General features: G+C 39.4%; 1 protein-coding gene across 5 annotated transcripts; it reads right to left on the reverse strand.

Annotated features, from left to right (window-relative positions):
- Positions 1-10,191: 10,191 nt before the first annotated feature.
- Positions 10,192-84,517, reverse strand: HAO1 (hydroxyacid oxidase 1). Of its 5 annotated transcripts, none has more exons than XM_068986910.1 (9): positions 84,357-84,517; positions 77,330-77,481; positions 53,732-53,987; positions 44,337-44,512; positions 34,519-34,610; positions 26,388-26,546; positions 26,206-26,275; positions 24,241-24,275; positions 10,192-11,868 (listed from the first exon to the last, which is right to left on the reverse strand). In XM_068986910.1, exons 1-9 carry the CDS (start codon positions 84,491-84,493, stop codon positions 11,827-11,829), a joined length of 1,119 nt encoding a protein of 372 aa, XP_068843011.1. In that variant the 5' UTR covers positions 84,494-84,517; the 3' UTR covers positions 10,192-11,826. The 5 variants fall into 5 exon arrangements, with proteins under 5 accessions (XP_068843011.1, XP_068843010.1, XP_068843009.1 ...); XM_068986909.1 differs by lacking the exon at positions 10,192-11,868 and adding an exon at positions 19,435-19,542; XM_068986908.1 differs by lacking the exon at positions 10,192-11,868 and adding an exon at positions 20,032-20,327.
- Between the last annotated feature and the right edge of the window lie 59,662 nt (positions 84,518-144,179).

Consider the following 144,179-nt stretch of genomic DNA (forward strand, 5'->3'; position numbering starts at 1 on the left):
AAGCAAAGCTAGTAGGGGTGATGGAGTTCCAGCTGAGCTATTTAAAATCTTAAAAGATCATGCCATTAAAGTGCTGCACTCATTATGCCAGCAAAGTTGGAAAACTCAGTAGTGGCCACAAGAATGGAAAAGGTCAGTTTTTAATTCTAATCCCAAAGAAAAGCAATGTCAAGAATGTTCAAATTACCACACAATTACATTCATTTCACAAGATTATGCTCAAAATCCCTCATGCTAGGCTTCAACAGTATGTGAACTGAGAAATTCCAGATGTATAATCTGGATTTACAAAAGGCAGAGGAACCAGCTGGATCATGTGAAAAGCAAGAGAATTCCAAAATAAATCCACTTCATTGACTGTGCTAAGGCCTTTTACTATGTGGATCACAACAAACTGTGGAATATTCTTAAAGAGATGGGAATACCAGACCACCTTACCTGCCTCCTGAGAAACCTATATGCATGTCAAGAAGCAACACTTAGAACCATACATGGAACTACAGACTGGTTCGAAATTTGGAAAGAAGTACTTCAAGGCTGTATATTGTACCCTGCTTATTTAACTTTTATGCAGATCACATCATGTAAAATGTCAGACTCGATGAATCACAAGCTGGAATCAAGATTGCAGGGAGAAATAGCAACAAACTCAGATATGCAGATGACACCACTTTAATGGCAGAAAATGAACAGGAACTAAAGAGCCTCTTGATGAAGGTGGAAGAGTAGACTGAAAAGCTGGCCTACAACTCAACATTCAAAAAACTAAGATCATGGCTTTGGGTCCTATCACTTCATGGCAAATGGATGGGGGAAATGTGGAAACAGTGTCAGATTTCATTTTCTTGGGCTCCAAAATCATTGCAGACAGTGACTGCAGCCACAAAATTAAAAGACACTTGCTCCTTGGAAGAATAGCTATGTCAAACCTAGACAGTGCTTTAAGAAGGGAAGACATCACTTTGCCTACAAAGATTCATATAATCAAAGCTATGGTTTTCCCAGTAGTTATATATGGATGTGAGAGTTGGACCATAAGGAAGGCTGGGCACTGAAGAACTGACACTTTCAAACTGTGGGGCTGGAGAAGACACCTGAGAGTCCCTTGGACAGCAAGGAGATCAAACCAGTCCTTCCTAAAAGAAATCAACCTTGAATATCCATTGGTAGGATTGATGCTGAAGCTGAAGCTGCAATCCTTTGGCCACCTGATGTATAGAGCCAAGTCACTGGAAAAGATCCTGATGCTGTGGAAAATCGAGGGCAAGGGGAGAAGGGGGCGACAGAGGATGAGATGGTTGAATGGCATCACTGTCTCAATGGACATGAGCTTGAGCAAACTCTGGGAGATAGTGAAGGACAGAGATGCCTGGTGTGCTGCAGTTCATGGGATCACAAAGAGTTGGACATGATTTAGTGACTGAACAATAGCAACAACAATGGAAGTAACCCAGTTAATGCTAAGTGGAAACAGAACAAAACTAATCTAGAGAAGATGCTATCCCCAAATACTATTATTAATTTGCCTTTATTTGGGGAAAACATTTTGTCATTAAGATGGTTTTTCAGTCACTCAGTCGTGTCCAGTTCTTTGTGACCACCTGGACAACAGCACATCAGGCTTCCTTATCCTTCACCATCTCCTGGAGCTTGCTCAAACTTATGATTTAGTGATGCCATCCAACCAATCTTGTCCTGTGTCATCCCTCTCTCCTCCCACCTTCAATCTTTCCCAGCATCAGGGTATTTTCTGATGAGTTGGCTCTTTAGGGTCATTAAGGGTAGCTTATCCAAATTTTCACAGACTATTGTCAAATTGTGTAAAAAAGCAAAATGCATTAGTCAGCCTTACCTCTTCTAGTTTTGAAACTCTGTGCACTTGGAGTTAGAGTCTGACTAGACTGATTTCTAATAGATTTAATTTTAGAAATAGTAATCTCTTAATTTTTATGCATTTCCTTCAACATAAATGTCTTGCATGTTTAATCTTGGTATTTCTTTGTATAGACGCTTATCATTCGTAGAAAAAAAAATCCACTCATCCAACAAATCTTTATCTAGGCTCCACTATATGTCATGTCCAAGAATCTTCGTTTGTGTTATGCACTTGAGTAATTGGTTACATCAGTAGTATAAAAGTCTGCAGGTACACATAAAATTACTTAACCAATAGCTTAAATGCTTAGGTAAGCTCTCCCCCAAACCTCAAAACCAATAGAAAAATGAGGGTTAACATGTCACAAACTTAGCCATATTTTTGATCTGTACTATTTTTTTGGTATAGAGTTTCAATAAATATTATTCTTTTAGCAATGCCATAAATTCACTTCTCTATAGCTTCAAAAGCTTGATCATAGTTTTATGGTTCTTAATTTTAGTGAATTTGTCCATACTCAATCATCAGTCTTTGCCCTTCCAAAATATTCATAATAAATAATTCACAAGGAATATGCCCTTAGTTTTTGCCTGGATAACATTTTTTTTTATTCTTTATCTCCTTTTTATTTTAGGTCTCATTCTGTGTCCATTCTGATGTTTAATTGTGTTGGTAATTTAGCAAAGGTAATGATTTTGAAAGGTCTGTGATCACTGAAATTTAAGCCCAAATAGCAACCTGACTGACATTTTTTAAATTTTATATTGGAGCACACTTGATTAACAATGTTGTGTTTGTTTCCAGTATATAACAAAGTGATTCAGTTTTACATATATATATATGTAAAACTTTACCTTTAGGCAGTTACTATTACATATATATATATGTAGGGCTTCCCTGGTGGCTCAGAGGTTAAAGTGTCTGCCTGCAATGCAGGAGACCCGGGTTCGATCCCTGGGTCGGGAAGACCCCCTGGAGAAGTAAATGGCAACCCACTCCAGTACTCTTGCCTGGAGAATCCCATGGAGGGAGGAGCCTGGTAGGCTACAGTCCATGGGGTCGCAAAGAGTCAGACACAACTGAGCGACTGAGCAACAATATACATATATATATATTCTTTTTCAAATTATTTTCCATTTAGGTTACTACAGAATACTGAGCAGAGTTCCCTGTGCTATACAGTAGGTCCTTGTTGGTTATTTATTTTCAATATGGTAGTGTGTACATATCAATTTAGGAAGTGTTAATAATTACCAAGAAGCCAGCACCTTGATGATTTTCTCAATGAACTAAGCAATGGTAGAAAGATTTCTCTTCTTCACATATTTTTATAATATTCTGCCTTATACTTTCCAGCTATTTCTCTGGAAACTATTTGAATCCATGTTTCTCCTAAGCAGTGACACAAGGTGGGCTGGCTAAGACATGCTTTCATGTGGATATGGTATTGCTGCAGGCAAAAGGAAGCACTCCTATAATAAATCCTCTGGGTGGGCTTGCTTTATAAGGGTCTTGAAAAGCTGAGAAAGACAAGCAAAGAACCAAGTGTGAAACTTGAGGCCCTTGTCACCAACACACTGAATTAAAAAGCACACACCATTTACCAAGCATACCTGCCCAAGCTAGTAAATTGACCAATTTCTCACCCACCATTTTTGTTTTTATAAACCAAGGGAGGAGCACAAGAAAAAAGTCTCACTTTTTTTTTAACTCAAGAAAGGGGGAAAAGGTAAATTTTGCATATTATTCACCATTACCTTTAGGCAGTTACTATTAACTCTTAGAGATTAAATCAAAAGAAATACAAGATTCCATCAGTCTTGGGCAGTGTTGGAGAATATGCACTCTGTCTTCACCTTGTACATACAACGTACTTTCAGAATTAGATGTCACATCATGAGAAACAGCATGTTGAAAGAGTCAACCTGACGGAGTATACTAGTATCTATAGAGATTTTGTTCAAATTCTCTCTGTTAATGTCTAGCTCGTGGGCTGGCACCTGATTTCATTCAAGTGTTAGTACTTTCTTAATAAAATCTGCTTGTAACTCTTGACTAATGCTGAATCTACATGCCACAGCCTGGAATTCTGACTGCAACTAAGAGCTATATGTGGAGGGATGAAATAAATATCTTACTCCAGGCCTCAATCTCACATCTAAAATTATCTCTGCCAATACCAAGTTGTCCCTTGGAGAGCTGATGGTAGGAACTGATTACTGTGAGGGTGTGTATCTGAGCTCCACCCAGAGGACTTTGGGTCCCCTACACTGTGTCTCTGTGTTCATCCACAAGCTGGGTGTGGTCTGAGCCCGTGATTTCCTTTAGGAGGCTGACCCTGGACTATGGGAACCACCTGTGCTGCCCAGATAGCCAGAAGTACCTGGGAATTTGCATCTTCCAAGGATGACCAACCAGCCCAGTTTGTTGAAGACTGAATGGTGTCCCCAAATGTGCTGAGAAAGTTGCTTACCCAAAGTACCCTCATCACCACAAGTGGGCGGTCCTTAGTCATACCTGATTAGTGCAGTAATATGCAAGCCCCAAAATATGATGCTGAAGCTGAAACTCCAATACTTTGGCCACCTGATGTGAAGAACTGACTCCTTGGAAAAACCCTGATGCTGGGAAAGATTGAAGGCAGGAGGAGAAGGGGCAACAGGGGATGAGATTGTTGGATGCCATCACCAACTCAATGGACATGACTTGGAGCAAACTCCGGGAGATGATGAAGGACAGGGAAGCCTGGCATGCTGCAGTCCATGAGGTTGCAGAGAGTCAGACATGACTGAGCGACTGAACTGATGAAAGCCCAATTCCCTTGTCTTAGGTTGGGACAAATATTCAGGTACAATTGTGTTCCAGAGCACCTTGAAGGAACCGACTGAGGCTGGAGTTTCCCGTACCTCGCATCTTCCCTTCTGTATCTGGTCTCTCTTCTCACTTTCCCATGTCTCCTGGAAGAACTTCCTTAGTAAGTCATTTGCACCCCATTCTCATCTCAGTGAAATATTGTGAACCCCTGCCCCTTTCCAGGAGTGTGAGAAAATCACAGGATGTGTCTGCCATTGAATTCATGTGGCAGTCACAAATTTCATTTTAGCCAAATGTTTAAGCTTATCCCGAACTAAAATTGATAACAGAGTTATGGTAGTGGTGGTTTAGTCACTAAGTCATATCTGACTCTTGTGACCCCACAGACGATAGCCCACCAGGCTCCACTTTCCATGGGATTCTCCAGGCAAAAATACTGGAGTGGGTTGCCATTTCCTTCTCCAGGGGATCTTCCCAACCCAGGAATTGAACCCAGGTCTCCTGCATTGCAGACAGATTCTTTACCAACTGAGCTATAAGGGAAGCCCAGTTATAGGCAGGTGGGAAAATTCTCTCATCTTGGTGAATTTCCTTTTCTTGTTTCCATAACTTTGGTCAACTTGGAGATGGTAAAGATGGCAGAAATAGCAGCAGAGTATAAATGTGGCTCTTGGGGTGGGGAGGTATGTGGCAAACAAACAGTTAAAAGAGATAGAATTTAAATAATCAACCCAAGTGATTAAGATTTGATTAGCTATTATTTAGTGCATCCCAAGGGGCATTTTTTTCTGAAATAAAACTAAAATCTTTAGTGCATTTTAAGAAAATAATTTTCTCTGCTAGGATATGTAATTCTATCATTTATATATACCTACAGATAATTTTCTGAAACCATAACTGAATAAAATATTAATTTGGCCTGGACTGTACTTTTTTGTGTCTCGAAACTCTACTTCTCTGACCTGCTCTTTGAACCATTGAAGTTACTATACAATGAGGAGCAATTTGCAATAATTTACCAAAAAAAAAAAAAACACACACACAATAATAAAGTAGCTCTATAACAGGTTTGATTTCAGGAAAAGTGTTTCCCTTTCAGGACCCCATGAATGTACAAGGTTCAAACAAAGTGCGAGGCGCTAATGAACAGCCTCTGTTTTCCTGTGCCGGGCCCTGAACAGAATGACTTCATTCAGGGCTACTGTTCGTGCATGGAAAGTGCTGGTAAAAAATCCCACAGAGTTCAGACGACCTTTTCCTAACTTTCTTTTTTTTCCCCTATTTGTCTTTCGGGTCTAAGCCAGGGATAACATAAATATTCATCAGCTGATATTTGCAGTAGCTGTGAAGTTATGAATGAGGCCATGCGGCTTGACTCTTGTCCCATCTACAGAACGGCAGCTTCTCCACTCAGCTTCCAGCCAAAGGACACTTTCCAAAATCCCCTAAGTGTACTAGCAGGCTTTTCAAATTCAGACTTTTCTTTTCTTTAATGCTCAGAGCATAAATGCTGTCTGCTTAATGTTTACCCTGGGATTACAGAAGAAGAAAAACATTACTTTGCCAAGTTTTAAACTTTCAGATGCCTTGACATAACAGGCAAATGTGTTAGTAGCTCACAACATTGGTGGCATATATCATTGGTTATGATGTTTGCAGTTTTTCTTTTTATATTAAATACCAGACAGATACCTGAGGCATGTATTGTGTGAAGGACAGGGAAAAGAATCACAGCTTTGATCTGTTTTTATTGCCTTATTAGTCACCTGGGCAGGTGTTGGACAGAGATGCTGGAAAACACTTTTGAATAAGAGAGCTTCAAATAAGTCCTCGATGTTGAGACATAAAAACATAAAAATTGTGCCTGTCATACAGCCCAGAATGGGCTGGTATCCTTGTAATCCAGATTTTCCACAAATCAGAACTTTAGAATCTGTATTTTTAAAAAATTTTCCAGAGTCTCTTACTCAAAAAAAAAAAAAAAGGTAGAAAGAATGTCGTAAATGGAAATAAAAGATTATGTGGTAGCAAAAAGTCAAGTGATGAATCAATTCCCAGTAGCTAATAAACATAAATAGAACACATTTTTAATAGATACAGTATAAATTATGTCAGTGTACAATACTGTCTTTTTAACTTTGCTTATCAGTGTGTTTTATTCAAAACCCAACATGTGGTCTTTGTTTCTGAGAAGTGTTCCCTATGTATATGAGTTATCTGGATAATCCTAGGACATGAGGATAATTTTTAAGAAGTATTACTCCAAGAGCCATACTTGGAAGAATCTATTTGGAAACATACTGTATTTCTGAATTTTATATAATAATTGCACATTAAAATCTCCTGTGATCACTGTTCTGTAGGTTTTCAGGTCCAGCTATCTTGGATAAAATGACATACCTACCAGTGGAAATAACTGTCTAAACCACCAAACCATAGAGATGAAAGATAGAAGAGCAGGAACTCAGGTGTTCCAATAAGGACCAAATCCCAGCCTGGCAAGAAATCTGACTGGAACAGATATTCATGGCTGGATTCCCATCTCCTTCATCCTGGAGTCTAGCCTTCCCAGGGCTAGAATGGGAGCCAGAGGCAAGTGCTCAACTGTATTCTCTCTGGCTCCAGCTCTCACCAGAATAAGATCTGATGAAGAACTGTTGGAGAGAGTTACAGGCAATGACCTTCTGCAGGAAAAACTAGTCAGTAGACAGGAATGATGGATTGTTATACATGCACAGAGACACTGGGGAGGCCAGATGAGTTAGAGCATGTAGGAAAGATTTCTTCTCCCTCTGATCCTTCCCCAGTACTGTAAATTCTGATCTGGAAGTAGCGGAGGGAAGAATTAGATGTTGATGTCCTCTCTGTGAAACTCTTTTTCAAAGCACATTGCAATGTGAGAAATAATTTCAATTAGAAACTTTTTACTCTTATTCAACAATAGCCTATAAAATTTCATGTACAAGTGACTCTATATTTTGATCTTGGGCACAAGCAACCTAAGATATTTGCTTCCTTGATTAGTTTTCTTTGTTTTTAAAGGACTATTTACATATTAAAGACCACTTTCTGAGTTCTAGCCTTTCTTTCTTTCTTTCTTTCTTTCATCTTTCTATCCTCTCCAGGAACACTGCATTTTCCCAAACAATACCTCATCTGTTTAAGTACACAGAATTTTGAACAGTACAAGACAATTTGATCTGTCAAGGCAGACCACAAGTATAAGTTATACTGTTTCATCAAAGTGGTCCATGTAATTTATAATCCAAATTGGGAGAGTTTGGGAGGAACCAGCGCATGAACACTGGAAGAATGAGTATTATGCTGGGAGAATGAATATAAAACTGGGACTGTTGTGGACAAATAGGAGCATATAATCACCTTACACATGAAGTCCTCTGGTTGATTCTCTACTTTTATCTTCAGTTTCCACTTTTGTTCTCTGGATAATAATTTGCTTTCCCATTAGGTTATTTAATGTTATTTAATGCCACTTTATTTGGCTGTTATACCAAATTATCATCAATGCACATTACTCAAGCTATATCCTCATAAAGTTGCTTTGGGTGATGTCATCTCCCTTCTGTCTTTCCATTGAGGATTTTAAACTTTTCTAAAGCATATCCCATAAACTGTGCACTCTGCCTATATACAGGGCCAGTGCTATCTCAAGAAAAGTAAGATTAGATTGCTTATTTCCCTTGCTTCTGAGAGATTACTTGGTGGATACCAGATAACCAGCTGTTGTTTCTCTCTATATACTGAAGTACACTCAGCTCCCTAATCACAGAATAGAGATGATTCATGCACAAAGGGGAATCGGACTACTTCCATGGGTTCAGTGTCCACAGAGGTTAAACAGCGCCTTGGAGGAACAGCAGCTTCAACACATTGGTTTTGGCCTAATGACTTTGCCATACCTGCTGATTCCCTGCTCCTCTATGTGAATTCTTCTTACTTTTGGGTGATCATTTTTTAAAAAATATTTATTTCTTTCTTTGGCTATGTTGGCCCAGAGGTTAAAGCATCTGCCTGCAATGTGGGAGACCTGGGTTTGATCCCTGGATTGGGAAGATCCCCTGGAGAAGGAAATGGCAACCCACTCCAGTATTCTTGCCTGGAGAATCCCATGGACAGAGGAGCCTGATGGGCTACAGCCCATGGGGTCGCAAAGAGTCGGACACAACTGAGCAACTTCACTTTCACTTTCACTTGGCTATGTTGGTCTTATTTGCAGCACATGGGATCTTTCATTGCAGAGCATGGACTTTTCTCTAGTTGTGGCACATGGGCTCAAGAGCACTGGCCTGGTAGCTATGGCACGTGGGATCTGGAGCCCTGGCTCAGTAGTTGTGGTACGTGGACTCTCTACTTTTGGGTGGTCTTGATGAGCCACCTTAGCTCTTTTGCTTTGCAATGGTATGGCGAGGGAGGAGGGAGGGGTGTTCAGGATGGGGAACACATGTATACCTCTGGTGGATTCATGTTGATATATGGCAAAACAATACAATATTGTAAAGTAATTAACCTTCAATTAAAATAAATAAATTTATATTTTTAAAAATAAATAAAAGGATTGTAAAAGTAAAAAAAAAAAACTGCAATGTGAAAAATTGCACCACTTCAACATTCATAATTTTTTGACATAATAAATACTTGAAGTCTATGGATGCTGTTTAAACTGATGAGGAGTATTCTGAGAAAAATTTTCACTAAAAATTTTTTTTTTAATTTCTTGCCATTAAAATTTGATCTATTTTGTTATTCAAACCTTGTCAATTATCTCCATCTCTGCCACTAATAGTTATAATCCTCTGGTCAGTTTCCTAAACTAGAGATCAAAGGGTTGAATTTTCAGTATTTCTCACATTGCAGTCCATAGAATTTTATATCCATATTATATTAATCATTTTAATTATAATTCATTTTATATTAATTAGGCTTTCCTGGTGGCTCAGACAGTAAGAATCCACTTTGCAATGCAAGAGACCCAGGTTTGATTCCTTGGTCAGAAAGATCCCCTGGAGAAGGGAATGGTTACCCACTCCAGTATTCTTGCCTGGAGAATTCCACAGACAGAGGAGCCTGGTCAGCTACAATCCATGGGGTCACAAAGAGTTGGACACGACTGAGCAACTAACACTATATTAATTGCGTACATACATGAAGCATTTATGGAAAATACCTGATTAACAAAGGTAAATAGATTTCTTTAATATAAGACTTGAGATATGTCTAATCAAGCCACAAGATAATTTTAAATTACCATGATTAATTTATGCACTTCAAAAATAAAGCAATCAAGAAGTTAAATTTGCAAGAATGAACACACTAGCCTTGGAATAACATGTTAAACTTCCATCAAACATTCTGTGGTCTGAAACTGACAGGATGTTTCTGGATTACTGGTGCATGGTCAAGCAAAGAAAGACTACTCACAGTGGGATTAAAGGCATTTATTTCCCTAACGAGTTTCAAATTTTCCAGTTGCCAAGTGATGCCATACCCTTTAGGTGTTACAGGATTAAGGTCAAAGAACTCATATCATTCCTAAGTCTTTTTTTTAGTGAAAATATCACCAGAAAAAATTTAGTTAATTTGTAAGAAGACTGACAAAGTTAGCAGACATCCAAATACACCCAAAAACATAGAGTACCAAATGAAAGTTGAATATCAGCTAAACAACAAAATTGTTTGAGCATAAGTATATCTCAAATGTTGTATGGGATATACTTATACTAAAAAAATTTTTTGTTGTTGTTTCTACAGAGGACACCTCATGTTTGATAAACAACCAAATTTCCTTACTCTGGAAATAGCAGTGCCTTTCCTGGCCCTTAGGATTCACAGTAGTCCCATATTCATATTATACCTTTTCTCCCTTACCACGTTTAATGGATCAAGGGGTTTATAAGTTAGCATTCTAGTCTCTAGTAATCTCAGACTGAAGCTGGAATATAATTCTTGGTGGCAGAACCAGGTGATGGGAATCCAGGGAGGCTTGTAGCCAAGTGACCTACCGAGTTGAAGTTGCCCATCTGCAGTGAGAAAGCAATAAAGCCAACATTCTAGGAGAACCAAAGGGGGGAAAAAAGCAAAACACATCCTTGGTACTTTTAAATCCCTGGCGCCAAGTTTCATAAGCCCCAACTGCATTTATGTTCTTCCTGAGGTTTGGCAGTTCAACACTTCCTATGATTTAATGAGACACTAAAAACCTCTCCAACTGCTTGAGCTAATTCAACTTGTGTTTGTTCTTTCCAATAAAACATCATGAGTTATAAAATTTCAATGAAGCATTGTTTAGGGTGCTTAAGCAAAAATTAATTATCTCAGAAAGACTAAAGAAATATTAATTGCTCACCATTTTTAGGGACAAACTTGCATAATGGAGATGTGCCATACACACATTACCCAACTGTGTCACCAAGACCCATTACGCAGGGAGTAGACCGTAGGGCTTACCCATAGAATATATGTGAGCAGCATTTGGCCACATGATCCGACATATTCCAAGCAACTCTAAAATTCTATGACTTTGTAACATTTCAACAATTTCTCAGTCTCACTTGGTGGTTATATTTGCTACAAAAATATAATCAAAGAAACAATGCTGTATACAATAGCCAAGACATGGGAGCAACCTAAATGTCCATCATCAGATGAATGGATAAAGAAGATGTGATACATAACACCAAGGAATATTACTCAGCCATTCAGTTCAGGTCAGTTCAGTTCAGTCACTCAGTCGTATCCGACTCTTTGCGACCCCATGAATTGCAGCACACCAGGCCTCCCTGTCCATCACCAACTCCCAGAGTTCACCCAAACTCATGTCCTTCAAGTCAGTGATGCCATCCAGCCGTCTTATCCTCTGTCATCCCCTTCTCCTCCTGTCGCCAATCCCTCCTATCATCAGAGTCTTTTCCAATGAGTCAACTCTTTGCATGAGGTGGCCAAAGTATTGGAGTTTCAGCTTTAGCATCAGTTCTTCCAAAGAACACCCAGGACTGATCTCCTTTAGGATGGACTGGTTGGATCTCCTTGCAGTCCAAGGGACTCTCAAGAGTCTTCTCCAACACCATGGTTCGAAAGCATCAATTCTTCGGTGCTCAGCTTTCTTCACAGTCCAACTTTCACATCCATACATGACCACTGGAAAAACCATAGCTACTCAGCTGTTAAAAAGAATGAAATAACACCATTTCCAGCAATATGGAGGGACCTGGAGATTATCATACTAACCAAAGTAAGTGAGATGAAGACAAATGTCATATAATATCAAAATATGCAGAACTATAAAAAATGATACAAAATAACTTATTTACAAAACAGAAATACATTCGCAGACTTAAAGAAAAACTTACTGTAACAAGGGGAAAGGGTGGAAGCAAAGGATGGACTGGGAGTTTGGGACTGACATGTAAACGCTGCTATATTTAAAATAGATAACCAATAAAGACCTACTGTAAAGCATAGAGAACTCTGCTCAATATTCTATAATAACCTAAATGGGGAAAGAATTTAAAAACAAGATACATGTTTATGTATAACTGAATGACTTTGCTGTACGCCTGAAACTAGCACAACATTGGTAAGCCACTATCATGCATGCACGCAGGTATGCTCAGTAACGTCCAACTCTTTGTGACCTCATGGACTGCAGCTTGCCAGTTTCCCTTGTCCGTGAAATTTTCCAGGCAAGAATACTGGAGTGGGTTTTCATTTCCTGCTCCCGAGGATCTTCCCAACCCAAGGATGGAAATTGCATCTCTTGCATCTCCTGTGTTGGCAGGCAGATTCTTTACCACTGAGCCACCAGGAAGCACCTAATCAACTATACTCCAGTATAAAATAAAAATTTTTAAATGCCTATAATCAAGGCCTAATTTATAGTTTCTTTAATTGATTATATTAAAATAAACTTACTTCCCTGGTGGCTTAGACAGTTAAGCGTCTGTCTACAATGCAGGAGACCTGGGTTCGATCCCTGGGTCGGGAAGATCCCCTGGAGAAGGAAATGGCAATCCACTCCAGGACTATTGCCTGGAAAATCCCATGGACAGAGGAGCCTGGTAGGCTACAGTCCATGGGGTCACAGAGTCGGACACGACTGAGCAACTTCACTTCACTTAATTGATTATATTAAAATAAACTTTGTAACTCACAAAAAATAAACTTTTAAATGACAAAACCCACCCTCAAGAAAATTATACTTCTTAATATTTTAATAATACCCCCCTTTTCATTTCTGTTCTGCAAATCAAACAGTTTCAAAACAACAATTTTTGATCATAAAATGCTCATGTTCTTAGAATTTTATATCAAATACTGTGATTTTAAATTTTCTTAATGGAATGCTTTAAGTATTCACTGTATTTTGATGCCATACATAGAATGTTAGGGTTGATTCTTTAAAGTTTTCTATAATATCCCTTACAAATTGTTGTTGATTAATTTAACAAATATTTATTGAACCACTACAATTTTTCATGGAAGGTTCTAGTAATATAGCAACAAGCGAGACAAATTCTCTGCCTTCATGGATATGACAATCCAGCTTCTAGCTCTCATAATTTTTCCTTAGTGATATTTGTTTCACTCTTAGGACAACACAGCGTAAATTTATCCATATGTTTACTTAACAGCAAAAGTATGAAAGCAAAAATCATTATATGTCAACTTTAAGATGGTGGTACATTCTAGAAGCATGACTGGATTTCTAGGCATCTTCCCCGCTGGCTTAGAGGATAAAGTGTCTGCCTGCAATGTGGGAGACCTGGGTTCAGTCCCTGAGTGGGGAAGATCCCCTGGAGAAGGAAATGGCAACCCACTCCAGTATTCCTGCCTGGAAAATCCCATGGAAGAAGGAGCCTGGGAGGCTGCAGTCGGTGAGGTCGCGAAGAGTTGGACACGACTGAGTGACTTCACTTCACTTCACCATGTTGTGCACTCTCCTGTGAATATACTCAGTCTGGCCAGGGCTGGAAGCAATGCTCCATGAGTAGACAGAACACTGTCAAGGATGACTTTCTGTTGTTCTTGACACTACGTGTCTGTTAACATACTAAAGGACTAGTAGCTATTACAGTGATAGATAGATAGGTGATAATAGAACTCTGCACTTTCTGAGATATTCAAAGTACCAAAAAGCAGTGCAGGAAGCAGTGTGCCATAACAGAAAGATGTCTCAGTCCAGAGCCTGAAGATCTGGACGGCAGATTGTATTCTAATATTCATCTTGGCATGACCTCTATACACAGAGAAATATCTAATGGCCTTGAGGCATTCTTTGTGAAATTAGAAGCTATCTCCACAAAAATTCCACTCCCTTACTCCTTCACACTCTCCAGTGAAATGGGTAAAAAAAATTTAAGGACAAGTATAATGGTTTAACTGATATGTTATTAAATGACAGCTGGTGACAAACACAATTATTCATTACTGAGCTGGTTCAATAAGGTAGATATTATCATCTGATTATGAGCATTTTCCAAGAATTCTTGGATATTTCCAACAATGCTCTAACAAGGTATGATATTTTTCAGTTTCATTCTTATCCCTTAGTTTGATGGAAGCAAAACTATAAATGAATCTAGACTAGGAAATCATCTTGGCTCTTAACTGAACTGGAATATTTAAAGAGTACATCATGAGAAATGCTGGGCTGGAAGAAGCACAAGCTGGAATCAAGACTGCCAGGAGAAATATCAATAACCTCAGATATCCAGATGACATCACCCTTATGGTAGAAAGTGAAGAGGAACTAAAAAGCCTCTTAATGAAAGTAAAAGAGGAGAGTGAAAATGTTGGCTTAAAGCTCAACATTCAGAAAACGAAGATCATGGCATCTGGTCCCATCACTACATGGGAAATAGATGGGGAAAGAGTGGAAACAGTGTCAGACTTTATTTTTTGGGGCTCCAAAATCACTGCAGATGGTGACTGCAGCCATGAAATTAAAAGACGCTTACTCCTTGGAAGAAAAGTTATGACCAACTTAGATAGCATATTGAAAAGCAGAGACATTACTTTGCCAACAAATGTCTATCTAGTTAACGCTATGGTTTTTCCAGTGGTCATATATGGATGTGAAAGTTGGACTGTGAAGAAAGCTGAGCGCCGAAGAATTGATGCTTTTGAACTGTGATGTTGAAGACTCTTGAGAGCCCCTTGGACTGCAAGGAAGTCCAACCAGTCCATTCTAAAGGAGATCGGCCCTGGATGTTCTTTGGAAGGAATGATGCTAAAGCTGAAACTCCAGTACTTTGGCCACCTCATGCAAAGAGTTAACTCACTGGAAAAGACTCTGATGCTGGGAGGGATTGGGGGCAGGAGGAAAAGGGGACAACAGAGGATGAGATGGCTGGATAGCATTACAGACTCGATGGACGTGAGTTTGAGTGAACTCCAGGAGATAGTGATGGACAGGGAGGCCTGGCGTGCTGTGATTCATGGGGTCGCAAAGAGTCGGACTCGACTGAGTGACTGAACTGAACTGAACTGTACTGAATTTATGTTTTATTTCTGAATGAGTATCAAAAACTCCAAAAGATCAGCAGACCCTGAAATAAACTGAAATGAATACTAAAAGATAGATCCTTGCACAATGTGTTTTTGTTATTCTAGTGCTATCATCCTTATTTCCTGCTATTTAGCACAGTTAAAAAAAAATAGAGGAGCATGTGAACCTTCATCATTAGGAAGTTTAGGATAAGCAACAAAAATGGAAATTTTGCTAAATAGTATTAGAGTGAAAAATTTTAATTCATGTATGTTTTCAAATTAACTTTTAAAAAATATATGTTGCTACTTTTTACTTTCCTGAAGCCTTTGAAGAACTTTGGAAGTACAAGTATTAACAGATGATATTAAGTAGCAGGAGAAGTTCTCATTCTTGAACTCCTGGAAGGAGGCATCTCAGATGCAGAGGCAGTTTGGATATTAACTTCCCATGCCCTCTTAAGTACTCCTTTCCTAAGAAAGGGCCAACAACTGTGGGGAATGTCTTGCTTTCCAAAGACCTTTCTTTCTATATTTATTTGCTTGCCTTTGCATCATTTTCTCCATCATTTACCTGCCCAATAAAGGATGGACAAGAAATGGCAAAACAGTTGAAAGCCAATCCAATCATTCTGGAAAAATTGTTAACAGACCTGGAATAAGATTAGCCAAGAAACATTTGGCTAAAATAAGGTTTGGGGGGAAATCTGTAGATCTCATTTAGATTGTGTTTATGTGACAACAAAGCATCTAGTCAATTTAGTAGAAAGTGGGAAAATTGTTTATGCAGTTGTGTTGACAAAACCACCAGTCAGTCCAATGACTGCATTTTCAAATTTATGGATTCTAGCTTTTGTACATACTGTCCGACCCATGATTGTGAATATTTAATAGTTTCATAAATTAATTTTTGGTAGATTAACAGTTTATGTCTGAATCTTCAGGTATTTTTGTTGGTTTGTTGCATTGTTGTATCTTTTTTGGAGCTATATGATTGGTAGTACTGGAAACAGTGAATTTTAACTTTATTTAGTTAGGTTTATTGAAGAATTGTTTAAAAGAGTTTCTTCCTAACTACTTTTTTAGTGCACTTTTTAAAAGCACTACTTAAGATGAAATGTTCATGTCACAGTACAAATTTTATTAAATTACTGTTATTCATAAGTTCTCCCCCAAAGTTGCAGTGGTATTGCTCATTCATATTTCAACTTGATAGGATGGTTATAACAACTAAAATAGTCAAACCAAAAGTATATTCTTGACTAAGGCAAAACTATTGTCTTCTATTATTTAGAAACTTTAAAAATCCGAGACATTTGTTCATTAATATTAAAACCAGATAACATGGTATCAACAATAAAGGAAAATCTGAGCCAAAAGTGTGTGCTTAACTTGGGCAATGCTCCATGTTATATGGTAAAGAAATCTGCTCCTGGATCAAAGAGATACCAAAGTTCCTTAGAGAAAGTTTTTTGTTGGTGCCAGTTGGTGGTTGAGAATACAGGATTTTGTCTACTCAGAAGGACATATTTCACTCTAACATACTTTGCTCACTCTTCTCAGAGTTCCAGGATGCCAGCCATTACTCTACATCCAGTACATGCCTTATATTTTTATTATAATTGTTTACATAATAGCTTACACATATCACTTCCTAGTTTAAAAGGGGGTCACTATTCTTTAGTACATAGTATTGATAAGTAATATGACTATTCCATCTAAAGACTGAAAATTAATATTCAAGATTATTTTCTCAAGATGATGTGTTTATTCCGTGGCTAGTCTGAGTCACAAAATCAAGACTTTAGATAAAATTTCTGGAATCTTCCTAGTAAACCATAAATAAAAGATTAACAAGAATAATAAACAAAAACAATACTGTTTTAGACCAATATAGCATTTTTCTTCTAAATAATTGTAAACATTATTATATTTATTGTAAGAGCTGCTATAACATATAATTTTTTATATTAGAAAGCTATGTTGAAAAGACCTTAAGTTATTTGCCCAGGGTAACCATGTAGCAAAGCTTGTCTTGAGTCTATTAAATGAAGTTTCTTCTCTGCCTAAGATTGTTTTGCATATCTACATCTGGACTACCCAGGATTATACCAACTGGCCACATGTTACTACTTAAATTTAGAATAATTAGAATTAAAGTGAAGCATTCAATGCTAGGCACATTTCAAGTACCCAATAGCCATATGTAGATAACGGCTACTATATCAGACAGCACATATATACAATGCTTCCATCATCACAAAACATTTATGGGGCAATACTAGTCCAGATAATAAGAATCTTTCTTTTCTTTCTTTTTTTTTTTTTTTATGGCCACACTACACAGTGTGTGGGATCTTAGTTCCCTGACCAGAGATAGAACTCTTGCTCCCCAAAGTAGAAGGCTTGAGTCTTAACCACTGGACTGCCAGGGATATCCATGGATAATAAGAATCTTAAAGTGTTTGTTTTAACAAAATAAATGTCCCCAAATTTATAATAACCAATGATTTTACTATTGCTATAACATTGTTAGTAAGGCTAATGTAGAAAAATAGAGGGCAATATTAATAATATATTAATTCATTTGAGACATATGCTAGTTATGTTGGGCTTTTTTCATATTTAAACTAAAATTAAAATAATGTACTAAGCATAGTTCCATTTTTAAGCTGTGTCATGTGATATTTAGCATTGCCTCAGCTGAAGATATTGAAATTCAAAGATAAAGATATGATTTTTCAGGCATCAGGTTTTTGGTTTGGTTTTTTGGTGGGTGGTGCTAAGTTAACAGCAAAGCGAGGAAAGCAGACCAGTCTGGATTTCATCAGATGCCAGAGGGCAATGCAAAAAGTCCACCAGAGGCAAGTGTGACTCCAAAATATTATAACCATCTCAGCTACTGTTCAAATATAAAAGCATCAGGCCAATTGTTAAACATGCACAAACTCAAAGAATACTCTTTTTTTTTTTTTTACTTTACAATATTGTATTGGTTTTGCCACACATCAACATGAATCCGCCATGGGTGTACACATGTTCCCAATCCCAAACCCTGCTCCCACCTCCCCCCCAACACCATCCCTCCGGGTCATCCCAGTGCACCAGCCCCAAGCATCCTGCACCCTGCATCAAACCTAGACTGGCGATTTGATTCTTAAAATATGAGTTACCAATGAAATCCAGGGAATGAAGACGAGGTAAATCAAAATGAAGAACCAGGGAACAGAGAAGCTATGAAGATTATATAAGTACTAAACCCTTTTCAATGAAAACTAATATTAAACAATTTTGGAAGAGGTATAATTAAACAATTCAGAAGAGGTATAGTAGAAAAAAATTATAATACATTAATAATATTTAGAGAGAAGGGGAGAAAAATAGAAAAGAGAGTAGATGTAAGAGGCTAATTTCTTCATTTTTTATACTGATTAGTTAACTGATATCATATAAAATGTATATGCCAGAAATAACAATTCACTCAAGCTTCTTAAGTTTTAAATAATTTTCAAAATGTCATAAGCAGGTACTTACACGCTATATTTCTTTTTGGAAGAACTATTTACCTTAATTTTAAGAATTCCTGCAATTTCACTTTCCCTCCCACTAAATTCAAGTAAAACTAAATTGAATATTTTACTTAAATGTAACATTTACTGTGTAGTTCTATTCTAGCAAAGCCATTTTTATCTATGTATCCAGATGCTATTTATTATATGTATATAGCAGTGTCTGAAAGAGTATTCACCTAATATAAATAACAATTATATTTATGTGATAAAATATGTGGTTTTTATTTTACTTTGTTGAATTGCTTGAAATCCTTAACGATTTTTCACAAAAAGTCAAATTTTAAAGTAAGTAATATAAAAAAGAATTATTACAAATAAGACTTTGATGTTCAACTTATAATTCACAATACATTCTCACATATATCACCATGCTGTGCCTTCATTTCACAGCTGAGATTCTGAGCGTCCTAATGTTAAATAAAACTTTGGGGTGGGTTGGTTTTGACTTTCAACTAGTGAGGTTAGTAACAAAACTCTAATACATAATGTGAAGCATATTACTATAAACTACTCCATCAATAAGAAGATCCCCACATTGTTAGACTTAGGATTTTTACTATAATAAAAAATGAATCAACTTGAAAGGTAGATGATCTAACCAGAGAACACAAGTAGGAAACTGAGCCAGGATCTTTTTCCCAATGAGGCTGAACAAATGAACAAATAAATATAGTGCACACTTGAATTTTACCCATTGTATTGGCATCATTCAGGGTAACACAGTTCTTGGTTTTCAGAAGATCCTGGAAAATTTTCAGTTGAACCTATGGGCATTATCTGAAATGATATTCAGAAAAATAGCAATAGAAATAGAAACAAATAACTGGCTAAAAATAAACTCCCCCAAAAAATTCTTAGGGAAGAAACAAGATACTGAGTACTCAAGTAAGCATTGGATAAGCACAGGAAATTGCATCTTTTTAAATAGATAAGATTTCCCATCACATAAACATAAAATAATACCCTGTATCATTTGTGTTAACATTTGTATCACCTAAAATAAACTCTCATCCTGATGTTCTTCTATAATTGGCATGTGACAAAGCACACATTGAAGCAAATAAGAGTTCAGAAAGCATTCTTTATCTTTATGTTATAAGACGCCTTCAGATTTTCCTAAACAGACAAACTTTATTTTGTTGCTATGCAACAGATGTGCAATACAGTCCTTCGGACAATAAATAAATTATGAATTTTACAATGAAAGGTCTTTTCTCCCTGTTTGAGAACAAGCCACCACTTCCTTTCATGCTATACTAATCCACCGCAGCTCTCTAAAGCTGTTTCACAAATGCTAATGTTTTGGCAAGATAAACAAATGAATGAATAGCAAAGCAATGACACAGATGCAGCTTGCAGACAGCACGCTAAGAAGCATTAATACTACTTGATTCATTCTTACAGGTCTGGGATCCTGGACTCCCCAAGCGTGGTAGAGAGAAGGAAGTTTATTTCACACCCACGTTCTTCCAAATAGCAGAATATAAGCGACTTTGATGAAAAAAGATTCTGATGACTTCTGTTAGCAGGCACCCATCACTGCTACATGTATCAAGCCTGTTCTGTGTGAGGACATGAGAGTGATTTTAGCCGTGAGGGGAACATCTGTGAGGCCAAGATGTCACAGGTGTTGAGAACCCATGACTCATGCACCAGACTGGCCACACCATGTTTAACATGACCTGCTCCATGTTTAAACTGTTAAATATTTGCCAACTCTTAAAAATCTTCACATAATAATGTGGATGTCTAGCTTTCCTTGAAAAATAAGAAAATAACACTGAACTTGCATTTTCATTTAAACTGGTGGGAATCAGCTTCCAGCAGAAAAAAAAAAAACAAAAAAAAGAAAAAACAGTGAATCAATAATCTGGTACATTCATGCATTGGGTTACTATAGAGCAATAAACAGAAAGGATTACTGATATACACAACAACATGAATGGAATTCATTTACAAAACCAAAAACAGTAGTACATATTATTTGATCCCAGTTATATGAAGTTCAAGAACAGCTAGAACTAACCAAAGGTGATGGAAGTAGTGTAAGTTTACTTCTGGTAGACGGAGTGGTTTGGGGACAATGGAAAACTTCCAAATCTTGATCTGGGTGGTGGTAGTCACATGGGTATGTGCGTAACATGTATCCACCTATGACAAACTTGGACACTTAACACACATCACTACAAGTACTTTGTGTCTCCATATGAAATAAATTTTAACAAGAAGAATCAATTGGCTGAATAAAAGGTGGCATTTTCAGATGGGTTGTCATCCACCCATACCCAACAGTTGGGTCATTACATGATCTGCTTGGCAAATTGGACTTGATGCTTCTTGCTCTAGGCAACACCAGTGATGCCTTGAAGAGCAGTATCTGCCTCACCTAGGAGCGTGTTAGAAATACAGAACCTACCCCAGACCTCCTGAATCAGAATCTATAGACATGATCCCAGCAATCTGTTTTAACAAGCCCATCTGGCATGCTACAGTTCATGGGGTCACAAAGAATCAGACATGACTGAGTGACTAACACACACACACACACACACACACACACACACGCACGCACCAGGTGATTATAATACACTCTCCAGCTTGAGAAGCACTTCTCTAGGGTACCATATACATTAAACACACAAGAAAAGCAGATTGGCCTATATTAAATTATTCATTCCCTATTATCCCTTCTCTCAACATATTTTAAGAAATTCAGGAACAGAAAGATCAATTGTCTTCCTTAAAGAACTTCGTTCAAGCTCAAGTGAGAAAATCCCCAGAAGTGGATATGCAACAAACACCCCCTCTTCCTGTGTCAGACATCACACACCTTTGGTTTTAGCACTGTTAAAACAGGATTGGAGACACTCAAGACAATGTAAAAACAACTTTGTATCTTTCTGATTATGGAAACAACACCTATCATAAAACATTCAGTCCTATCACAACTCTGAAGAAAATAATGGGGATCTATGTTCAAGGAGGTAGCGTGGCTCTAGGGGTCATAAAGTATCTAGAAATTCACAAATTAAGACCATTCATCCCCATTCTTATAAGACTTACTTAAAGCACCATGTATGGATCTTCATTTGCTGAGATAGTTATCAAGTTTTTAGCAACCTGCTGTATCAAGCCTACTATGATGTAGGTTTCCCAGGTGGGTCAATAGCAAAGAGTCCACCTGCAATGCAGGAGATGCAAGTTCAATCCCTGGGTCAGGAAGATGGCAACCCACTCCAGTATTCTTGTCTGGAAATCCCAGGGACAGAGGAATTTTGTGGGCTACAGCCCGCATGGTCGCAAAGAGTCAGACACGACTTGGCAACTAAATAACAACAACAACAAACCATGATGAAGCCAAAGTGGACATTCTTTGCCAACAGCAAAGACACTTTCAAATCAGTTGGTGGGATCAAAGAGGTACTTATTATAGATCTATCAGTTTATCAACACTAACTGGAAACACAAAACAATTATGTGATGTGACAGTCAAAATTTTTATTGGTATCTGGAGAATAACTTAAGGCATAATTTTCATCACATTAAATGTCTCTTTTTTTACCTCCTATTACTTATTTATTTGGCTGTATCATGTGGCATGAGGGAATGTTAGTTCCCTGACTGGAGTTTAACCTGGGCCTCCTGCAGTGGAAGCACAGAGTTGTAACCACTGGGCAACCAAGCAAGTCCCAAATGATTCTTTTTTATCAGACTCAGATATAATTTCAAAAAGAAAGATCTATGTTTGTGTCCCTCAGAGTATTTATGAACACTCTAGCACTTAAAGGGAAAGAGAGGAGGAAGGAAGAAGAGAGAAAGACAGAATGACGGAGAGAGAGGGAGAAAGAAAGGGACAAAGAGAGATCTGAGAATAATAAAACATTATAATAAAACAACAAAATATAGCATCACCATCATATATTAAGGTAGTGATTCTCTCTCAATTGTTCCATTCAATACTTTACAGTAAATGAATAACCAGGGAGATGGTGAAAAGAAATTTCAGACTCTCTTTGGTTATCAACTTTACCTACAATCGTCAAAAATCTGGCTAGGGAATAAATGTGAAGCTCATATGACCAGGGCTTCATGGACAGGCAACCAGTGCAGTCACACAGGACTCCAGGCTCCAAAGGGGGGCCTCATGTTTGAGTTTAATGTTCTTACTGACTTAAAATTCTTAATAATCTTATCTTTGAGTTTGTGTAAAGGATCAGGGGATCATGGAACACGTGCTGCAGCCTGGGAGCCTAGAATGATACACTGTCCCTCCTCCAACCCATCCACCCACTGCTACCTCCCCAAGTCCCTTGAGTGAGTCCTTGGCTGCCGGCTCATCCAGCCCCAATGACAGCATCACCGTCAGCCCCCTTCACAGCCCTGGGCACAGAGGAGTCAGGATAGATCACAGGGCAGTGTTCAGGCACCCATGAGGATTCCCCTGCCCAAGGAAACATGGCATTAAATAGAAAGAAAAGATTTCACGACAGATTCGGAGAAAAATCTTGGAAGGAAGCCTTTTTCCTGCTTTTCTGAACAGGGGGCCCACATCTTCACTTGGCATGGCCTTCATAAATCATGAAGCTGGCCTTACATGTGACTGTGAGTGGGGAAGAAGCAAACTAATGAAGGAGAATGAGGTGTAAAAGAATGAACGAGTATGCACAGGAGGAACAGAGAGGTATCTGGGTTCTGAGATTAAAACAGTTGAATTCCATACTGTTACATATGGGCCAGATAGCTACTTTTCAGAAAATGCTTTATTTCTCTCTGATTAAGAAGTAGACTGAAAAAAAAAAAAGAAGCAGTCTATATCATAAAATACTCAGATATATTCAGATACTGAAGATGTAAATGGAAATCTACATTCAAAGAAGTCACATAGCCCAGAGTGTTAAAAAGTATCTAGAAAACCACTTTTATCCCAATTCTATCAAGTGCTATCTCCTTAGTGTTGTGAATCCAAACATCCTGTTTCTCCAGGCACATCCAGCCTTCTAAAGTTGCCCTTAGACTTTAAGAACACAGTTTTAGGGATATCCAAATATAGTGAAGGTTTATAAACAGGGAAATCATTATCTTTCGACCTCGGCACTAGCTACCCCCAATTTTACCCAGGAATATCTTTTGTTTGTAGCACGTGAGGCTGCCAGGGTATGACGTTGTCTAAAACCATTTTCAATGTTTTCTTTTTAACAGTTAATATATTTCCAGGATGCAAGTCCTTTTCTTTCTAAAAGGTTCCTAGGACACTCATTGAAAAGTCAAAAGCAATGAACTTAAAATAGCAAGGGATTGCTATTTTGCTGGAGAAGAATGACACCCTTTGTATCGAAGTGGGGAATTACAGGCTGTGGTCACTCTCTGCACAGTGTCTCTTTGTCAAGTAACACATGCCAAAAAAAAAAAAAAATACAGATGGGAAAATATTGTGCACTGTCAGATCTTGGAAACAGCCAAAGGATTTTTCCTCACCAATGTCTTGTCGATGACTTTCACATTCTGGCACCCTGAAAAAATAATGCATACATTTAATATGAAATGAATGCAATAATAATCAGGCAGGTAATCGTTTTCCCAAGGAATGTAAAACTTGACAAATGTAAGGTTTATGATTCAAGGTAAGCTTGCCAAATCTTATGTGGCATGAGACCATTTTTATTACCTAAACAGTCCTTAACACAAAATGACTGGCACATATTTTTATTAACACAAAGAGTATATTCTTTTCTGCCACATTTAATACAGAGTCAGTGGCTAAAAGTTCTCTTTTAGGATGTCTGTAGCAAATTAAAAGGCAGAGTGAGGATTCAAAGAATGGCATTCTTCTCACGGATGCTGTGTCTACCCAGCCTCAGCTCAGAAGTGCATAGACCACTGAGCTCTGGAATCTCTCTGTGGGGATGGTCTGGGTGACACAGATCACAGAAAAGGAAGCCCTTGCTACCTTCAAAAGTAGGGGAGGGGATGATTGACTCAAGATTATTCGTTGCATCTAGAGGTCCATTCTGAGTCAAATTCAAAACAGTCACTAAGAATAATGATTATTTATTTGTTCATTCATTCAGCAAATATTTATTCTTTACATGCTATGTTCTAATCCAGACCCTAGAGATACTGCAGTGAAGACAACAAAGATCCCTGCCTCGTGGTTCTTAACATTCCAGAGGAGAAACAGACAATGCACAATGTGTGTCATTTAAGAAAAATAATGTGAAAGATAATCTACAGAAGGTGTTAGGTGCCAAGGAAAATAATGAAATTAGAAGATGTTAGCTGCTATGGAAAAAAATGAAACAGTAACAGAGAAAAAAACTAGAAGTTGGGTGAACGGAAGACAAATTGTTATTTTAAATATGGTGATCAACATGGGATCCTATGAGACAGTAAGATGTAACAGTGTGACTTGAAGGACATGGGGGAGTTTGTCACATAGATTTTTGGGGAAAGAGCATCCAGCCAGCAGGAAGAGCAAGGCTAAAGCGTTTAGGCTGAAACATGTCTGTTGTCATCAGGGATCAGCAAGAAGGCAAATAAGGCCTGGGTGGACATACTTGTCACTCAAATATGGCCTGAGTAACAGTGGGAGGAGCTGAAGTCAGAGAGGTGACAGAGGTCAAACCACATAGAACCTCATAGACCATCATGAGGACTTTGGTATTTATTCTGAATAAATTGGGAGCAATTGAAATGTGCTGATAGAAGAGTGAAATGATCTAAGTTAATGTCTAAAAGGATAGTTCTGATGCTGTGATCAGAATAGACTGGAACAGAGAAGGAAGACAGGATAGACAGGCTGCCTCAAAATACCCAAGGAAAGAGACAACGACAGGAAGGATACACCAGGAAACCATTACAATATCCAAGAAGGGAGATGATGCAAGTTCTAATCAGGCTTTTTTTACAGGAAGCACCTCTGTGGGTGGATGTGAGGCTATGAGAGAGAAAAGGAGTCAAGAGTGACTTAAGACTTAAGATCTGAGCAAGTGAGGCAAAGGTATTAACATGAACTGAGACTGAAAAATCTGCAGGTAGAGCAGAGTTAATGTAGAAATTGAGCAGATTAGTTTTGGACAGGTAGATTTTGAGATGCCACATAGACATCTAGGTGGAGCTGGTGGCTAGCCCATTAGATTTATTGTTCATGTGTTAAGAGAGGAGAAAGAATATGATATAGCATCACCCTTAAGGTACTAATAAGACTTGTCAAAGCATCGTTGAAAAAACTGTCCAAGCAAAGGCTAAGTGACTGCTACAGGCAGACATGCTGTGGAGTTCCTCCCTTCGAGAGCTCTCTGCACACTATAACCAACTTTAAATTTAATTACACTCCAAATGGTTCCATCCTCTTCCCCCTCACATTCACTTATTTCCACCAAGGAGCCTGGCCTAAAGACACCCAGAAGAAATGAAATGGTAAATGATAACACCAAGTCTTACCACTCAGAGCCATGGCCAACCAGAATTCCTCCTTCAGTATCTCAAGAACATCCTGAACACCTTTCTCTCCCTAAGCAAGAAGACACAGATCTTTTGAATAAGTCCATATGACTGGATTCATGAATTTATTTCACAGTTGAGTCACTCTGTTTTATATATTTATTGCTTTGTTCTCCAGTTACCTGGGAAGCCAAGCCCCAAATGATCGGTCTCCCCACAAACACAGCCTTGGCTCCCAGGGCCAGAGCTTTCAAAACATCAGTCCCCTTCCGCACACCGCCATCCAGGAAGACCTCCACCTTCCCTTCCACAGCCTCCACTATTTCTGGCAGAGCATCAATCTGTGGAGAGAAGAGGTCAGTGAAGTGATACTGTGCATGTTGAATTGTCCCCCAAGTCAACTTACACAGGCCACCAACCATCCAATTAGCACTGAGAGTAGGAAAGGCTAGGCTTAGAATCAACAGTAAAATCAGTCTCTCCTAAAATAAAAGAAGTGCAAATGCTAGCAACCAAAGACCAGCTAAATTTGGAACTGAGCGGCTTATTTTTCTGTTGAAGTCCAAGATTATTTTTTTATTCCTGATGTGTGTACATGCATGCTAAGTTGTTTCAGTCCTGTCCAACTCTGCAATCCTATGGACTGTAGCCTGCCAGCCTCCTCTGTCCCTAGGATTCTCCAGGCAAGAATATGGGAGTGGGTTGCCATGCCCTTCTCCTGGGTATCTTCCCAACTCAGGAATCAAACCCTTTTCTCTTAAGTCTCCTGCAATGGTAGAAAGGAGATGTAATGGTAGGTAGGTGGCACTAATACCACCTGGGAAGCCCTTATTCCTGATATTCGGATTCAAATATCATGATCCAAATATATATCTATATATACACACACACAATTAAAAATACATAATCAGCTTAAAAGACACAGACCTACTCTATATTAAATGCATAAATATAAATGAAGTATCTTCCTCATATAAATTATTCTGAACATTAATTTACTCATTGAAAGTCAGTTGTTAAAATTCATACTCAGATTATGGTAGAAGCAATGGTATATAAAAATGCAAACACTATCAGTCACAAAAAAACTTAGTTTCTGATTTTCCCACCCAAAATATGAGAATATATATAATATACAATTATATATAACAATATAGCAAACATCCAGTTATACATTAGAGAATTCTCACAGAAAATATTTTTTCTTGCTTTTAAGGAAAATGACCACATGTACTTTGAAGATCCTCATCTTGATTAGCAGTTGATGATGGGCTTAGTGTATCAGCTCTAGAGAATACAAGCGCTTCATTGGGGTCTATCTGCTAGACTGTATTATTGTTTGTAATTCTTCACACCACTCTGAACCCACTCTTTTTCCAAGGTCACTTGGCAGTGTTTCCTAGTTTAAAAGGAAAAAAAAAAAAAAAACAGCACAGTGCACCTATCACTCCTTGACAGTGGCCTTGGCCTTGCAACCTACTTTGTCCAATGGCATGTGAACAGAGGTGGAAGAGTGCCATTTCTGGGCAGGGACCTTGAAAGACCTCATACATTTCAACTGTCTCTTGCAGCTGTGCCATTTGCCATGAGAGGAAACTCCCCCTCCCCCCAGCAGAGCTGAGACCCCCCGGAGAAGCAGGAGAGTTGTCCCATCCAAGCACAGCTGGACCTGAAACTTGGAGAACAGCCACCCAGCCAGTACCAAATCTAGGTCAGCAGACCTCCAGTTGACAAAAAGTTTCATGGGAATAATGATTTAAATCACTGAGTTTGGAATCTTTTGTTGTTTAGCATCATGTGGTAATAGCTCATAAAGTTGGTTAATAGCCAATATAGTTAGTTATAGATAGTAACTGACACAGTTGGCTACTTTGGTATAAATCTTTGCATCTGAGGGTGGTAACAATTCTCATAGTGACCTACTATAGTGACCATAGTAGGTCAAAATCTTTAGAAATTATCCACACTTATCCCCAAGTACTTAAATATAAAATGAAATCCATACATTCAAGTGCAGTTTTTCTAGAAATAATTGTGCTGAAATCACTCAAAAACTTTCCTGCTTCTCCCCCAAAATTTGAGAGGCTCAATGTAAAAAGAGTTTTATGTAAAAGACTGAAGACCAAACCCAACTACAGATTTGGAGGAAGTGAAGGTAACAGTTGGAGCACAGCCCCCTAAATGTTTGGCAAGTAATGTGATTTTCCTCTTTTCCTCTCAGCTTTTCTGCCTGGCCAAACATGCTTTGGATCCATTTACATATGTCCCTTTAACTATACATAGTCCTCCTTTTAGAGTCAGGCAAGTTACATCAACATATAAATGCTACAATTTCCAAGTGATGATGCAAGCTATAATTAAGTATATTTCCCCATTTGAAACCAAAACCAAAGAAAAATATTAGTTAGTTTCAGTTCAATACACGTTTCCAAAGTCACGCAAATCAAGTCTTTTAGGATATTTCCAATGCCCAATCTGGCCTAAAAAATAAACTAATAAGGATACTTAAAGTGTGAATCCTGGGTTGTAAAATAAAGCCTAGATTGGTGTTTTCCTGTCCGTGGACAAGGAATTTCTATCCATCACAGAACATTTCTATCCTCCCTTTCTTCTTCCTGGAGCTGCAGTTTTACTGGGTATATATTATGCAGAATAATTCTGACAAGAGCAGATAAAATAAGTAAATATAGTGAACAAGTCCACTATTTTATGACTTTTCTGTTTCTTTTCAGCTTGCTACACATCTAAAAGACCATTCATTTCAGCTTTTCTTTTCTTAGTGGTTCCTTAGACAACTAATTGCAGGCTTAGCTCCAGAGTTAATCTACAGGAAAACATGGTAAGATTCCAATGTACTACTGTTCACTCATCCATCCATTCACTGATTTATCAAATATTTTATTGATGACTTGGCAGATTCCAGGCATCATGCCAGGCAGTTTATGGAATTCAAAAAGAATCCCACAGGGACCTGATTCTGGAAGAGCCCTCCTCTTTCCTGTTCCTGCTCAAGGTCCTCCCTGTCCACAAAACTTCCACTCACAAGGTGCTTCCATCTTTCTACCTTCTTAAAGCATCCCGTCCTACACTCATGATTTCTGACATTTTAGGCATAAAACACTTTAAAGGTTCCAAACCAGAGTAGTTGAGCACAAACAAACAGATAAAGCCAGAGTTGCTTTAGTTAATAATGAAGAAGACAGATTCCAGGCCACTGCCCACAAGTCCTCCTCCGACTCTCTACCCACCATGCTTCAGGCAGCCCTGGCTGGAGGTGGTGCTATGAGTTCTAATAAGTAATGTGAGTTCTACTAAGCCCATCTAGAAAACCCCTGATCCATATAGGTCTTGCTGATGGTTTGCGATTGCAGAAATGGCTGCAGCCATCTGCCACCTTATCTTCATTTCCTTGCAGTGTAACATTTCTTCTCCTCCCATCATGAGGAAGAAATGAAGTCAGAAAAGTCTATTTCCTCACCCCTTGAATCTGAAGTGGCCGTGTGACTAGCTTCCACCAACAGAAAAAGAAATAAGTGACAATATGCCTGTTCTAAGCATAGAGCTCAAGAGGCTTAGATATTTCCACTTGCTCCCTGGAATACCCAGTGCCTTGTGAGACCCAGCCCACCTAACGTTCTAGATATGAGAGACAATGCAGAGCCATCCCTGCTGAGGTCATCCTACACCAGCCTGCCCTAGTAGACCCAGCAGCTGACCACAGACATGTATGAGTGAGCACAGCCCGGAACACAAAACTTCTCTGTGGATCTCAGGTCAAATGGACAATTCACAAAGTTATGACATGAATCAATGGCTATTGAATTTTAGCCAGTAGATTTCAGAATGGCTTGTTACACAGCGAAAGCTAACTGATAGATCAAATGGTCCTCAAATGAAGATATAATGAATCCTTTTCAGAAGGAAAAATGAAATTTCTGATGTCATAGAATATACCCAAGGACTCAATTTTAGAAACACTGATTTAACAACCCAAAGTTTATTTTATGAAAATGTTTTACAGTTGAAAATTTTCACTAGAAAAGAATGTCATATTTTTAAGTTTAAGGGCTTCCCTGGTGGCTCAGTTGGTAAAGAATCCACCTGCATGTGGGAGTCTTGGGTTCAATCCCTGGGTTGGGAAGATCCCCTGGAGGATGGCATGGCAACCCACTCCAGTATTCTTGCCTGGAGAATCCCATGGACGGAGGAGCTTTGTGGGCTACAGTCCATGGGGTCACAAAGAGTCAGACATGACTGACCAAGCACTAGTTTGGATCCAGTTAGCATAAAAAAATTTTTTTTCATAAAAATCAAAAAAAAAAAGTTCTTAGGGTTCAAAAACTCCACATACTCTGTCTTTAGACCCCAGTTTGAGATGATCTAGTATTGTGGATTGTGGAAATATACTGATTCTGCCATATCATTCCCTGATTACCTCAGGACTAGTCTTTGCCACATTATTACCTTCAGAGTAAGGATCTTAATGTGAACTTATTTTTTTAAAGCAGATGTTAAATTATTTATAAAAGCATACACTACTGAATTATTAAAATTCTTAGAAGGAAATATGTTATTCTTTTCTTTTATTGGAGTATAGTTGTTTTACAATGTTGCATTCGTTCCTGCTATACAGCAAAGTGAATCAGCTATGTGTTTACATAAACCCCCTCTTTTTTGGATTTCCTTCCCATTTAGGTGACCACAGAGCATTGAGTAGAGTTCCCTGTGCTATACAGTCAGTTCTAATTAGTTATCTACTTTATATATAGTAGTGTATATATGTGGAGAAGGCAATGGCACCCCACTCCAGTACTCTTGCCTGGAAAATCCCATGGATGGAGGAGCCTGGTAGGCTGCGGTTCATGGGGTCGCTAAGAATCAGATACAACTGAGCAACTTCACTTTCACTTTTCACTTTCATGCATTGGAGAAGGAAATGGCAGCCCATTCCAGTATTCCTGCCTGGAGAATCCCAGGGGCGGGGGAGGCTGGCAGGCTGACTATGGGGTCGCACAGAGTCAGACACGACTGAAGTGACAGCAGCAGCAGCAACAGCAGTGTATATGTGTCAATCCCAAACGCCCAGTATATCCCAACCTCCCTCCCACCTTGGTATCAATATGTTTGTTCTCTATGTCTGTGTCTCTACTTCTGCTTCACAAATAATGTGAACTTATTTTTAAACTCTTTGCTGGAACAGGCCATCAATAGCACTGTATTACTATGGACTGTAGTCAAACTCCTGATCTGGGACTCTTAATGATAAGTATTTCTCCATACAAGAAAACTCTGTGATTTATAGAAATGCAGAAATCATACAATCCAGACATTTAATTTTTGCAACCAATACAACATTATGCAGAGACTCAGGCTGAAAAGTCTGAGCAACTTGCTCACCCAGCTCTCACCCCTCTAGAGGCAAGAAAGGGCTTGAACCCAAGACTCTGGGTACATTTCAGTGCTCTTGCAGTAAAATCACACTGCCTCTTTGGCTCTGAGTTATGATGTCACAGAATGTGCAGGAGAGTAAGTCCTTCTGTGTATCTACTGAGAAGCATATCACAGCCTCCTCCAAGTCTTTTGCCAAATGCCTGAAAACCAACACATTGAGAGAAAAACAACTTCACTATAAACTTAATCCTGCTTCACATTTCTCTCATCATCGTGCACCTTAAATTTGCCCTAAAGTAGGAGGCAAATTCAAGCAAGTATCTCCTCTCAGGCACACATCATGCAAAGGGGAGGGTCATTGTTTATCTTAAAACAGTCTCTGAGACCACAACTCAAAAAGCCCTTTTAGATAAGTTTCCATATCCCCTCAGCCAGAAGGAAAGAAACCACACCATTCAGATATTTTTTTCCCTTAAAAATCTAGTTAGATTTGATTTCAGTAGATTTAGATTTTATTTTTAGAAAACAAACTTAATTTGGCCTACCCACTAAGTCCACGTCTTCATACACAAGAGAGGCATAAATCTGCGGAAAAGCCTTGAACTGAGACCAACTTCTCCTGCCTGCCCAGAGGAGCTCTTCACTCTCCACTACAGGCAATGTTTACCATCACCTAAAAAGATGGGTCTTTATAAGTAATGCTGAATTGGAAAGAGCTGACAACTTCCAGTTTTATGATTTTAATTACTGATTCTGTGCAAAGACTTGATTTGTTCCTACCATTAGCCCATTAGTGCTTCAAGAAAAACTCTTGAGTGCAAATACATGTGTCCAGGAGCCCCCAGCCTCATTCAATCTGCCCTAAGACCTGCACAACATCCATGGATGTATCTAAATCAACCTGCTATCTTAATGAAACAGTAATCCACTACTTGACTAAATTATTTTAATAATTCAAATGCTTGCCCCAACTAAAACCGTCCCATAATAACTATGACTAAATGGTTCTGACAAAAGGGGGAAATGGATATGATGATCCAGCTCAGAAATGATGAACTAAAGCGTCTATCCACATTATTTCATAGATACATATTTAGTTAAGTTTTGTTACATGATGTTAGCTTACTTTGCTTATGATAAATGAGGTTATGGAATACTAAAGCTTAAAGGCACCAAAGAAACAATCTAATTAATTTTTTTAACTTTAAAAGATGAAAAAGCTGAGATTGGGAGGGGTTATCCCTCTGCCCCATAGCAGGTCAGACCCTTCTCTCTTTCCTTGGCTCTCATAATTATCCAGGCCACCTCATTGGTCTTCCTGTTCCCTGTTATGCCACAGTCCAATTTGTGGTACTTGTTGCTGCTAAACCAAGGCTTTTCTATTGCATATCTAATGACTCATAATATTTAATATTCAAAGACCCCCTCCCTAACCTGTCCAAGCAGGCATATTTCTCAGACTCCCAACACCCACCAGATACTGCAAATAAAATGGATCCCTTGGTATTCCCCAAGAATATCTCAGTCTTTCCCATTCCACTTTTACACTCACACTAGTGAAAGCAGGGGTCTATATGGGAACAAAGCAGAGGTGAAAGGCAGCTGCAATCCCATTGCCTCATCTAAAGAAATCCTGGACACATTCTCACAGTGGACAGCATATAAGGGACCCTCACGCCACCCTACCTACAGCTTCTGGCTTTCGTTCTAGATCAGGGATCCATGAAGTACACCCCTGGATATATGTCTGTCTCCATGACTTTTGATCCATTTCTGGGCTCCCCAATCCTTTATCTTAAATAAATCCTTTATCTTCGCTCCTGGCCTTGGGAGCCAATTGCTCACTTTAACCATTTTAACTCTATCCCACACCATTCCAGCCAGTTAGTTTACTTTTATATCTGGATTCTGACTCTGATTTGTCTGGCACAGGGTATATAGTACATACAAATTCACATTGGATCTCCTCAGTAGCTGTCAAAAATACTAGGGCTTCAGTTTTCCTGGTCGCACAAGATTCTGATAGATGGATTCAGGGTGCAGACTGGGAATTAGGATTCTTCAAAGTTCCCAAGAGATTCCAGTGTGCAGCCAAGGTAGTTCAAGCTCCAATAGAGAGGCCTGTTTGCAGGAAATCTCTCCCAGGTCACAGGATTTCTGCCTCCTTTCCTCACCTGCCCTCACTCTGAGCTCTTCAACCCCCACTTCCAAGAAACTCAGGGCATAATCTTTTCTTTCCTACTCCAATTTACAATATTCCTCTCAGTATATCTATAAATATAGGACTAATCCCTGCCTACAAATGGCTACTTACTTAACACAGACAACTCTTATAATTTTACAAATGAATAGAATAATAATCTAATTTAGGTAGATGCCCATGTGCTTGTGCACATGCAGAGTCACTAAGTCATGTTCGACTCTTTGCGATCCCATGGACTGAAGCCCATCAGCCTCCTCTGTCCATGGGATTTTCCAGCAAGAATACTGGAGTGGGTTGTCATTTCCTTCTCCAGGAGATCTTCCCAACCCAAGGATTGAACCCACATCTCCTGCATTGGCAGACAGATCCTTTACCGCTGAGCCACCAGGGAAGCCCAATTTAGGTAGTTGTGTGTGTTTGTGTGTGCTGAGTTGTGTCTGACTTTTTGCAACCCCATGGACTTTAGCCTGCCAGGCTTTTCTGTCCACAGGATTTTCCAGGCAAGAATACTGGAGTGGGTTGCTATTTCCTAGTTCAGGGGATCTTCCAGACTCAGGGATCGAACCACTAAACTTAAAATCTGAGATCTTACATATATTCCTACATATTCTATCTTGAGTATTCATACAAAAATATATATACAAAGAGGGGTAGTCACAGAGATGGTCAAAACTGAGATAGAAATGGGAATTCCAATGGAGGCATTTGCCAAAACTCACAGTGGCTGGCACCCCGTCAAGCTGTCGAGCCCCATGATTTGACACCAAGATCCCATCCAAACCGTGTTTAACTGCCGTCTTGGCATCGTCACCTAGAAAGAGTAATACAACCACGGTATGGAAAAGGCAACTGAATAAAAGGCTTGAATTTTGAGGCCAAAGCATCCCCATCAAAGGGGGCCTGGCCTGATACATATGTATCTTGCTCAGAAACTTTAGCACAGACATACACCCAAGGGTTAAATCTAGAATTATACTGATGATTTCTTTGGCCAAAAAAGGTTAACATTTGAAACAGCTTAATGATGAAATAAAACTGTCAATAGATGGTAAATTAACATGCAGTTAAAATGTATTTATCCTCATAAGGAAATACCCTTGCTCAGTTTATTTTTATTATTAACAAGATTAAATTATTTAGCATTCAACATAATTACTCCCTCAAAATTTGGATACTATAAAAGAACATATAAGTAGCAAACAGTTTATGTGTAATGGATGATGAACAAGTCTATTTCAAAAATATTCTTTAATACAAAGCTTTAACTTCAGTAATTATTTTAAGTAATAGTGTTTTATAATTAAATGTATTTTGTCCATTGAAGCATATAAAAATATAATATTTAAATGATATGCTACATCTTTAACCATTCTTCAATATATACTGACTTTTGAAAATGTGGTTTTAAATCTGACTAACATAATCTGAAATCAATTTCAAATATTTTAAAAATATTTTACATCATTAAACTATTATTTTCAGCATTCTCCCAATAAAAACTATTTGCTAACAGAATCATGAAAAGAATGCTGCTTCTCAAGTTTAACATTCAAAAATAGCCTAAGGTTTTAGTGAAATCAGATTGTAGAAACTTAAGCAGATAGATACAGAACATTGTATATATTTATAAATTCAGTGATGGAGATCAAGTGCCGACCTGACTAATGATAATAAAAAAAAGATTCATAGGAGAATTTGTAATTTGAATTATTTGAAAATTTTATCCTTTAAACCACCATTTTCCAAACTGTGTTTCATGGAATTCTTAAATATTTCCACTTTTCAAAATAAAGCTAGAAATGTTTTTCTTCTAAAATTATAAGCATATGAAAATGATAAACCCATGTGGAATAGACGTTTATATCCTTAAAAATTCACAGGTTGAAGTTTCAACCCTCAATGTGATCGAATTTCCAGATGAATACTTTGAGAAGTAATAAGGGTTAGATGAGGTCCCAGGTAGTGCTAGTGATAAAGGTCATGAGGGTAAGGCCCTCATCATGGTATTAGTGGCCTTACCAGATTACACCAGAGAGCTTGTTCCTCTCCCTCTCCACGCACACAAGGGAGAGGTCATGTGGGAACGCAGCATCAAGGTGACCTCTGCAACTCAGGGAAGAGCCTTCACAAAAACCAACCATGCTGGCAACCTTATCTCAGACTTCCAGCTTCCAGAAGAATGAGAAAATAAATTTCTGGTTTAATGATATGGGGAGGGAGGGGGAAGGGGAGTTCAGGATTGGGAACTCATGTACACCTGTGGTGGATTCATGTCAATGTATGGCAAAACCAATACAGTATTGTAAAGTAAAAAAATAAAATAAATCAATCAATAAACACTCCCTTTCTCAGGCTATTACATTTTGTTATGGCAACTTGAGCTAAGACATTGTGTCATCATGATATTATTATTACTAGCAAAGAATAGTATATATAAGGAATATATACTATATAGTGTGCTAGCTAAGTTGCTTCAGTTGTGTCTGACTCTTTGCGACCTTATGAACTGTGGCCTGTCAAGTTCCTCTGTCCATTGGATTCTCCAGGCAAGATACTGGAGTGGGTTGCCACGCCCTTCTTCAGGGGATGGTTCTGGCCCAGGGATGGAACCCACATCTATTTCATCTAACATGCATTGGCAAGCTGGTTATTTACCACTAGCACCACATGAGAAGTCCGTATACTATGTATACTATATTATATATATGTTAGGCTTCACAGATGATGCTAGTGATAAAGAACCCTCCCACCAATGCTGGAGACATAAAGAGACGCAGGTGCTATATAAGAAATATATAGTGTGTGTGTGTGCAATGCCCTTCAGTTCAGTTCTGTTGAGTTGTTCAGTTGTGTCCAATTCTTTGTGACCCCATGGACTGCAGCATGCCAGGCCTCCCTGTTCATCACCAACTCCCAGAGCTTTCTCAAACTCATGTCCATCAAGTAGGTGATGCCATCCAGCCATCTCATCCACTGTTACCCCTTTCTCTTCCTGCCTTTGTCTTTTCCAGTATCAGGGTCTTTTCCAATGAGTCAGTTCTTCACATCAGGTGGCCAAAGTATTAGAGCTTCAGCTTCAGCATCCGTTCCTCCAATGAATATTTAGGATTGATTTCCTTTAGGATTGACTGGTTTGATCTCCTTGCTGTCCAAAGGTCTCTCAAGAGTCTTCTCGAACACCACAGAGCTAAAGCATCAATTCTTTGGTGCTCAGCTTTCTTTATAGTCCGACTCTCACCTCCATATGTGACTACTGGAAAAACCATAGCTTTGATTAGATGGACTTTGTCGGCAAAGTAATGTCTCTGCCTATTAAGTAATGTCTCTGGTTTTTTAATACACTGTCTAGGTTGGTCATAGCTTTTCTTCCAAGGAGGAAATGTCTTAATTTCATAGCCACAGTCACCATCTGCAGTGATTTTGGAGTCCAAGAAAATAAAGTCTCTCACTGTTTCCATTGTTTCCCCATCTATTTGTTATAAAGTGATGGGACTGGAAGCCATGGTCTTAGTTTTTTGAATGTTGAGTTTTAAGCCCACTTCTTCACTTTCCTCTTTCATTTCATCAAAAGGCTCTTCAGTTCCTCTTCAGTTTCTGTGATAAGGGTGGTGTCATCTGCATATCTGAGGTTATTGATATTTCTCCCAGCTTGTGCTTCATCCATCCTGGCATTTTGCATGATGTACTGTGCATAGAACGGGGAGGGAGAGGGAGGTGGGTTCAGGATGGGGAACACGTGTATACCTGTGACAGATTCATGTTGATGTATGGCAGAACCAATATAGTATTGTGAAGTAATTTTTTGAAAATTAAAAATAAATAAATAAAAAGCAGAGACATTACTTTGTCAACAGAAAAAAAAAGAAGTTAAATAAGCAGGGTGACAATATACAACCTTGATGTACTCTTTTCCCAATTTGGAACCAGTCCGTTGTTCCAAGTCTGATTCTAACTGTTGCTTCTTGACCTGCATACAGATTTCTCAGGAGGCAGGTAAGGTGGTCTGGTATTCCCATCTCTTTAAGAATTTTCCAGTTTGTTGTGATCTACATAGTCAAAGGCTTTGACGTAGTCAATAAGGCAGAAATATATGTTTTTCTAGAACTCTCTTGCTTTTTCCATGATCCAATGGATGTTGGCAATTTGATCTCTGATCCATCTGTCTTTTCTAAATCCAGCTTAAACATCTGGAAGTTCTCAATTCAAATACTGTTGAAGACTGGCTTGGAGAATTTTGAGCATCACTTTGCTAGCGTGTGAGATGAGTGCAATTGTGCAGTAGTTTGGGCATTCTTTGGCATTGCCTTTCTTTGGGACTGGAATGAAAACTGACCTTTTCCAGTCCTGTGGCCACTGCTGAGTTTTCCAAATTTGTTGGCGTATTGAGTTCAGCACTTTCACAGCATCATCTTCCAGGATTTGAAATAACTCAATTGGAATTTCATCACCTCCACTAACTTTGTTTGTAGTGATTCTTCCTAAGGCCCACTTGACTTCAGACTCCAGGATGTCTGGCTCTAGGTAAATGATCATACCATCATGGTTATCTGGGTCATGGAGATCTTTTTTTGTATAGTTCTTCTGTGTATTCTTGCCACCCCTTCTTAATATTTTCTGCTTCTCTTAGGTCCATACCATTTCTGTCATTTATTGCCCCCATCTTCACATGAAATGTTCCCTTGGTATCTCTAATTTTCCTGAAGCCCTTATCATTTGGATATTGGACATTTTAAACAGTCTTCAAGCCTCTCCTTCATTTAATCATTTTAATGATTAAAATCATTTAATTATTTCTATTTGTCACTTTGTTTTATATTTTGGGAAATATCCTTGACCCTCTTCTTCAGTTAACCAGTAATTTTATTTTTAATTCCAAAAATCATGTTTTTAATATTTGGAAACTCTTTTTAATGTTCCAATTTTCTTTTCACAGCAGACTCTTCTTATTTAGACATATTTTCAATCCCTCTGAATCTATCCTTTGGAATCTTTAAAGTTATTTTCTTACTTTATCTCTTTCCTCTGCCATCAGCTTTTCTGTAGATGTACCATGGTCTTTTATGTTTTGGAATTTCTGAAATGCCTTGTGATGCTAAAGGCGGAGTCTCCCCTGGGCTAGAGCACAGACCCTTGGGAGACCCTCTGGCTACCAGCTCCTCACCACCCTGCACCCCTCTAAGGCACCAGCAAGAGGCAGAGACGAGGCCCCTGGACACCCCAGGACCCCAGCAAACCTTACCCATCTTCAGCAGAGTCTCCCCTGGGCTAGTGGGTGAGTGTCACAAACAGAACTCCAGTGATTCCTCTGGTTTTCAGCTTCCACTTTTCATCCTTTCTCTCTGTCACACTTGCACTCTAGACCCTAGAACCCCTCAGGCACCCTTGATATGACTTGCTCCTGTCTTCAGTGTTCTCACAAAGACTCTCTACAAGAGCAGTTTTCTTTTCATTTTCCTGCTGTCAATATACTCCCTTTACCTTTTGTTTCTTTCATAAATGTCTTGAAGTTTCTCTGCTGTTTGTGCCTTCCTTTCCTTTGCTGTCATAAGTGTTATGCATTCTTGGATTTCTGTATTTTAATTTCAGTAAGGTCTTAAATTTGATAAAAGGGTATGTATGTGCTCAATCTATCATTTTGAACTAGAAACCCAATATGCTCTCACACTATCATTTAAAAACATGTTTAGGAAATGGTTCTCTAAAGACACAGACTTGTATGCTATTCAGGAGAACTTTCTATGATGATGGAAATGTTCTACATCTGTGTGGTTCCATACAGTAACACAAATAGCCATAGAGTAATAGAAGTGTGGCAATGTAAGTGAGAAACTGAATTTTACTTTTGTTTAATTTTAATTTACTTGAATAGCTACACTTGGCTAGTGACTGCCATATTGGCTAACTCAGTTTTAATGTTTGCATGGGTTTACCCACTCTAATAAAGAGAGGTACCATGGTATTTTTTTATGTCTATATATATATATCTATAAGTAACCTTAACAAACAATGTAAAATGTAATTGGAATTGCTCTGGTTATCTAATTGTATGTGTGATACCAAACATAAAAATCAAAAGTTAAAAAATTAAAATATTTGAAATATTTTTTATGAACCTCGTGATTGAAGATATATGAAATCCTTTGATTTATAATGCAAATATTTGCCACCAGGTAGCTATAACCTGTGTTTTAAGATATTGAATACTGTCAATAAACTGATCCTACACAGTATGAAAAAGAGATTAACCCCTTAGTCTTGGTAGTAAGGACACCTAGATTTGAATCCCATATCTGCTACATGCTTCCCATGTAACTGGCAAATTACTTAACTTGTTTGGTGCATCAGTGTACTAAACCACAAAATGGGGATAAAGATTCAAACATGATTGGTTTGTGGATTAAACGAGTTGAATGAGCTCTTAGAAAGTACCTGACACATGTTGAGCACTCAGATAAATATGATTATTATTATTTTCAGCTGATGGTGCAGGGAATATTAACTAAGAATATGAGTAGGTAGAGGAAGATTTATTTGCTGGATACTTTTGGCAAGTCTATTTAAGTTTTGTTTATAACAACAAATTTTCATCATAGTGAGGATTATGATTATTATGAGCTTTTCATTTTGAAGGAAGTGCTATTCAAGTCTTAGTTTGTTTTCCTCTATCATCTCAAATTCCCAGCACTGCCTGTGTTCTACCAGGCAGTGCTGGGAATGTAGGGAGAAATCACTGAAGGTTTTCTCAGAAGACGGGATCATGAGTATGTAGAGAAAAAATTAAAGTAATCATTTATGGCCATTTACGTATCCCTTTCCTTAGTTGTTTATGTAATCTTGTTCACATTTTATTTTAACCCAGAGAGAAAAGCAATGTTTTCTTAACGAGAGTCAAAGTGATCATAGCAAATGTTCATGAATCTTGGATATTTTCATTAACCTTTAGAGTTTACTGGTATGACATTCCAAATTTGTTGATTTGCCAGTTAATACACTAACTGATTCACAAACACAACAGTCAATAGTGAATAGCACTCTTTGCTATCATATTAATACATTATTTGCATACTTAATCTTAAATACCAAAGTAAGTACTCAAGATTTAGAGTAGTATTATCTTCTATCTATTGTCAAGGCCTTGAACAATAGACATATAGCAGACTCTATGCTATTTCAGCAGGAGCTTAGTAACTAAATCCTAGCTTCATGGCAGAAGTTTTGAACACAATTCAGGAACACTGAGTGAATATTCTTTGAGAATGTCGTTAAAAATTATAGATAGGATAATAATGAGTTAAAGAAGTTTCTGAGAAGGCAAAAACCACTAGAGAAGTGAGATAGCCTAGCTTTAAATTTTTTAATTAGAAAAAAAATGTAAAAAGCACAAGCCTTTGTTTATAATGCCATTTCTTAGCGTGAGTTCTGAGGAAAATCTAACCCTGTCTTGAGTACATATTTGGAGTTTGTGTTGAGATTTCCAAAGACAGAGTTTAACCACAGCAAGAGATTGCATCTTGCTGTTTTACTTGCATTCATTAGAATCCAATCCTTAAAACGGCAGTAAGAGGGGATGTTTCATTGAGATCTTCTCAGTTGCTGTGATTTCTTATTCCTACAAACATAATCTGTACCTTTCTGGTAAAAGGAAAATGAAAAAAGATAGATGACTCTTAGTCAATCCATGTAACTTCTGGATGAAGATCTGTGAAATAATGAGACCTGGAATTCCCAGAATTGGCCTCACCACTCCCGCCTCCCCTCCACCAGACTGAACCTATGCACCACTTAATGTAGTTGTTGTCATAGTGATGATTCTTGTTTGTTAAATAGATGAAGTAAATAGTTACAGAGAAGCTAGACAATGTAAACTGCACATGTACAAATACGTTATTTCCTTTCAAATGCCAAATGCCCAGTCTTCCCTTCTCTTGCTTTTGAGCTCTCTCTAGTTATAGATATTCATGCAGTTTTCCCTAAGTATTTTACTCAATGAACATTCAGGCTGTCTACTGAGTGAAAAACTCATAACACATGGATAAGAAAGAAAAAAGAGTGGTCCTTGGTATAATGACCACAGAATGATGTTCTTGAAGTCAAAGCATTTTTCAACATAACATGTAATAGTAAAGTCTCATTCAATAGATTCACACCATATCCTAGAGGACAAAGTTGTAGAAAATTGAGTATATTGGGAATCCAAAATTGAAAAGTTGGTTAAAAATTAAATTGGTGATTTTACCCCAACTGCTGTGAGCCTTCTGTGATGAGAGTGATTAAATACTTGAAACAGCATTTTTTGAATAATTTTTAATTATTTTTAAATATTTTAAATAATTTTTTAGTAATTTTTTAAATGGATTACACCCTTTCAGTTTTCTTACTGACACTACTGTGAAGTGAAAGTGAAAGTAGCTCAACCATGTCCAATTCTTTGCGTCCCCATGGACAATACAGCCCATGGAATTCTCCAGGCCAGAATACTGGAGTAGTAAGCTGTTCCCTTCTCCAGGGGATCTTTCCAACCCAGGGGTCAAACAGAGGTCTCCCACATTGCAGGTGGATTCTTTACCAGCTAAGCCACAAGGGAAGTCCAAAAATACTTTGAAGTGGGTAGCCTATCCCTTTTCCAGTGGATCTTCCCAACCGAGGAATCAAACTGGGGTCTCCTGCATTGCAGGTGGATTCTTTACCAGCTGAGCTACCAGGGATTAGCCACAATTCTTGCCCAGATTACAGCAGTTTCCTAAATTGCTTCCCTGACCACAGTTAGGCCACCTCCATTGAGTCGGCCCATTATACAAAGCTTGCTTTTTCTACATTGCTAATCTGATGAGGTTGTTTCCCTCATGAAGGTTCTTAGTGGTTCTCAAACACCTTAAAGTCTACATATGGCTTATATGGTTTAACACTCTTACTTGTGACTGCTGTATTTCGACATGACCGAAGTCTGAAAGAGTCTTTTGACCTGATGTCATGACAAAAGTCAAGGATCATCTTCCATCCTGGAATGAAACCTTCCCTAAATCACTTTTATAACTGTCCAAACACTATTTAATCTATAGTGCATAGATTTCAATTGCAGTACCTACAACATCTTATCTCACCCAAATTCTTGTTTTTATGTTTGTCCTCTCCAAGAATGAGATGTCCTTTGGCCAAGGATCTCAATTTATTGTCTTTTATTTTAGCACACAGTAAATATAATAAATGTTTATAAAATGAGTGATTGAATAAGTGAATGAATGAGCGAATAAATGGGACAGATCCTTTAGGTTAATATTTCAGTACCTACAGTGGAATATAGCTACAGGAAGTAGCACTAACAATCACGGACTACAGCATGAATGAAAGCAAGGTCAGCAAAACTGTTGTTTAAAGCTGTCTATAATATCAGTATATACTCAAAAAAGTATAATCCACAGAAATTTTGAACTGACAGTAGTCTATAGAAAAGAATATAACAATGTCTTTTAAAAGCACAGATTAAGACAGATCAGGATTTAAACATAGCTCCACTACTTAAAAGCTTCATTGTGAAAAGTGAAAGTTGCTCAATCATATCCGACTCTTCATGACCCCATGGACTATACAGTCCATGGAATTCTCCAGGACAGAATACTGGAGTGGGTAGCCATTCCCTTCTGCAGAGGATCATCTCAACCCAGGAATCGAACCTAGGACTCCCACATTGCAGGTGGATTTTCACCATGTGAGCTACCAGGAAAGCCCAAGAATACTGGAGTGGGTAGCCAAGCTTCATTAGGCCCATTCTTTTACTCACATTAGCTTATTTTTGTATCCATACTATTAAATAAAGTCGGGGGCATTCCCAGAGCTTTATAAATAAGGGCCATGAAATAATATGTTTGGGGCAGTTATCTACATAACAGTATTAAATGTTTTCAAAGGCAAGAAAATATTTTTGTGGGTGAACACATTTACATTCCAAATTATTGTATTCACTGTTACCTCCCTGTGGGATTTGCATACATGTGGATACTGGGGAATTTGTCAAGTTTCTTAACAACCACAGCTTGATATTTGAAGATTTTAACATTCTAGTCCACCATTCTCTAAAGAGAGGTGATATGGGATTCCACACTCAAAAAATCAGTTCTAGTCATTGGTACTGGGAGGGAACAGGAGAAAAATACAAAGGGCTCTTAAACATATCTGGCTGTCATAATAGCTTCCTTGGGAGTTCTTATTGATCTGAGAGCAGTTGTTGGCAGCTTTCAGCCAAAGCAACAAACTCAAGACCTTCTACCTAGGTTTTGCCAAGCTCTGTGATTCAATGGCATCCAAAATAAGGCAATCCCACTACTTTAGAAAAAGTAACTTTTTACTTCATAAGAGCCTTCTTCTCCTTCAGAAGGAAGAAACATTTAGTCATTAATGTCAAATGGGAGAACTGAGAGATGGATATATATTTCCATATTAATTATTTGGAAATAATTGATTATTTTCCCTTAAAATATCATGGTCATACCCATAAAGAATCATAAAATCAGAATGAACTCAGGTAGAGAAATAAACAAACCTCTCAAAATGCCTTTTGCAACAATGGGCAGAGATGTCAGTCTTCTCAGCCATTTAATATCCTCCCAGCTGATGGATGGGTCTATTGCTTTAGCCACATATGCAGCAAGTCCACTTTTGTCTCCAAAATTTTCCTTAGGAGAAAATGCTAAATCACTGGTTTCAAAATTTTTCATTCTGAAATAAAGAGATACATAAAATGAGAAACTTCCCAAATTAGAAGTATCTTTACAATGACTCATTCAAAGAAAAAAAAGAAGGGTACACTTTTCAAATCGATTGACTGTTCACTCTCCAGGTTGATCACATTTATGTTCTTGCGTTTTGATGAAGGAGTCCAGGCTAAATGTGACAACTTAGTAGACTTAATTGGTCACTTAAAGTTTATTTTGCATCTTATAATGTAAGATTTTTATATAAATTTATATCTTTTTATATAAATAAGTCAGATTAAAGGATAAAACTTTGGCCAAGTTCAAATATCTCTACTTTTTTAAGCCAGTCTGTGAATATAAACAATCAATTTGATGCTATTTTCAAATGCAATGCATACTAAATCATAAGATGAACATTTGCATGGTGCATCACAATTTACAATGGGCATTCATATACCCACAATATTTAAAAAACTTTTGGAAAATAAAATTCACACTCTATGATTCCTATTTTATACAGAAAATAAAACCAGAATTGTAGAACAAGAGGCCCCCATGTAGTAACTAAGGCAGCATTTGGGTTTCAAACTGGTCTTGACCCTTTCTTTTTTTTTAAGAATTTTTTTTCTGTGTGGATCATTTTAAAGTCTTTCTATTTCATGCTTTGGTTTCTTGGCTGTGAGGCATGTGGGATCTTAGCTCCCCAACTAAGGATCGAACCTGTATGCCCTGCATTAGAAGTGAGGTCTTAACCACTGGACCACCAGGAAAGTCTCAGTGTCTCTGACTCTTAATTACATTCTCTTCACTCAGATCTCAACTGCACTCTTCAGTTACATTAGACTTCAGAAATCTTTCAAAATCCTTGTGGAAAATTCTAGAGAAGATTGGAAATGCAGTATTAACACCTTCTGTCTGTGGTCACTGTAAACTCTTTTCCTTGTCTTTTTCTTTCTTCTTTCAGCTCTTTTCCTGCTACCATATGGATGGTGGTGGTGCTGGTGCTTGGTCATAGGGAGAAGTGGAAAGTGGTTCCCAGCAGATGAGCTGTCAGCTCTTGCTTTTTTCCTCCTCTGTTTACTTGCTTTTTCTGTCTTGTGACTCAGAACCCCCAATCTTCTAGACATTCCTAACCAGGATATGAGTTTTCCAGTTATCAAGAACTTCCTTACTTTGCCTGAGGTGTGATGGTTAGTTTTGTCAGCTTGACTGGGCTAAGGGATGCTTAGGCAACTGGTAAAAGATTACTTCTGGATATGTCCATAAGGATGTTTCTAAGTGAGATTAGCATTTATATCAGTAGATTAAGAAGAAATTGGGCAGGCATCTTCTAATCTGTGGAGGTCCCAAATAGGACAAAAAGGTGGAAGATGAATAAGTTCATTGTCTGTGTTTGAGTAGGGACATCCATTGTCTCCTACCCTTCACATTGGAGCTACTGGTTGTCAAACCTTCAGGCTTTGACCAGACTTACACTATGGGCTCCCAGTTTGGAGACCCTTCAGACACAGACTGGGACTTATACTATTAGCTCCCCCCATTCTTAGGCCTCAGGTTTAGGTTGAAACTACTCTGGCTTTCCTGGACCTACTCTTACAACCTGGGCCTCCAGCTTGTAGATAATAGATTGTGGGATTTCTCAGACTCCTTAATTGTATGAGCAAATCCCTTATAGTAAATATCTCTATAGATACAGATACAGATATTTAGATATGGACATCCTATTTCTTCTGTTTCTCTGGAGAACCTGACTAATACATACGACTTTTTCTTACTCCTGGGGCCTGAGTCACCCTCAACACAGCAGACTCAACTTGTCAAGGATGTTGGTGTACACATATCCCAGCTTCTTCACCCCTGGGCAGATTAACTCTGAGATAGATTCTATAAGATCTCCCAGAGTTTCCCAGCAAGATTAAGCTTCAGTTGCCCATAGCTGTGACTGTCTTTGTAACATGCCAATTGTTGGACCACCTCCCCTCCCTGATACCTCTTCCCCACTCCCCTACCAATATTCCTACCATCTTCTAAAGGTACTACTTTTACTTAAATCAGTGGCTCACATTCTTCTCCTAAAGAAACACAAACTGAGACACAACCCCACTGAGTTGCTCCCTTCTCCTATGTCTAATTTTGTTAACTCATCTTAGAACAGTATTTCTCTAACTAATCTAGAAGACACTGCAGCTGGCTTACTCTACCTGAAGTCTTTTCTCTTAGTCTAATATCCCAATATCTTGACTAGATTTTGGAAGTTCTCCAAGCTAGGGACAAAGTCTTTTCTGCCTACACCTCTGACCACTGATTGGATGGATGGCCTTCTGAATACACACTGGCACCACCCATGTGACTTAGCTGTCTGAAATCAGCTTAGCAGATCCAAATCCAACTGCCAACTTCATTTCTCTAAAAGGCTGACTTTGAATGATGACAGTGACCTAGACTCACCTTGCTCTTCTGCACATTATGAATTACTCTGCTAGCCAGTCTCTTCTTTGTGTTAAAGTGAAAGCTATATATGGATCTCTGGCTTAGTCATCAGTCTTTATTCCTTTCCACTGGCTCTGACATTGAACATAGAAAGTATCTTGGAGCTAAGGCTATAACAATTTTTATATGAACTTAGAAGTACAGAGGTACACAATTTTTACAAAACTAGGGCTTCCCTGGTAGCTCAGTGGTAAAGAATCTTCCTGCCAGTGTAGGAAACACAGGAGACTTGGGTTCAATCCCTGAGTCAAGAAGATCCCCTGGAGGAGGAAATGGCAACCTGGAAAATTCCATAGACAGAGGAGCCTGGTGGGCTATAGTCCATGGGGTCGCAAAGAGTCAGACATGACTGAGCAACTGAGTGCTGAGGTTTAATGCCTTTAACGTGCTTATAAATAGCTGGTTATGTAGCTTAGGCAGCATCTATTATCATAAGGCCATGGACATTCACATCCCATGTAACTGTCTTCAACCACTGGCTAAGTTTTCTCGGTAAGGATTGACTGTGACTCAGGTGGCCACTAAAGGTCACAGAAAATCACAAATCCATGAAAGCCATATTTCTATCCATTATTTGTTGAGGTTTGGTTTAGATTATAGCTGAAATACTCTGAGCTTCTTTTTTTAATCAAATCGCTTAAGGCTGTACATTTTATCACAGATTTTGGCCTTCTGTGGTCATCCTAATTTGAATTAAGCTAACCTAGTAAAGAAACATACCCTTATTATTGGAGGCCTATTCCATTACTTAGAAATGATACTAAGTGATATTAAATTTCAAACCTTTAAATAATATTGTTAATAAGAAAAAGGTCCTGTCTGTCCATGCCATAGCAAAACCAGAGGGGAAAAAAGAATAATATCTGTACGAGTATATTCTCTGCATAGCACCCCACCCCCATCCCAAACAAGCTACAGTGTTTCAGCAGGGGTGGGGTGAAAGGGTGAAAGGGATAGGAAAAAACAGAAACATGGATAAAATTATATAAATAACTGTTGTTATTCTTGGATGGCTAAATGCAGATCAACACTTGAATGAATGTTGCCTTACAGAAATTTCAGGGTACAATGAAGCCTTGTTGTTACTCTTAAACGTTGTTCAAAGCCAGAAGCCAAGAAAAAGTTTTCAGATATCTTGACAGAGACCCACGATGGAGTGTTTTAACCATGGCTCCAAAGGAAACCTCCATGAATGCTATTTTTATTAGAATTATGACATATACACAAAAAACACTTAACACAGCTTCTGATAACCAAAGTATTTCATTTCATACGGAAGGAAAAGGGCAACATCAAAATAATAACAAGATTACTTGGGACTTAATTCTCTGAATCCCAATCTGTTTAATGACCCACAGGCAAGGGATTTCTTTTTTGTAAAGGATTCATTGTGCCTTGAAAGGCTCCTAAATATACTTTTTAATCTAATATAAAAATGATTTTACTTTTTAGTAAGTTAGCATCATAAAAATGTAACAACTACTAAGGAAAGTTAGCGTTATTAAATAACCAATAGTAATGTCAGTAATGATGGCTATTATTGAGATATCATATGACATGAAAGAATAATGTCGTATGTCTCCACTGTGGGAAACACACTGCAAAATAACAACCAGTAGGACACATAATCGGAGAAGGCAATGGCACCCCACTCCAATACTCTTGCTTGGAAAAGCCCTAGGACGGAAGAGCCTGGTGGGCTGCAGTCCATGGGGTCGCTAACAGTCAGACACAACTAAGCAACTTCACTATCACTTTTCACTTTCATGCACTGGAGAGGGAAATGGCAACCCACTCCAGTGTTCTTGCCTGGAGAATCCCAAGGACAGGGGAACCTGGTGGGCTGCCGTCCATGGGGTCGCACAGAGTCAGACACTACTGAAGCGACTTAGCAGCAGCAGCAGCAGCAGAACACACAATATCAGTATAACATGAGAGACATTCAAAATACGTAATAGATATTTGTACATGGAACAGCAACCTTTAATACTGTGATTGGGAAAACATTGCTATTTATTGCACAGCCCTGCTAACTTTTTCTTCCATGTGGCTGGGTATTTGGAAGAAAGGTTCAGGGCAAGGATTTTCAGTATGAGCTCAAACCCTTATTCAAATTCTTATTAGTATTGTTTTATTGGGTAAATCTGTTATGATCTAGTACATTTTTATTCAACATTACTTACTGAGCACCTACTATGTGCCAGTGTTTTAGTAAAACGATCAAAAATACTGGCTACCTAGGTTGACATTCTAGCTAAGGGAGTCAGAAAATAAACAAGAAACATAATCAACAGGTAATTTATGGAGCCTGTTAGAACATATGTACTATACAAAATAAAGAAAAAGAAGAGCAGAATAAGAGGGATGTGAGCTGGTAGAGGCTTTACCTGAAAGTTTAAATATGATCATTGGATGCGGCCCCAATGAGAAGCTATCCTGTAGAGGAAATTGGCAGAGCTGTGTCATTTTATCTGTTTCCTGTTGCTGCTATAACAAGCACAACCCTAGAGGCTTCCAGTTCAGTTCAGTCGCTCAGTCGTGTCCGACTCTTTGCGACCCCATGAATTGCAGCACGCCAGGCCTCCCTGTCCATCACCAACTCCCAGAGTTTACCCAAACTCATGTCCATCGAGTCAGTGATGCCATCCAGCCACTTCATCCTCTGTCGTCCCCTTCTCCTCCTGCCCCCAATCCCTCCCAGCATCAGGGTCTTTTCCAGTGAGTCAACTCTTCACATGAGGTGGCCACAATATTGGAGTTTCAGCTTCAGCATCAGTCCTTCCAATGAACACCCAGGACTGATCTCCTTTAGGATGGACTGGTTGGATCTCCTTGCAGTCCAAGGGACTCTCAAAAGTCTTCTCCAACACTACAGTTCAAAAGCATCAATTCTTCAGTGTTCAGCTTTCTTCACAGTCCAACTCTCAAAGTGACACAAATTTATTATAGTCTAGAGGTCAGAAATTCAAACTGTCTCATTGGACTAAACTCAAGGGGTCAATAGGGCCATTTCCCTTCCAGAGGCTATAGGGGAGAATCTCTTTCCTTGACTTTTCCAGCTTCTAGAGACCATCTATATTTCCCTGTTTCCAGATGCTATCACTCCAACTTCTGCTTCTCTCATCGCATCTCTTTCTCTGACTGTCCTGCATGCCTCTTATAAGGAGCCTTTTCATTACATTAAGCCTCCTGTGATAATCCAGGATAATCATCTCATCTCAAGGTCCTTAACTTAATCACACCTGCCAAGTTCATTTTGCCATGTAAAAAGTAACATATTCACAGGTTCCAAGGTTCAGAACATAGGCATCTTTGGAAGGTTATTATCCTGCTTAATATTACGTGACTTAACATTGTAACTGTTTTCCTAACCAAATAATTTAGAGGCTATCTGCCATGTACAAAGTCCTCCTTCACAAATCGTTTCCTCTACTCTAGACCCCCAACCCAAGATGCCCACACTTATTTGTATCTCTATTCTGTTCTCTACCGTTCATCTTTATTTTGGTTTCCCAATATAAAGACAAGTAGCTTCATCCCTGATGTCAAAATGTAAAGGAAGTGAAGTTAGTTTGCATTGATTTGGGGAAAGAATGTTACAGGCAGAGAGAAGAGTCAGTTCTGAGGCTCTAAGGCGCAGGTGTGGCTGGCTCCCTGAAAAAACAGGAGGAAGCAGGAGATTCTGGGAAGAATGAATGAAGATGAGAATGCTGGCAATGAGATCAGAGAAGGGGGTGCCTCAACCGCCACTTTTACCTCCAGAAACTTGGGAAGACAGCGCGGTCTCATCTCTTTTGTGTGCTGTTCTCTGGCTGTTGTGGTGAATACTTTATTTCCGGGCCTAAGGAAGCACGTCCCAGACAAATCATCAAAAGGGTAGGTGTCATGATTTACCTTGACCTTAGTCAATGATTGGAAATTTCTTTTAACTGCCTTAGTGCTGTCCCAAAGAGCCAAATGTTAACCCGAGGTAAACAAGCCACCCGCATGTGGTGTGGAGATGGACTCGGGTCCCTGACTCAGGGCCTCAGGAGCCAATCTGGTGAACTCGCTTCAATCCTCGCCTCTTCCGGAAGCGGATGCGAATTCGCCTTACTCCCCCTCAGTCTCGGGGACCTCTCCGCTGCTCATCATGCTCACATCCGTGTGTTTTGCATATGGACCAGGCAGAGATTACCAAACTCCTGAACTCTGGCTGGTCCCAGAAGCCAAAAGTCAGGACCCGCCCCCTTCTCTCCAGGCAGAGGAAGCCACGAGGGCTGGAAGGAGCCGCTGCTTTACAGACTCATTCTCCTCTGGATTTCCTGCCTCTCTCGCCTGCCAAACCTCATTCTGAACAGCCCGGCTTCACCTTCTATGAGTCAGGTCAATTGCGGAAAGAAACCTGATTTCATATCAGGCTGTAACAGATGAGCTTTTGGGCAGCACGTGCCCTCCAGCGGAAGCCAGGGCCTCCCGTCGTGGGCTCTGCCTTCACTGCTGCATGTGGGCCCCAGGGCGCTGCACGCCACCACCCCCTCCCCCGAAGCCCACAGGGACAAACAGCGTCAGTGTGCGCTCTGACGGCCAGGGCACCGGCAAAGGGTGTTTCCTGTGTTCCCCATAGCCTAGATGTGTGGCTCATTATTTGATCATCTTCAGAAGGAAGATGTGACAAGCTGGAGAGCCGTGGCCACTCCACTGCACATTGACAGCTGAAAAGGGCCTTTGTCTCCTGGTCCCTCACGTCATCTGGGCAGGAGCCCGGGAGGAAAGAGGAGGGGGAAAGAACAGCAGCCTTCCCGCTCCTGGCTGAGTGGCCCTGGCAACCAAGGAGTAAGAGATATGGGCCAGAATTAACACGGGTGTCATCCCCCATCTAAGTAGATACCACGTGAAACCTGTTTTGTTATCCAGAGCCAGAAACTGCTTCCTAAACTTAAGGAACAAACCCACTATATTATTTATTGTTGTTGTCGCTAGCAGTAGAAGTAGTAGTAGAACGGAAGAGGGAAAAGAAATAGCAAATTCCTATTCAAATGGTCAAAGGGAAACAACGAGGAACATTTCCTGTCAGAAGCTTAAATACTGGGAAACAACATTTTAGAAAGTCTAAAAACTAAGGTAATCAAAAGAGAGAAATAATGTGAATTCATATCAAGAATTAATATAGATTAGTAAGATTTCATATTTAGGACATTTGAAACCATCTACTTTCTGATGAATTTGGCAAGAAGTAGAAATATGTCAAGGATTTTTGTTTTTGTTCTCTTAGAAAGACAGGGTATTTGGGTAACTCCATATCTGGGATGTGTGGAGCAGGGTGATTGATGGCTGTCAGGGGAACACTTCCTCATTCTGCCATTGGGCCATTGAGGATATTATATACAGAAATAAATCCTAAACCTACCTGGAATTATCACAGAGATAACATCACACAGCTCATTTATATATGGTTTAACAGCAAGATTTTATGCACAGTAGCTTATGCTTAAATAGGTATACACACAGAAGAGCTATATGACAGACAAGACTATGAACTTACATGATGGTTGGAAGACATTCCATTCTCTAATATACTTGCAATCCTGGCTCTCAACAGTCTTCTTGTCCTTATGTGGAATGCTGATTTGATTTTGAATCTTTTAGATTTTGGATCTTTTAGAAGGATTAACTTTACATGTAGACAGAGTAAGCAATAGTCCAGTGAAATGAGGTCTAGGATTCCAAAGAAGTCATCCCTCATTTCTTGTACTCTGGTGGACGATTTGAAATCCCATCATCAAAATGTCCTCCATTAAAACTAAGATTTTGGTTCTGGTCAAAATAGTTTTAGCCCTAAAGTCTATCAGCCAAACAATGGTATGAAAAACATAAGGGCAGATTTTGATAGGAACCAAGGGAAAGTAAAAACAAAGGGGAGGAGAGATTTGTAGCTCTGTCTTTTTCAGTAAACTCCACTGAGTTTCTAGTTTTGACTCAACATGATTCTAATCTTTTACAGGAAAAAGGACTATAATTCCTTGTTGATGGATCAGCTGAATGGCCTGATAAAACCATCACAGTTCAGTCTTAGATTCCTAGATATGTACATTGTTTTCGCTGAGATGAATGAGTAAGTGAATGGATGAAAGAATGAATGAACCAATAAATAAACTAGTGAATCCTGAACCATGGGTGAACCACAACAAAAGAGATATGTTACTGAAAGAAGGAAGAGATGAGGCAGCAAATATGTGACTTCTTTTGTCTCCATTCTTTTAGCTTTCTTCAATCTTCCCTGCCAGAGTTGTTCCAAATACACTTAAAAATAAAATTAAAAGGGTGCTTTTTTATTTCAACAGACAAAGAAATACAGTATTAGGATCACAATAGCAAGCTGTTACTTAAGCTAAATTAAGTATCTTCTATCTATATGGCAATTCATCCTACTCAAAGCCCTTAATACACTCTGAGACATAGATTTTTTTACTTTGACAAGTATATGGCAAATCCTGTCTCTGTTGTTATAGCTCAAGTATGCGACACTCACGTAAGGTGTGTGATTTCTGAGGACTATATGGATATTTGACAATGACACATCTCTAGAACCCAGACCTTATCATTCCTAGACACGATCTCATACAGCCATACTTTGGGACCAACACTTTATGAAGATCTAATTCCCTAGAGCACCCAAGTGGAAACTGGAGAAAGTCTTTGGAACTGGATCAAGACATGAGCAAACAGAAATAGAGAATAAGGGGCCCAGTGATCAAAGACCCACGGTTACCTGAGTTGGGGTGGCATCTTGAACCTGTTACGCACATCATCAAAGCGGTTGCCCAGGTAAGGTGTGTCTACCGTCACAAATATGGCCTTGTAGCCCATTCGCTCAGCCCTCTGCACAAGCTGCTTGGTGACCTCACGGTCCTTGTAAATGTACAGCTGCAGCCAGCGAATCGCCTCGGGACCAGCTTCTGCCACTTCTTCAATTGAGGAGGTGGCCCAGGAACTCAGCATCATGCCAGTCCCCAGTGACCTGCAGGCTGAGGAAGGAAAGAGAAGATCAAGACCAGTTTGGCATTTTCCCTACTCCAGTCTTCAAGTTGTGGTTCATGGGATAAAGACAGCTACAATGGCAATTCAGAAATAAAAAGTTGCATCTTTAAAAAGTTAGAAACATGCTTTCCTTTCCACACTCTGAACAGATATTAAGACAAAATTGACCCAAATGGCCAAAGATGTGCTATATATAAGGATGAAAAAATTAGAAGCAACTTGAATCTCCAACCTTAAGGAAATAGATAAATGATAGTTCATAAATAAAATGAAATATACACACCCATGAAAAGTAATTTTTGTAATAGTTAATTTTATGTGTCAGCTTGGCTAGGCAATGGTTCCCAGATATTTGCTCAAATGTGTCCAGATGTTGCTGTGAAGATTTTTTTTGTTAAGAGATTAGCATTTAAATCAGTAGACTTTACATAAAGCAGATTACTCTCCATAATGTGAATGGGCCTCATCCATTCAGTTGAAGGCCTTGAGAAAAAGACTGACCTTTCTGGAGAAAGAGGGAATTCTGTCAGCAGATTGCCTTTACATTCAAATACCAACTCAGCTTTTCTGGGGTCTCCAGTGTGCCAGCTCTAGATTTTGGACTTAGCAATTTATGCATTTGTATGAGCCGATTCCTGAATCTCTCTCTCTCCATTTCTCTATTTCTCTATTTCTCCCTTGTCTCTCTCTCACAGTCCCTCTCTTGCTCCTACTTCCTTCCCTTTAAGTTACAAGGAATGACATTTGCAGACTCAGAAAGTTTATCAAGGTATATTAAGAAAGCAGAGAATTCCCTGGTGGTTCAGGACTCTACCCTCTCACTGCAGAAGCCTGATTTCAGTTCCTGATCAGGGACCTAAGTTCCATGCAGCAGGACCCCCCACCCTCCTCTTCCCCACCCAAAAAAAAATAGAAGAAGAAAGAAAAAAGTCTCCAAAATAACATGTATACCATGATTTGTACGAATGTGATTACTAGTGTATGAACCTAAACAAACTAATTATTAATGATAGGTGAGGGTGGGAGAGTTTATTTTCTCTTCCTTTAAAACTTTTTAAATTTTATCTTTTAAAATCTGTTAAAAACACATTTGCCATTTACACTGTCATTTAAAATTTTATACAATTATATGTTAGACACCTCAAACAGACATCAGTCACTTCCCAATCTTTTAAACTAGATATCAAATAATACCCTGACCAGTAACACTAAAGAAGCTGAAGTTGAACAGTTCTATGAAGAACTACAAGACCTTTTAGAATTAACACCCAAAAAAGATGTCCTTTTCATTACAGGGGACTGGAATGCAAAAGTAGGAAGTCAAGAAACACCTAGACTAACAGGCAAATTTGACCTTGGAGTACAGAATAAAGCAGGGCAAAGGCTAATAGAGTTCTGCCAAGAGAACACACTGATCATAGCAAACACCCTTTTCCAACAACACAAGAGAAGACTCTACACATGGACATCACCAGATGGTCAACACTGAAATCAGATTGATTAAATTCTTTGCAGCCAAAAATGGAGAAGCTCTATACAGTCAGCAAAAATAAGACTGGGAGCTGACTGTGGCTCAGATCATGAGCTCCTTATTGCCAAATTCAGACTGAAATTGAAGAAAGTGGAGAAAACCACTAGACCATTCAGGTATGACCTAACTCAAACCCCTTATGATTATACAGTGGAAGTGAGAAATAGATTTAAGGGTCTAGATCTGATAGACAGAGTGCCTGATGAACTATGGACGGAGGTTCCTGTCTCCATTGTACAAGAGACAGAAATCAAGACCATCCCCATGGAAAAGAAATGCAAAAAAGCAAAATGGCTGTCTGGGGAGGCCTTACAAATAGCTGTAAAAGGCGATTTTACAGAAGAGAAGCAAAAAGCAAAGGAGAAGAGGAAAGATATACCCATTTGAATGCAGAGTTCCAAAGAATAGCAAGGAGAGATAAGAAAGCCTTCTTCAGCAATCAATGCAAAGAAATAGAGGAAAAGAACAGAATGGGAAAGACTAGAGATCTCTTCAGGAAAATTAGAGATACAAAGGGAACATTTCATGCAAAGATGGGCTCAATAAAGGACAGAAATGGTATGGACCTAACAGAAGCAGAAGATATTAAGAAGCAGTGCCAAGAATACACAGAAGAACTGTACAAAAAAGAGTTTCAGGACCCAGGTAATCATGATGGTGTGATCACTCACCTAGAGCCAGACATCCTGGAATGTGAAGTCAAATGGGCCTTAGAAAGCATCACTACAAACAAAGCTAGTGGAGGTGATGGAATTCCAGTTGAGCTATTTCAAATCCTGAAAGATGATGCTGTGAAAGTGCTGCACTCAATATGCCAGCAAATTTGGAAAACTCAGCAGTGGCCACAGGACTGGAAAATGTCAGTTTTCATTCCAACCCTAAAGAAAGGCAATGCCAAAGAATGCTCAAACTACTACACAATTGCACTCATCTTACACACTAGTAAAGTAATGCTCAAAATTCTCCAAGCCAGGCTTCAGCAATACATGAACCGTGAACTTCCAGATGTTCAAGCTGGTTTTAGAAAAGGCAGAGGAGCCAGAGATCAAATTGCCAATATCCGCTGGATCATGGGAAAAGGAAAAGAGTTCCAGAAAAACATCTATTTCTGCTTTATTGACTATGCCAAAGCCTTTGACTGTGTGGATCACAATAAACTGTGGAAAATTCTGAGAGAGATGGGAATACCAGACCATCTGACCTGCCTCTTGAGAAACCTATGTGCAGGTCAGGAAGCAACAGTTAGAACTGGACATGGAACAACAGACTGGTTCCGAATAGGAAAAAGAGTACGTCATGGCTGTATACTGTCACCCTGCTTATTTAACTTATATGCAGAGTACATCATGAGAAACGTTGAGCTGCAAGAAGCACAAGCAGGAATTAAGATTGCTGGGAGAAATATCAATAACCTCAGATATGCAGATGACACCACCCTTATGGCAGGAAGTGAATAGGACTAAAAAGCCTCCTGATGAAAGTGAAAGAGGAGAGTGAAAAATTTGCTTTAAACCTCAACATTCAGAAAATGAAGATCATGGATCTGGTCCCATCACTTCATGGGAAGTAGATGGGGAAACAGTGGAAACAGTGTCAGAGTTTATTTTGGAGGGCTCCAAACTCACTGCAGACGGTGATTGCAACCATGAAATTAAAAGACGCTTACTCCTTGGAAGGAAAGTTATGACCAACCTAGATAGCATATTCAAAAGCAGAGACATTACTTTGCCAACAAAGGTCCGTCTAGTCAAGGCTATGGTTTTTCCAGTGGTCATGTATAGATGTGAGAGTTGGACTGTGAAGAAAGCTGAGCACCAAAGAATTGATGCTTTTGAACTGTGGTGTTGGAGAAGACTCTTGAGAGTCCCTTGTACTGCAAGGAGATCCAACCAGTCCATCCTAAAGGAGATCCGTCCTGGGTGTTCTTTGGAAGGACTGATGTTGAAACTGAAACTCCAGTACTTTGACCACCTCATGCGAAGAGTTGACTCATTGGAAAAGACTTTGATGCTGGGAGAGATTGGGGGCAGGAGGAGAAGCAGACAACAGAGGATGAGATGGCTGAATGGCATCACTGACTCAATGGACATGAGTTTGAGTAAATGGACTGGGATGGACTGGGATGCCTGGCGTGCTGTGGTTCATGGGGTCGCAAAGAGTCTGACATGACTGAGCGACTGGACTGAATGAACTGAACTGAACCTATTGTCTTAGAGAACTTGAAAGAACATGAGTGACAGGCTTTTTTCCAAAAACAGGTACAAATTGGGGTCAGCTTTAGTGGAGGACAAACTGATGCAATGTCTGTATGCCAAATGCCAAGAGATACATAATAAATTTATAAAATGGACTACTTGACCCTGGTTCATTTGACTTACCTTCGAGCTGCCATCCATCAAATATGAGTGAAAGTCATCCAAGTGACACAGGGAGATAAGAATCAAGTGATACCCTGTTTACAAAGCTTCTCTGAGAGGTTAAAATGCCTCATGCTTCTCAAACTTTAGCAGGCAGATAAATTCCCTGGAGTGTTTGTGAAAACACAAATTGTGAAAAACACTCCAGAGTTTCTGATTCAGTCGGGCAGAGACGGAGCCCAAGAACTTGCCTTTCTAACCAGCTCCCAGGTGGTGACAATGCTGCCAGTCCCTAGACCACTTTTTGACATTTAAACAGCATCATCATGTAAGCTGGAAGGGTGCATCTTTACTCTCAGACTAAGATGATATTTGAAATAGTTAGCAACCAGTAGAACGAAGATTGTGACCAATTACAAGAGATGCACATGCAGTAAATGGCAGGCATTAACCACTGGTTTGCAAATTTCCATGCCGTCCCAAGTATATAGAAAACCTGTTCACTTGGTTGTCATGGCCCTAAGGATTGGGGGAGTACATTTGTTCATACTGGTAACAAGGGAGTCTTCTGGGCATCTGGGAATTCTAGAAAAATCATCGCCTTGGGGGAGTGAGACATCCTGGGTTCTCTGTGTGACCTTAGCTAGGCCACATCCTCTTTACAAGGTAACCTAGTAGTAAAGCAGATTTTGTTTTTGATGATTGTTACTTTTCCAGTGCCTTCAAAGATGCTTTGATCCCTGTTCTTCAGGGCACAGGTCAGATAAAGAAGACTTAAACTGAAGGTTATATTATCTATGGATAATTAATCTGTTTCCTCCAAGTGTTCCTTTGAGAATTTCTCTCTTAAGGACTCATAATTAGAAAAATATTGTCCAACAAACCACATTTTAAGTAAGCAATTATAAGTAATGATATGTATAAATATCTTATTTTCATTAAGAGTTGTAAATATGGAAAATAGATCCAGGTCATCCACTATTGTTTGGAACAAACACCAGAAGAGAACGATTGCTCGGGTAAGAATCCCCTAACCATCAATTTCCCATAAAGAAATATGTTCTGAAGAGGATGTGGCCTAAGTAAGGTCACACAAAGAACACAGCATGTCTGACCACTCCCCCAAGGCAATGATTTTTCTAGAATTCCCAGATGCCCAGAAGACTCCCTTGTTATCAGTATGAACAAATGTACTCCCCCAATCCTTAGGGCCACGACAACCAAGTGAACAGGTTTTCTATATACTTGGGAAGGTTTGGAAATTTGGAAACCAGTGGTTAATGTCTGCCATTTACTGCATGTGCACCTCTCGTAACTGGTCACAATCTTCGTTCTACTGGTTGCTAACTATTTCAAATATCACCTTAGTCTGAGAGTAAAGATGCACCCTTCCAGCTTACATTGTTCTGAGGGGAACAAAAAGTACAAGGTTTTTAATTTTATAAGTGACTGAACATAGATTTTGTTGAAAAATTCTAATTTAAGTTATCCTAGTCTAGTGCCAAGAATTCAAAATTTTTTGAAGTCCATTTTCCCTCCCTATTTATTTTCCACAATGAAACTCTCACCTGCTCTCACAAGGAGCAAGTGTCAAATTTCATTTTACACAGGACAGGGGTCAGCTTTCATGGGCTCCCATTCCTAACATGTACTGCAGAATGAAGACTCCAAAGCATATTGCCTTTTCCCAATTCCTGGCAAAATGGTGATGTTACTAAAAGGCAAGACCTGTCTCTTGCCCATGAGAAGGTCCCCTGCATTGATCCTAGTCTGAACATCTTGGCTTTCATGACAGTAAACATGTCCTAGAGAAAGCATACCCAGGAAACTACAACATTAAGTAAACATTGATCCCATATGACTCTATTTCCTATTTCCACCCACTCTTGTTTTATCATCCCTGAGATAGATCTTCAAGGATAGACATATAAACTCTTAATGTTCTAGGTATATTCAAACTTTGTTTATATTTGATATATCTTTCTCTTCTTTATTTAGAGGAAAGAGTTGTCAAGTCACTGCTATTAAAAAATACATACCCCCCACCCCCAACACACATGTTACTAAAGAGACACTAGTAAGGTTTTAAACATTGAAACATCCAAGATAAAACCCTATAAATGACCTAAGTAATAATGTCAATCTCTCCTATCTCTCAAGCAGTGGTAAAGAGTCCGCCTGCCAATGCAGGAGATGCAAGTGATGTGGGTTTGATCCCTGGCTCAGGAAGATCCCCTAGAGTAGGAAATGGCAACCCATTTCAGTATTCTTGCCTGGAAGATTCCATGGATAGAGGAGTCTGGCAGGCTACAGTCGAAGATGTCTCAAAGATTCAGAAACGAATGAGCGACTGAGGGCACACACACACACACAAGAGTCAGAGGTCTGGGCTGCACTCTCAGACTTGCCATCTATGAGGCACATTTCAATTGTAAAGATATTTCAACCACAGCTGCTGCCCCACCCACTTCATCACATCATAGTATTGCCAGATGGTCCATTGAGATGATATTTATGAATGTTTTCTGGTAAACTCTAAAGCTAAGCAATTGTAAAGGGTTAAGTGAGAGAATGCTTAACATTATTTGGGAGAAGAAGTTCTAGATAGATGATATGGGGAGGGAGGTGGGAGGGGGTTTCATGTTTGGGAACACATGTAAGAATTAAAGATTTTAAAATTAAAAAAATAAAAATAAAAAAATAAAAAAATAAATTAAAAAAAATAAAATAAAATATAAATAAATAAATAAATAAATTTTTAGAATTTTGTCAAGCACCTGGAGTTCTCATTATTTATAATCCTCTCAACATATAGCTTTCCTCTGCAATGTTTTGGTTTTTTTTTAATTTTTAAATTTTGTTTTTTGGCAGCACCTTCCAGCATGTAAGATCTTAGTTCCCCACAAGGGATCAAACCAGTGCCTTCTACACTGGGAGTGCAAAGGCTTAGCCACTGGACCACCAGAGAAGGCCCTCTGTACAAGGGTACTGATGCTCAAGACATTCATTCTTCCTTACAAATATAGTGTCAGATTCTCACTTCCTGAAGCAAGAGAGCACTTATGGAAGAGAGGAACCTTCTCCAGGCCAAGAAACTCCAGACTATGGCTGATAAAGGAATATCAAAGGAGGAAATTCCTACATTCCCAGGGTATGATCTTTTTGTAAAGTCAGTGGCAAGACAAAAGCAAATACTCTAGGAGTTACAACAAAAATATGCCATTGTCCACTCCCCATGGTTGTCCTTCATCTGTCTACAGATTTCCATGAAAAGAACTGTGGAGAAGATATTAGTGGTTATAGCATTCACTAAGCCCAGCCATCAAGCAGTAATTTCTGAAAGCAAAGGTTTCAGATTTTCCCTACACTCTTTAGTTTCTCTCCTCTTTTACAACTGTAAGCATGATAATATGGAAATCATGAGATCAATACTATCAGCTCTAACCCCTCCCCTAACATCAAAGTGGGCTATGGGCTAGTGGAAAATGTTGGTGCATTGTGTTTAACAAAAATTATCCTTAGATCTATCCAAATAGTTCTTTATTAGACTTAAATCATATGCCCTAGGGTGGGGAAATGCTACATGGGTTACAATAATCTGGCATAAGACCAAGTTAATTCTGCCTCCCCAAATTCAATATAATTAACTCAGTGTCCTACATTATGAAATCTGTAAACTACTGAGGTTTATATCAGTTCATATTATATATGAATGTAGCCACCTCTGGGGTTGAAACAAAGGCTAAACCCAATGTTCAGTGATTTGGCTGGGCTGCTGCTGCTGCTAAGTCACTTCAGTCATGTCTGACTCTGTGTGACCCCATAGACGGCAGCCCACCAGGCTCCCCAGTCCCTGGTATTCTCCAGGCAAGAACACTGGAGTGGGTTGCCATTTCCTTCTCCAATGCATGAAAGTGAAAAGGGAAAGTGAAGTCGCTCAGTCGTGTCCGACCCTCAGCAACCCCATGGACTGCAGCCTTCCAGGCTCCTCCATCCATGGGATTTTCCAGGCAGGAGTACTGGCCCTCCGTTGGCTGGGCTAGAACAGGTAAATAGCTTTGCAAAACAGCATAAGTTGGCAAAATCCTCCCTATGGCTGAAATGCAATTGTATTTCTAGGTTTGGCCAGGGTTTCACTTTACATCAAGCCTTAAAGAAAACATTTATTTCTAATCCAAGTAATCTGAATGTGGAGGCAAGCAGATAGGAGGGCTATTGTGACCTTAAATCTCAGGAGATGCTAAATCTGCCTGTTTCAGTTCTTTAAATAAAGACTACTTTGTACACATCTCCCATGCATCTAGACTCTGCTTCTCAGTTCCTGTTCATTGCAGGCAATCATCACGGAATCAGAGGCTCTCAGAAGGTCTTGGAGGGCCTTCAGATGGAAACAATATTTGAGCTACACCCAACACTACTTCATCTTTGGGGATTTAAGCTATGCCTTTGGCTGGAAACCACCAAGAACTTTCATTCCAGTCTCTGTCCAGTGCTTCTCAAGCTTCAACATACACAAGAATTACATGTGGATGTTGATAAAATTCACATTTTGACCCAAGTGGTCTGAGATATGGCCTAAGATACTGTGTTTCCAACAAGCTTCCTAGTAATACTGACATTTGTTTTGTGGACTATACTTTAAGAATAATGAAATGGATATCTTGTTTCACTAGGACTCATGCAAGTTAATTGGATATATCTAATGGCCTGAATACAGATAGGACCTTATAGGAAACAAGAGGGAGAAACTGACCAGGAGTTGCAGGGCGGGTAGGGGCTGGCTTGTGTCTTGTCAATTGCCAGCCATGTCCTGCTGAATGTGTTTTTCTTCTCCATTGTTATTCCTCTGCAGAGGGACACAGGTAACTTTGCAACATTTTCTTATTAATTCATCTCTTAGTAAGATTTAAAGTCAGGGAACTAAAGTGCACTACAGCAACAGCCCCTTGGGCTTCCCTGGTGGCTCAGTGGTAAAGAATCTACCTGCCAATCCAGGAGACATGGGTTCGATCCCTGGGTCAGGAAGATCCCCTGGAAGAAGAAATGGCAGCTTGCTCCTGTATTCTTGCCTGAGAAATCCCATGGACAGAGGAGCCTGGCAGACTACAGACCATGGGGTCACAAAAAAGTTGGACATGCATTATCAGATGTATTTTATAGCCTTGCTTATCCAGAATTTGCTAGCTTCCTAGATTTCAGATTCAAAGAAAAACCAAGCAACAAAATAAAATTAAAGTGATAGAAGATGAGGAGGAAGAGAGATTTCTCAAAGATAATAAGGCAAAATTTACCAATTATAAAATAGTTCTCAATGTTTAATGTCAGGGCAAACAATTGTTCAGTCACTAAGTTTTGTCCAACTCTGAGAGCCCATGGACTGCAGCACAGTAAACTTCCCTGTCCTTCACGATCTCCAGAGTTTGCTCAAACTCATATCCACTGAGTTGGTGAATTACACATATAGATAAGATGCCAAATCATCAAATGAAACTAAAGTTTATCATTCTAAGCTTGACAAGGAAGAGATTTATAATACATTTGAGAATGATGTTTATTCACTACCACAAAAACAGCAATGTAAACTATTAGTTATCAATGGGAATTGATGTCTGTTATTTGGGAAATTAACTCATGTGGAATAAACCAGAGCAGAACAATTAAGCAATGTGCTACTTTGGGTACAAATTATTTCTTTGAAAATAACTCTCCTTTATGGGAAAAGTGAGTTAAGCTTCCAAAATTATATGTTTAAGGAAAAGGGGTAATATTATGAAAGGGCAAAAAGGGGCTTTTTTAGGTGCATTTGATTAAAACGCTTCTGCAAAACTTAGTCACCAAAACAGCTGTGCTGAAAATTTCGTTGAGAAAACCCATTTTGTCCTCTGCACAGGAAGTCATTATGCAATGGGGAAAATATGCAATGATCATGTACCAAGCAGTTGTGTGGTTCTAAACTCAGGGTCTGACACACTGAAGTGTTTGCATAAACATTCACCATACTAGCCATTGAGGGGGTCAGAGTTTGTTTGCCTAGGAAGCTATTATTACACAGATTTGTTAAAGACACAATTAAAATTATTGTCTCAACATTGAAAGCTATCATTTAGATTATTCAGAAAAAGAATGTTCTAAAGTCAGTTATCTAAGGGAAGAAAAAAACTTCTACTATAATTATGCATGAAATACTTCAGTTCAGTTCAGTTCAGTTCAGTCGCTCAGTCGTGTCTGACTCTTTGCGACCCCATGAATCGCAGCATGCCAGGCCTCCCAGTCCATCACCAACTCCTGGAGTTCACTCAGACTCACGTCCATCGAGTCAGTGATGCCATCCAGCCATGTCATCCTCTGTCATCCCCTTCTCCTCCTGCCCCCGATCCCTCCCAGCATCAGAAACTTTTCCAATGAGTCAAGTCTTCACATGAGGTGGCCAAAGTACTGGAGTTTCAGCTTTAGCATCATTCCTTCCAAAGAAATCCCAGGGCTGATCTCCTTCAGAATGGACTGGTTGGATCTCCTTGCAGTCCAAGGGACTCTCAAGAGTCTTCTCCAACACCACAGTTCCAAAGCATCAATTCTTCTGCGCTCAGCCTTCTTCACAGTCCAACTCTCACATCCATACATGACCACTGGGAAAACCATAGCCTTAACTAGACGGACCTTAGTCGGCAAAGTAATGTCTGCTTTTGAATATGCTATCTAGGTTGGTCATAACTTTTCTTCCAAGGAGTAAGCGTCTTTTAATTTCATGGCTGCAATCACCATCTGCAGCGATTTTGGAGCCCCCCAAAATAAAGTCTGACACTGTTTCCACTGTTTCCCCATCTATTTGCCATGAAGTGATGGGACCGGATGCCATGATCTTCGTTTTCTGAATGTTGAGCTTTAAGCCAACTTTTTCCCTCTCCACTTTCACTTTCATCAAGAGGCCTTTTTAGAAGTGGTCAAAAATATTCATTTACAATTTAGAAAATTTAACCAATTTAAAGCCTGCCCCAAAGGGCCAAGAAGCCAGTGTTTTCATGAAATTCCATGGTCTGATTTTGAAATAATATAACACTGAGTGGTTGTAATGTCACTATACACCAAGAACTCTTTTTCATTGTGTGGAAATATTTTCGAAACAATTCTTCCTAATGACATCTTAGCCCACCCTTCTTTGTTCCTACTTTATCTCTGGGGCAGCACTCTGCAATAGACAAGAACATTAGCTTTACTGTAATGATTCCCAGGTTATAGTTCTTTCATTTTTATTGAGTCTCCAGGCCTTGTCATAGCTGGCAGCTGGCATGAAGACCACACAACAGTGAGATGCCTTTTAATGATGTTTTCAAGGAGTATCAGATTTACACATGGTGACTTCAATCAACCTCCCTCAATTTGACATCCTGAATGTTGGAATCTATAGGTGAGCCTTTGACTTCTTGCTGTCACACTTTGATATCTTCGAGAGCACTAATAGTTTGAAAAGAAGCAATCTCATGCTCTCAAGAAAGCTGCTCAATTCTGGTGCAAAATACTAAAAATTATTTCATTTGATGTTAGTCTTTAAGACAGCTGAAGTCTAATATTTTAACAGCTGTTTTAGATGAATAATATTTCTCTTGCTGCAAAGTAATTTCAACACTGAACCTATCACTTTTTTAATAATTTTATATATGAATTATATATTTATATATGTGCAGATATATAAGATGCCCATAATCATTATTATATATGGATATAAAGCTTCCCAGGTGACGCTAGTGGTAAAGAACCCACATGCCAATGCAGGAGACTATAAGAGACATGAGACACATGTTCGATCTCTGAGTTGGGATGATCCCCTGGAGTAGGAAATGGCACCCCACTCCGGTATCTTTGCCTGGAGAATCCCATGGACAAAAGAGACTAGCAGGCTACAGCCCATGAGGTCGTGCAGAATCAGACATGACAGAAATGAGTTAGCAATACAATATGCATATGTGTATGTATAGGCAATGTGTATGAGTGTATGTACAGAAAGAGCACGTTTACTGACTTTTGATCATTTTAAATAATCAGAATATCCAAAATATACAGTAGTCATTAAATAGGTTGAAAATAAGGGCAAGAAAAGTTATGAATTGATGTTTTATACTACAGCAATGCAAAGAGGTATTCCCTTCCAAATTTTTTTAATATAAATTTATTTATTTTAATTGGAAGTTAATTACTTTACAATATTGTATTGGTTTTGTCATATATCACCATGAATCTGCCACAGGTATACACGTGTTCCCCGTCCTGAACCCCCCTCCCTCCTCCCTCCCCGTACCATCCCTCTGGGTCACCTCAGTGCACCATCCCCAAGCATCCAGTATCATGCATCGAACCTGGACTGGTGATTCATTTCATATATGATATTATACATGTTTTGGAAGTTTTGGCCATAGCAATCAGAGCAGAAAAAGAAAAGGAATCCAAATTGGAAAAGAAGAAGTAAAACTCTTAGTGTTTGCAGATGACATGATCCTCTACATAGAAAACCCTAAAGACTCCACCAGAAAATTACTAGAGTTAATCAATGAATATAGCAAAGTTTCAGGATATAAAATCAACACACAGAAATCCCTTGCATTCCTATACACTAATAATGAGAAAATAGAAGGAGAAATTAAGGGAAAAATTCCATTCACCATTGCAACAAAAAGAATAAAACACTTAGGAATATATCTACCTAAAGAAACTAAAGACCTATATATAGAAAACTATAAAACACTGGTGAAAGAAATCAAAGAGGACACTACTAGATGGAGAAATATACCGTGTTCATGGATCAGAAGAATCAATATAGTGAAAATGCATATACTACCCAAAGCAATCTATAGATTCAATGCAATCCCTATCAAGCTGCCAATGGTATTTTTCACAGAGCTAGAACAAATAATTTCACAATTTGAATGGAAATACAAAAAACATCGAATAGCCAAAGCAATCTTGAGAAAGAAGAATGGAACTGGAGGAATCAACCTGCCTGACTTCAGACTCTACTACAAAGCCACAGTCATCAAGACAGTATTGGTATTGGCACAAAGACAGAAATATAGATCAATGGAACAAAATAGAAAACCCAGAGATAAATCCCTTCCAAATTTTTAACTGATGTAATTTGGACAAAGTTTTAATGAACTATCTGTTCTCCGTTATTCCTCCTTACTTTTGTTTCTTCTCAGTAAAAGTGGATACAATAATGGCTGAAGACAAATCAATGGGTCAGACTCTAGAGTGAAACAGATCTAGGTTCAATCCCCATCTTAATCACTGGCCAATACTGGTCAAGGGTGTCCTTCACTCTGTCAAAAGAGGAGAATGATAAATGATAATGATCGCACAGGTCTATTGTGAGGATTAATGATAGGGATGTGAAGTTCAAGCACCTGGTATATAAAAGGTACTCACTTCAGAAATAGTGAAAGTTTCATTTAAAGTAAATCTGGTGCTTTTCCTGGATTTAGTTAAAATTAAAACTTATGGTGATATTTTCCTCATATATACTTGGTCACCTAGTACAACACATAAATATATAAATCAATAAAGCTTTCAAAAATACATCATTTGGGCCTGGAGCAAAGGAAATGACAATTTTTCTTGCTGAATGGTCTTTCACTCAGTGTTAAGGTTGATCACTTAATCTCAGAAAATCCAGAAAATTCAACAGCTAAATCTCTCACCTACACCCTAATTCAGCTCTTTGGGGCCTTTGTGCCACTCTGCAATCTGTTCCACCTGCACCTTAATAGGTGGTCAAGTCACAACTGAGTCCCAAAACTTCACTTTGGAATGTTCTGCCCTTTTAGGCTCAAAAAGAAAGTGTTTAGATTTAATGGTTTTATGGCCCATCAAATCCTGTGTGGTAGCCTCTAATTGCATCCAGGGGTAAGAATTTCTTTTTTAAATCTTTTTTTTTTTTTTTCCTGACAGTTTAATAAGAATTTACTAATATGCTGAGGATTCCTGGAACGCATTAGGTAGGTTTTAATTTTTCTCTATTTGAGGTCCCAGCACTCCCTCATGTGGTATTTGTTCACATAGCAAGTCAGATGCAAAAGCATAAGTAAATATTTAATCTCTTTTTTTCCTTTCATTATTATTTCCCATGATTAAACAGAGCAAAAGAGCTAATGTACCTCCATGGGAAATGAAATAAAATTTTACTGCATCCACTGTGCATAAAACCAGAGAGATTTTCACAGTGCTATAGTAAACATTTTATTAATTGGTTCTCTGAGAAATCAGATATACTCTACTTATTCTGCAAGATGGAAATTTAACCTAATGAGACCACTTTCTTTATGTGTTACTAGCATTTGTATTTATTATTTCTATTTGTTTCAATATAATAATATTTTGGAGAAATGATTTTGTATTCATCCCTGAGGTTTATATGAAGAATAAAACTTAAAAATTAAAACCCAGTCTAATAGAGTTTCAAACAGATATGTCATTATAAGTAGGGGCATTTATATGACTACTTAAATATTATTGCTTGCTTAGTTGTTCAGTCTGACATGAACTGAAAAGTTCATGTCTGACTTTTTGCAACCCTTTGGGCTGTAGGCCATCAGGCTTTTTCAGGCAAGAATACTGGAATGGATTGCTATTTCCTCCTCCAGGGGATCTTCTCCACCCAGGGATCAAACTCGCATCTCCTGTTTCTCCTGCTTTGCAGGCAGATTCTTTACCCACAGAGACACTGGGGAAGCTCTTAAATGTTATAATAATTATCAATTATTAAAATGTTGACATCCATTGAAATAACCTCTTATTCATAACACTGTGCATGGCAAACTGTTTTCCACTGAATGTTTTCTGGTTACTCCTTCCATCTTGCATGTGTGCGTGCTAAGTCACTTCAGTCATGTCTGACTCTGCAACCTTATGGACTGTAACCAGCCAGGGACTATAGCCTGCCAGGCTCCTCTGTCCATGGGATTCTCTAGGCAAGAATACTGGAGCCCTCCTCCAGGGGATCTTCCCAACCCAGGGATCGACCCCTTGTCTCTTATGTCTCCTGCCTTGGCAGGCTGGTTCTTTACCACTAGCACCACCTGGGAAGCCCCCCTTCCATCTTAAAAGAATTTTAATTTTTGTTTGTTTAAAGTTTAAGCACCTGAATTTTGCACAAGTTTCCTATTTCCTAATAAGTTTCATATCCTGTGGTTTATTCCATACTCTCAAAACTAAAGGGATAACACTATAAAAACATAGAACATTTGCAGTTAATATTCCAAGACTATATAACATACAGCTTGCTGTAGGGGTCTTGCTGCAATTAGACTGATATGACATTTGGTAATATCAGTAACTGGCCAGAGTATTATAGACAACATTGTGTATTGTGGTTAATAATCTTGAATCAGGCATTTAATCTCTCCAAGCCTCAGTTTCCACATCCACAGGAGTTGGATAAAGTGCTTTGGGCTCACACATTTTAAGACAGCACTAGGGGATAGATGGTTAAAAATTCAAATTGCCTGGCACATACTAATTGCTAAATAAATGTTGGCTATCATAATTTTCCACAAGACTTTGAAGTATCACTTTTTAAATTTATATGTTTTTTTTTAATTTTTATTTTTTTAATTAAATTTTAAAATCTTTAATTCTTACATGTGTTCCCAAACATGAAACCCCCTCCCACCTCCCTCCCCATAACATCTCTGTGGGTGATCCCCATGCACCAGCCCCAAGCATGCTGTATCCTGCGTCAGACATAGACTGGCGATTCAATTCTTACATGATAGTATACATGATAGAATGCCATTCTCCCAAATCATCCCGCCCTCTCCCTCTCTCTCTGAGTCCAAAAGTCCGTTATACACAGCTGTGTCTTTTTTCCTGTCTTGCATACAGGGTCGTCATTGCCATCTTTCTAAATTCCATATATATGTGTTAGTATACTGTATTGGTGTTTTTCTTTCTGGCTTACTTCACTCTGTATAATCAGCTCCAGTTTCATCCATCTCATCAGAACTGATTCAAATGAATTCTTTTTAACGGCTGAGTAATACTCCATTGTGTACATGTACCAAAGCTTTCTTATCCATTCATCTGCTGATGGACATCTAGGTTGTTTCCATGTCCTGGCTATTATAAACAGTGCTGCGATGAACATTGGGGTACATGTGTCTCTTTCAATTCTGGTTTCCTCGGTGTGTATACCCAGGGATTGCTGGGTCATAAGGTAGTACCTATTTGTTTTCAGCAAGATCCAGAGATAAATACTTATCTGATCAGTCTCCTTCAAACCAAGAAGGCAGCTTTAAGAAATAAAAATCCAGTGTAGGCAGATACTCACTCCACAGTCTCTATCCTCTAGAGCTGGCATAGAGCTGGGAGGCGGTTTCAGAAATGTAAGGAAGGGCAGGTCTCTACTTTGGTCTCTCTTTTTGTATTTGATGACATTTTTTAAAATGGAACAAAATAATTTATTTATATTCTGAAAAAATTGTAAAGACCATTGGGAGTTTTCTACTTTTGAATACTTTTTCTTTGTTTCTGTCTTAGCAACAGAACCCTTTCTTTGAAGGGCTACTCTTTTGAATCCCAATAAGTAACAAAAGTAGCTGTGTGCTCAGTGACACACTTAACTTCCCTGAGATATTTGGAAACAACTCCAGCTCCTTGGGACACCTGAAATAAACCACTGCTCTTGCATAAGCAGCTCACTTTATCAGTGCAGAAGCGTAATCACAGAGAGTGAAAATGACCCGCCTCAAGGAGCGAAACTAGTTAGTGGTGAATTTCTACATAAATCAGATGCCCCAGCCTGGCAGCCCAGGGGACAGTTGTAGCCCACAAAAGTATTTACTTTGGCCCACACATTGTTGCCCCAAACAGTGTTTTAAAGAATTTTGATTTATTTGCCAACATTTAAAAACCAGGAGATTGCACATAAAAATCAAGGTTTCTGGCTTCTCCTTAAAAAAATTTTTTTGAAGATTTGGCAAACCCACATTCTCATTCCCATAGTGCATCAGTTAGCTGGAGGCAAGATGGGGCTACCCTCCTTCCATGGAATATGCAGTCTAGGCATGGTACCCTCTCTACCACTGAGCTTGCATTGTTGTTTTCTCAACTTCATCTCTCCTTGCACATTTACATTACCAACCTGGCCTAAAAGCCATTTTTTGAGGATTAAGCAAAGTAAAAAGAGCATTCTTTACTTCCACTAAGATATAAATGAAGTGTACTTTTCTGATGTGTGGAATGTATGGAAGAGAAATATTTTAGGGACTTGGAATCTCAGGGGCAAATAAAAGTTGAGCCCCACTTCAGGAAGCTTTTCCCAACATTTATCTCATGTGATTCTCACAAGAACATCTAGAGGTAAGATCTCTTATTTAAGTAGGGTTGCCAGCTATAGCAAATAAACATAGGATACCCTGTTACAAATGAATTTTTATCTGAAATGCAACTGCAACTAGCTCTCTGTATTTTATTTGGCAACCCTCTGCTCATTGCCATTTTGGAAAGAAAGAAAGTGTAGCTCCATTGGTCACTCTACAATAACAGAGTCATGTAAAAACAAAGAGCTCTGTTTTGGGCTTAGTTGGTACTGGGGACATGTCCCACAGTGGTAAGGAGAAAGACCAAAGGACCCCTGAAGCAGGGCTCCATGAAGAAGTCTGCAGCATAGTGAGACCCTGGCACCATGACAACTTTCAGAACTTTCTAGCTGCTCATTCTAATTATTCAGGCCAGACCATTCCCTGGGGATTTGAATATCCTTCACTTACTCTTACTGACCAAGCTAGGGGGAGTCCTTTCTTCAGAAAGGGCTGCTAACTAGCACCTATTCTCCAAGTGTTGTTAGTCGCTCAGTTGTGCCCGACTCTTTGCGACCCCATGGACAGCATGCAGCCCACCAAGCTCCTCTGTCCATGAGATTTTCCAGGCAAGGATACTGGAGTGAGTTGCCATTTCCTTCTCCACCTATTCTCCAAACTTGGCTTCAATTTCTCCTGCTAGCTAGGGACCAAGACCCTGGAAACAAGAAAGCTACATTAAGGGCCAGATAATTAGGAGAGTGAGAAAAAAAGTCCTTCACAACAACATCCATAGATTTCATAATCTCCCCAAAGATCAAGCTAGCTTGAGAGTATTTCCATATTTGGAAACAATAGAGTAAATCAAATATTAGCTGCATAATTCCATATTGATTTTCTCAGTTTTGAGAGAAAGAAACAATCTCTACCAAATACAAGCATCCCTCCACTTTTAAAATGCCTGTGGTTGTATCAATATTCAGTTAGCCACTGTCTTGGTTTGCATTCTTCCAGAAGCTGACAATGAGACAGTACTATGAGCCTGAGACTTTTATTTGGAAATGATCACAAGCTGAGCTGAAGGAACGGGAAAGTGAAAGAGGAAAGGTGTGTGATATTGGGCAGGTGACTTCTGAAGGCAACTGGGGCCCAGTCTTACTGGGGAAACCCTGGGTTGTAGGATGAGAAAATGCTTCGGTGACCCTGATCAAAGAGAGCTAGAGTATTTTTCCACCAGCCTGAAGCATGCCCTTCCATTCACCAACTTCCAAACACCACCCGCATCAGCTCTTGTTGCCAGAGAAAATATTAGGCAAAAAGTTGCATATTCTGATAGAAATGGGAAGTAACAAAGGAATATATGATGGGCATCAATAGCATCTGTTCCAGACACACATTCTTTCCTTCTGAATAATCTATCCATTCCACAACCAACACGTACAAACCAAGGAGCCCTTTTTGTTAAGAGCTGATCACCACCAGTTTGGAGGATTAATAGCCATATTACATAGACCATCAATCCATAGACAGTGATAGGAACATAGAAGAAAACCTTAAGAATGTTGAAATCCTTGAGGGATGATTCTACTACAAATATGGAATACAAACTGTCGTGTCGGTAGCCTGACAAGAACCTGTTCAGGATCTTAGCTTCTTGAAGCCAGTGTGTATACCCTTTCATTGCGAATTCCTCTGTGTTCTCAGTGTCACTACATCATTTGCTCTGCCTGTTCCGCCTTATCCTAATGTCTATCAAGTGTTTCACTCTCCTGCATTCTCCTGGGGTAGGCACAGGCTGCTCTGCCTGCACCTTAAATGGCATATTAATTCCCTTTTACCTTTAGGGCTTCCCTGGTGGCTCAGCTGGTAAAGAACCCACCTGCAATGTAGGGGACCTGGGTTTCAATCCATGGATTCAGAAAATGCCCTGGAGAAGGGAACAGCTACCCACTCCAGTATTCTAGTCTGGAGAACTCCATGGACTATATAGTCTATGGGGTCACAAAGAACTGGACACGATTGGGCGACTTTCACTTTCAGGGAATTGTGATTTACAGATAAATGGGCTTCCTCTCATAACACTTATGGGATTTTCTGGAAATTAAAAGCAACACAAAGTGGCTAACAGCCCAAACTGTGGAGCCAGACTTCCTAGGTCTGAATCCTATCTGTATCATTTATAAATTCACACAATTTTGTGACCCTCACCATCTGCTGTGTGCTTCAGTTTCTCATGAATAAATTGGGCCTAATAATAGTACCTCCCTCTTTGGGCTGTTTGGAGGATGTGATGTTTTAATACTTGTAATGTGTTTAGAAAAGTGCCAGGAGCATGGTATTAAGTGCTTGATAAATAAATCTAAAGGGGTAAGACTCCGATAGGCCTTCAATAATGCCTCAGAGTTAGTGCTGGCAGAAAACAGTGTTAGATAAAACAGTCATACCTAGGCTGTCAAAGTAGTTTCTAAGTAAGCTTTCTTCTCATTTTTCTTCCCACCTTACTCCCAGTAAAAAGGAGTAGTGACCTTGGAATCATCAGAAGTGAGTTGGAGAATAAGTCATATTAATCACTAACTATGAAAACTTGCTCTGTATGGAGCCAACTCTTCACCTATCCAGGACAGTGACACCTGTCAAATAGCAGATATAGTGACTTATGTAAAAATAATTTGCAGCTTCAGGGTGTTTTATCAATTCAGTAAGCTTTACTTATTACCTTCTTCACTTCCTTCCATTCTCATCCATTCTCTCCATGATTCCTTCTCCAGTTTTCTCTATTTTAAATTTAGCTTTTATTGCACTTTTCTAATTCAAAGAAAATTCTATACATGTAGACCAAAAATAAGAAGGTTATAGAGTCACATCTGATAACTATAGTCAGAATATTCATAACCCACAAATAAAATTTTGTAAAATGTGGTCTACATTCTTGGTCCTCAAAAATAAATATATTCTAGGACCTTAATATTGTTTATACCTGCTTTTTAAAAATTCTTATATTGTAACATATTTCTATGCCAGTCAACTCTTCCTTTCATATAATTTTTAATGTTTACCCCATTTTTTATGCATCCTATTTTTTTTGAAACCAATCTCTAATTCTGGGACATTTGAGTTATTTTCCTAACTTTTTTCTTATTAAAAATAACAGAAATGGGACTTCCTTTGTGGTCCAGTGGCCAAGATTCCACACTTCCAATGCAGGGGGCCTGGTTTTCATCCTTGGTAAGGGAATTAGACCCCACATTGAAATTTCATTGCAAATCTGCATTGCATCAAAAGATCCCTCATGCCTTAACTAAAACCTGACACTGCCAAATAGGCAAATACTTAAAAAATAATAATAACAGGCATAAAAATTCCTGAAAAAATGTCATTCCTCAAATCATAATTATTTCCTTGGAATTCCTAGAGGAAATTTATAGCACCACATGGAATTGGTATTTTTAAAGCTTTGATAAACAGTGCCAAACTATTTTCTAGAAAGATTATTCCACTTTATACTCCTCCTAAGTTCAGTTCAGTCACTCAGTCGTGTCTGACTCTTTGCAACTCCATGATCGCAGCATGCCAGGCATCCTTGTCCATCACCAACTCCCGGAGTTTACTCAAACTCATGTCCATCGAGTCGGTGATGCCATTCAACCATCTCATTCTCTGTCTTCCCCTTCTCCTCCTGCCCCAAATCCCTCCCAGCATCAGAGCCTTTTCCAACGAGTCAACTCTTAGCATGAGGTGGCCAAAGTATTGGAGTTTCAGCTTCAGCATCAGTCCTTCCAGTGAACACCCAGGACTGATCTCCTTTAGGATGGACTGGTTGGATCTCCTTGCAGTCCAAGGGACTCTCAAGAGTCTTCTCCAACACCACCGTTCAAAAGCATCAATTCTTCAGTGCTCAGCTTTCTTCACAGTCCAACTCTCACATCCATACATGACCACTGGAAAAACCATAGCCTTGACTAGACGGGCCTTTGTCGACAAAGTAATGTCTCTGCTCTTTAATATACTGTCTAGGTTGGTCATAACTTTCCTTCCAAGGAGTAAGCATCTTTTAATTTCATGGCTGCAGTCACCATCTGCAGTGATTTTGGAGCCCAAAAAAATAAAGTCTGACCCTGTTTCCACTGTTTCCCCATCTATTTCCCATGAAGTGATGGGACCAGATGCCATGATCTTCATTTTCTGAATGTTGAGCTTTAAGCCAACTTTTTCACTCTCCACTTTCACTTTCGTCAAGAGGTTTTTTAGTTCCTCCTTATTTTCTGCCATAAGGGTGGTGTTATCTGCATATCTGAGGTTATTGATATTTCTCCCAGCAATCTTGATTCCAGCTTGTGCTTCTTCCAGCCCAGCGTTTCTCATGATGTACTCTGCATATAAGTTAAATAAGCAGGGTGACAATATACAGCCTTGACGTACTGCTTTTCCTATTTGGAACCAGTCTGTTGTTCCATGTCCAGTTCTAACTGTTGTGTCCTGACCTGCATATAGGTTTCTCTTAAAAATGCACAGTTTCAACATGCATATAACCTCATGCCACTGTCTAATCTTAAAAGAATATGATATTCAGAAAACAAAATATTATAATTTATATTTATTTGATAATTATGGATATGATAAAAAATTTTATATATTTAATATGTTTATTGGCCATTTTTATGTCTCCATTTGTGAATGTCCTATTTTAATTTTTTCATTTACATCTTTTCCTCCATTTGGGCATTATATGTTATTTTATTATTCAAACATAAGCTCTTCACATAGGAAGGACATTAACCTTTTGCAGTCTCATATTTTTTCATTCATTTTGGTTAACCATTTGTTTTCATCTTTTATAGAAATTTGAGAGTGTGGAAATTTCCATTTTTGTGTGTATGTTGACTTGTTTGCTTTTGTTTTACTGTTTGTGATCTATAACATGTTTGAGAAGTTCTCTCTTATCCAAATTTTAAGTAGACCAATACCATTTCTCCTTTTTTTCCCTTCTCTCTCTCCATATTTCAAGATTACTGTAGACAAATGGTTGGGGCTCCAAGGGTCACTTGTCTCTGTAGTCCCAAAATTAAAGACCTAAATCTTTCCAGCACAATATCACTGTGTCAGGCTGATATTCAAAGCAGTAGGTTGTGGAAGACATTTCAAGGAGGAAAGTGAATTCACAAGCTCCTTAATTCTTAGAATTAAAATGCTTTTAAAAGAGTATTTAGTTTCTGCTCTTTGGTCCTGAATTTCCTGCCTTCCTTGGTTTAGTCACTAAGTCGTGTCCGACCCTTGCGACCCCATGGACTGTAGCCTGCCAGGCTCCTCTGCCCATGGGATTCTCCAGGCAAGAATATTGGAGTGGGTTGCCATTTCCTTCTCCTACGTGCCTTCCTTAGCTTAAAAAAAATCAGATAAAATTTGTTACCAACTTTCATACATGCTCTGAAGCAGAATGTGGGGAGATTTATCACTGCACATACCTTTTCAAATATCCATAGTTGCTAGCAGACTGGGAAGTTGACAAATTACCCATAATTAGGAATTTCTGCTTTCATATTTGAATTTCTCATTATTCCCTCCCAAAGCAGTTGAAAACACTCTATTTTGGGGAATATAACCCATCCATAAACAAACTATGGCAGAAAACACAACCAACCAAGTCACAGTATTTGCTGTTTTACAGTGAGAATCATGTGGGTTTAGGGGAAGCAAAAAGAGCTTTGAAAATCAGGTAGATGTGAAGTTGAGTCCATCTCTGTACTGCCTATGTGTCACCATGGGTGAGTCCCTTTCTCAGAGCTCGATTTTTTGAGATGTTGATATTAATACTCATAATATGAATAAAAGTCAGTGAGCCACTATTCCATGCCAGGTACTGGTACTTTGTATGTGAAAACTCAGTTAATCCTTACAGTAATCCAGGGAGGTAGGTGTTATTTTTATCCCCATTTTAAAGCTATTGAAACTGAAGCACAAAGAGTATCTTGCTAAAGTAATACATCTAGAAGGTAGAAGAGAAGGACATGTAAGAACAAGCATTTATATGTCAGTCAATCAGCTTAACTATTGTGAGTATAAAAACATCCAGGGAAGTGTTTGCTTGATGCACACAGAGAAGACAGTTACTAAATGTTAGTTTGTTTCTGTCCTTTAAGTGAGAACCTTCTTCCTACCTCGCACCGTTGCAAGCTCCCCATCCACGTGAGCCATGCACTGCATGGCAGTGGCCCCAACGCAGATAGGCATACTGACTTTTTGCCCTAAAACAGAAGTCGACAGGTCTATTTCAGCAACGTTCCGGAGCATCCTTGGATATAGCTTCCACCTAGAATTTGGGGGAGGGTGGGAAAAAGGTTTTAGAATTTCAAGTGTTTGAGTCAGAAAAAGAAGATATTCTTGTATTTTTCCCAGCAAGCAAATTACTTCACAAAGGTCAAGGAAATTAGGAAATTTTAATGCTTGTTAAGATGGAAAGTTATCAATAAGATTAATAATAAACTTCTCAAGTTATTGTTCTTAGTCAAGAACAATTAACAAACCGTAGACGTCATCCATTTAAGTCTACAGCTTTTTGGTCTTTGAGAAACGCATTTGGATATCCAGACAATCAAGATCTAGAAGAGTTCCACCATCCTGAAGAATTGCCCCATTTCCTTTGGCAGTGAAACTCTCCCTCAACAAATTCCCTAACATCCTCTGATCATTTTGTTGTTGTTGTTCCCATAGTTTTACTTTGCAAGAATATCATAAAAGTGGAATCATATATAGTCAGTCCTGAAACTATATATAACTGATCCTTGAACAAGGCAGGGGTAGTGGGGTGGGTCAGTCCTTTGCTCAGTGGAAAATCTGTGTATAACTTTACAGTTGGATCCTCCAGATCTCTGGTTTCACATCCATAGATTCAAGCAACTGTAGATCATGTACTACATTTTCAGTGTTAAAAAAAAAAAAATCCATGTATATGTGCACCTGCTAAGTTCAAATCCACATTCAAAAGTCAACTCTAGTATATGGCATTTTGAGTCAGGCTTGGGATGTGGCTCAGCTGGGAGACCTGGGTTCAGTTCCTAGGTTGGGAAGATCCCCTGGAGAAGGGAATGGCTACCCATTCCAGTATTCTGGCCTGGAGAAGTCCATGGACTATACAGTCCATGGGGTGGCAAAGAGTCAGACAAGACAGTGACTTTCACTTTCATTTTTCTTTAACTTAGCCTAATACTTTTGAGATTCATCCATATTGCTGCAAGCATCAATAATTGTCCTTTTCAGTTGATGGTGAGTATTCCATTGTAAAAATGTAGCACAGTTTATCCATTCTAAAGATAAGAATATTTGGAATCTTCCAACTTGGAATGATAATAAATAATGCCACCATAAGCACTCCAGTACTCTTGCCTGGAAAATCCCATGGACAGAGGAGCCTGGTAGGCTGCAGTCCTTGGGGTCACTGAGAGTTGGACATGACTCAGCGACTTCACTTTCCCTTTTCACTTTCATGCATTGGAGAAGGAAATGGCAACCCACTCCAGTGTTCTTGCCTGGAGAATCCCAGGGACAGGGGAACCTGGTGGGCTGCCGTCTATGGGGTTGCACAGAGTCGGACACAACTGAAGCGACTTAGCAGCAGCAGCAGCAAGCATTCACTGAAAGGTTTCTGTGTGAACATAGCTTTCATTTCACTTCTTCCGAGCCATTTTGAAGACAGTATAGAATGGATGGGGATTAGATTAGAATTTAAGAAGATATCTTTTGTCTACGTCAACTGTTCTTTTTTCTTACAGACAGTAGCTTCAGGCAATAACTTTTTAAATTATGATGTGGTTTCTTCAAAATCCTTGATCTGAATTCTGTATCCATTGAAGTATGATGATAAGGGAAGGTGGGCTTTTTTTTAGTTTAATTGAGCATTTTCCCCAAAAATTGTATTTGGCAGAGACTGGAATTTTTGACTTAAAGAATTTTTGACCCCTGACCATTATCTTAAATTATTTTTTTCTGCAGTTCTTTTGTGTAGCAATACAAGTTACTAACAAACCAAGAAACAAACTAGTAAAATTTACAGGAAAACTAGTTCTCTTTTCTTTCTGCAAAATTTATACCTCCTATTTGTTCAGGATTGTTTTCTCCTCATTAGTAATTGATTAAAACTAAAGAAAATATAGCCCCAGTTTCTCATGAGCACTTAGGCAATAAACCTGTGAGTACACATGCATATATACCTAACTAGCACTCACCTTTCAGGACTTAGATTTAATTCTGCTTCCAGATAGATCAAGATTTTTCATTAATACAGTGAAGTGTGATTTAGTAACAGAGTCACCAAAATAAATGGAACCTCCCAAGACTTAATTGAAGCCTACTTCCTCCAGCGGAAGAAGAAATTCTGCCTTAATGTTGCTTTGAGGAATAGCTAAGGGTCTGTAATATAATCCTTCCTCACATAATAAAGTAAAAACATCCAACCCCTGCAAAACATAACAAAGAAGTTTAACGGTGATTTCTCTGCAATTCCTTTGAACAACATAATTGTCTTGATTTTCTGTCACACCACATGCTCTGCTGCTGGAAGTCTTTTCTTCCCAACTGACCCTCACAGCATGATTCTTTGATCTCCATTCAGAATGGGGAGATGCAGAAACCTTGAAGAGAATTTTTACTACCAGTCATCTCTAAGTGTATTATTAGAATGAGAGAAAAAGATTTAATAGCAGCCGTTGGCATGCTGGCCTTGGAAGGCATTAATATTTACTTAGAGCTGAGAAAACAATGGAAGCTTTTATGAAGAGCGCACACAGAGCTGCAGGGCATTAGCCGTGTGTGTGTTTGTGTGTCAGAAGGAACATTTTCAGATATCCCGTTCCCCTTGAATCAGGCAAGGCTCAACCCTTTCCTCTACAGGCAGCAATTTCATGCTTGTCCACAAGGTGGCGAAGTCACTTTAATAACTGTGTTCTTGCTTCCCACACATATAATTTCCTGCCCTGAGGATGACAATACAGAGGCATCAACCAACAGCACAAAATGCAATTCCTAGACCAAATTAGATAAGATCAATGGCGTGGAAAATGTATGCTTTCTAAAAAGTCCTTCACATTTTGAAATGTTCCAAAGAGCGATTACAACTTAACCTTGTCAGGTAATTCCAATAGTTCTGCAAGCCCCACCCAATCTCATCCCCAGTTTAAGTTATTTTTTCACAGTCTTACATAAAACTAGCTTACTACAACCTTAGACTCTGCTTTTATGGGACTTCCACTTTGGAAAAAAATATGAAGATTGACAAAACAATTGAATCAGCTGAATAATAAGCATTTTTCAAAGGTTTCTTAAATGAAGCGGTGCAAAAGTGGAAATCATTTTAACATCCAACAAGGGCCTCAATTTTATGTTATCATAAATCGGGTCCCCAAGAGGAAGTACATTGATGAAGGAAGAAACCCACTCAACACCCAGCTTTGAAGTTCTGTGCTGTTATTGAATCCCACCAACTCAACACAGTGAATTAATGATTTACAAGTATTGTAAGATGATCATGTCTTCCCAAATGGTTCAGTGGAAAAGAATTTGCCTGCCAGTGCAGGAGACTCGGATTCAATCCTTGGGTCAGAAGGATCCCCTGGAGGAGGAAATGGCAACCCACTCCAATATTCTTCCTTGGAAAATTCCATGGACAGAGGCGTCTAGTGGGCTAAAGTCCATGGAGTCACAAAAGAGTGCAACACAACTTAGCAACTAAGCAATAAAAATGAGTTTCATATTGCATCTTACTTTCTCCACATGAATTACTTATTCTAAGCATTAAAAATGCATAACATATATATACATACATAAATTGTGTATATGTATACATAAAATATACTACACGTTTTAAAATCTTATTTGTTACCATTTATTTCTCAATATTGAGAGATCTTTAAAACATTTAACTGGAATATTGATACTTCTGAGACACTTGGTAAAGGAAGAACGAATTTAAGTCGGAAGAAAACACAGCCGGGTAAATACTATATTCAAACATTCAAGCCATTTTCAGAGTGCCTCCATGTGTAGATAAGTTTCAGAAGGCCTGTGAATCTCCTGAAATATGTGTGTGTGTGTGTGTGTGTGTGTGCTTGTGTGTGTAGTTTGTCACACATGTCTGGATAAAAAACCACAGCTTTGAGGTCCAAAGTGGGGTGAGTGAGAGATTTCCAGGGGAGAGGGAGGGAGATGAAGAGAAGAGGAGGGAGAAGAAATGATGAAGAGGGAGAAGGATGCGAAGGTGATGGAGCTGATATGAGATCTCTTGCCATGTGACTTTTCAAAAAATGAGACAATTAACTGCTTTTTATAATGCAAGAGAAAAATCAGCTTGCTTACCTGTGGTGCCAAGTAGCTGAATGATTCTGTGACATTTACACCTATGAGAACACTAACAATGCCCCTGGTGAATGTATATTGCTTTTCAAATACTTAAGAGAGGGAATGATGTCACTTTTGCCACCTCTTATTTGAGAAAATCCATGCAATTTTCAGTGTCACTAGTGCATTAGGGACGATGAGCTTCCTTTACTAATATCACATGACTTATAAACACCCAAATCGGATAATCGTATTCCACCAGATAATTTCACAAGAAGCCACAAAATGTGTGCAGACCATGGTTGAGAAAGATGATGTGTTTCTCACATTATAACCCTGGTTAATGTGTAAGAGAATCTAAGAACTATTCTTTTGAAAATTAACTCCAAACTTTCAGGCCACATGAAATCTAACAAGCTGACATTTTTCATTGTTCCTGTCATAATTGCAATAGGAAGCTCTGTTCTTTGGGTAGGTCTATTTGACTTTATTTGTCTTTTGGGGAGTGGGGGGAGTGGAGAAGCAGACACAATGTTATTACAGCCTCAGGTCTTACCCAAAAATATCTCCAAGCAACTGCTTTGTCACCTAACTGGTCTGTGTCCCCAGAACCTCAAAAGGTGGTTTTCAGAGCTGGGTGCAGAGATAAAAGGTGTCATTGTGCATTCACACCTTTTGCTATACCCCTGGGATAGGGAGGTTATAAATTTCACAACTGTCTTTAAAATACTCTATCGTGTGTCACAGCGGGTTATCTGAGGTTTGCTTGGTTTGTCATCTTCATTTGGATTAGAATGAGAGCTTTCAGATTGATTGCCTTCATCCCATCAAGCCAAAGCCACCACCTGGCAGAACATCTCTTTTACCTCCACGTGATCAGCTTTATGATACAGGGTAAGAACTGAAAGTTCATCCAGCAAGTTACACAACGAAAAAGGATTGGAGATGCTAGACAGGCAATGTGTGTTGTAATAAAAACTCCTCAGGTGGTTGATAATAATCCCCTATCCTCCAGAAGATAAAAAAAAAGAGTCTATTAGTATATTTTCCCCTCCTTTAAAGCTGAACAAAAGAGAATGATCAAGGTTCATAGAAAAGGTGGCATTTAAAACTCCTTCTCATTGTCTGTGTCCTGTCCCTAAGTTACTCACTCAAAACTTAGGCTGAGTAGGCTGGGAATACCCACTGCTGGGGATACCTGTGTAATTCACAGAAGTTGTGAGGTGCTTTTCCAGGCCACACAGAAGTCACCACAGTCTTCTGTGTCTCACAAGTTTTCTAGAATTTCAAGGGTTGAAGAGGTGTCTGGTTTGCTACAGCCCTTTGCTCCATCTTGAAAATGTCCATTGGGCCAATTGTTTTGGGTCCATTTTTCACCAGTTCAACCACCAGCATTATGGAGGCCAAAGGTCAATGTGCATCCCTTGAAATGTAAGCTCCACTGGACAAGAACTTTCTTCACCTGGCTCACTCTATCCTCAATATGTATCGAATCGAACCCACTGAGATACTTAATGTGTGAGGTAATTAACCAACCAGCACTCCTTAAAGGGTGAGGAAGGCTGTGCAAAAATGGACTAGGTGGTCCCTTGAGCATTGTGCCTTGAGGAATGCTGATGGACACCAACTCCATTATCCTCCCAAGGCCCTGAGATTTCCTTGGTTAAAATTACCTATTTGGGTTTAAGTGTTGCTTTCAGGAAACTACTAAAAGGCAAACCACATCACTTGTGAACAGAGTTGAGATGAGCCCAAGTAGGGGCAACTTCTGAGAGCAGAAAACATTGAAGGACCTGAAATACCCCATAGCAGTTGGATAAAATCATCAGAAGTTTAAGCAGCTCCACTCTTTGCCAACTTTTCCCTTGCCATGGCTCCCTAGCATTTATTAAATCTCATTTGTGTCCCAGGAAAGATCTGAGACCAAGTCAAGGCTTGAAGGAGTTTGGGGAAGCCTCCCCTGCCTTTCACCCCACTCTCAGGCTCCTACACTGATTTGTCGGTGATTTGGTGCTGTTTGCTGGGAACCACTGTGGTTAGAATGATTTCATTTCTCCTAACAAACACATAGAAAAATGAGCTTGAGTGATTTTGCTCTAGGCTAAAGCAGAAATCAGAAATAAAGGCAGATTCTTTCACCTGGATACTTTTTGCCTTTTTTGTTTATCACCATCCATGAGTGCCCACATTTACTGGCTTCACTAAAGGTGCATAAGCCTCATAGACTGTAGTGTACTGAGGACTCCCCTCCCCTGCTCCAGCAAATAAACTATTTCCTAACTGCATAAGCTGTGACATCCACCATCTTGGGCTTTGAAATATGAAAGTCAGTGGAAAACTAATTTGGGACGAGAGATGAAGCCCTTTGGAGGAGAAAAGAAACCACAAAGTGAAAGATTAATGCCATATAGACAAACTTGAATCTAAAGTAAAAATTCAGAAAACAGTAATCAAAATGAATGATAATGGAAAACCAGCATGATGGGAACATTTGAGGCAACCATCTGATCTGGTTTGTCCAGATAAGACAGTTGTCTCCTGTTTAATACTAACAGTTTCCTACACCATATATTAGACTGTCGGAGAAAAAGAGAATGGAATCATCAGAATTTATCACCATTTTTATACACAGTTAAATGAATTATCCACATAATTCGAAGTGAGGAAATTTAGGGTTAGCTATTTTCCAAGCAAGTTTAAAGCCTAATATTTCTCACAGCCCCATGAATTTCCCCTCTCTACTAAACATAATATCTAAACAAGTAAGTCCATACCATCATTATTAAAACCGAAATATTGTGCTTTGATAGAATATCTTTGTATAATTTTAAAACATGATTTTAAAAATATTCTTACCTGGAAAATGCTGCAATATTATCAGCCAAGGTTTCCTGATCATTTGCCCCAGATTTATAATAGTCATATATAGACTTCTGAAGTACAGATTTAGCATGTTGTTCATAATCACTGATGCAAACAAGCCGAGAGAACATTTTCCTGGGCTATTGCAAACCCTGGGATGTTTTTCCCCCTGTGTTGCTTTCTACATTCTGACAATTCTGTTATTAGTTATTTATTAACAGAGTTTTTCCAAAGTTCAGATTTAGTTCTCTGTTGCTTACATTAATTAAGTGAGCAAACACATGCTTAGACTTTGAAATTTTATTTGCAGCTGTCTGCCAAAGACCAGGTAGTACCTCTAAGCCTCAAGAAATTGGGTGAGGGGGCAGCAAGAGGGGATTAGGTGTCTGTTACATTAAAAAGGCAAGAGAATGAGTAAAAATTAAACACCTAGAGCAGTACTTGCCTAAAGCCACTCTTGGCTCAATTCTGCCAAAGGCTGTTTCTTCCCCACTGCATGTGTCTTTGCTGTTTAACTGGTACCCAGAATTTGCTGCACACTCATTTCATTCCATATTTGGATCACACACATACACAAAAAAGAGCTTATTAAATGAATGCGGCATATGTTACCAGAATGGGGACTCCTTCCAGGGCCTGAGAATGGGCTGTTGTGTAACACGCAGAAATGAATTGTCTAAAGAGACACGTGTACTGACAAAGCAAAAGACATTATTGGTAAGGGGTGCCTGGGCAGAGAGCAGCAGTGTAAGAGAACAGAACTGCTCTGCTATGTGGGTTACAGTCTCAGGTTTAATGGTAATGGAGTTAGCTTTCCAGACAGTCTCTGGCTTTTGCTTGTACCCTTATTTGGTCTGACTCATGATCCTTCCAGGATGGAAGGACGGCTTTCCCAGGTGGCTCAGTGGTAAAGAATCTGCTTGCAATGCATGAGACTTGAAGGAGACACGGGTTTGATCCCTGAGTTGGGTAGATCCCTTGGAGAAGGAAATGGCAACCCATTCCAAAATTCTTGCCTGGAGAACTCTTTGGACAGAAAAAGCTGGCAGGCTACAGCTGTACAGGCTACAGACTACTCTTTGCAGTCACAAGGAATCAGACACAACTGAACAACAACAAGGGTACTTCCTTCTGTACTTGCAAATCTGAATTCCAGCAAGGTTTCTGGGAGTTTGGCAGGACATATTATGGATGGACATCTCCTCCTTCTTGTTGGCCCCTTGTAGATTCTCCAGGTTAGTTTTCTGAAACAGCACCATTTTCCTTATCAGGACCTCCGAATGAGACGGCTCATGCAAATCATTATTGTGCTTGGTCAAGGCGGTCAACAGTTCCTAGCACATCCAGTAAATGTAGGGTGTCTACACAACAATAAACCTGGCTGATTATAAACTTTTGGCTTTAACAAGAAACATTAAGGCCAAATTTACAGCTGATTCTTAGAGTCTTATCTTCCTCTGGAGAAGATGCAGGGAAGTGCCAGTCCAAAAGACCTTGCGATTTCAATCTAAAATTTCATTCAGTCATGGAAAAAACACCTGGGGAAGATTTGTATTAGTAAGACATGATTCAGAAACCAACGGCTTTGACATGAGTCAGATCTATTTTTCAATTTGGGAGGCCCCACTTAAAGTTACTCACCTGTGCCCAGCAGCTGAATTTCAACTGCCAATACCTATAGGAGGTATTGAACTTGGAATCTGCTGCTCCATCCACAGGTCATGCTAAAGCACTTTGGAATCAATGCCCCCTGGAGGGCTTAAATTGTGAACCCATGGACTGTAGCAAAGGAGTTGGTACATGAATACCAAATCCCTCAATCCTCTGGATTTAACTCATAGATGTGTGTTCTATGAGTTGCACGCTCATAGTTCTATGAGGTGCATGCTTCAGTTACCCACAGGTCTTAGTTGGTTGCTAACCCACACTGGGTTATATGCCTTCCCCTCTAAATTCCCCAACCCTTTAATTTAATCAAGGAGCTTTATGTTGTTAGAATTAGCATTGAATTATACATAGATTTATCCCGAAGTTCACAAATGCTTACTATGGCTTCAGTTCGGTATTTATTATATTCTATAACTTATCAGTTCAGTTCAGTTGCTCAGTCGTGTCCGACTCTTTGTGACCCCATGAATCGCAGCATGCCAGGCCTCCCTGTCCATCACTGACTCCCAGAGTTTAACCAAACTCATGTCCATCGAGTCGGTGATGCCATCCAACCATCTCATCCTCTGTTGTCCCCTTCTCCTCCTGCCCTCAATCCCTCCCAGCATCAGGGCCTTTTCCAATGAGTCAACTCTTCGCATGAGGTGGTCAAAGTATTGGAGTTTCAGCTTCAGCATCAGTCCTTCCAATGAACACCCAGGACTGATCTCCTTCAGAATGGACTGGTTGGATCTCCTTGCAGTCCAAGGGACTCTCAAGAGTCTTCTCCAGCACCACCGTTCAAAAGCATCAATTCTTCAGCACTCAGCTTTCTTCACAGTCCAACTCTCACATCCATACATGACCACTGAAAAACCATAGCCGTGACTAGTTGGACATTTGTTGGCAAAGTAATGTCTCTGCTTTTTAATATGCTGTCTAGGTTGGTCATAACTTTTCTTCCAAGGAGTAAGCATCTTTTAATTTCATGGCTGCAATCACCATCTGCAGTGATTTAGGCCCCCAAAAAATAAAGTCTGACACTGTTTCCACTGTTTCCCCCATCTATTTCCCATGAAGTGATGGGACCGGATGCCATGATCTTAGTTTTCTGAATGTTGAGCTGCAAGTCAACTTTTCTCTCTCCTCTTTCACTTTCAAGAGGCTTTTAGTTCCTCTTCACTTTCTGCCATAAGGGTGGTGTCATCTGCATATCTGAGGTTATTGATATTTCTTCCGGCAATCTTGATTCTAGCTTGTGCTTCCTCCAGCCCAGCGTTTCTCATGATCTACTCTATGTATAAGTTAAATAAGCAGGGTAACAATATACAGCCTTGATGTACTCCTTTTCCTATTTGGAACCAGTCTGTTGTTCCACGTCCAGTTCTAACTGTTGCTTCCTGACCTGCATACAGGTTTCTCAAGAGGCAGGTCAGATAGTCTGGTATTCCCATCCCTTTCAGAATTTTCCACAGTTTATTGTGATCCACACAGTCAAAGGCTTTGGTATAGTCAACAAAGCAAAAATAGATGTTTTTCTGGAACTCTCTTGCTTTTTCCATGATCCAGCAGATGTTGGCAATTTGATCTCTGGTTCCTCTGCCTTTTCTGAAACCAGCTTGAACATCTGGAAGTTCACGGTTCACATATTACTGAAGCCTGGCTTGGAGAATTTTGAGCACTATTTTAACATGCTGCTACTGCTAAGTCATTTCAGTCGTGTCCGACTCTGTGCGACCCCAGAGACCACAGCCAACCAGGCTCCCCCATCCCTGGGATTCTCCAGGTAAGAACACTGGAGTGGGTTGCCATTTCCTTCTCCAATGCATGAAAGTGAAGTCGTTCAGTCATGTCTGACTCCTAGCGGCCCCATGGACTGCAGCCTACCAGGCTCCTCCATCCATGGGATTTGCCAGGCAAGAGTAGTGGAGTGGGTTGCCATTGCCTTTTATATATAATTCCTTAGGTAGGAATTAATTTAATTTTAAAATAACTAACCAATTGTCTCACCATCATTTATTGACTAGCCCATCTCTCCGTTCACTTAATAATACTCTTTAAGACAGAATTCATGCTATTCATGCTAAACACTACCACCTAAAACTGTCCTTTTGATTAACAAAAACCTAGCTTTATTCCACAATATTGCTACTGCTACACATGAAGATACCCCAAGGCTAATGATGAAAGAAGATGGATAATAAAGGCTGGAAATTATGCTTTCTGTAAGCAGTGTGCTGAAGGATAAGCCGGCAAGCTCCAGAATGCACTATTCTTAAAACACAGTTGTACTTGAAAACAGTGAGCCAGTGGCTAATAATGAGATGTCAGCTGTCTGATTTTAGAGATTAATAATCAGAACTGAAATACCCTTAAACAGTGTGAAAGTGAAAGTTAGTAGCACAGTCATGTCTGACTCTGCGATACCATGAACTGCAGCCTGTCCCACTGATTTCTCCAGGCAAGAGTACTGGAGTGGACTGCCATTTCCCTCTCCAGGGGATCTTCCCAACCCAGGCATCAAACTCAGGTCTCCTGAATTTAACAGGCAGATTCTTTACCAACTGAGCCACTAGGGAAACCCCTTAAACAATGTACTTTTATTTAAATTATAGTCTTATACTAGGAGGAAAATCTGTGAATGTTTAAAACAACACAGTTTCTTCAAGCAGATAATTTGCACCAAACAAGAATGATAGCTCAGTCTAAAATATGATGCTAAAAGAAAATTGCTGCACTTGGATGCACATCCTTGTCTTAGCAAGTGAGACAGAGATGCATATAGTCTTCCTACATGTGTTTGACTATTTATCTTATAAATGTTATAGATGAATATTAATAGCGCGTTTCTTATAAATAAGTCCCAACAACTAAAGGCTGAAAGTCACATATCTATGTACATGTCAAATGAAAACCTCCTGTGAGCATATTTGAAAACTAGAAAGTTGTTGGTGCTGATGGCTTTTGGAAATTGATAAAATAAGAGAACAGTTTTGTGAGAAATATGTGTGGACACCATGCAAATTTATTTAAAGGAAATGAACTTGAGAAAGGAGTAGATTGAATGAATCTCCATCTCTCCTCTCTATTTTTGTGGATAGTGGTAATAGTCAGATTTTTTAAAAAGAATAGTGGCTCATTTTTTTAAGAACTGTAAAATGCTTTTTTATATTTTATTACTTCAGCTCTACTCAATATTGCTGGAAATATTCATTGTGACAAGTAAAGGTAGTTGCCATTCACAAAGGATAGCATAGGAAGGGAAAAAAAATGTTTAACTTCTATCTTATTACAAATGAGGGAATAGTTTGGCAGGAATGGCATTTCTTTCATCTCTTTAGGGACCAGTTGTAGTGAATAATTCAATGTGAGTTTTCAGGCCAACACCTGTTTTAATTGTGAGTTTATTGATTCTTGGTTTTCAAAAATTTTAATGGAAATCATGCATTTATCCAACTTCAGGCTTTGTAAGCTACAATAATATAGTCTCTGATTTTCACTGTAAATACATCTGCTTAACATATCATATTGATATGTAATGTAATCATATAGTCTTATGCATAATATATTATCTTGATATATATTATCTTGATATATATTATTATGTTTAAGACTGCTGATCAAAAATTATAAATATGTTAGGCTAAGGCAAAATTGGAAAACAATATTATTTATAAAAGACGATTTTTTGTGGCAGTCACTTCCTTAAAATATTGGTTCCAAGTGTAATGAGGAGAGATGGAAATAATAAATGAAGCCCCTTATTTTGTTTATCACCCAAACATTATTACTGACTATATTCTCCACTCTACATTTCATCCCTGTGGCTCATTTATTTTGTAAATGGAAGTTTGTACCTCTTGATTTCTTTCACCTGTTTCCCTCATCTGTTTCACCCCTCTCCCTTCCGGTAACCAATATTTGTTTTTGGTATCTATGACCCTTTGTTTTATGTTTGTTCCTTGTTTTGCATTTCAGTTTTCACACATCCCAAGTTAAAGCATAGTTCTTTTTAGATCCATCCATGTTGTTGCAAATGGCAACATTTCACTATTTTTATGGCTGAGTAATTGTGTGCCTATATTCCATCTTCTTTACCATTAGTCTATCCATTGGCAGATTAAGCCCATATCTTGCCTGTTGTAAATAATGCTGCAGTGAACATAGATGTGCATGTATCTTTTCAAATTTGCATTTTCATTCTCTTCAGATAAGTACCCAGCAGTGGCATTGCTGGCTGTCATGGTAGTTTCATTTTTAATTTTTTGAGGAACTTCCATTTACTGGGCTGAGTTGATTAAGTCATGTCCGACTCTTTGCAACCCTATGGACTGTAGCCCGCTAAGCTCCTCTGTCCATGGGATTCTCCTGGCAAGAATACAGGAGTGGGTTGCTGTGGCCTCCTCCAGGGGATTTTCCTGACCCAGGAATCAAACCTGCAACTCTGAAGTCTCCTGCATTGGCAGGAAGGCCCTTTACCAGTAGTGCCACCTGGGAAGCACAGGAAACTTCCACACTGTTTTCCAATTTACATTCTCACCAGCAGGGCATGAGCGCTCCCTTTTCTCTGCATTCTCACAAACAATTGTTATTTATTGTCTTTTTGACAAAAACCATCCTGAGAAGCGTGTAGAGAGATATCTTACTTTGGTTTTGATTTGCATTTCCTTGACTATTAGTGATGTAGAGTATCTTTTCATGTGCCTGTTAGCCATCTGTACATCAGCTTTGAGAAAAAAAGTTTTTTAGACCTTCTGCCCCTTTTTCAGTAGAGTTGTTTGGGAAGATTTTTATGTGTGTGTTTAAATGTAAAAGTTACTTGTGTATTTTGAAAATCAAGCTCCTTATCAGATATGTCATTTGCATATACCTTTTCCCATTCAATGAGTGACCTTTTTATTTATTTGATACTTTTCCTAGCTGTACAAAAGCTTTTTAGTTTGATGTACTATCTTTTTTTAATATAAATTTATTTATTTTAATAGGAGGTTAATTACTTTACAATATTGTATAGGTTTTACCGTACATCAACATGAATTTGTTTATTTTTACTTTTGTTCTCCTCCTCTTCTTGAGGAGACATAGCCAAGAAAACATTGCTAAGACTTACGTCAGGGAATATACTGACTATATTTTCTTCTAGAAATTTTATGATTTCAAGTCTTACATTGAAGTCTTCAATCTATTTTGAGGATTTTTTTTAATATGAGAAAGTAGTCCAATTTGATTCTTTTGCATACAGATATTCAGATTTCCCCACATCAGTTACTGAAGAAGTTGCTTTTCTCCTTTGTATATTCCTGCCTCTTCTGTTGTAGATTCAGTTCAGTTCAGTTCAGTTGCTCATTTGTGTCCGACTTTTTGCGACCCCATGAATCACAGCATGCCAGGCCTTCCTGTCCATCACCAACTCCCAGAGTTCACACAGACTCACGTCCATCAAGTCCGTGATGCCATCCAGCCATCTCATCCTCGGTCGTCCCCTTCTCCTCCTGCCCTCAATCCCTCCCAGCATCAGAGTCTTTTCCAATGAGTCAACTCTTCGCATGAGGTGGCCAAAGTATTGGAGTTTCAGCTTTAGCATCATTCCTTCCAAAGATATCCCAGGGCTGATCTCCTTGAGAATGGACTGGTTGGATCTCCTTGCAGTCCAAGGGACTCTCAAGAGTCTTCTCCAGCACCACCGTTCAAAAGCATCAATTCTTTGGTGCTCAGCTTTCTTCACAGTCCAACTCTCACATCTATACATGACCACTGAAAAACCATCGCTTTGACTAGATGGGACCTTTGTTGACAAAGTAATGTCTCTGCTTTTGAATATGCTATCTAGGTTGGTCATAGCTTTTCTTCCAAGGAGTAAGTGTCTTTTAATTTCTTGGCTGCAATCACCATCTGCAGTGATTTTGGAGCCCAAAAAAATAAAGTCTGACACTGTTTCCCCCATCTATTTGCCATGAAGTGATGGGACAGGATGCCACGATCTTCATTTTCTGAATGTTGAGCTTTAAGCCAACTTTTTCACTCTCCTCTTTCACTTTCATCAAGAGGCTTTTTAGTTCCTCTTCACTTTCTGCCATAAGGGTGGTGTCATCTGCATATCTGAGGTTATTGATATTTCTCCCAGCAATCTTGATTCTAGCTTATGCTTCTTCCAGTCCAGCGTTTCTCATGATGTACTCTGCATATAAGTTAAATAAGCAGGGTGACAATATACAGCCTTGATGTACTCCTTTTCCTATTTGGAACCAGTCTGTTGTTCCAAGTCCAGTTCTAACTGTTGCTTCCTGACCTGCATACAGGTTTCTCAAGAGGCAGGTCAGGTGGTCTGGTATTCCCATCCCTTTCAGAATTTTCCACAGTTTATTGTGATCCACACAGTTTATTGTGATCCACACAGTCAAAGGGTTTGGTATAGTCAATAAAGCAGAAATAGATGTTTTTCTGGAACTCTCTTGCTTTTTCAATGATCCAGCAGATGTTGGCAATTTGATCTCTGGTTCCTCTGCCTTTTCTAAAACCAGCTTGAACATCTGGAAGTTCACGGTTCATGTATTGCTGAAGCCTGTCTCGGAGAATTTTGAGCATTACTTTACTAGCATATGAGATGAGTGTTATTGTCCGATAGTTTGAGCATTCTTTGGCATTGCCTTTCTTTGGGATTGGAATGAAAACTGACCTTTTCCATTCCTGTGGCCACTGTTGTAGATTAGTTGACCAAATTAATGTGGATTCATTTCTGAGCTCTCTGTTCCCTTCCATCGACCTATATGTCCTATTTATGCCAGTACTGTCATTTTGAGATTGCATCCAAGTACTGCATTTCAGACTCTTTTGTTGACCATGATGGCTACTCCATTTCTTCTGAGCGACTCCTGCCCGCAGTAGTAGATATAATGGTCATTTGAGTTAAATTCACCCATTCCAGTCCATTTTAGTTCACTGATTCCTAGAATGTCAACATTCACCCTTGCCATCTCCTGTTTGACCACTTCCAATTTGCCTTGATTCATGGACCTGACATTCCAGGTTCCTATGCAGTATTGCTCTTTACAGCATCGGATCTTGCTTCTATTACCAGTCACATCCACAACTGGATATTGTTTTTGCTTTGGCTCCATCCCTTCATTCTTTCTGTATTTATTTCTCTGGGGAAACAGTGGAAACAGTGTCAGACTTTATTTTGGGGGGCTCCAGAATCACTGCAGATGGTGACTGCAGCCATGAAATTAAAAGATGCTTACTCCTTGGAAGAAAAGTTATGACCAACCTAGATAGCATATTCAAAAGCAGAGACATTACTTTGCCAACTAAGGTTCATCTAGTCAAGGCTATGGTTTTTCCAGTAGTCATGTATGGATGTGAGAGTTGGACTGTGAAGAAGGCTGAGTGCCAAATAATTGATGCTTTTGAACGGTGGTATTGGAGAAGACTCTTGAGAGTCCCTTGGACTGCAAGAAGATCCGACCAGTCCATTCTGAAGGAGATCAGCCCTGGGATTTCTTTGGAAGGAATGATGCTAAAGCTGAAACTCCAGCATGTTGGCCACCTCATGAGAAGAGTTGACTCATTGGAAAAAACTCTGATGCTGGGAGGGATTGGGGGCAGGAGGAGAAGGGGACGACCGAGGATGAGATGGCTGGATGGCATCACGGACTCGATGGATGTGAGTCTGAGTGAACTCTGGGAGTTGGTGATGAACAGGGAGGCCTGGTGTGCTGCGATTCATGGGATTGCAAAGAGTCGGACACGACTGAGCGACTGAACTGAACTGAACTGAACTGATCCCAGTACTATACTGTTTTGATGACTCTAGCTTTGTGTGTCCTTAGTTTCTCAGTCATGTCTAACTCTTTGAGACCCCATGGACTGTACTGCAGCAGGCGCCTCTGTCCATGGGGATTCTCCAGGCAAGAATACTAGAGTGGATTGCCATGCCCTCCTCCAGGGGATCTTCCCAATCCAGGGATTGAACCTAGGTCTCCCATGTTGCAGGTGGATTCTTTACCATCTGAGGCACCAAGGAAGCCAAAGAATACTGGAATGGGTAGCCTATCCCTTCTCCAGGGGATCTTCCCAACCCAGGAATCAAACCAGGATCTCCTGGATTGAAGCCAGATTCTTTACCAGCTGAGCTACCAGGGAAGCCCATCATACTGTTTTAATGTCTCTCACTTTGAAGTATGGTTTGAAATCAGGAAGCATAATACCCCCAGATATGTTCTTATTTCTCAAAATCATTTTGGCTATTTGCAGTCTTTTGTACTTCCATACACAAAGTTAGAATTATTTGTTCTAGCTCTGAGAAAAATGCCATTGGTATTTTGATAGGAATTGCACTGAATCTGGACATTACTTTGGCTAGTATAATCATTTTTAATAATATAAATTCTTCCAATCCATGAAAACAGCATATAATTTCATCTGTTCATGTCATCTTCATTTTCTTTCATCAGAGTGTCATAGTTTTCTGAGTACAGGTCTTTTACCATCTTAGTTACATTTATTCCTAGGTATTTTATTCTTTATTTTGCTATGATTGTAAATGAAATTGTCTTCTTAATTTCTTTTACTGATAGTTTGTTTCTAGTTTATTGCAACAGATTTCTCTATATAAATTTTGTGTTGTGCAACTTTACCAAATTCACTGATGAGTTTTAGTAGCTTTTTGATGATATCTTTAGGATTTTCTATGTATAGTATTGTGTTATCTGCAAACAGTGACAGTTTTACTTCCTTCCCAACTTGGATTTCTTTTATTTCTTTTTCTTGTCTAATTGCTGTGGTTAGGACTGCCAATATCAGGCTGAATAAAAGTGGTGAGTGTGGGCATCCTTGTTTTGTTCCTGATCTTAAAGGAAATACTTCCAGCTCTCATAGTTGAGCATGGTGTTAGCAGTGGGCTTGTCATATATGGGTTTTATTATGTTGAGATATGTTCTTTCTATGGGCTTCCCTGGTGGCTCAGTGGTAAAGAATCCACCTGCTATTGCAGGAGATGTGGGTCTAATCCCTGGGTCTGGAAGATCCCCTGGAGAAGGAAATGGCAACCCACTCCAGTATTCTTGCCTGGAAAATCCCATGGACAGAGGAGCCTGGCAAGCTACAATCCACGGGATCTCAAAAGAGTCAATCACAATGACTAAACAACACGTTCACTCTATATCCATTTTGCTGAGAGTCTTTGTCATAACTGGATGTCAAATTTTGTCCAAAGTTTTTCCACATCTATTGAGATGATCATATGATTTTTGTTATTCAATTTGTTAATGTAGTGTATCATGTGGTTTGATTTTCAGACATTGAATCATTCTCGCATCCCTAAGATAAATCCACGGTATATGATCCTTTTAATGTATTGTTGAATTTGGCTTGCTAATGTTTTGTTAAGGTTTTTTGCATATACATTTATTAATGATATTTACCTGTAATTTTCTTTTTTGTGCGATATCTTTGGCTTAGGTATCAGGGTGATATTGGCCTCAGAATTGTATTTCTAGGAATTTAGCCATTTCTTCAGGTTTCCATTTTATCAGTGTATAATTTTTTGTAGCAATCTCATGATTTTTTTTATTTCTGTGTTGTTTGCAACTTTTCCTTTTTCATTTCTGATTTTATTCTATTGGTTCATCTGTCTTATTTTTCTTGATGATTCTGGCTAAAGATGGCAAGACAGAAAGTGACAGGATTCTGAGCCTGGCTTCTGAGGCTTGCAAAGCAACCTTACCAACTCCAAATGACTTTACCCCCCCCCCCCCACCAAATGCTTTCATATAATTCAGCATAACCCTTTATTCTATCAATATTTAAGGTTTTTTTAATATTTGGGATATGTTTCACTAACATCCAAACATAGCTCCTTATTGACCCAGAACTCAGTTCATTGGAATGCCCAGGAAAGGATTTAATAAGGTAATAAGATATTATATACACACATATTCACACATATGCTACATATGTACACATAATATTTTGTATTTATACATATATATGAAATTATAATTAACTTATAATTAAATGTAATTTAATACAAAGTCTAATGAATAGAGATTATTAGAATTCATTGAGATTCGTCTCACGGAGTACAATTCCAGAAGCATCCACTAAAATATTTGTTCTGGCCGTTTTGTTTTTTTCTCTACAAATTTTTTGGGATGAAGATAGGGGTGTGTATGTTGTGCATGTTCTGTAATTCTGATACTGCTGATTGAAAAAAATCCCATAAGAAAATTCTGTTTTGGGTCTTACCAACTGAAATATTCCAATCTATTCAAACACTATCAATGAGGGCAGGACAGAAACTATTGATATGAGAATATTCATAGTGCCTAACTATAGTTTCTGATGCCACAGGAGTAGAATGATTGATTCCTCTCCAGTTTCCTTATAAACTACTATTTTAAACCTGCTGCTGCTGCTAAGTTGCTTCAGTTGTGTCCGACTCTGTGTGACCCCATAGACAGCAGCCCACCAGGCTCCGCCGTCCCTGGGATTCTCCAGGCAAGAACACTGGAGTGGGTTGCCATTTCCTTCTCCAATGCATGAAAGTGAAAAGTGAAAGTGAAGTCGCTGAGTCGTGTCCAACTCTCAGCGACCCCATGGACTGACTGCAGCCTACCAGGCTCCTCCATCCATGGGAGTTTCCAGGCAAGAGTACTGGAGTGGAGTGCCACTGCCTTCTCCTAGATGCCCCCAAACTGGAGAACTTCATAGTTTCTTAGACTAGAGAAAATATGTAAACCACTGAACAAGTCACTCTGCTTACTGAAATCGCAACAGAAGAAACCTTCTTCTCTGTACAATACATTCTGATTCTGAACCCCAGCACCCAGGTGGACATTACCCCTCACTGTTGAGGCACAGTAGTACTGATGCAATTTTTGACCTGAGAGCTCTTGTCTCTTAATGAACTTTTCTGGCAATTGTCAGACTCAAAGAAAGTCTCTTTCAGCCTATTAAAGGAGACTTTTACTATCCCAGCTCTCTCCCCAATAGAACAGAATGTTCTCCAGGTTCTATGCATGCTACGTACTCAGTCACTCAGTTGTGTCTGACTCTTTGCGACATAGACTACAGCCTTCCAGGTTCCTGCCCATGGAATTCTCCAGGCAAGAATACTGGAGTGGGTTGCCATTTCCTCCTCCAGGGGATTTTCCTGACCCAGAGATTGAACCACCATCTCCTGTGTCTCCTGCATTGGCAGGAAGATTATTTACCACTGCACCACCTGCGTTACCTCCTGCGAATAACCTCTTTATAATCAGGAAAACAAAGGCTGTTTTCAGTTACTGTGCAGCACCTGAGTGAATTCTACCAGTCAGCTCATTACAGAAAATAAAAGCAGATGATTTTTCAGGTGTTCAGTTGTTTACATCTCTGTCAAGCCCCAGTGATGGGCAGCCCCTTGAGTGAGAAGACAAATCACAATAGATTTTTAATGGCCAGCCTTCTCTCTAAGTTAGAATGAAATAATGTTGTAATGAAACCTTGTAGTCTTTTTCTTTTCTAAGCTGTGCTTTACCCACTTTGAACTAACTCCTAAAAGTTGAATACATGTGTGTTTAAGAAGCTAATTGTTTGTAGGCCTTGTCTGACAGTGGAGAAGGCAATGGCAACCCACTCTAGCACTCTTGCCTGGAAAATCCCAAGGACAGAGGAGCCTGGTAGGCTACAGTCCATGGGGTCTCGAAGAGTTGGACATGACTGAGCGACTTCATTTTCACTTTTCACATTCATGCATTGGAGAAGGAAATGGCAACCCACTCCAGTATTCTTGCCTGGAGAATCCCAGGGACAGAGGAGCCTGGTGCCCTACCGTCTATGGGGTCACACAGAGTCGGACACAACTGAAGTGACTTGGCAGCAGCAGCAGCAGCTTATCTGACAGAGAGAAAAATAGCAAAAAAAAAAAAAAAAAAAGGAATTGTTGAAATAAACACGATGAATTTGCATCAGAATGACAATTGAAGAAATCCATCTTAACCTTCGCATCAACTGGCTTCAAAATTGTCCCCTTTGAGTTCTCAGGTCACTTCTGAAAATAATAATAAATTACCCTCTGATGTTTTTCCACAAGTCCTGAGCACATCCTCTCTACATTTGTCTTCTCTTAGTACCCACATTCATCTTTTTATTTCAGTTAGAGAATATTGGGATCCTGGCCAGCTTGATAATCCTCAGGTTTTTTAACTTAATAGGGTTTTTCAGAAATCATGTGGATATGGGTCATACAAATTAGTCTGCCCCCTCAACTTTCAATACCAGAAAAGTGTCTGTTAAAGAGATTTCAATATTGATAGACATCAACATTTTCCCCAAAGGAGATGGCATCCTTTTCAATGTTCAGGAAACAATTTTTCAAAGGATAGCCGGATTCAAAAAGTACAGGAAATATAAAATGATGCACTTAAAATTATGGTGATGTGAGCATTGTGGCCAGTATTTCTTAGCAGAAATAGAATGGTTTTTGTTTGTTTGTTTGTTTGTTTTTTAATTTTCAGGTCTGGAGTCACTACCTACCACTCCAAAAATCAGTGTCTGATAATATTAAATAATTCCTGCCGACAAAGGATATATAAGCTCTCAAAGTGTTTGGATACATACAAAAAGAGCAGTACCTGGAACTCAAGTTCAACTAAAGAGACACAAAATCTATTTAGTAATCTGCCTTTTTACATTTCCCATGATGGGCACACTCACAGAAAGGCAGAAGATTCTAAAGTCAATTCCCAAAGTGGGTTCCATGGATCACTAATAGATATACCTTGATAGAAATATATGTGGAAAAAATATGTGCTTCAATGAAAAATTATCAATGCCTAGATGACAATTTTCCAGGTTATCTGATCATAGTCTCTCACTGTCCTTGAACTATTTTTCAACTATATAGTAGTAAACAACTGAAGGAAATGTAAAATTATTCTTGACTACAGATAAGCAAATTCAGTCCTGTCCATAGAAAATCAATAAACTTCCCTTTTCATCTTGTAGAAACACCAGTATTATTTCCATTACTTCCATTTGCACCTTCACTCTCCTTACTGTGTCCTCACATGAAAGAAAGAGAAAATGGAACTTATTCTGGTATCTCTTCATCTTATACAGACAACCTATCTGCAGCACCATCTATGAGACTGGTGCTCCACCCTTATGACTTCATCTAATCTTATCACCTTAAAGGCTTTATCTCCAAATACATTTAGGGTTATGGCTTCACTTTTAATAAGAGTTTTAGGGGGATACAATTAATCAGTCCATTTTTGTTGTTTAATCGCTGCATTTGACTTTTTATGACCCCATGGACTGCAGCATGCCAGGCTTCCCTGTCCTTCACTATCTCCCAGAGTTTGTTCAAATTCATGTCCATTGAGTCAGTGATGCTATCTAACCATTTCATCCTCTGCCACCCTCTGCTTCTAACAGCTCAGTTCAATTCAGTCACTCAGCCATGTCCTATTCTTTGTGACCCCATGGTCTGCAGCACACCAGGCTTCCCTGTTCATCACCAACCCCTAGAACTTGCTCAAACTCATGTCCATCCTACCAGTAGCTTAATCTAGAAATTTCATCTTTCATATATCATTCACCCAGGTGCTCAGACCAAAACCTAGGAAACATTACTAATTATTCTCTTTTCCTTTGACCTCCACATCCAACCCAGTAGCAATTCCTGTTGACTTATAATTTATATCCCAATTCTCATCACTAGTCAACACCTGTATTTCAATTTCTGTGGTCAAAGTCACAATCCTCACTCACTTGAACTGGTGATCACAGGATGAACTTTAAAACTTAAGTCAGATCATGTCTCTCCTTTGTTTTCAACCATTCAATGACTTGTCATCACACTTTTAATAACATCTTTACTTCTTACCAGGTGGCCTTTCAAAATGTTACATAATAAGCCCTTCCCATCACATATACTCTATGCTTTGTCTACAACAATTCTCCCCTTATTTTTGCTTGAAGGTATCGAACTTATTCTGGTTTCAGAGACTTTATAATTGTTCTTTATTCTCCAAGAAACTCATATCTTCTAGATTTTTCTATAGCTTGGTTCTTATTCAAAAAACAGTTCAAATGGCACTTTGTCAGAGAGGGCTCCTTTGGCAGCCCTCCTGCATCCTCCTTCCCTAACCCTGCCTCTTATCTTACTTTATTTTCTTCGTGTCACTCATGAAAATCTGAAATTAAATCATTCACCATTTTTTAAAAAGTATTGATATAATGTAAACTCCTTGAAGTAACATGTTCATCTCTCTTTTTCATGCTGAATCTCCAATGTTCAGAGCTGAGTAGCAGTTCCCAACCTTTTTGGCACCAGGGACCAGTTTCATGGAAGACAGTTTTTCCATGGACTAGAAACAGGGCAAAGGTTTGGGGATGACTCAAGCATATTATATTTATTGTGCACTTTGTTTATAATCCAGTGCTGCTGCTGATCTGACAAGAGGTACTGCTCCACAGCCCAGAGGTTGGAGATCCTTTCCTTATGAGTTGCTGTGGTAGGGTCAATAACTTCCTCCCTCCTCCAATAAAATGTGGAATAAAGGTGTCCACATGTTATTCTCTGGAACCTGTGAATATATTACTTCAAACAGCAAAAGGACTTTACAAATGTGGTTAAATTAAGGATCTTAAAAAAGAGGAGACAATTTTCGATTATCTGGGCAAGTCCTAAATGTAATCATAAAGGATTTTTTTGAGAAGTTAAGAGGGGAGAAGGTGGTGTGGTGAAGACAAAAGTAGAGATCAGAGTTATATGTTCAGTTCAGTCACTCAGTCTTGTCCAACTCTTTGCCACCCCTTGGACTATACAGTCCATGGAATTCTCCAGGCCAGAATACTGGAAAGGGCAGCCTTTCTCTTCTCCAGGGGATCTTCCCAACCTAGGGATCAAACCCAGTTCTCCCATATTGAAGGCAGATTCTTTACCAGCTGAGCCACAAGGGAAGCCCCAAGACACTTAAGTGGGTAGCCTATCTCTTTTCCAGCAGATCTTCCCAACCCGGGAATCAAACCAGGGTTCCCTGAATTGCAACTGGATTCTTTACCAACTGAGCTGTCAGGGAAGCCCTTTCCATCATCAACTCCCAGAGCTTGCTCAAATTCGAGTCCATTGAGTTGGTGATGCCATTCAGCTAGCTCATCCTCTGTTGTCCCCTTCTCCTCCTGCCTTCAATCTTTCCCAGCACAGGGTCTTTTCCGAGTCCATTCTTCTCATCAGGTGGCCAAAGTAGTGGAGCTTCAACTTCAGTATCAGTCATTCCAATGAATATTCAGGACTGATTTCCGTTAGGATTGACTGGTTGAATCTTCTTGCAATCCAAGGGACTCACAAGAGTTTTCTCCAATATAACAGTTCTAAAGCATCAGTTCTTCAGTGCTCAGCTTTCTTTACGGTCTAGCTCCCACATCCATATCTGACTACTGGAAAGACCATAGCTTTGACAAGACGGACCTTTGTGGGCAAAACAATGTCTGCTTTTTTAATATGCTGTCTCAGTTTGTCACAGCTTTTCTTCCAAGGAGCAAGCGTCTTTTAATTTCATGGTTCCAGTGATTTTGGAGCCCAAGAAAATAAAATCTGTCATTGTTTCCATTGTTTCTCCATCTATTTGCCATGAAGTGATGGGACCAGATGCCATGATCTTTGGCCAGGAGCCAATTAATGCTGGCAAATTCTTGAAGTTGGATGAAGCAAGCAAAGAGATTCTCTCCTTAAAACTCCAGATGGAAACAGTCGTGCATCTTGATGTCAGCCCCATGGGACCCATTTTGAGCTTCTAATCTCCGAAACTGTAAGAGAATATGTTTGTATTGTTTTAAGCTCACACAATTTTAGGAATTTGTTACAGCAGTAATAGGAAACTAACATAGATGGATTTAACAGATATTTGCTTAATGAATAAATTACTTAAAGAGGCAGTATAATCAATGAGAACACAAGCTATAAAATAAGATTTCTTGAGTTCGAATCTAACCTGTTAGATTAATAAGATAGTACATACAAAGCACTAGATATAATCACTCAGTAAATGCCAGTTATTTAATTATCATTGTAGTTTTAGTCCAAAGATAAGTCCTAGCCTTGTATTCCTTCCCCATGGTTGTATATTAAAATCGCTCAAAGAGGTTTAAAATACTCATGGATATCTCCCAAAGACAGGATCAGCTACCTGATGTACAGAGCCCCTTACTGATAAATTATTAAGAATTTTTAAATAGCAACAGTGTAGCATTTAAACCAAGCTTCTGTTCCTTCTAAGTATGGGTCCCTGTACCACTGCACAAGTTGCATCCCCATGCAACCTGCCTCATGCAAAGATTCTGAAAATTGATCTAGGGTGGTGTTCTAGATTATTATCCATAATATTATCCATAATATTTAAAGCCATAGTTGAGAACCTATGATATAGTACAACAATGTCATGTCCAATGCTGGCTCTCCAGAGCATCCCTAAAACAGCCTATTGTTAAGACAAAGCCGAGGTCACTGTGGTCAGGCAGAGAGGCAAGGACTGCCTCACCAGTACAAAAACATCTGGAAAGGGAGACGCAAAATTGTGGTATTGGTTGAAATTTGAAAATCTCCTTTAAAGTTTTTTCTTTTGCTTGTTTGTTTTGTTTTTCCCACAAAAGAGGGAAGACTTGGTTAGGACTAGCTAAGAATCAGGAAACAAGAGTTTAGGATCAGTAAACACAGTAAGCCAAAAAGACTTATAAACTACATTTGATACCCTCTAGTGACAAGTGTCGGAGAAGGCAGTGGCACCCCACTCCAGTACTCTTGCCTGGAAAATCCCATGGATGGAGGAGCCTGGTAGGCTGCAGTCAATGGGGTTGCTGAGAGTTGGACGCGACTCAGTGACTTCACTTTCATTTTTCACTTTCATGCATTGGAGAAGGAAATGGCAACCCACTCCAGTGTTCTTGCTTGGAGAATCCCAGGGACAGCGGAGCCTGGTGGGCTGCCGTCTATGGGGTCACACAGAGTCGGACACAACTGAAGCAACATAGCAGTGACAAGTGTGATGGAGCTTTTAGAATGTTTCTGGAAATAACCTATTATAAAGTTACATGTAAGTTTTAAAAGTTCTGGGCAAGTATTTCTAGGTAAAGTTAAATTGATGAAACAACAGAATAATACTATAATGTTAATATAGACAATAAGTTGTGCAGACAGTCTGGATTCTCCCCTAGAAGTGTTAAATCATTGGCACAGCATCATACAAGTAGGCTAGAAAGTGAGTCAGGCTAGAAACTGTGTCAAGCTAAAAACTGAAGTTTCTAATTCTGAAAATAATACTTATACCACCTCACAGGCTGGTTCTACAGAACAATGGGATGTATAGCCACCTAACTAAAACCTCTCAAGGTACTCTCAGAATTTACACAAAACATATTTTCAAGATAGGTATTAAACTTGCAGAAAATTGTAAGAGTAAAATATAATTGGACTTTATAACAGAAAAACTCAAAGTATTAATTTTTCATCCTTAAAAAGATAATGGTTTCAAATCTAAAGGTAAATTATGAGAACAATTTTGAGGATTTTAAAATCCTTATCCCACATATGTAATATATCCATGAATCTTCTACTTGAGTTTGTTTCCAAGAAGAGTTGGTTCAGGAATCAGATTTGAAAAGGCTTCACAAATTGTTATTTCATGACTGTTACTGTAAATTGAAACATATCTCAGTATTTTGGTCTGAGTGTTTTCCTTTTTTCCAATGATGCAACAATGTATGTTTTAGAAACTTTTACCAGAAATTCCCATCTTTCTAGTTTCATTGAGTTACATCAAGAGTCTACTGAATTTTACCTAAACTAGGTGACTGGTTTTTCTGAAAAATCTCCCCCTATTTTTGAAAACTTTCATGATAAATTCTAATTTCCTGATGGTATTAGCTATTTTTCCAAAAAGAACTAATTAGTGATGCTTTTTTAATGGACAGACTGTGTTCTTGAGTTGCCAAAGGTATAATGCTAAGAGAAATATAACCCTCTGAAGAGAGTTTTACATATAAAATTAAATTCCATATGGAAAAGCAAACAAACATTATCAGCCATTGCACATGTTCTGTTGGGAACTTATAGTGGTGCTGTGGAAGGAAGGAAAGGAAAATTCTTCCTAGCTGAGCAGCAGGTGTGAGATTTTCTTTTTCTACACCCACAAGGCTCATTTACTTCCAAGCAAACAGGAAACACTGACTGGAATTACTGTCACTAACTTGGGAACTCACTGTAAACATCTTTCACTCAGCTGTGAAATTTCCTATAAGTAATGTTGGTGAAAGAACAATAATTGTTTTGTTTCTAATTTTAGGCTGAAGACACAAAGTGTTGACAGAGACAAAATAGAAATAGGGAGAGAGATGATATTCAAAAAAAATGGTCCAAAGAAGCAACAAATTTTATTGGATGAATTTATTGTTATTTCTTTATAATGTGACAGGGATGATATATTAATTTATGAGTATTTGATGTTTCCCCTGAGGAGGCAATAGCATAGCTGTCTCCCATTTCTTCCTTTATCCTTCTTCTACCCCATAGACTTTATTACATATATTCAGAGCAGTCATAGAGGGGGCAAAAAAAAATTCAAGATAAAAAGTTTTTAAAAGAAAAAGATGAGGTTTGTTTACAAAAGCAGGGGAAAACGGGACAAGAAAGAAAGAGGGGCAAATCAAGATCTTATGCAGAAAGAGTCTAGGGTAATATTTGTATGGAAAAGAAGGGACCATGAAAATGAGGTGGAGGTTGAAGGGTAGCCCATGCACCTACATATGAGAGGGTAGAAGAAGAAAAGATAGGAGGTGGAGCTTTGGAGAAATGTTACCGTGAAATGAATTGAACTCTCCTTAGTACTTAGTATTTTCTTTTAGACCTTCTAGAATATAAACACCAAAAAAAAAAAAAAATCCTTTTCAACATAGGGGACTAGAAAGCAAAAGTAGGAAGTCAAGAGATACCCAGAATAATAGGCAAGATTGGCCTGGGAGTACAAAATGAATCCGGGCCAAGGCTAACAGAGTTTTGCCAAGAGAATGCACTGGTCATAGCAAACACTCTCTCAGCACATGGACATCACCAGATGGTCAGTACCAAAATCAGACTGATTATATTCTTTGCAGCCAAAGATGGAGAAGCTTTATACAGTCAGCAAAAACAAGACTAGCAGTTGACTGGGGCTCAGATCATGAACTCCTTACTGCCAAATTCAGAGTTAAATTGAAAGAAGCAGGGAAAACCACTAGATCATTCAGTTATGACCTAAATCAAATTCCTTACAATTACATAGTGGAAGTGACAAATAGATTCAAGGGATTAGATTTGATAGACAGAGTACCTGAAGAACTATAAACGGACATTCAGAACATTGTACAGGAGGCGGTGATTAAGAACATGCCCAAGAAAAAGAAATCCAAGAAGGCAAAATGTTTGTCTAATGAGGCCTTACAAATACCTGAGAAAAGAAGAGAAGCTAAAAGCAAAGGAGAAAAGAAAAGATATACCCATTTGAATTCAGAGTTCCAAAGAATATAAAGGAGACATAAGAAAGCCTTCCTAAGTGATCAGTGAAAGAAATAGAGAAAAACAATAGAATGGGAAAGACTAGAGAACTTTTCAAGAAAATTAGAGATACCAAGGGAATATTTCATGCAAAGATGGGCACAATAAGGACAGAAATGGTATGGACCTAAAAGGAACAGAAGATATCAAAAAGAGATGGCAAGAATACACAGAAGAACTATACAGAAAAGATCTCAATGACCCAGATAACTATACAAAAAAGATCTCAGTTAGCCAGATAACAATCATGTGATCACTCACCTAGAGCCAGACGTCCTGGAATGTGAAGCCGAGTGGACCTTAGGAAGCATCACTATGAACAAAGCTAGTGGAGGTGATGGAATTCCAGTTGAGCTATTTCCAATCCTAAAAGATGATGCTGTTAAAGTCCTGCATTCAATATGCCAGCAAATTTGGAAAACTCAGCAGTGGCCACAGGACTGGAAAAGGTCAGTTTTCATTCTAACCCCAAAGAAAGGCAATGCCAAAGAATGTTCAAACTACTACACAATTGCACTCATTTCACAAGCTAGCAAAGTAATGCTCAAAATTCTCCATGCCAGGCTCCAACAGTATGTGAACCGTGAACTTGCAGATGTTCAAGCTGGATTTAGAAGAGGCAGAGGAACCAGAGATCAAATTGCCAACATCCACTGGATCACTGAAAAAAACAAGAGAGTTCCAGAAAAAATATTTACTTCTGATTTATTGACTATGCCAAACCCTTTGACTATGTGCATCACAACAAACTGTGGAAAATTCTTACAGAGATGGGAATAATAGACCACCTTACCTCCCTCCTGAGAAATCTGTATGCTGGTCAAGAAGCAAGAGTTAGAACCGGACATGGAACAAGACTGATCCCAAATTGCGAAAGGAGTATGTCAAGGTTGTATATTGTCACCCTGCTTATTAACTTATATGCAGAGAACATCATGTGAAATACCAGGCTGGATGAAGCATAAGCTGAAATCAGGATTGCCAGAAGAAATATCAATAACCTCAGATATGCAAATGACACCACCCTTATGGCAGAAAGTGAAGAGGAACTAAAGAGCCTCTTGATGAAAGTGAAAGAGGAGAGTAAAAAGCTGGCTTGAAACTCAACACTCAAAAAACTAAGATCATGGCATCCCATCCCATCACTTCATGGCAAATAGATGGGGAAACAATGGAAACAGTGACAGACTTTATTTTCTTTGACTCCAAAATCACTGCAGATAGTGACTGTAGCCATGAAATGAAATTATGCTTGCTCCTTGGAAGAAGAGCTATGGGCAAACCTAGACAGCACATTAAAAAGTGGAGACATTACTTTTCCCACAAAGGTCCATCTAGTCAAAACTATGGTTTTTCCAGTAGTCATGTGTGAATGTGGGAGTTGGACTATAAAGAAAGCTGAGCACTGAGGAATTGATGCTTTTGAACTGTGGTGTTGGAGAAAACTCTTGAGAGTCCTTTGGACAGCAAGGAGATCCAACCAATCCATCCTAAATGAAATCAGTCCTGAATATTCATTAGCAGGACTGATGCTGAAGCTAAAGCTCCACTAGGTTGGCCACCTAATGTGAAGAACTGACTACTTGGAAAAGACCCTGATGCTGGGAAAGATTGAAGACAGAAGGAGAAGGGGATAACAGAGGATGAGATGGTTGGATGACATCACCGACTCAATGGACACGAGTTTGAGCGAAATATGGGAGTTGGTGATGGACAAGGAAGTCTGGCATGCTGCATTCTATAGGGTAACAAAAAGTTTGACACAACTAAGTGACTAAACTGAACTAGTACTTTTCCAGAGATAAAGTTAATCATTTATATTTCTGGTTCCTAGGTTGAGCTGCAGCTTCCCTGGTGGCTCAGATGGTAAAGAATCCAACTGCCAATGTAGGAGACACAGGATTCTATCCCTGGGTTGGGAAGATCCCCTGGAGAAGGAAAAGGTAACTCACTCCCATATTCTTGCCTTGGAAATCCCGTCTGGCAGGGTACAGTCCTTGGGGTGGCAAAGACTTGTACATGACTGAGTGAGTAACAATACAATAACAACACATCACCTGAATCAACAGTACATTTTGATACAGAGGTCAGACTCTTGGAACAATGAAATAAAGTGAGAGCTAAGGAGTAGATTCTTGAAATAATTCTATAAAGCCAGAGCAAAGTGGTCGAGGCTTTGCTGAAATGGAAATTGTAAGGAAGGGGAAGAAGGAAAAGCAGTTCCAATTTAGAAATCAGATTTATGAAGCAAATATAATGAGTTAAATCAAGACTGTCTTTAAAAGAAAAGCTTCTCTGTGAAATTACAAAGTGAACATTAGTTTAAAGACAGCATCAAAGACCATCTAATTTTTTAGGACATTATATTCCTTCCACAATAGAGAAGAAGGCCTGTCATTCCTGCTTGGAGCAGATGAAAGCTGCTGCCCTACTCACTGGTGGTGAACAGATTTATTCCGGGGGATCTGACTGCTGCTGCAGAATTCAAGTTCAGACTTTGGAACAACCAGAACAAAATAATTGCTCCCAGAAACTTGAGAAATCTGTGGGAAATACCATGCCAAGGAAGGGTCAAATAAAAAACAATGAGTTGTAATTTGATCATTCTACTAAAATGATACAAATATGCAGACACAGAAATAGTGAGATGCTATAGCATGTGACATCTGACACAAGGGCTGACTTAGGAAGTCAAAGCTATAAAAGCTGCAATTAATGTTTTGAATGGTCTTGAGAGGCTGTGCCCACAAGTGGCAGAAAGCATGCCCAAGGAAGGTGGCCCATCTGCCAGGGGTGATGGAATGAGACTTGGCAAAACTCCTGGTTGGAGCAATTATGTGAGGGAGCCACAATCTGCTGATTTTAATCTTGAAGCAAGAACCTCATGAATTCTCACTACTGGTGAAGGAGACTTAGGCTGAGTAGGATAAAGAATGCATATTCACAGCCTGTAGGATCACCTAGTGGGGTTCATGCCATAGGCCTGGAGCAGAATTAGGGAACTGAAAGTTACAGAAGGGATACTCCCTCTCATTGAAATCTTCTCAGTTCAGTTCAGTTCAGCCGCTCAGTCATGTCCAACTCTTTGCAACTCCATGAACCATAGCACACCAGGCCTCCCTGTCCATCACCAAACTCACATCCATTGAGTCGGTGATGCCATCCAGCCATCTCATCCTCTGTCATCCCCTTCTCCTCCTGCCCCAGTCTTTCCCAGCATCAGGGTCTTTTCAAATGAGTCAGCTCTCCGCATCAGGTGGCCATAGTACTGGAGTTTCAGCTTCAACATCAATCCTTCCAATGAACACCCAAGACTGACCTCATTTAGGATGGACTGGTTGGATCTCCTTGCAGTCCAAGGGTCTCTCAAGAGTCTCCAACACCACAGTCCAAAAGCTTCAGTCCTTCGGTGCTCAGCTTTCTTTATAGTCCAACTCTCATATCCATACATGACCACTGGAAAAACCGTTTTGTTGTCAACCTTTGTTGAAAAAGTAATGTCTCTACTTTTTAATATGCTGTCTAGGTTGGTCATAACTTTGCTCTGAAGGAGTAAGCATCTTTTAATTTCATGGCTGCAATCACCATCTCCAGTGATTTTAGAGCCCCCCAAAATAAAGTCAGCCACTGTTTCAACTGTTTCCCCATCTATTTGCCATGAAGCAAGAGAGTTCCAGAAAAACATCTATTTCTGCTTTATTGACAATGCCAAAGACTTTGACTGTGTGGATCACAATAAACTGTGGAAAATTCTGAAAGGAATGGGAATACCAGACCACCTGACCTGCCTCTTGAGAAACCTATATGCAGGTCAGGAAGCAACAGTTAGAACTGGACATGGAACAACAGACTGGTTCCAAATAGGAAAAGGAGTACATCAAGGCTATATATTGTCACCCTGCTTATTTAACTTCTATGCAGAGTACATCATGAGAAACGCTGGGCTGGAAGAAATACAAGCTGGAATCAAGATTGCCAGGAGAAATATCAATCACCTCAGATATGCAGATGACACCACCCTTATGGCAGAAAGTGAAGAGGAACTAAAAAGCCTCTTGATGAAAGTGAAAGAGGAGAGTGAAAAAGTTGGCTTAAACCTCAACATTCAGAAAACGAAGATCGTGGCATCCGGTCCCATCACTTCATGGGAAATAGATGGGGAAACAGTGGAAACAGTGTCAGACTTTATTTTGGGGGGCTCCAAAATCACTGTAGATGGTGATTGCAGCCATGAAATTAAAAGACGCTTACTCCTTGGAAGAAAAGTTATGACCAATCTAGATAGTATATTCAAAAGCAGAGACATCACTTTGCCGACTAAAGTCCGTCTAGTCAAGGCTATGGTTTTTCCTCTGGTCATGTATGGATGTGAGAGTTGGACTGTGAAGAAGGCAGAGCACTGAAGAATTGATGCGTTTGAACTGTGGTGTTGGAGAAGACTCTTGAGAGTCCCTTGGACTGCAAGGAGATCCAACCAGTCCATTCTGAAGGAGATCAGCCCTGGGATTTCTTTGGAAGGAATGATGCTAAAGCTGAAAGTCCAGTACTTTGGCCACCTCATGCGAAGAGTTGACTCATTGGAAAAGACTCTGATGCTGGGAGGGATTGAGGGCAGGAGGAGAAGAGGACGACAGAGGATGAGATGGCTGGATGGCATCACTGACTCAATGGACGTGAGTCTGAGTGAACTCCGGGAGATGGTGATGGACAGGGAGGCCTGGCGTCCTGTGATTAATGGGGTTGCAAAGAGTCGGACACGACTGAGCGACTGAACTGAACTGAACTGATGGAACCAGATGTCATGATCTTCGTTTTCTGAATGTTGAGCTTTAAGCCAACTTTTTCACTCTCCTCTTTCACTTTCATCAAGAGGCTCTTTAGTTCTTCTTCACTTTCTGCCACAAGGGTGGTATCATCTGCATATCATCTGCATATCTGCATATCATCATTGATATTTCTCCTGGCAATCTTGATTCCAGCTTGTGCTTCCTCCAGCCCAGCATTTCTCATAATGTACTCTGCATATAAGTTAAGTAAGCAGGGTGACAATATACAGCCTTGATGTTCTCCTTTTCCTATTTGGAACCAGTCTGTTTTTTCACGTCCAGCTCTAACTGTTGCTTCCTGATCTGCATCTAGGTTTCTCAAGAGGCAGGTCAGGTGGTCTGGTATTCCCATCCCTTTCAGAATTTTCCACAGTTTATTGTGATCCACACAGTCAAAGTCTTTGGCATTGTCAATAAAGCAGAAATAGATGTTTTTGTCTGAAATCTTGTAAGGGAAGCATAAATAGGGCTCAAATCCCAATCAGGACCCCAAAAGACAGCTCTTCTCACAGGTTGGGCACTAATATGCTTCCAGTGCAGTCGTTTTTGACAGGCAGAGACTGAAAAGAAGCCAGCAAGGGTGAGTCCATGCAGGGCTTACCCTCCACCTGTGTGGTTGAACCTGGAAGACGGGGGTGGCCTCTGTCCCCATCTGCCATGGAGAAGAGGGGCATGCAGTGGGGCCTCTACCTCAAGGAGGTTTGTCAGATGAATGATATTTCCTTATTTGAAGCATGGAGACTGCAATAGAGGGTTTGAGATTCTCTGGGAAGGCAAGGGGATTAGTTACTCAACCTGATATGTTTCTAGAAATTCCATTAGCAAGGTTTTCCATTCACTGCCTCCAATGATGAATGTTGGCAGAAGCTGCTGAGTTTGATAGTGTCTCCTGACAGAGATCCCTGACAGGGACTTTGATCTTCCTGGAATTATCTAGGGAAGTTGGGGGCAACAGATGGAAAGTGTAATCAGCACAGTTTCTTTTGACACATGTCCTTTCATAGCCTCTCTCCCACGTCCCCTCTCAATCAAGCAAAATTCTGGCAATGTCATTTTGGTATTTACAACTTTCCTGGACTAATTGGCCTAATTGGCCTAATTGGCCTAATTGTACAGTGAAAGGAACTTAGGAGCTGAGATGGGTTACTCTATTAGGATCTGTAGAGAAAGGGTCTTTCTCCAGAAAGGTTAAGAATGAAGAGGTGGTAGGTGACAGGAAAATAGAGGTGGAGTGAGATTGATTAACGCTCACTCTTTGGGGATACTAGAGAGAATTATTCAGGGATAGACTAGGGATTAAAAGGAGGGAATAGTGCTGGCTTGGGGGAGGGAATTTATCACTCTGGGACTAAAAGAGGCAGAAAAGGAAAGGAATATAAGGAAATCAGAGTTTACTTTTGATTGCTAAATATTGATCCTTTGAATGCAATAATCCACAGAGACAGGGCTTTATGAGCCCCAGGATTTATTTAGATCATGGAATCCTACCTCACAGCAAAGTGAAAAATGCAAGCGAGTCCACCACTCAACTTAAGAACTCAGTCATTACCAATTTCTTCCTCCCAGAATTTGCATTTGCTTCTAGGTCATAGCATTCTGTTTTCAGGAACTGGATAAACCAAGGCTGTGCCTACTTCTAGTTCATCTTCATTTCTACTGTGAGTCTTTTCAGAGATCCAGCCCAAACCAGGGGGTTTCACAGGCCATCCTGTCCTTAGCTAGTCTCTGACTCCTCAGAGAGACAAAGCTCTCAGAAAGATCACTCAGCTTCTCAACACACTCACCATCTCCTCTTCTAGAAAGAGCAAATGTCCTCAGTAGAAAACTGCCCCTAACACAAAATCACATTCCTGACTTTTCTGTCTCCCCTAGATCCTTCATTATCTTATAAACTCTGATCCTCTTAGGTAAGATGTGTGTGCATGTATGTAAAAATGTATCTTACTATCTTAACATTTATATACATATGAGAAGGGAATATTCATTGGAAGGACTGATGCTGAAGCTGAAGTTCCAATACTTTGGCCACCTGATGTGAAGAACTGACTCATTGGAAAAGACCCTGATGCTGGGAAAGATTGAAGGCAGGAGGAGAAGGGGATGACAGAGGATGAGATGGTTGGATGGCATCACCGACTTGATGGACATGAGTTTGAGCAAGCTCTGGGAGTCAGTGATGGATAGGGAAGCCTGGTGTACTGCAGTCCACAGGATCTCAAAGAGTTGGATACAACTGAGCGACTGAACTGAACTGAAGAAGAGAATGGCTACCCACTCCATTATTCTTACCTGGAGAATTCCCTGAACAGAGTAGCCTGACAGGCTACAGTCCATGGGATTGCAAAAAGTAGGATACAATGAAGTGATTGGCACTTTCATATGTATATATATACGCATGTGTGTATGTGTATATATGTATATATACATTTATATATATATATATATATATATATATATATATAAAGCAGCTTTTCTAGTTGTCCTCATTAGTAGGGTTGGTTAGAATTGTCTATAATGTCATTAATATATGTGGATGTCCCTTAATATACCCACTGTAAAGATGAAGCACAGTGAAGTTAGATAACTTACTCAAATTCAAATCATGGCAAATGGTAGACCTGGGATTCACCCCAGGAATACCTGCTCCAATATCTGTTTTCTCAAGCATCTGCTTCCTTCCTGCAGGGGTGAAATACATTATACATTACTTTTTGCTGACATAAGAACAAATCTTGGAAAATCCTGGGGAATATATTTCTGGCATTCATTCCAATATTTCTACCAAAGATTACTATAGTAGTAGAGTAATTCAGGAATATATCATAATCAGAATATAACATGGGCCAGCCAAGAACTGGAAATACTCTACATGTCTGTTAACAGAAGAATAAATAATGTGTTGTATATTCATAAAATGAAATGCTACATACCAATAAAAAGGACTGAACTGCTAATACTGCAGCAATACTGCTGATATTGCAGCATGGATGAACCTAAAATACATTATTCTAAGGCGGGAAAAGTGCCCTCTTCTTTTGTGTTTTAAAAGTTTACAGTTTTTATCTAATATTATCTCAGGATTAGGGCAAATATAATCCTGCTGTCTGATGAACAGTTTCCTTATATATTTTTTAATTTTAAATTGTGAATTAATCTTTAAGTGGGCTTTCTTTATGGGAATTTAGGTCAGTCAACAATGTTTTCAAGAGTACTTAGTTTTGTGCTTCCTTTCACTAGTATACCCTCCTGCCCGATTCACATTTTTATGAGAATTTTTTGATTTTGGGCCTTTTGAGACTATGAGGCTTATGTGAGTTCAAACTTAGATTTGTAAAAGTCAGGCCTGTGGTTATGATTTCCCAAGGAAGACTACTGTTTTCAACACAGAGATCAGGCCAAGACAGATAAACTTTCCCCATGTGCTAGTGAGTAGATTTTTTGTTTCACTGAGTATATAATTGGGAATTTTATAGTTTTAGTTCCAACTTCCCATCTTGGTATAGTCAAGACCTTGTATCCTACAGCTGTGTGGTCAAAAAACCACACACCCTCTGGTTACCTCAGGCCACAGCTTCCAACACTGACATCACCCCCTCAACGACCTCCCCTACTAGGGCAGACCCAGTACCAAGCCATGTTTATTTCCTTCATGATTTTTGAGCCCCGTGAATTTTTTCTTCTAAAATGGATGTCCGGGGAGGCCTTACAAATAGCTGGAAAAGAAGAGAAGCAAAAACTAAAGGAGAAAAGGAAAGATATAAGCATCTGAATGCAGAGTTCCAAAGATTAGCAAGAAGAGATAAGAAAGCCTTCCTCAGTGATCAATGCAAAGAAATAGAGGAAAACAACAGAATAGGAAAGACTAGAGATCTCTTCAAGAAAATTAGAGATACCTAGGGAACATTTCATGCAAAGATGGGCTCAATAAAAGACAGAAATGGTATGCACCTAACAGAAGTGGAAGACATTAAGAAGTGGTGCCAAGAATACACAGAACTGTACAAAAAAAGAGCTTCATGACCCAGATAATCATGATGATGTGATCACTCACTTAGAGCCAGACATCCTGGAATGTGAAGTCAAGTGGGCCTTAGAAAGCATCACTATGAACAAAGCTAGTGGAGATGATGGAATCCCAGTTGAGCTGTTTCAAATCCTGAAAGATGATGCTGTGAAAGTGTTGCACTCAATATGCTAGCAAATTTGGAAAACTCAGCAGTGGCCACAGGACTTGGAAAGGTCAGTTTTCATTCCAATCCCAAAGAAAGGCAATGCCAAAGAATGCTCAAACTACTACACAATTGCACTCATCTCACACACTAGTAAAGTAATGCTCAAAATTCTCCATGCCAGGCTTCAGCAATACATGAACCATGAACTTCCAGATGTTCAAGCTGGTTTTAGAAAAGGCAGAAGAACCAGAGATCAAATTGCCAACATCTGCTGGATCATCAAAAAAGCAGGAGAGTTCCAAAAAAACATCTATTTCTGCTTTATTGACTATACCAAAGCCTTTGACTATGTGGATCACAAGAAACTGTGGAAAATTCTGAGAGAGATGGGAATACCAGACCACCTGACCTGCCTCTTGAGAAACCTATATGCAGGTCAGGAAGCAACAGTTAGAACTGGGCATGGAACAACAGTCTGGTTCCAAATAGAAAAAGGAGTACATCAAGACTGTATATTGTCACCCTGCTTATTTAACTTATATGCAGAGTACATCATGAGAAACGCTGGGCTGGAAGAACCACAAGCTGGGATCAAGATTGCTGGGAGACATATCAATAACCTCAGATATGCAGATGACACCACCTTTTTAGCAGAAAGTGAAGAGGAACTAAAAAGCCTCTTGATGAAAGTGAAAGTGGAGAGTGAAAAAGTTGGCTTAAAGCTCAACATTCAGAAAAAGAAGATCATGGCATCTGGTCCCATCACTTCATGGCAAATAGATGGGAAAACAGTTTCAGACTTTATTTTTGGGGGCTCCAATATCACAGCAGATGGTGATTGTAGCCATGAAATTAAAAGACACTTACTCCTTGGAAGGAAAGTTATGACCAAGCTATATAGCATATTGAAAAGCAGAGGCATTACTTTGCCAACAAAGGTCTGTCTAGTCAAGGCTATGGTTTTTCCAGTGGTCATGTATGGATGTGAGTTGGACTGTGAAGAAAGCTGAGCACTGAAGAATTGATGCTTTTGAACGGTGGTGTTGGAGAAGACTCTTGAGAGTCCCTTGGACTGCAAGGAGATCCAACCAGTCCATCCTAAAGGAGATCAGTCCTGGATGTTCTTTGGAAGGAATGATGCTAAAGCTGAAACTCCAGGACTTTGGCCACCTCATGTGAAGAGTTGACTCATTGGAAAAGACTCTGATGCCTGGCGGGATTGGGGGCAGGAGGAGAAGGGGACGACAGAGGATGAGATGGCTGGATAGCATCACTGACTTGATGGACGTGAGTCTGAGTGAACTCCAGGAGTTGGTGATGGACAGGGAGGCCTGGCTTGCTGCAATTCATGAGGTCGCAAAGAGTCAGACACAACTGGGTGACTGAACTGAACTGAACTTGCCTTTAAAAAAGATGTCAGCTACAGTTTAGCCAAAATTTCTAGTTTTTTGGTGGGAGATTTTTCAAATTTTCTGCTCCCTCAATGTTGTTTATCAAATACGTTTTAGAAATGCTAAACTCACCTCTTCCTTGGAGATTTTTTTCTTCTTTTTCTTTGGAGATTTACATCATTAGCCTGCTAAAAGACAATAATTTAAATTTAACCCTTTGGAACAATATATGCTAAAACTTCTCTTGTTGTGGGTTTGCCCTTGTATCACTATGTTGTTTGCATATTATGAATGAAGCAGTTTCCTTTATGAGAAAACTCAAGAAGAGTCATGGGCTTAACTGTTTCTTCAAATCACTGCTTTAACCTGTTCAATAAGATTGTGTTGTACTCTCAGGATGCAGGTGGGTAGGGAAGTTGCTTTCTCTTATAGCATTAAACAGATATGCACTTTAAAAAGAAATGTCAATAGTTTAGAAGCATATAAGAAAAAAAAAACACCCTATTTTATGCCATTTAATGGACAATTTGACTCTGTTAGGAGGTAACACTTTTCCAGAGTCAGTGGAATAAAGGTTCTGAAGGAGGGTCAAAGGACCTGATGCTACAGTTATGGCTTTATCCACAGGTGCTTCCCATATGCAGGAGTCAAGGATGTGAAAAGTCTTAGAATACTCTGTACAATATGTTTATTAGTCAAAACAGTTTAAAGTCAATGGTTAGTCCATAATCTGCTGGTTTCTAATGCTATTTATTAGATCAAGATACACACCCAGAATTTATTGAAAGAACTAGAGATTGAAGGACAATTCCATAGAGTGACAGCTCTGTAATTTTGTAAACTTGGCAGGTTGTCCCTCTGAGTCTGGGCCTTATCCTATGAACTCTACCAAAGTAATTAATTAGAATTTTAGGAACTATATGCCCCACCAGGGACAATAGAACACAAAGAATTCTGATGGTATAAAATTATCCAAAGTATAATGTTTCAGGTTAACATGATAAATTGGATGTCTATCAACTAGAAACCCATTTAGGGAGATATATAAATTACTGATTAGATATAAAAAATATAGAAATGGGAGGGAAAACTCATGCAAATATTAATAAGAAGCTGTTCCTCTCTCATTCCCTAAAAAAAAGGAAAATGGAGTCCAGAATCCACTCTGAATGCTCATCAAAAAACCTCCCATTGAGATAAATGTTAATCCTGTTTTTCAATATTTGCTGATGAAAGATTGCTTGTGTTCATCAGAGGGGTTCCGAGTCCATTTCTGCCTTAGAAACCCCTAATCTTTCCCTCTTTGTCACACATACCATCCAAACCCTCTGCCTGGACAAGGTTCCTTATAAACTACACAGCATCTATTAACTCTTCTGTTCTTACCACACTCACTAATGTCCATCTCTCCAAACATGAACTCTATGAGCACACACCACTAACAGTCTGAAAACTCTGCTATCTTGAAGACCAATGATAGGAATGTTCAGAAGGAAGACAGACAGCCTTGGGCCCGCAGGTGTTATTCCCTCTCATGTGACATGACACTCATACCACTAACATTCCCAGGAGTTTACCTTTCATGAGGCACAAGGGTTACAAAGACGTGTAAGATGAAGTCACTGTGGCAGAGATGCTGGCTGTCAATCCTCCTTTTTCTTAAGCACATGACAACACAGCCAATGCCCTCATAGGTTGGGTGTGACCTCTCCCAGAACTTGTGAACAGAAGGGACTCAGCCCAGCTCTGACACACTCCTGGAACACTCCTCGTGCTCTCACCTCCACAGTGACTGGGATGGAGTGAACACAGTTGCCTCAGAAGCCACACATTACACAGCCAGAGCCTCCCTTAACCTGGGTCATGCACAAGAAAACCTGCATGAAGCAGGCTCTCTGCTGTCTGGGATGCCTGACCTCAGTGAAACAATAAAATTCTCCTTGTTCTGAAAGCCCCGGAGATTTGGGAGTCTGCCTAGACTAGCCTAATCCTGTTCTAAGTCTCAAGAGGGTCACATGTCCTAAGAAGACATGTCCTATTATTGTGGAATAGGTTCCAAAGAACCTCCAAGATTGAAGCAAAGCAAGGGATTACTCTTTGCACCATGGTGTTATTGGCACAGTGTTATTTGCTCCCATCAAGGATGCCTGACCAAGTTCAGGTTTGTCTAGATACCACATAATGGATGTTCTTCCATTAGCATGCTGAGCCAGTTTCTCTAAGGACTTGGTGGTATGGAAGTTTAATCATTTTGTTCTTACTACACATGTCCCTAACATCTTTCAAAAGTGAAAAATGTAATATCCATTATTTCGGTCTCTGAGGGAGTTTGTCCTTTGTGCTTTTCTACTGCTATGCTGACAGGAAGGGTCAGGTGCAAGCAGAGCCTTCTGTGTGCCCTAGGAGACCAGGTCAACTCACAGTGTCTTGGAGGGATAGAAGCAACCCTTGCCATCTGCTCCAGCCCTGGTCACCTCCAGAGCTCAGGACAGAGGGGAACTGAGGGCAATGAGTTTCCATAGGCAACACAACTGTGACGAGGAGAAAGCCTGGGATCTTTGCACTCATTCTAGAGTTTTTGTGAACTTCCCAGAGCAGCTAAAGCAAAGGTTTGGGATTCATCAAGTCAAGGAGAGGAGGAAGAAGAGGAAGGAAGGAAGGACAATGAACAGACAGGATGGAGGATGGACACACGAAAATTATTTTTTAATAAAGTAATATTTTTCACTGCCTAGGCAAATGAATTCTGTGAAATTCTTATATGAAAAACAGTACACTGTTTTGTTTTTACTTAGTTATCACCATCATTAGGTTTTGATTCAAGTGGAAATTTACAATAAAATGAAAACAAATAGCATCAAGGATCACATACAATTCTATGATAAAGTGATTTGTAATTCAAGCAATGTATTGCTTGAGGCTTACATCTTGATTTCCTACTCCAGTTGCTGGTGATGGTATTTAAGTAAGCAGAAAATACACAGATGAAGAGAAAAATAACTATCACTAGGCTAAAAATTTAAGATCATTATAAGACTATAAATAAATTTATAACGTATTGCAATACAAATAAACAGCATTTTTAGTATAAAAGCTGAATTTGCATTGTTTAGTAACAAATATGGTTAAAATACATCAGAAACATGTTAAAGTTGTATGAGTCACATATAAACAGTGTCACAGTTCACACGAAGGTTCACTGAGACTAAACCATCTGAAGGACATGTGTCCCGATCTGAAACTATCAAAGGCCTTTCAAACAAACTTCCTGGTTCAGGAAAGATGCTCAAAAAGCTGCCCCATCTAGGTCCATCTGACTTGACTCCACTTTTGGTTTTCAAAATAAGCTGCTGCGGCTGCTGCTAAGTCGCTTCAGTCGTGTCCGACTCTGTGTGACAGCATAGACGGCAGCCCACCAGGCTCCCCCGTCCCTGGGATTCTCCAGGCAAGAACATTGGAGTGGGTTGCCATTTCCTTCTCCAATGCATGAAAGTGAAAAGTGAAAGTGAAGTCGCTCAGTCCTGTCCGACTCTTAGCAACCCCATGGACTGCAGCCCACTTAGCTCCTCTGTCCATGGGATTTTCCAGGCAAGAATACTGGAGTGGGGTGCCATTGCCTTCTCCACAAAATAAGCTATAATCTTCTAAAAGGGATCATAACATAGACTGATGTAAACAGATACTAAACAAGAAGGAGCTTTTCCATTGGCACAGATTTACATTAATACTTCCCCAAATATTATATTTGAAAGGATGGGTGGACCACACATTTATAATACTGGCAGAAATAACACTTTTGCACTGAGAGGAAGGACATATCAAACTACTGGTGCACATTAGTAAAAGTCACCCCCTTCCTTTTCCTATTTCATGCCAATTTAAGGTTTTAGGCTAAAATTTCAGGTGTGTCTTATCATTTCTACTCTTTTGGACTCTCTAATGTTTGCCATTCTGTAAAACATGCTCCACTCTTACAGGACTTGGTAATAAAATGTCATGTGCCAAGTATTTGCCTTAAAAGACAGTTTTATCATCTACCCAAATTATACATACCCAAATCATGGAGAAACATCACAGCTATCAACAAGGATTTGGGCCATAAAAGAGTCAAAATTTGGCTTTCTCCAATGTCAGTGTCAGCCTGGCCAAAGCTTGCTTGCTTTTTATCACAGTAGTTATTTTGGATTTCTTCTTGTAGTCAGAGAGGACTGTGACTAACAGGGATCTTGTGCCAAGGTCAAGCTACAGGTGTGTACATATGAGTGCCAGGTTCTGTGAGCTGAATGAACCAGCCTCTCATCCCATTCATACTTAAGAGTTTAAAGGGCAAGAAAGAAATAGACTGCCTATATGTTGTTTCAGGATGAGATCTCTAAGCAAGCTGGGGTCATTTTCCAAGAGATAAATAATAAAAGGAAGAAATCAAGGAAACAGTAATTGAAGGTTTCAAACTTTCCCTCTAATTAGTGAATAGGCACTCCTCTCTCACTTCTCACATAGAAAGCACTGCACCCCTTCCCAAATGAATAGTTTTATTTAATTTACCTAACTTTGATATTCTATAACTAAATAACTGATATTGTAATATAGAGAGACATGATAATTCTTTTTATTTTTTGAATCAAAATCATTTCTATGCACTTGACTTCTGGATTAAATCCTATTGAAATGTTCATCTAATTTGAAGTTATTTGGGCCTGATATTTTTCGTTTAGTTTTATATTCAGTAAGTACTGAAAATAAACCTAAAGGATGCAAGTACAAAGAAATTAAATTAGACTGTGTACATCTTTCACCAGAATATTAAAAAAAAAAAAAACAGTAAAATCAGTCCCCAAAGCCAGATACTTGAACTTTTAATGGATCTGCATCTCCAAACTGTTTTGTCCTCTTCCTCTAATTTTTTTTAAGTATTGCTGAGAAGAAAATATATATTTTTTATTATATAATAAAATATTATCTGGACTCCAACTGGGAATTGGCGTTACATTTATAAAAAGCCAAAGTAGATTTTATTTTTTCATTCCATCCCCTTTAGTAAAATACTCCACTTAAAAAAAAAATTATTTCAACATGGGGAGGTTGGGGGAAGTATTATACAGAAAAGCCAAACTACAAAACCTTTTTGATTCCATACCGTTGAACTTGAATTCAATGATCTTTGAAAATTTTGTTTCATCTGATTAGAAAAGAAACAGAATCCAGTGCCAGGAGGGCAGGCTCAGCTTGGGTCTGCTCCAGAAAGGCTTCCTGATATCAGGGAGATGGAGCTGCCTCTCTGGAGGCACCACTGGAACCGATGCTTTGGGTGAGGAAGTGTCAGAGCCCCAGATGGTGGGAGGAGCTAGAAATAAGCACAAGCCAAGGTTTTCCCAGCCTGTCAGTTCTGTGATGGCCTCAAACTTGAGGTCGTGTTGCTGTCTAAAGAGGAAAACTATTGGCAACTCTTAATATCACCACACTGGGGAATGAGACTATCAGGTCACTAAGTTGGAAAGATTAAAAATAACCTCCTCTGAAAACTGGATTCTATCAGAATAAACACTCCCTTAGTGTGAGGCTTGCAACAGGCTCATTCAGCCACACCAGGGTAGAGTTTCAGAACCTCCCCCTCCTCCAGTGAGTCCATGTTCAAAGTTAATACAAGGCAAGGGTTATCTAAACAGCAGATAGAGGTGTACTGCATATTTCTTTTTAAAGATACAGAAGCTTTTTGAATTCCATAAACCTGTACTACTTATTCCATCTGGACTCAAGGGGTGTAGGATCAGCTTTAGACATCTTTCATAAGCTTGGAATCTAATATTACGAATTTATTCTAAGACACAAATCAGATAGATGGATGGATTTTTTGAAAGACATTCGTCCTCCTGGGTACTTTTAGCAGACTAAGTATTGAGAGATTTACTGGAATAAAATTCTTTACAAGATTAAGGAAGAAGGAAATGAAACCAAATCTTTCATTTCTAGATATACACTTTCATTAGTTCTTTCACCAAAAGCACATCACTGAAGGAAAACCAGAAATGGTTTTTCAGTTATTATTAAAGTGGTTCAAGAGCCAGGGAATCCCTTGAGACAGAAACAAAACAACACAGTATTCAAGTTTTCTTCATAAGACTACCTTGTACTAGCAAGACTTAGGAGACTTCTGGCTTCAAAAAGAGTATTGCTAAAGGAGCTTTTTTGGGGAAAAAAAAAAAAAGACTACTTTTTGGCTAAAAACAACAACCAAAATCTCTCCTGTAAAACCCCTACTTCCTTTTGAATCTCCAAAGTTACATACAACATTTTGTTTGAGACGTTTGGCAGTCACGGCTTCATAAGCTGTGCTGCTTGATTATCTAAACACTTAAGGCAGAATAAACGCAGCTGATGTCAAGCTGACTGCTGTTTGAGTCCTCTCACTGAGAAAGTATTGTGAAGAGTGTGGGGAGCCCACAGGGCCACGGTGGGAAAACTGGAAATGTGAAAGAAATAAAACACAACAAAGGAGGTTTAGAGTTAGGAACATTTCCAAGCTTTTTTCTACAATAATCTCAAAGGCCCTCTGACCTTCTATCTCTAAAAAGTATCCCTGTACTATGGTGCCTGATGTTTCTTACAGTTTGACAAAAATAAATACTCAATACAAGAGGAAGCAAGATGTCTGCTACATTCTGAGGGTGCTCAGTTCGCCCTGCTTTCACTTTAGAGGCCTGCAGCCTTCTCTGTGCCCATGAACAGTGTTCATGATGCTGGGGACCACTTTCTCTGGTTAAAACTCTGTGGCCTGGAGTAAACAAATGTGTGCTCATCCCCAGTCTCAAACAGACCCTATCATCATGTTTGTTTGTCTGTATCCTCATTGCCATGCCTGAAAGATTCTCATACATACATGAGGCTTAATGCCATGAGACTACATTATTATTAAGAGAAGCTTCCTCATTCAAAAAGAAACTAAGAATTTGGTTTAAACTGCAGATGGAGGGGAAAGCTAACATATTCTTTTGGTCTGTATCCTTGGGAACACTGTCCTCAGGCTGATGGCCCCCTCTCAGTATGCTGACTTCTGCGCTGCCTCAATGAGTCTTCCACCATATCTGTACCAGCTGGATGGGGCTGCTGAGGGGTATCATCTTCCATCGCAGTAGGTCCTTCATCCTCCTGGGCCTCCCTCAGGGACCCTGGTCACAGGTATCACTCTTCTCTTCATCCACACCAGCAGCCGAGCTGTCCTCTTCATCCTCCTCTGCTTCCTTCTCATAACCAAGGGCTTCTTTCTCATCCTCATCATCTACAAGGCTGTCCTTGTTTTCTTCTTCATTTGAATCATCCTTTTCCTCCTCTACATCCTTCATATAACTATGAACCTCTTCTGACCTGAGATTAAGATCTGCAGAAGAAAGAGAGGGAAACGTTCTCTGAATAAACAATGGGCATTCACAAATGCTTTCACTAGTTCAGCTCAGTTCAGTCGCACAGTCGTGTCCAACTCTTTGCAACCCCATGAATCGCAGCACGCCAGGCCTCCCTGTCCATCACCAACTCCCGGACTTCACTCAGACTCACGTCCATAGAGTCAGTGATGCCATCCAGCCATCTCATCCTCGGTCGTCCCCTTCTTCTCCTGCCCCCAATCCCTCCCAGCATCAGAGTCTTTTCCAATGAGTCAACTCTTCGCATGAGGTGGCCAAAGTACTGGACTTTCAGCTTTAGCATCATTCTTTCCAAAGAACACCCAGGGCTGATCTCCTTCAGAATGGACTGGTTGGATCTCCTTGCAGTCCAAGGGACTCTCAAGAGTCTTCTCCAACATCACCGTTCAAAAGCATCAATTCTTCTGCACTCAGCCTTCTTCACAGTCCAACTCTCACATCCATACATGACCACTGGGAAAACCATAGCCTTAACTAGACGGACCTTAGTCAGCAAAGTAATGTCTCTGCTTTTGAATATGCTATCTAGGTTGGTCATAACTTTTCTTCCAAGGAGTAAGTTTTCTCTAGTACGTGGAATCTAAAAAAATATAACAAATGAATGAATGTTATAAAACAGAAACAGACTCATACAGAGAACAAATTAGTGGCTACCAACTGAAAGGAGCAAGAGACAGGAAGGGGATAAGAGGTACAAGCTACTGCAGAGAGACGGGAAAGCTAACATATTCTTTTGGTATATTCTGTAGGTATAAAATCTACAAGATACAAGGATGTAATGTATAGCATAGGGATATAACCAATATTTCATAATAACTTAAAATGGAGTATAATCTGTAAAAATATCAAATCAACCCTATTGTACACCTGAAACTAACATGTTTGACATCAACTATACATCAGTTTTTAAAAAGGTCACTCAGCAGTCGAGTGCATTTAGCTTTGAAATGAAACGATGGGGCATAGGATGGCTTTCTCCATCTTGAAACTATGTTATCACACAAGACACATGCCTGGATAGTATCCTAGCCCCACACAGAGCATCTCAACCTCTCTCTGGAGACTCGCTGACCATGCTGACTTTGGCAGAGCCCAGAGGCATGGAGGGAAAATGTTCTTTGTGTTCTCTATTATGTACCTTGTAGAATGCTCAGTGAAACACTCACTGGTCTTGGTGATTGGTTCCAACTGTGACATAAGCAGAGCCAGTTGGAGTACTTTCCAGGAGTTTTTGGCCAGAGTGAGGAGGAAAAGCTTTCTGTCTTTCTACAAGGATTGTTAAACTGATAAAATGTGAGTTGGGGCTGTTGAAGGCCGCTGAATCAGCATCATGTAGACAGAAACCTATCATCCTTGGGCTGAGCATGAAACCAGAATATCCTTGGATTTTTCAGTTTTTAAGCTAATAGATTTTCCCTTTTTCCCCTAAGTTACTTTAAACTGGGATTCTGTTACTTTTAAGAATTCTAAGGAACATAACATAGTTTATAATTATATATGGAAGTCTGAAAGCCTTAAAAACTTTCAGAATTGAAAAGAAATATAAGCTTATTTAAACTCTCACATAATAGCCAGGACATAGAAGCAACCTAGATATCCATCAGCAGACGAATGGATAAGAAAGCTGTAGTACATATGCACAGTGGAATATTACTCACCCATTAAAAAGAATGCATTTGAATCAGTTCTAATGAGGTGGATGAACCTGGAGCCTATTATACAGAGTGAAGTAAGCCAAAAAGAAAAACACCAATACAGTATGCTGCTGCTGCTGCTGCTAAGTCACTTCAATCGTGTCCGACTCTGTGCAACCCCATAGACGGCAGTCCACCAGGCTCCCCCATCCCTGGGATTCTCAAGGCAAGAATACTGGAGTTGGCTGCCATTTCCTTCTCCAATGCATAAAAGTGAAGAGTAAAAGTGAAGTCGCTCAGTCGTGTCCCCAATACAGTATACTAACACATATATAAGGAATTTAGAAAGATGGTAATGATAACCCTGTATGCGAGACAGCAAAAGAGACATAGATGTATAGAACAGTTTTTTGGACTCTGTGGGAGAGGGTGAGGGTGAGATGGTTTAGGAGAATGGCATTGAAACATGTTTATTATCATATGTGAAATGAATCGCCAGTCCAGGTTCGATGCATGATACAGGATGCTTGAGGCTGGTGCACTGGGATGACCCAGAGGGATGGGATGTGGAGGGAGGTGGGAGGGGGCTTCAGGATGGGGAATACATGTACACCCATGGCAGATTCATGTCAATGTATAGCAAAACCAATACAATATTATAAAGTAATTAGCCTCCAATTAAAATAAATAAAATTATATTAAAAAATAAACTCTCACATAAAATTCAAAAAATACAAAGTCTCATGAGTCTTCAAAGGGACTTCCCTGGTGGTCCAATGGTTAAGAACCCATGCTTCCACTTCAAGAAGTGCAGGTACAATCCTGGTCAGGAAACTAAGATCCCACAGGCCACAAGCAGGGCCTAAAAAATAAACAAAGTTTTTCTGTGAACAATAAGAATAAAAGCAAGGAAACCCAGGGGTATTTGGTCCCAGAAACAGTGTGAAGTAGTGAAAGGATTTGGGAAGACTGCTTTTAAAGGGTTCAGGGCCATTACTGGTACACAAGAGAAACTCGGTGAGTGTCACTTCCCCACCCTCCTTGCTCATCCCAGTTTGAATGAAGGAAAATGTGTCAACTGATTAATGAAGGGCATACAATCCAAGGGGAAAAGTAATTTCCAAAATGAATGTTCCCAAATTTAAGAGAAGAGATAAAAGAATGCTTGCTCAAATCTAGAAGACACATTTCAAGGAATTTCGTGGTGGTGATGGTTTATTCATCAGCAAACCAAGGGGAAGTTCACTATGAATGCAGAAGGGCATACCACAGATTTCCAAAGATATTCTATCTCATAAATTTGTCATACTTACCTGAACATTCAGAATAATTCCTTGGAAGTGACAAATAGAAACATTCTGATGTTACTACCAAGACCTGGAGGGAAAACAGTGATTTTACAGTAAGTGAATGAGAATTTATTACCAAACAACCTTAAAATTAAGCTTTGCTTCCATAACCAGATATTCATAGACAAATACAGAGCAATTGGGCAAAAGTCCTCAAAAAACAAGTCAAGGATATAATTAAGAATTTTCTATTTATATTTATGTGATATAATGTAAGAAGTCACTATTAATTTAGAGCAGAGGTAACAAAGTCAACAATTGCACTCATCTCACACTCTAATTAAGTAACGCTCAAAATCCTCCAAGCCAGGCTTCAGCAATACGTGAACCATGAACTTCTAGATATTCAAGCTGGTTTTACAAAAGGCAGAGGAACCAGAGATCAAATTGCCAACATCCGCTGGATCATGGAAAAAGCAAGAGAGTTCCAGAAAAACATCTATTTCTGCTTTATTGGCTATGCCAAAGACTTTGACTGTGTGGATCACAATAAACTGTGGAAAATTCTGAAAGAGATGGGGATACCAGACCACCTGACCTGCCTCTTGAGAAACCTATATGCAGATCAGGAAGCAACAGTTAGAACTGGACGGGGAAGAACAGACTGGTTCCAAATAGGAAAAGAAGTATGTCAAGGCTGTATATTGTCACCCTGCTTATTTAAATTCTATGCAAAATACATCATGAGAAACGCTGGGCTGGAAGAAGCACAAGCTGGGATCAAGATTGCTGGGAGAAATATCAATAACCTCATATATGCAGATGACACCACCCTTATGGCAGAAAGTGAAGAGGAACTAAAAAGCTTCTTGGTGAAAGTGAAAGTGGAGAGTGAAAAAGTTGGCTAAAGCTCAACATTCAGAAAACGAAGATCAGGGCATCCGGTCCCATCACTTCATGGGAAATAGATGGGGAAACAGTGGAAACAGTATTATTTTTCTGGGCTCCAAAATCACTGCAGATGGTGACTGCTGCCATGAAATTAAAAGACGCTTACTCCTTGGAAGAAAAGTTATGACCAACCTAGACAGCATATTGAAAAGCAGAGACTACTTTGCTTCCCTGGTGGTTCAGAGGTTAAAGCGTCTGCCTCCAATGTGGGAGACCCGGGTTTGATCCCTGGGTCGGGAAGATCCCCTGGAGAAGGAAATGGCAACCCACTCCAGTATTCTTCCCTGGAGAATCCCATGGACTGAGGAGGCTGATGGGCTGCAGTCCATGGCATCACAAAGAGTCGGACACGACTGAGTGACTTTACTTACTTACTCACTTACTTACTTACTTTGCCAACAAAGGTACGTCTAGTCAAGGCTATGGTTTTTCCTGTGGTCATGTATCGATGTGAGAGTTGGACTGTGAAGAAGGCTGAGCGCAGAAGAATTGATGCTTTTGAACCGTGGTGTTGGAGAAGACTCTTGAGAGTCCCTTGGACTGCAAGGAGATCCAACCAGTCCATTCTGAAGGAGATCAGCCCTGGGATCTCTTTGGAAGGAATGATGCTAAAGCTGAAACTCCAGCACGTTGGCCACCTCACGCAAAGAGTTGACTCATTGAAAAATACTCTGATGCTGGGAGGGATTGGGGGCAGGAGAAGAAGGGGACAACAGAGGATGAGATGGCTGGGTGGCATCATGGACTCTATGAACGTGAGTCTGAGTGAAGTCCGGGAATTGGTGATGGACAGGGAGGCCTGGCGTGCTGTGATTCATGGGGTCGCAAAGAGTTGGACACGACTGAGTGACTGAACTGAACTGAACAAAGTCAAATGTATACACACAGCCCTCTAAAAATAGATCAATTAAGCAAGAAAACAGACATTATCAGCCAAGTCTGAAGTGATCTTTTAAAAAACCCTACTATGACAAATGATGCCACTCTAATGGCAGAAAGTGAAGATGAACTAAAGAGCCTCTTTTTTTTAATTTATTTTTTAAATATAAATTTATTTATTTTAATTGGAGGTTAATTACTTTACAATATTGTATTGGTTTTGCATACATCAACATGAATCTGCCACAGGTATACACGTGTTCCCCATCCTGAACCCCCCTCCCTCCTCCCTCCCTGTACCATCCCTCTGGGTCATCTCAGTGCACTAGCCCAAACATGTATAATATCATATATGAAACGAATCACCAGTCCAGGTTCAATGCATGATAAAGAGCCTCTTGATGAGGTTGAAGGAGGAGAGTTAAAAAGCTGGCTTAAAACTCAGTATTCAAAAAACTAAGCTCATGGCATCTGGTCCCATCACTCCATGGCAAATAGAAGGGGAAAGGTGGAAACAGTGACAGACATCCTCTTCCTGGGCTCTAAAATCACTGAGGATGATGACTACAGCCATGATATTAGAAGATAATTGCTTCTTGGAAGGAAAGCTATGAAAAACCTAGACAATGTGTTAAAAAGCAAAGACATCACTTTGCCAACAAAGGTCCACATAATCAAGGCTATAATCTTTTCAATAGTCATGTACCAATGTGAAAGCTAGACAATAAAGAAGGCAGAGTGCCAAAGAATGGATGCCTTCAAATTGTGGTGCTGGAGAAGACTCGAGAGTCCTTTGGAAAGCAAGGAGATCAAACCAGTCAATCTTAAATAAAATCAACCCTGAATACCCTGGAAGGACTGATGCTGAAGCTGAAGCTCCAATACTTTGGCCACCTGATGTGAACAGCTGACTCACTGGAAAAGACACTGATGCTGGGAAAGACTGAAGGCAGAAGCAGAAAAGGGCAACAGAGGATGGGATAGTTGGAGAGCATCACTGATTCAATGAACATGAACTTGGGCAAACTCCAGGAGATGGTGAGGGACAGGGAAGCCTGGTGTGCTACAGTCTGTGAGGTCACGTAGAGTCGGACATGACTTGGTGAGTGAACAACAACAACAATAACACTGACAATAAATTAGTCTGTATATGGGTTGTCCCCCACCAGTGGGAAACCCCTGGTTATGTGAAAGAATATTTAATGTGGCATAGAATTACTAAGAGTGCCACAAGAAGTTAACAGAGGGACAAACTGTGAGAAAACACAACAATGATGTGAACTAAATCTTATTTTAAACAGTGATTGACTGGTCTCACCTCCAACCTTGATTGCAGCATTGACTCACTTTCTGCTTACTATAAATATCCTGTTTCCCTTGATAAACTACACTCTTCCTAGCAGCAGGTTCATTCCAGTCCATGTTCCACACCTAGACTATGGGCTGTGGCAATGAAACTGATGGGATGACATGTGAAACAGGGATGGGTCAGTGGAGCCCCTGGGTCTCTACAACCTCACATGTCCTCCCTACAGCAGCACACAGCACAGAGAGACCAGCACAGGAGGAAGCCGCCCATTGAGAAGGGCTTCACAGGTCCTTTTGTACAGAGCTGACTCCTGGGCTTCACCTACACTGTGAACAACTGCCAAATCTTTAAAACAGGGATAATACTTCATAAATTTAAGGGGGTTAAAAATTTTTAAACTCCAAAGTCATGGTCCTTTGATTCAATTTCATAAACATCAAATGAGTAACTCACTTTGATTATTAGCACCTGTATATTCATTTATTATTTAATATTTGGTTCATTATATTTAAGATATCATGTTAACATCTGGGGGGAAGGGCTCAGGTGGAAATTAAAAAGGAATCTTAATTATAAAACAATATGGAACAAGGAACTCATAAAAGAATGAAGAAAGCTCTTTAATAGATTCTGGATTCTTAAGAGATACAGAAATGGCAACCAGGTATAGGGGTGGGGAAGGATCTAGAATGACCGCTTGAAAGAGGTGGCCTTTAGGGCACTGGAGCTGGTCAGGAGAGGACAGGCAACACCAGTGGTCTGACTCTTGTAAGCAACAGAAAATTCAACCACAGAGGCTCTTAGATCCTGTTGTTGTTCAGTCACTCAGCGACCCTATGGACTGCAGCATGGACTGCAGCATAGTCTGCATTGACTCCATGGACTTCCCCGGGGTTTGCTCAAACTCCTGTCCATCAAGTCGGTGATGCCATCCAACCATCTCACCCCTCTGTCACCGCTTTCTCCTCCTGCCTTCAATATTTCCCAATATCAGGGTCTTTTCCAATGACTTTGCATCAAGTGGCCAAAGTATTGATGCTTGGATCCAAAGAAATGCCTAAATGCCAGGCAGAGGACTCCCACATGCAGGGCAATGGGATGCACAAAGCACTGTGGGTTGGAGAGGAACAAGCTTCAACCCATTAAATTGATGTGAACAACAAAGAGGAAAACATTTCAATCCGAAAAGACAGAGTTTGAAAACTTACATGATAGCTACATGCTTATAGTAGCTATTCAATGAACATAATGTTTTTTGCAACTTTCTTTTTCCCTTTGCCTTTCTTTTTTTTTAATTTTTATTTTTACTTTATTTTACTGTACAATACTGTATTGGTTTTGCCATACATTGACATGAATCCACCACGGGTGTACATGAGTTCCCAAACATGAACCCCTCTCCCCTCTCCCTCCCCATAACATCTTTCTGGGTCATCCCCGTGCACCAGCCCCTACCATCCTGTATCCTGCATCGAACATAGACTGGCGATTCGTTTCTTACATGATAGTATACATGTTACAATGCCATTCTCCAACATCATCCCACCCTCTCCCTCTCCCTCTCCCTCTGAGTCCAATAGTCTGCTCTACACATCTGTGTCTCTTTTGCTGTCTCGCATACAGGGTCATCATTACCATCTTTCTAAATTCCATATATATGTGTTAGTATACTGTATTGATGTTTTTCTTTCTGGCTTACTTCACTCTGTATAATCGGCTCCAGTTTCATCCATCTCATTAGAACTGATTCAAATGTATTCTTTTTAATGGCTGAGTAATACTCCATTGTGTATATGTACCACAGCTTTCTTATCCACTCATCTGCTGATGGACATCTAGGTTGTTTCCATGTTCTGGCTATTATAAACAGTGCTGCAATGAACATTGGGGTACATGTGTATCTTTCAATTCTGGTTTCCTCAGTGTGTATGCCCAGCAGTGGGATTGCTGGGTCATAAGGTAGTTCTATTTGCAATTTTTTAAGGAATCTCCACACTGTTCTCCATAGTGGCTGTACTAGTTTGCATTCCCACCAACAGTGCAAGAGGGTTCCCTTTTCTCCACACCCTCTCCAGCATTTATTGCTTGCAAACTTTTGGATCGCAACCATTCTGACTGGTGTGAAGTGGTACCTCATTTTGATTTGCATTTCTCTAATAATGAGTGATGTTGAGCATCTTTTCATGTTTGTTAGCCATCCGTATTTCTTCTTTGGAGAAATGTCTATTTAGTTCTTTGGCCCATTTTTTGATTGGGTCGTTTATTTTTCTGGAATTGAGCTGCATAAGTAGCTTGTATATTTTTGAGATTAGTGGTTTGTCAGTTGCTTCATTTGCTATTATTTTCTCCCATTCAGAAGGCTGTCTTTTCACCTTGCTTATATTTTCCTTTGTTGTACAGAAGTTTTTAATTTTAATTAGATCCCATTTGTTTATTTTTGCTTTTATTTCCAGAATTCTGGGAGGTGGATCATAGAGGATCCTGCTGTGATTTATGTCGGAGAGTGTTTTGCCTATGTTCTCCTCTAGGAGTTTTATAGTTTCTGGTCTTACATTTAGATCTTTAATCCATTTTGAGTTTATTTTTGTGTGCAGTGTTAGAAAGAGATCTAGTTTCATTCTTTATAAGTGGTTGACCAGTTTTCCCAGCACCACTTGTTAAAGAGATTGTCTTTAATCCATTGTATATTCTTACCTCCTTTGTCAAAGATAAGGTGAACATAGGTGTGTGGATTTATCTCTGGGCTTTCTATTTTGTCCCATTGATCTATATGTCTGTCTTTGTGCCAGTACCATACTGTCTTGATGACTGTGGCTTTGTAGTAGAGCCTGAAGTCAGGCAGATTGATTCCTCCAGTTCCATTCTTCTTTCTCAAGATTGCTTTGGCTATTTGAGGTTTTTTGTATTTCCATACAAATCTTGAAATTATTTGTTCTAGTTCTGTGAAAAATATCACTGGTAGCTTGATAGGGATTGCATTGAATTTGTAAATTGCTTTGGGTAGTATACTCATTTTCACTATATTGATTCTTCCGATCCATGAACATGGTATATTTCTCCATCTATTAGTGTCCTCTTTGATTTCTTTCATCAGTGTTTTATAGTTTTCTATATATAGGTCTTTAGTTTCTTTAGGTAGATATATTCCTAAGTATTTTCTTCTTTTCATTGCAATGGTGAATGGAATTGTTTCCTTAATTTCTTTTTCTACTTTCTCATTATTAGTGTATAGGAATGCAAGGGATTTCTGTGTGTTGATTTTATATCCTGCAACTTTACTATATTAATTGATTAGCTCTAGTAATTTTCTGGTGGAGTCTTTAGGGTTTTCTATGTAGAGGATCATGTCATCTGCAAACAGTGAGAGTTAATACCAACTGAAGGGGAAATTTTTGGTCTGGTCACATTGCAAGGGAAAGAAGAAACATCTGCCAGTGACAAATAATTGGCATTTACAACAAATCCTGGAAGGGAGTAAGGCCCACCTGTGAGATACCTGTCCCATATAAAATGCTAGGTAAGGGGGCCTAGAAGTGAATTAAGGGACACCAGCCTCGACCCTGGGGAAGTCACTTAACTCTTTTCTCATTTGCATTCTCTTGAAAGGACAAGTCTGGGGTCAGTCTACCACTAAGGGCTGTTTCATGTCTCTAATAGTACATAATTCCATTACATTGTCATCCTTCCCAGAAATTGGGAGGAAAATCCTCTCATTCTATCAGTTCAGGGTCTATTTTCCAGTCTAGAGAACCATTCTCTAGGGATGGGCGACTTTCTGAGCCACAAAAAGGGTCTAAATATAAATGGTACTCTCCTCTTTCTCTTTCCTCCAACAGTTGGAAATTCAGGTTTCAGCTTAGCAGACAGCTAGGCATCTAAAAGAGGACAGCAGATGGATTTGCCATCTTTCACAGAGAGTGATAGCTACACCTCCTGATACTAGAGACCCTCTCTGTGGAGGCTCTGTGCTCGGAACTGACCAGCAACATATACTGCATTGACCAAAAAGTTCATTAGAGTTTTCCCATAAAATCTTTGGGGAAAACCCAAATGAACTACTGGCCAACCCAACAGAAAAATTGTCCACCCAAGCTGCAAAATTCAAAGTGTCTACACCAACTGAAATGGAGACCAGATAAGAAAAGCATAAGATTGCTGCCCATGTATTTCATGGCTCTTCTGCCTGTCCACAGCTTTGTTGTTTTTCATCCTTCAAAGCACAGTTGCTGATGTCAGAAAGTGTTGAGGCCAGAGTGATCTGATATACAGGTATACACTTATGGATCTTTCCCATATTAGTTTAAAATACAAAATATATACTTGATTTCTAAAACTGAGCACTTTGACTACATGTGAAAAATAACACTTGGTAAAATATTTCAGCCATTACGAGGCTCAATCAAGACAGCAAACAAAGATCAAACTAGCAGCCTTGTTTTGACTTCCCATCTTTTAAAATTACAAAAAAAATAGAAAAATGTAATTAGTCAGTCTTATGGGAAACATAGACATGATCAGGAAATCACTTCTGTATGGAAAACATCTTGGCCTCCTGGCCAATGCATATGCTAAACTCCATAAGGACTCAGAGGGAAGGAGACCCCTTCGAGGTCACCAGGGCCAAGCTTCACATGATGGCACACCAGGCCTTGCTTTCAGTCCACAGTTAATGGCAAAGGTGACACAGAACAATGAGCTGTCACCTGAGACCTCACTAAAGGCAAAAATTCTAGCTGTTGTGTCTCTTTTAACACACATTATGGTTGTAGAAAAGGCATTTTGAGCAGAGATATGTGCTTGCTGTTTTATGGAAATGTATTAACAGAAAACGTATGAGTGTATTTAGTTCAGTTCAGTTCAGTCACTCAGTCATGTCCGACTCTGCCAGCCCATGGATTGCAGAAAAACAGGCTTCCCTGTCCATCACTATCTTCCTGAGACTCCCCAAACTTATATCCATAAAGTCAGTGATGCCATCCAACCATCTCATCCTCTATTTTCCCCTTCTCCTGCCTTCAGTCTTTCCCAGCACCAGGGTCTCTTTCAATGAGTCAGTTCTCTGCATTAGGTGGCCAAAGTATTGGAGCTTCAGCTTTAGCAACAGTCCTTCCAATGAATATTAAGGACTGATTTCCTTTCGGATTGACTGGTTTGATCTCCTTGCAGTCCAAGGGACTCTCAAGAGTCTTCTCCAACACCACAGTTCTAAAGCATCAATTCTTCAGCACTCAGCTTTCTTTATGGTCCAAATCTCACATCCACACATGACTACTGGAAAAACCATAGCTTTGTCTATACAGACCATTGCCAGTAATGTCTCTGCTCTTTAACATGCTGTCTAGGTTTGTCATAACCTTTCTTTCAAGGAACAGATGTCTTTTAATTTCATGGCTGCAGTCACCATCTGCTGTGACTTAGGAGACCAAGAAAATTAAGCCCATCACCGTTTCCATTGTTTCCCCATATTTTGCCATGAGTCTATTACTGCTTTGAAATTATTATTTCCTTAAATAACACTCTCTTTCCAACTTCTTATGAAGGAACAGCATCACTTGGTCACTTGAATAGTCTAGAATCAACTCTCTTCTTCAGATCAAGTCTCTAGTAACCTTAGATAATTTGACTCAGTTTCCAAATAAACTTAGGGCTTATGCAGGCCTGACTTTTCAGACTTAAAGTCAACCTCAAAAATAAAATTCTAAAACCCTTTATGCTAAGAGTTTTCAATGGTCTTCCAATAGCCCCATACTCAACTACATCCACCATAACTCCATCTCAGAATCTCCCAGGAACTCATACTGTTCCCTCTACACAGGGAACTGCCACACAGTCATGCAGCTCCAAAACAGATAGCAGTTGGGAGAAGTACATTGATATCCACAAAGTTATATCCAAAGTCAAATCATTTTAGGCCAGAGGACTAAGGACATGTTAATTAGCAATAAGATTAATACAGCAGAATGGAACATACCCAGGACTAATGAATAACATTCTATCCCTACCCATGAAGTTAACATCAGCAGTCAAATTACAAATACAAACCATAATATGAGGTAAGCATGCTCCTGGCAAAATAAAATCAAGCCTCCTTAGCACCTTGAAATATAACTTTGTAGTACCAAGTTATGACTTGCTCTAAAGGTGACTGTTAGTATTTTCTTTTAGTTTATTTTTTAAAAGATGGTGCAAAAGAGCTAAAATACATTACAAAATGTAAGGACAGAATTCAAGAAAATTTTACATGAACGGCTGTCCTTTTAGAAATTTTTTAGTTCAGTTCAGTCGCTCAGTAGTGTCTGATTCTTTGTGACCCCATAGACTGTAGCACATCATTATATGCAGAGTACATCATGAGAAATGCTGGGCTGGATGAAGAACAAGCTGGAATCAAGATTGCTGGGGGAAATATTAATAACCTCAGATATGCAGATGACACCCCCCCCCATTTATGGCAGAAAGTGAAGAAAAACTAAGAGTCTCTCGACGAAAGTGAAAGAGGAGAGTGAAAAAGTTGGCTTAAAGCTCAACATTCAGAAAACGAAGATCATGTCATCCGGTCCCATCACGTCAGGCAAATAGATGGGGAAAAGTGGCTGACTTTATTTGGGGGGGTTCCAAAGTCCATGGGGCCGCTGAGGGTCAGACACAACTGAGCGACTTCACTTTCACTTTTCACTTTCACGCATTGGAGAAGGATATGGCAACCCACTCCAATGTTCTTGCCTGGAGAATCCCAGGGATGGGGGAGCCTGGTGGGCTGCCGTCTATGGGGTCGCACAGAGTTGGACACGACTGAAGCGACTTAGCAGCAGCAGCAAAATCACTACAGATGGTGACTGCAGCCATGAAATTAAAAAACGCTTGCTCCTTGGAAGGAAAGTTATGACCAACCTAGATAGCATATTGAAAAGCAGAGACATTACTTTGCCAACAAAGGTCCGTCTAGTCAAGGCTATGGTTTTTCCAGTGGTCATGTAGGGATGTGAGAGTTGGACTGTGAAGAAAGCTGAGCACCGAAGAATTGCTGCTTTTGAACGGTGGTGTTGGAGAAAACCCTTGAGAGTTCCTTGGACTGCAAGGAGATCCAACCAGTCTATCCTAAATGAGATCAGTCCTGAGTGTTCATTGGAAGGACTGATGTTGAAGCTGAAACTTCAATACTTTGGCCACCTGATGCAGCTGACTCATTTGAAAAGACCCTGATGCTGGGAAAGATTGAAGGGAGGAGGAGAACAGAACAGAGGGTGAGATAGTTGGGATGGCATCACCAACTCGATGCACGTGAGTCTGGGTAAACTCCAGGAGTTGGTGATGGACAGGGAGGCCTGGTGTGCTGCAGTCCAGCTTGTGCTTCATCCAGTCCAGCATTTTTCGTGATGTACACTGCATATAAGCTAAATAAGCAAAGTAACAATATACAGCCTTGAAGTATTTCTTGTCAGATTTGGAAGCAGTCTGTTGTTCCATTTCCAGTTCTAGAAAATTTTAGTGATCAATTATTCCTATCATACAGTGTTTAAGAACTAAGTGATCAGTATATAGTATAATTTTTACGAACTTCTTAAAGTTTAGTGGTCAAATTAATCAAGAGGAGGTAAAGAGAAAGATTTCATAAATATATATAATCAGGAGTAAAACGTACCCAAACATTTACAGTAGCCCACATCAGTTCAGTTCAGTCATTCAGTCGTGTCCGACTCTTGGCGACCTCATGAATCACAGTACGCCAGGCCTCCCTGTCCATCACGAACTGCTGGAGTTCACTGAGTCACGTCATCGAGTCAGTGATGCCATCCAGCCATCTTATCCTCTGTTCTCCCCTTCTCCTCCTGCCCCCAATCCCTCCCAGCATCAGAGTTTTTTCCAATGAGTCAACTCTTTGCATGAGATGGCCAAAGTACTGGAGTTTCATTTTCAGCATCATTCCCTCCAAAGAACACCCAGGGCTGATCTCCTTCAGAATGGACTGGTTGGATCTCTTTGCAGTCCAGGGGACTCTCAAGAGTCTACTCCAACACCACCTTCAAAAGCATCAGTTCTTCAGTGCTCAGCTTTCTTCGCAGTCCAACTCACATCCATACATGACCACTGGAAAAACCATAGCCTTGACTAGACAGACCTTTGTTGGCAAAGTAATGCCTCTGCTTTTCAATATGCTATCTAGGTTGGTCATAACTTTTTTTCCAAGGAGTAAGTGTCTTTTAATTTCATGGCTACAATCACAATCTGCAGGGATTTTGGAGTCCAAAAAAATAAAGTCTGACACTGTTTCCCCATCTACACCAGATGCCATGATCTTAGTTTTCTGAATGTTGAGCTTTAAGCCAACTTTTTCACTCTCCACTTTCACTTTCATCAAGAGGCTTTTTAGTTCCTCTTCACTTTCGGTCATAAGGGTGGTGTCATCTGCATATATGAGACCCAGCAATCTTGATTCCAGCTTGTGCTTCTTCCATCCCAGCATTTCTCATGATGTACTCTGCATATAAGTTAAATAAGCAGGGTGACAATATACAGCCTTGACGTACTCCTTCTCCTATTTGGAACCAGTCTGTTGTTCCATGTCCAGTTCTAACTGTTGCTTCCTGACCTGCATACAGGTTTCTCAAGAGGCAGGTCAGGTGGTCTGGTATTCCCATCTCTCAGAATTTTCCACAGTTTATTGTGATCCACACAGTCAAAGGCTTTGGCATAGTCAATAAAGCAGAAATAGATGTTTTTCTGGAATTCTCTTGCTTTTTCCATGATCCAGTGGATGGTAGCAATTTGATCTCTGATTCCTCTGCCTTTTCTGAAACCAGCTTGAACATCTAGAAGTTCATAGTTCACGTACTGCTGAAGCCTGGCTTGGAGAATTTTGAGCATTACTTTACTAGCGTGTGAAATGAATGCAATTGTGCTGTAGTTTGAGCATTCTTTGGCATTGCCTTTCTTTGGGATTAGAATGAAAACTGACCTTTCCCAGTCCTGTAGCCACTGCTGAGTTTTCCAAATTTGCTGGCATATTGAATATAGCACTTCCACAGCATCATCTTTCAGGATTTGAAACAGCTCAACTGGAATTCCATCACCTCCACTAGCTTTGTTCATAGTGATGCTTTCTAAGGCCCACTTGACTTCACATTCCAGGATGTGTCTGGCTCTAGATGAGTGATCACACCATCATGATTATCGTGGTCATGACGATCTTTTTTGTACAGTTCTTCTGTGTATTCTTGCCACCTCTTCTTAATATCTTCTGCTTCTGTTAGGTCCATACCATTTCTGTCCTTTATCGAGCCCATCTTTGCATGAAATGTTCCCTTGGTATCTCTAATTTTCCTGAAGAGATCTCTAGTCTTTCCCATTCTGTTGTTTTCCTCTATTTCTTTGCATTGATCGCTGAAGAAGGCTTTCTTATCTCTTCTTGCTATTCTTTGGAATTCTGCATTCAGATGCTTATCTCTTTCCTTTTCTCCTTTGCTTTTCACCTCTCTTCTTTTCACAGCTATTTGTAAGGCCTCCCCAGACAGCCATTTTGCTTTTTTGCATTTCTTTTCCATGGGGATGGTCTTGATCCCTGTCTCCTGTACAATGTCACGAACCTCATTCCATAGTTCATCAGGCACTCTATCTATCAGATCTAGACCCTTAAATCTATTTCTCACTTCCACTGTATAATCATAAGGAATTTGATTTAGGTCATACCTGAATCGTCTAGTAGTTTTCCCTACTTTCTTCAATTTAAGTCTGAATTTGGCAATAAGGAGTTCATGGTCTGAGCCACAGTCAGCTTCTGGTCTTGTTTTTGTTGACTGTATAGAGCTTCTCCATCTTTGGCTGCAAAGAATATAATCAATCTGATTTCGGTGTAGACCATCTGGTGATGTCCATGTGTAGAGTCTTCTCTTGTGTTGTTGGAAGAGGGTGTTTGCTATGACCAGTGCATTTTCTTGGCAAAACTCTATTAGTCTTTGCCCTGCTTCATTCCATATTCCAAGGCCAAATTTGCCTGTTACTCCAGGTGTTTCTTGACTTCCTACTTTTGCATTCCAGTCCCCTATAATGAAAAGGACATCTTTTTTGGGTGTTAGTAGTTAAGTATAAATGTATTATTCCAACCCCTATCTAAAACTCTAGGGAGAAAGTGTAGAGACCTAATGAAAATTGATTTTCAAATCCAAAGAAGACATAGTGATGTGGCTTGCACCTCATTTTTACACATAATGATTGTAATTTTTTTTAATCCACATTATCTTACAAAATCCACCTTGGTAAAACTTAAGTGTATGTAAAAGAAGCTGGGCACATTTCAAGGTTCAATTTGAGGATATAAACAGGGAAAATCATCTTATTTACCCAAGAAACAAATTCACAGGTTTGGCCTTATCAGTATGGTGTTCTAATCATGTAGACAATGTGTAGCTTCACAACTAAATCAGTTGTCAACTATCAACTCGAGCTCAGTTTCTATTTCTCTCTTTAACACTGCTTATGTTTGGGGTAGCACATATCTTCAGAATATTTAAGGAGGAGGATAGGGTGATAATAATTTAATGAATTTTCCATTATATCTCAAGTTTCCATTGAAAGCAGTATCATAAAAGCAAATGTTATTTGCTTAGATTATACACAAAATGATGTTTGTGTATATGCTTTTTCTTTCTTGGCTGCTTTCTAGTTTTGCATGAAACCAACTGGCTTTAAAAAAAAAAAAGAAAGAAAAGAGAGATTCACATTATCTCTTACCAGACCCATGAAAAGGCCAAGGTGGCTATGATTTAAAAAAAAAAAAAAAGACATAATAATACCAAGGAGGAACTCCAAGGGTCACTGTGAAATAATTGTGAAGATGCTGTAATCATAAGAAAAAAGTAAAAACAGATATTTTTATTTATAATGAGAACTAAAAAATGTTTTAATCTCCCTCTTTACCACTTTACTCAAGTCTACAATTGTTTCCACTTATGAGCTCCCACAAAGATCATCCAGCAGATTATGCATCTTTATTATTTTTCAAGAACAAGTCAAATTTTACAATATTTAGAATCTGAAAGTAATAATCAAGGTCATACCTAGTAAGAGTTTTACTTTCTTGAAGTTCATGACCAAGCAGAACTCTCATAGGATTATCTAGTCCCTTCATCCATCCTGAGATTTTTTTTTTTTTGGACATTATCCCCAAATAATTTATATACCTCGATGTTTAATCTTAATATGATATACATAAAAAGTTAAACTTCTTGGACCTTTATCAATTTTTCAGTAGAACTAAATTACTGCTTATGGAACATCAACAATTTAAATGTCTCCATAGTTCCTTTTTCTGATCAGATTCTTACTGCTCTACATTCACCCATCCTTTACAACTTTCCTAATCACCATAAAACCTAAATGTAATAATAGAAGACATTTTCCAGTTAATTCATTATGAGCAATTAAGATATCATCAGTCTTTGAAAAAAAGTGCACATCTCTTCTTGTTTACTGTCCCCTGGGACTCTATTTGATGCCAAACACTAAAAAAAAAAAAAAAAAAGTGAGGAGATACAATCTGAGTTAGAAATATTACATGCTAACTCGTACAGGAATTTCAGATGTGGACCTGCTTGTGTGGAATCAAAGCCCATTTAGACATGGACTTGCAGGAGTCATGTTGCCTCATTATGCATTTGTAATCATCTATTTTAAGCCCTTTCAGCTTCCAAAACATTCACTAAAAAGCCATAGTTTAATGATTTTTTTTGTATTTATAGATAGCTTTGCCTACAAAATAACTGGGCACAGGATGAAATGGCTCCAAGCTAAATACCACCAGCAAACAGAAATAACGACTGAATGACTTGCCTAGAACTGATGAGGTTGATGAAAACTAGTCCAAGATTCTATTTTAATATTTCTCAAAACTGAAGTTACTCAAGTATCTCCCATTGGTTTCTCAGTTTGTAACTGTCAATACAATTAAATAATATATTTTATTCTGGCTTAATTTAGAATAATAAAAGAGTTTGTTAACTGATCTAGAACAATCTGAGGTCTCTTCTAATTGTTTACTCAGCTAACAGAGATACATCTTAAGACTCCTCAAGTTTTTAAGTATTGACACGTGTAATCAAAGTCTTCAATAAATATTTATTGAATAAAGAAAATATACTAGAAAATCTTTAAACTATTCACAGGAAATGAACACAACTCCTGACTTATGAAACAGTTGATGGCTCTGGTCATCATTCTATCTTCAGTCGGGGCAACTATTTAAGAATAATCTAGCATCCTGCAGCCCCAAGAAGCAAAAAAGGTATTTAGGATATAAAAGGTTGTTTTGTTCAAACTCTGTTTAGTGGAAGTTTTAAGATGCATTGTATATTAGAAATTTGGTATATTGAGTGTAGTCTATTTATGCTTGTCTTGATTATTCAATGTCTTCATAAAAATTAAACGCTAAAATGTGCCAAAGAATTAGAAGACATGAAAAACCAGTATGCTTTGTGCTGACCCATGGACGTATGAAATCTGTAACTTGCTTTGTAAGTAGTATCACCCCATATGGTTGGAATAAATAACACATCTAGTTCTAGTCCTTCTGGACAGTGTCTTAGGCCCTTTTGCAAAATAAACGATGCAAGAAACCCTCAATAAATTTTCTAAGTTATTTTCTAGAATTCCATAAACTATGAACCACTGCATTCTGAGTCATATTCTTAGTGCATTCAAAAACATCCTCTTACAAGTTGTACTTCAATTTTCTTGTATTGACTTACTCCTTAAAGGATTTAGTTGAGCTTCTTAGAGAAACGCTGCCATCTTGTGGTCTTTTTAGGTGATTTTTACTAAAGCCCGGGAGTTGGTGATGGACAGGAAAGCCTGGAGTGCTGCAATTCATGGGGTCGCAAAGAGTTGGACACGACTGAGCGACTGAACTGAACTAAACTTACTAAAGCCTCATTAATCAGCCACAAATCTTTATCTGTTTAGTTTGTCTGAGTCCACAACGGTTTCAGAGTACCTTTTAAACTATTAGTGTTCCTGTTCATTCCCTCCAGAGTGTTTTTGATCTCATTTATTGCATTATTCATTATATATAGACTCTTTTTATTTCTTCTAGGTCCTTGTTAAACATTTCTTGCATCCTCTCGATCTTTGTCTCCAGGCTATTTATCTGTAACTCCATTTTTTTTTTTCAAGATTTTGGATCATTTTCACTATTATTATTTGCAATTCTTTATCAGGTAGATTCCCTACCTCTTCCTCTTTTGTTTGGTTTGGTGGGCATTTATCCTGTTCCTTTACCTGCTGGATATTTCTCTGCCTTTTTATCTTGTTTATATTGCTGTGTTTGGGGTGGCCTTTCCATATTCTGGCAGTTTGTGGTTCCTCTTTATTGTGGAGGTTCCTTGCTGTGGGTGGGGCTGGACATGTGGCCTGTCTAGGTTTCCTGGTTAGGGAAGCTTGTGTCAGTGTTCTGATGGGTTGAGTGCACTGAAGTGTCCAGTAATGAGTTTTGAGATGTCAGTGGGTTTGGTGTGATTTGGGGAAGCCTGTATATTGAAGCTCAGGGCTATGTTCCTGTGTTGCTGGAGAATTTGTACAGTATGTCTTTCTCTGGAACTTGTTGGCTCTTGGGTGGTGCTTGGTTTCAGTATAGGTATGGGGCATTTGATGAGCTCCTATCTATTAATATTCCCTGGAGTCAGGAGTTCTCTGGTGTTCTCAGGATTTTTACTTAAGCCTCCTGCCTCTGGTTTTCAGTTGTATTCTTACAGTAGCCTCAAGACTTCTCCATCTATACAGCACCAATGATAAAACATCTAGGTTAATGATTTAAAGTTTCTCCACAGTGAGGGACACCTGGAGAAGTACACAGAATAATGGAGGTAGAAGATAGGATTAGTGAGGTAAAAGATAGAATGGTAGAAATAAATGAAACAGAGATGAAAAAATAAAAAAGAATTAAAAGAAATGAGGACAACCTCAGAGAACTCTGGGACAATGTTAAATGCCCCAACATTCGAATCATAGAAGTCCCAGAAGAAGAAGACAAAAAGAAAGGCCATGAGAAAATGCTTGAGGAGATAATAGTTGACAACTTCCCTAAAATGGAGAAGGAAATAGTCACCCAAGTCCAAGAAACACAGAGAGTCACAAACAGGATAAACCCAAGGTGAAACACCCCAAGACACATATTAATCAAATTAACAAAGATCAAACACAAAGAACAAATATTAAAAGCAGCAAGGGAAAAACAACAAATAACACACAAGGGGATTCCCATAAGGATAACAGCTGATCTTTCGATAGAAACTCTTCAGACCAGGAGGGAATGGCAGGACATACTTAAAGTGATGAAACAGAATAACCTACAGCCCAGATTACTGTACCAAGCAAGGATCTCATTCAAATGTGAAGGAGAAACCAAAAGCTTTACAGACAAGCAAAAGCTAAGAGAATTCAGCACCACCAAACCAGCTCTCCAACAAATGCTAAAGGATCTTCTCTAGACAGGAAACCCAGAAAGGGTGCATAAACTCAAACCCAAATCAATAAAGTAAATGACAATGGGATTGTCAGTTTAGTTCAGTCGCTCAGTCGTGTCTGACTCTTTGTGACCCTATGAATCGCAGCTCGGCAGGCCTCCTTGTCCATCACCAACTCTTGGAGTTCACTCAAACTCATGTCCATTGAGTTGGTGATGCCATGCAGCCATCTCATCCTCTGTCATCCCCTTCTCCTCCTGCCCCCAATCCCTCCC

This window comes from Capricornis sumatraensis, chromosome 15 (genome assembly GCF_032405125.1).
Source record: "Capricornis sumatraensis isolate serow.1 chromosome 15, serow.2, whole genome shotgun sequence".
Classification (NCBI taxonomy): domain Eukaryota; kingdom Metazoa; phylum Chordata; class Mammalia; order Artiodactyla; family Bovidae; genus Capricornis; species Capricornis sumatraensis.

Coding starts and splice junctions, on each gene's coding strand:
- HAO1 (XM_068986908.1), bottom strand. CDS start 84,493: ATGTTCTCTCGGCTTGTTTGCATCAGTGATTATGAACAACATGCTAAA. Junction 24,276..26,205: donor GTTGGCCATGGCTCTGAGTG/GTAAGACTTGGT, acceptor TTATTTTTTCAG/GGTGCCAGAATGTGAAAGTC. Junction 20,328..24,240: donor AAGTCATCGACAAGACATTG/GTGAGGAAAAAT, acceptor GTCCTCACACAG/AACAGGCTTGATACATGTAG.